At 43.5% G+C, this 141766-nt stretch overlaps 5 protein-coding genes across 30 annotated transcripts in view; 3 read left to right on the top strand and 2 right to left on the bottom strand.

Annotated features, from left to right (window-relative positions):
* LOC111940314 (excitatory amino acid transporter 4-like) overlaps positions 1 to 28171 on the bottom strand; it is a 37298-nt gene extending 9127 nt beyond the window's left edge. Inside the window, exons 1-8 of one of the 10 annotated variants that reach the window (XM_086862843.1) lie at positions 27881 to 28003; positions 14462 to 14578; positions 6027 to 6111; positions 4913 to 5170; positions 3934 to 4071; positions 2933 to 3137; positions 2038 to 2080; positions 1115 to 1455 (exon numbers count right to left, since the gene is read on the bottom strand). In XM_086862843.1, coding sequence (XP_086718969.1) covers positions 1115 to 1455; positions 2038 to 2080; positions 2933 to 3137; positions 3934 to 4071; positions 4913 to 5126 — 941 coding nt within the window. In that variant the 5' untranslated portion in view covers positions 5127 to 5170; positions 6027 to 6111; positions 14462 to 14578; positions 27881 to 28003. Of the gene's footprint in view, positions 1 to 1077; positions 1456 to 2037; positions 2081 to 2932; positions 3138 to 3933; positions 4072 to 4912; positions 5171 to 6026; positions 6114 to 14461; positions 14683 to 27858 lie in introns of those variants that run through there. The other 9 variants (XR_015279199.1, XM_086862840.1, XM_086862841.1 and 6 more) reach the window with 9 other exon arrangements.
* Positions 28172 to 52822: 24651 nt separating this feature from the next.
* RANBP3 (RAN binding protein 3) lies at positions 52823 to 111211 on the top strand. 15 transcript variants are annotated; one of them, XM_086862777.1, is made up of 19 exons: positions 53068 to 53150; positions 65197 to 65252; positions 66187 to 66240; positions 74474 to 74677; positions 80404 to 80440; positions 80529 to 80615; positions 84654 to 84725; positions 85875 to 85940; positions 87412 to 87504; positions 88605 to 88708; positions 94824 to 94943; positions 95533 to 95636; positions 97902 to 97995; positions 99569 to 99671; positions 100510 to 100634; positions 102632 to 102752; positions 104005 to 104147; positions 105786 to 105966; positions 106842 to 108294. In XM_086862777.1, exons 3-19 carry the CDS (start codon positions 66238 to 66240, stop codon positions 106883 to 106885), a joined length of 1701 nt encoding a protein of 566 aa, XP_086718903.1. In that variant the 5' UTR covers positions 53068 to 53150; positions 65197 to 65252; positions 66187 to 66237; the 3' UTR covers positions 106886 to 108294. The 15 variants fall into 15 exon arrangements, with proteins under 15 accessions (XP_023798557.1, XP_023798555.1, XP_023798554.1 ...); XM_086862778.1 differs by having other exon boundaries at positions 53101 to 53150; positions 97902 to 97980; positions 106842 to 111211; XM_086862775.1 differs by lacking the exon at positions 53068 to 53150 and adding an exon at positions 53153 to 53571 and having other exon boundaries at positions 74474 to 74570; positions 97902 to 97980; positions 106842 to 111211.
* A 4330-nt stretch (positions 111212 to 115541) lies between these two features.
* Positions 115542 to 118945, top strand: NDUFA11 (NADH:ubiquinone oxidoreductase subunit A11). The gene is made up of 4 exons (XM_023942894.2): positions 115542 to 115683; positions 115769 to 115861; positions 117762 to 117884; positions 118739 to 118945. Exons 1-4 carry the CDS (start codon positions 115602 to 115604, stop codon positions 118849 to 118851), a joined length of 411 nt encoding a protein of 136 aa, XP_023798662.2. The 5' UTR covers positions 115542 to 115601; the 3' UTR covers positions 118852 to 118945.
* Positions 118946 to 120089: 1144 nt separating this feature from the next.
* On the top strand, positions 120090 to 124967 carry KLHL33 (kelch like family member 33). Of its 3 annotated transcripts, XM_023943002.2 has the most exons (6): positions 120090 to 120452; positions 121251 to 121778; positions 122028 to 122961; positions 123374 to 123544; positions 124098 to 124291; positions 124529 to 124967. In XM_023943002.2, exons 2-6 carry the CDS (start codon positions 121256 to 121258, stop codon positions 124672 to 124674), a joined length of 1968 nt encoding a protein of 655 aa, XP_023798770.1. In that variant the 5' UTR covers positions 120090 to 120452; positions 121251 to 121255; the 3' UTR covers positions 124675 to 124967. The 3 variants fall into 3 exon arrangements, with proteins under 3 accessions (XP_023798770.1, XP_086718899.1, XP_023798769.1); XM_086862773.1 differs by having other exon boundaries at positions 120091 to 120452; positions 122178 to 122961; positions 124098 to 124967; XM_023943001.2 differs by having other exon boundaries at positions 120091 to 120452; positions 124098 to 124967.
* Positions 124968 to 126922: 1955 nt separating this feature from the next.
* LOC111940366 (glycoprotein Ib platelet subunit alpha) lies at positions 126923 to 130072 on the bottom strand. The gene is made up of 2 exons (XM_023943023.2): positions 129967 to 130072; positions 126923 to 129415 (listed from the first exon to the last, which is right to left on the bottom strand). Exon 2 carries the CDS (start codon positions 129410 to 129412, stop codon positions 127286 to 127288), a length of 2127 nt encoding a protein of 708 aa, XP_023798791.2. The 5' UTR covers positions 129413 to 129415; positions 129967 to 130072; the 3' UTR covers positions 126923 to 127285.
* Between the last annotated feature and the right edge of the window lie 11694 nt (positions 130073 to 141766).

Here is a 141766-nt window from a genome sequence, read left to right as displayed (position 1 = left end):
TACATAAACACCCTGCCTTCCTTCATCTAAAGGGAGGTTTAAGGAGGGGTGTTGAAGGTCTCTGTAGTAGTATGCAGGTCTACTTGTTGCACTGTGCTCATGCTACTGCTTCTGTGCCCTCAGGCAAGTCTTACCTTTTCTTAGGAAAGCAAAGCCCCAAGTTCTGGTTCAGACATGGAGTAAAACATCCCGGGGGATTGGGGCATCCCAACATCTGCTATTGGCTCAGGGATATTCTTCCCCTTTGTGCCTTTTTCTGTAAGGCCTGTCCTGCTGTGCTCAGGATTTTGCTCTGAGATACAAGACGGTGACTTAAAAGACCAAGGAAAAGAAGCTGGGGGATCTAAAATGGGAGAGGGTGTCAGGCTGACAGATTTCTTCCCTGTCAGACATTTGAATGTATTCTGCCAGACCCGCATCTATCCTCTTTTGCAGTACCTGACAAAACTTTGAGCCTTAACAGGGTAAAAAGCTTAAATCACAGTATTTTGTAAAATGCTGCCTTCTAGAGTAGACTTGTCTCAGCCTTGTTTGTCTGGACCATGTGTCATAGGTAGCCTTGCACAGAAAGCAATGAGTAGCTGAGCTCCAGAGAAGTCATGATCTGGGAAACCTCAAACTGAGAGGCAGTAACTTTGAGCTGATCCTCAACCCAGCTCAGCTCTCAGAGCTACTGCATTACTGCAAACAGCTGCCACACTGAAAGCAGGAAAGGGGCAAAGGGTAACTGTGATTCATAGCTAAGTCAGACTCCTGGAACACAGCTGGAAGGAAAGCCTTTGGTGAGAAAGCCTCACACCCTACTCCTGTTGGTAAGGCTAAGAGATCTTCCACTCCAGCTCTCTGGTCTTCCAAGGATGTTTCCAGAAGCCTCAAGAAAAGCAAGTCCTGGTGTACCTGATATTTCTAAGGTAAAAACAAAAAGAACAGGAAATGAAATGTGAACAAATATCCCATCCAGACTTTTCCCTCCAGCTTGATGGAGCCAAAATAGAGCTGTGCCCGTCTGCTTTTCCTGTCTTGTGCATGAAATCCTTAAAGCTACCCCACTTCTCATCATGTCAATGGAAACTGCACCTGCAGACCTCCTGCTCCAACCGGCCGTGCTCCTCACCAGATGATAATGGCCACCAGCCTCATGATGGCTTCGTTGAGGCAGTTAAAGAACTCCCGCAGGGCCCGTCCCTTCTGCTTCATGCTGCCGATCATCAAACCGAAGCACATGGAGAACACTACCAGTCCCAGCGCATTCACCCCATTGGCTGAACCTGGGATGGGAATGATTTCTTCAAAGGTCAGCACCTCGGAGATGGTTCCCAGGGCATGAGTGACATTCTCCATAATACTGGTGAAATTCTCAGGTACAGGGATCTGAGTGGTTGTCACACCTGCTGTGACATTGCTGCTGTGGAGGATGGTTCTGGTGAAGACTCTGGTGCTGTACTGAGTCTTGTACTGAAAAGACACAGATTATCAAATGCACTCACAGGCCCTAGTTCAGATGATCAGAACACATGCTAGGCTCTTACATCCCTTCTTAAATAAGGAGAGTACTGCAAGTTGCTGCTGACCAGTGTGGGAAACTTGCTTTGCCTGTTCTCAAGGTCCCCAGTGTAGTGCTTTCACCAGAAAGTTCAGAGAGTTCATAGAGCAGAACGTCAAAAGAGACCATTAGAGGATCTCATATCACGAGGACTGAGATATTCTGGCTTCTCTGATAACCCTTTGTGCGGCTATGAAGGGCATTAGCACTGCAAAAGAGACAGATTCTTGAAGAATCTATTCCATATCACTGCCAGTTCAAGCCTGCTACCTGAGATCATGCAAACCCTTCCTGCCTCTCTGGGATGGGATGGAGGTTGAAGCCCCCATGTACAGACAGTTTGAAAAGTTTGCATGGGGGATGCTATAATACAGACTAAAATCTGCAATGCCTCCTGCAGCAGTCAGACCTGGGGAATAAAGTGCTATTCCATCCCTAGAGAAGTAGATAGGACCATGGTCCAGGGCACAAGGCACAAAGATGAGATTTCATACCTGTTTGAAGCAAGCTTCTACCAGGTTGGGCGGGAACATATTCCTGCAGTAGATAAAACAAGGAAAGCATTATTGTTTTATTGAAATAGGAGGAAAACATGGACTTCCTGGCCAACTTCTTTGTCCTGGAGCAGTGTCTGAGGTCACAACTCTCACAATGTCCACTTAAGCCCTTTCAGTCTGACTGACAGAAGAAGAGAATATGCTGATCTGGACCCAGCACCTCTTGCAACTTGTCAGACTTCCACTGCATGTTTTCAGACTCCAGAAGGTTATTCAAGTATGTGGAAAGAGATGCCCTGGGATAAAGGTATGTTGTAAAACCATCATCAAACAACTGAACCTTGAAACAATACCATACTACAATGTTTAATACTTGCTTTAATACCTTGCTCTCAGCCTCATCTCTACTGCTGTCATGTGAGCTTTCTATTCTGTACCTCAAAAATATGGCATTATGCCACTTGAGATGGTACAGCCTTGCAATTCACTGAGTAAGGTCACAGTAAGGGAAGAAAAGGCAATGTCTTGGGAACCATTTCCTTGATTTCTTTTGGTCATTTAAGATGAATATTTTGGAGTAGCTTTTGCCGTATGAATTTCTGAAAGGCAGGTAGCCACTGATTGTTTTCATTACTTGTTTTGTTGAGCACACCATGACCTCTTACATTAATACCTCTGGAGAAGGAGTGAATTCCAAGCCAAGCACTCAGTCTTGGAGTGGCAAAGCCAGTTAGCTAGACTAAGCTAGAAGTAGTAGGCTTGCCAAGACTCAGCCATTAACCTTTTTCCTGAAGAATGTATGCCTAAAGCTGTGATATTTCAAAAGGACACTCCATGGAGGAATGTAATCTCACTGATATAGTCTCAACATGAGACCATTTTGTTTACCTACCTCACCAAGTCCATGAAGGCATCTGTGGTCTGCACCTGCTCAATTCTGCCTTCTCGGTGAAGTTTGTCCTTAGATCCTTTTCCTGGGTGTATGATGATCACCATGAAGATGCCGATGAAGACAGCTATGATTGTGGTCACCATGTAGTAGATGATAGCCCGCATCCCCATCTTCCCTGAGACTCTGCTATCCAGTGAAGCCATTCCTGGGGTGTTACACAGAGAGACAAGGTGAGGAAGCCTATCATCTTAGAGAGAAAGGGAAAGGTTGAGGAAGATTCAAAAGGTGCAAGGCACCTGCATGAGCTGGATAGGGAGCTAGGGTCTCTAGGAAGCCCAGCCTACAAGGAACAGAATTTGGAGTTCAGGGTGATGATGTTATGGAAAAATATGGCTTGTGGTCATGAAGAAGCATAGTACTGGTAGATCTTAGTCTGCATTTGGGAATGTAGCAATTTTCTTTTAAAGCCCTCAGAAGGGAAATAATCCCCTCCTAGTACATTGGGCCTTTCAGTCCCTAATGGTGGAATGTTTCAGCAAGTGGAACACCTTGCAGTCCCTTCTACTGTCTGAAAGCTTGGCTGTCTGTCATGTCTTCTTTGAGGATCTGGGTGAGACAAGTCCTCCAGCTGGTGATCAACTTCAACCCTTTTGGACTGACACAAATTAGCCTCCTCTAGGCTGGAGGAAACCTGAAGTTGACTTGGGCAACAAACTTGGAGACATTTGAAGTTACGTAGGATTAAATCCTGGTTAGTGCTCAAGTGCTGGGCATTGGAACCACTGCATTGTGTTCTCCTCAGTCTTCTAAGAAAGCACAAGTCTTCTGCTTCTCTGCACCACTACTGAGCCAGCAGAGGTTTCAGTGTGGATCGTGTTCACCGTGTCTGTAGATTCATGCTTGTTACTATTAGCCAAGCTAATTCAAGCACCTCCAGTTGGTCACCCAAACAGCTTTGCTGGCCATTGTCTTGGCTGAAAGCAGCAAAAAGCACTTCTTACCTGTAATCAAGCTAGAGACAATGAGAGGAAGAACCAGCATCTGAAGCATACGCATCAGCAGCTCGCCAGGGAAGGAGAAATACTTGATCTGGCGATAGGTCAGCTGGTAGGGCCGGAGGGAGAAGGCCAGGATAATCCCTGTGGATCAGCAAGGGATGAGAATGGAAGTGGGACAGTGTGAGCCAGTGGTTTGTCACTCACTCCTACAATGTGGAATTTATCTTTCTCACCTATTCTCAGTTCCTCCTCTTCCCATAGGAACAAATACTCATTTTCTAAAAGGCTGTGATCCAGTTTTTATGATATGCTCTCTCTCCCTCAGATATATTTATGTGCAGAAGAGCCTTGTGTGAAACCACAGGTCTCTTTGTTCCTTGTTTGTTCTGCTCTTCTAGAGTCTGTTCCCAGGAGGCTCATGAATACAAAATGCTGTGATGAGAGATATGATCTCCCAGACTACAATAAGTGTGACTACACAGTTCAGATTCTTTGTCTACCCATCTCTTAAAGCTGAGTTCAGCCAGTTAGAGACATATAGCCTGGATCAAAAGCTAGGGACAACCTGCTATCTGCTAAGCAGATTTGGTGTGCATTGCATCACGGCCATTTGCAAGCAGTTCTTGTCCCAAAGCTGTGGGACAAATCTGAAAAGCCCTTGTGCATTCAGCTGCACTCACAAGGTACCTCTGAAGAAACTTAGATGATTTGTATAAGGATTGGTTGAGTACGACCATCAAACTCTTTCTATTGTAGACTGTTTCTATACTGCAGCTAGAAAGGATCAACAAGGACTCCCTCCCACATACACACTGACTGTTGGGTCTCTTGATCTTGCACACATGATGTGGACACCACCTTGAGCTGTCAGCTCATCAGCTTCACCTCCTCAGTCAAACTGCCATGATAAAATAAAATCTTTGTAAAATAAACATTTCTCCATATTTATAAATGGTGCCTGGTGTTGCCACCATCTCCATACCTAGTAGGACCGCAGCAATGGTGAAGAGGACAAAGGCATTTCTCCTGAAGAAGCTTTTAGCACTTTCAGCAGTGATGCTGTGCATCCGCTTCTTGGCCCGTGCCGCCCGCTTCTGCACAGCCTGACGGAACCGCTGCACCCGGCTGTCAGCGTGGAGCCTCTTGGCTGCATCCTCGTTGAGGAACAGGCTGTTGACGTGGCTCTGCTCGCTCATGGTCAGGACAGCTGCTTAGTCCTCCAGGCACAGCTCTGCCTATGCTGGGCAGGGAGAAGTACAGGCAGGAAAGCATAAGATGTGGCACATCTTGCCTTCATCTTTAGGTCATTTCCCTGGGGCCTGCTTACAAAGGTTTATTCAAAGGTGATTAATGAGTTCCTCTGACCACTTTCAAGGAGCAGACCTTGGGGAAGGGTATCTAAAGGTCTGCCAGGTGCTTGTCACTACTGCTTTGGTGCCTCGAGAGAAGCTCTGGCCTCTATAGCACCCAGCCTGCACTGAGGAGTGGCTTATGTTGGCCTGGGCAGCCAGAGAGGGCTCTATAGCCACCCAGGCTTATTCTTAGGAGTTTGATCACTTTGGAATGGAATTTATTTTTATCACCTGGCAACAAACCCCTTTTCCATACACAGACTCTTCCAAACAAAACCAAGCAGCAAACAACTTTTCTGATGCACCTCCAAGGTGGACAGGCCCATACCACAACAACTTTCTCCATCACAGTGAGTGGTGCTGGCTGTTTCTGTTTCTGCCTTCCATGGAGCCTGAGGATAATTCTTTATTTACTGACTTTCCTTTGAAACACAACAGTAGTATCAAGTAGTATCTCTTGTCAAACTCTACTAATGGGATTAACCTGATGTTCTGTCTTCATAAATACTAAGACTGAAATCAAACCTACTCCAAAGAGATAAATAAAGAACCAATTCTGCTCCATTACCAATTAGCTGCAAGGCCTGGACAGTCTACTGTACTTTATCTGTTTCGTTTTTACTGTTATTTCCATATTCCTCAGAACAAAAGAACAAGGAGGCTACACAGGCAAATCAGTCCCTTCTAGAGTTAGAAGGCACCAGCCACCCACCAGTTACATAATGAGGAAGATTATTGCCTTACTATGCAGGTGTCATTTTCCTTCTGTCACTGTGCCTTGACAGAGGGAAGGTCTGAAAATTATTCTTGTTCCCAGGAGTTTGCAAACCTAAATTAAGCCAAAGAAGAACAAAGTCACCTTAGCACATCAGCAAGTGCTGGAAGACCTTCTTTGGTGTTCCAAGTCAAATAAGAGCTAGTCCATTTGTAATCCTAAATTTAAATCAAAGAAACCCTCACAAATGAAACTATATTCTCTGTAAATTACACACCTAGTATCTTCCATTTGGACCCAGATAAATGCCTATCATGAACTGAAGACATTGCCTTAAAGAGGAACTGTTTCGTGTTACAAGAATGCAAGGTTATGTGCACAGTAGGTGGAGAAAAACCTCCATTCTGAGAGAAGGTTTGTTTGCATAGATGCTAATGCCTTCATGAGGTTCAGAACAGCAGACGCAACTGAGGTGGCCCAGCCAAGTCACTCTAAGCCCCCCCAAGGCTAAGCTACGCAAAGGCCACTGGCAAAGATGATGGGTATTTGCTGCAGGAACCTTGCAGTGCTGCTGTGGTCATCCCAGCTTTCAGATCAGCAAACAGCAGTCCATGGATTTTGAGCCAGTCATTCCAGCTTGATCAAGCAGTCCATTCCTTACTTTACCACCCCACTTTTATCTGTTGACAGAGACAATACACACCAGACGTAGTGAAGTGAAAGACAAAGTGAAAACTTTGCCTGTTTTCCTTCTTTTCACTGCCAGTCCTGCTTTTCACAACTATACATGAGAAAAAGGAACTACAAGATTCTTCAAGTTTATTGAGATTGTGCCTTCTGAACCTGGCAGTAGGTTTAGAAACTATGAATTCAATCCCCTTGTGTTCCACAATAAACTTGTATCATTTATAGCCTTCCAGATCCAGAGTTGAACAAATTACCTGGAACAGGTAACACAGGAACACACCCTGGTGGGTTTGAATGTTTCCAGAGGGAGACTACATGACCTGTCTGGGCAACTGTTCCAGTCGTCTGCCACCCTCAATGTGACGAAGTGCTACCTCATGCTGAGGTGGAACAGTTTGTGGTTTAGTTTCAGGCCATTACTCCTTGCCTTGTTGCTTGGGCATTCAAATGCTTCCTAACGTCCAGTCTGATTGTCCCCTGGAATGACTTTGGGCCATTCCTAGTTGTGCTGCCTGTGGATCTCAGAGAAAATAGTCCAGTGCCTCCCTCTCCACATTCCCTCTTGAGTAAGTTGCAGAAAGCAGTGTTTCCCAACCTTCATTTCTCTGAAGGAGACAAACCCAGAGCATTCAGCTGCTCCTTGTAGAACATGCCTTCCAGCTCTTCAGAAGAAAGTTCACCCTCCATTCCCCTCCTCTGGACATGTTTGAGGACCTTCACATCCTTTTTTAATGTTGGGGCCCAGCCCTGCACACAGTGCTCCATGTGAGGCTGCAGCAATGATCACTACTATGGGATAATCCCCTCTCTGGACCTGATGGTCATGCTATGTGTCATGTCTTCAGCATGCAATTTGCCCTCTCAGCTGCCTGGGCACACTGTTCACTTCTCTTGGGCCTGTGGCCAATCCACACCCCCAGGTCCCTCTCTGCTCTTCAGCCACTCCTCTCCCAGTTTAGACTTGTACTCAGTGTTACTCCCTCCCAGCTGCAGAAAATAGCACTTGGACCACTTCTATTTCATGACTGAGATAGCCCAATGTTCCAATTCACCAAAATTCTCCTTTGAGGCCTCTTGTTCCTCAGGGAAATCAACGACACCTCCCAGTTTGATATTGCTAGCAAGCTTGCTAATGGGATATTCAATTCCTGCATCTGGATCATGGATCAAAATGCTGAACAGTACTGGCCCCTGTGTTAAGCCCCAAGGACACTACCTGTGACCACTTACCAGCCAGACACAGCCCCATTCACTACAACCATTCAAGTCCTTCGATCCATCTGGCTCTTCACACACCACAACTCGCCCCTCCCACAGCTGGACAACTGTCAAGAAGGATGCTTTGAGAGGCAGTTCAAAAGCCTCACTAAAAGTCAGGAAAACTGCATGTATCACCTTCCCTTCATCAACTTGGGGTGTGACCTCATCCTAGAAAGAAATCAAACTGGTTAAAGAGGACTTTTCCTCTGTGAACCCATGTTGAAGATTGCATTATTCTTCAAATGCATTTCAGGAGTATTCAGTAGGACCTTCTCTATAATTTTTCTAGAAATTGAGGTTAGACTCACAGGTCTTTGTGTAGTTCTTTGTGTCTTCCCTCATATTAGAACAATATTGGCTCGCTTCCCAATCATCAGGGAAGCCATGTGGCTGCCTACAGTAGAACAGATTGCTGCCCAAGGCAATCACTTCTAAAAGAAAAACCACCATAAAAACTTTCACACCCCAGGTACTCTTTTTCTTACTCCCAAACCACTCTTCATCAAATGACTCAGCACACATTGGTAATGTGAAGTGCTGGCTTATTTTGATGTGGAAAGCTCCAAGCAGTTTAATGATGTCAAAAGTCACATTGATGGCTCTAAAATCACCCACCACAGACTATTTACACACGAACCAAAGAGGCGGGAATTTGATTTCAGACGGGCAGGGTTAAAGTGAGAGGCGTGGCTTTAAGTCCCGGGAAGAGTGGATTCCACCCCTCTGCCTTGGGGGATGTGCCCTATAAACCCGGGAAGAGTTGCTCCACCCCCAAATCCCTCATGGGGTGTCAGCCCAAGGTGTTCTGCCCTTCTGGTGTTGCTATTCATTGTATTCTGCTGCATTAACCCTCCTATTGTACCCTTATTGGTTTGTACCCCATGGTCTTCTCCCTTGCTTTGTCCCTGTTAGACCCAGACCCTAAACTCCACCTTTGCTCTACCCCATAAAACCCACCACCCTGCCTCTGTTCAGGGCTCTCCATCTCTGGTTTCTGCTGGGTTAATTCCTGTGTTGGTGACACCCCAATAAATGGATTCCCGAGTCTAACCACATGGAGACCCATCTTGTTGATTTCCCACATCAGTCACCAGTGGCTGAACCCTCCCTGGACATGATGCTGTTGCAACATGTGATGCAACACCCAAGGAGATTTCCTACATGGGGGGAGGTGTGCAATAGAGCTTAAGGACTTAGAAAGAGCTAGAAAACAGGGAATCTTTGAATCAACTGCAGTGCATCTCTTTCAGCCTGTACTGGACATTGAAGAACATCTGTCATCTTTATCTTTTGTCTCTGTTAAAGCAGCCAACATCAGAAAAGCCAACATCAGAAAATCATCCAGTGTGCAGCATCTTCCTGTGAGCATGTTTTAGAGACAGAGAGTATTAAAATTCTAGTTGAAAGGAGATAGGAGATAGCCATGGCACACTCAGAGTGCTGGAGGGCCAGATGTGGGAGCATCAGGACAGGTTTGCATCCCCTTTTCACAAATTGTGTCATTTTGGTCCCATGAAGTTCCACACTTTTACACTTAAGAGTAAAATATTGTACAAAGCAGAGAAGCTTCTTGAAATAGTATCTTGAATGCAATCTTTCACTACAGGCTCCATAAAGACACACAGCCTCCCACATTTTGGCCATGCCCCTCTCCCAGAGAAAAGACCAGCATCCCACATTTTGGCCATGCCCCTCTCCCAGAGAAAAGACCAGCATGTTTAAATGGAGAACTAGGGAGAGCAGAAATAAAAAGCAATCTTCAAATGTATCTAGTTGAAGGAAAACCCACATCAGTAAGGATATCAGTGTCAGATCATTCAGGGTTTAAAAAAACTTTTGTCAAGGATCATGTATGAAAGGTTTTTAAAGCAATGGATACGAAAGGGAATGAAAGGGGAGATCCCTGTTTCATCATCACTTGTGGTGACAGGCTGCCAACAGAGATTTCAGTTGTGAGGTCTAAAAAGAAAGCGTGCGGAGGGCTGAGCTGTTCATCTACTCACGAGTGACAGGAAGAATGATCTGCTCTATGCAAAAATGAAAAGCAGTAAACACAGAAAGAAAAACTCTTAATTCCAGTGACTCATAAAGAAACAGGAAATACCACAAAAAAGTACAGACTGACAGAAGAAAGTACTAAGAATTATTTGGGAGACATTAGGGGACAAAGAAGAAAATATTCCATCCCTGAGAGGATGAGTGGCAGCTGGGACAGAGTTAATTTTCCTCCTAGTAGTTGATACAGTGCTGTGTTTGAAATTTAGGGTGAGAGCATGTAACAAGAGCAATCTTGGACTGTATAGTGATAAAGTGAATGAATCGCACTTGTGGGAATGATACAGTTTTCACATGGCAACATTAAATGCTTGAAACTGTTGAGATTTTTTTAGTATTCAGAAACCCATATACACATCTTAAATATTGCTACATTACAACAACAGAAACGAAAATGAAATTATTTGGGCAAATTTCAAGTTGCTTCAAGAAATTTTGCATTTAAGTCAGATTCTAGGAAAGCATCTATGAAAGTCTTCAATGACTTACTTTCTTTGTTGTGCAGGCTCAGCTTCAGAAAAAACACAGCCAAGTCTGACATCATCACTGAAATTTTCCTGCATTCAGTTATTCAAACATCAAGAGGCAGGCTGTAAGTATTTAAAAAATTTTCTTCATGTGCTGCCAAGTTTTGTACTGTCTGTATTAAGACAGTTTGCATCCATGGGAGCCCACAAGCAAGCTCCCCCTGAGCTGTGCATATTTCAGGCTATCAGCAGAGGTGAAGTGCACGCTTTCCTCAGAAATGCGCTGATCATGAATCCAGTCTGTCCACTGGGCAGGCAGGTCTTAAGTCTTTGTGTTCCATAGTGCTGAGGAGCCCTGCAGAGCCTGTGGGTGTGGTGCCTGTCACTGGACAGTGTTGGCATGATGCAGAGCCCAGTGCTGTGGCAGTAGGGCTGCATCTGAGGCAGGATCTGGGGGAGCTGAAGGAGATAGGTTGTATCTGCATATGTAGATCTACACAGCATATAGATCTGCAGAGAGAGCACAGCTCCACATGGAAAACATCTTCCAAGAGGTCAGGGCAGTGGTGCTGGTGATAGGAGGTCAGTTCTATGTAGCAGTGATACACTGAATTTCTGCCAGAGAGTATAAGACAGTTCTGCTGCCTGCAGAGAAGCTGTTTGACTGTTTGGAACTAAAGAGGACTATTCTCTGTTCCACGTGAGCTTCTTATGCCTTCATATCCCTTCGCAAAAAGAAGAGAAACTACATGTAGGGAAATAAATCTACTTCATGCCTGTGTGCAGCTCTGCCCTCATTCCAGTGACTTGCAACAACTCTGAGGTCACAGAGCAGCAAATGTTCTGAGCATGGGGGTGGGCTGCAGAGATCTCTGGCCTGCCTTTGTCCAGGCAATGGTCAGAAGAAGGCTGTGGTGGATGAAGAAATGTATCTGACTACTTCACATGGTCCAAATCAAACTCAACATCAAGCCCCTAATAACAGTTTCTTAGGGCCTGCATCTGGTACATCACCCCTGGGACCACAGAACTCCCAAGACATCCCAGGTGGGACTAGCACTAGAGTCCAGAAACTCTGCTGTGCTTATGCCTAAAGGTTGAGAGAGGTGATCCCTCCCCTGCAACTCAGCCCTGGTGAGTCCCGTGTCCAGGTCTGGGTTTCCCAGTATGGTCACAGGGAAGAGAGTCCACTGAAGTACTGCAGAGATGATGGTGGGACTGGGGCGTCTCCCATGAGGAAAGACTTGGAGATCTGGAACTGCTCAGCCTAGAGGAGAGAGTGCTTGGGGTAGGTCTTAACAATCTACAACTGCAGGGAGGGTGTGAAGAATTCAGTGCCAGACTCTTCTCAGTGTTGCACAGTGATCATGAGAGGTGGCAGACATGAATCGAAGTACCAGGAAATTCTTCTTAAGCATAAAGAGAGTCTTTGTCGCTGCGAGACAGACTGAACACTGGGGCAGATTGCCCAGAGGGGCTAGCAGGATGTTCTCCATTCTTGGAAATATTCAAAAGCTGTCTGTACAGAGTCCTGAGCAACGAACTGTGGCTGACTCTGCTTTGGGCAGAGGGATTGCACTAGATGATATTTAGGGATCCTTGCCACCCTCAGCAATGATGTGACCTTCCTTCTGCTGATGTGCTGCTGTGAGACAAAGCTTTATGGGACTTCAGACAGCACTAACACATCCTGTCCATGGCAGTGTCCTGGAGGTTATTTACATTTCTAATTAGCACAGGGACATGATTGGTTCTCCACTCTTCTCTGACCCTCTGACCCCTGCACAGCACTTCTGCACTGCATTGAAAGACAAACAAGAATATGCTGCTTCATTAAAAAGCCACCATTTGTGGCTGTTGGACAGATTTTGAGGTCCTAGGGGTGTCTCAGCAGAGGGGGAGCCATCAATCAAATGGATGCACTGTGAGATACTTCTCTGGAAAAAGGGAAAGTTCTGACCACTGGCAGGACATAGCATTACAGGGCACTCTTGCCATGGTGTGGGATTGTAGAAAGTAACAAAAATTTCAGATGAAGACTGTGTCTGCCTTCTTGCCCTGTGCTCTGTTCTCTCATGAGGTGGAGCACAGCAGTCATCCCATGCCTCCTTCCTCTTATATAACATGGTGGCACAGCTTTTTGATTGCTAATGTGTCCAAGAGATATCAGCTGATGACCAAATAACCTACCCCAAGAGAGGCAAAAATCTGTGTGTCCAGCACTTCTTCAGAAGGTTCAGGCTCTTGGCTGGGACAGGCCCAGTTGTCAGAACAAATGGATGGGAAACAATGACTGAAATGCAGCTGCTTTACACCATTGTCCTACTATTGTTAATGTCTGCATATAAGAACATAAAAAGGGGTTAATCTAATTAGCCAGTTTTACTCCTGGGACTGTCAGAAGTCAGCCAAATTAGGAATGCCCATTGCAAACCCTCTCCCAGGTTTACCAGCCTCCAGGGGCTGGTGGAAGAGAGGCAATATAATCCCAAGACAGCAGTGTTTGGTACAGCATGTACCATCACACCCTGCCACAGATAAGGCACATGGCACTCAGTCAAGCCATGCTACTAAAGGGATGACACTAGAAAAGCATGTTGGGTGTCCCCCTCAATGATGGCTGCTCCAGGCTCCCTCTTCCCTCTGCTAATGCAATCCCCCTTTTAGTTTTCATTGCTGAAAGCCAGTCAGACTGTGAAATAATTAACACTTGGAGCCCACAGTTTCTCTTGTCTCCAAGGAAACTCTGCTTTATGTTCAACATCAAAACCAGCAGAATTTTCAGTGAGAGAAGTCTCAGCAAGTAGCAACAAGGAAGCAACCCAAAGTGGGAGAAAGAGAACTCTCTGCAGAAGGAGAGGTGTTGGAAAGAGTTATGCACAGTTAGGCAGATATGGAACAGCAAGGCAAGGAGTCACTGAAAAATCTATGCCAGTCTTTCCAAGGTGGACTTCTGGTGCTGGGTCACCAAGGGAGAGGAGTTAAATAGCCCCTTCTAATATGGTGGGAGGGGAGGCTCAGTGCTTACAAGGAAGGGACATGTCACTGCTCAGCAGTCTGAAAGCTGATGTTAGCACCTCTCAAATTCTACTGGGAAGCTACAGTCCTCCCACTGTGGGGACTGTCTTTGCAAGGATGGCAAAGGAGGAGTAGATGTTTCCACTCCCACCTGACCTCTCCCCATCAGTAGCTCAGTGCCTGTGATCAGGAGCATTAAATCCAGCTATTGTGCTATTGCCTGGGGGTTTTTTTCAGTCTTGAGGATCAAGATTTCTACCTTCACAGGGTTCATAGACTGCGCCCCCCTTGGCTGGAGGCATCCTCACCCCTCATGCTATTAGATCTTTGCAGCCTGGCCCATTGCTTGCCCTTTGGAAGTACAAGCTGAAAGCAGTGCAGCCAAAGAGCTTATGTTGAAAATTTCCATTCCCAAGCCAAACTCAGCCATCTCTGCATTGCTATAGCAGCCCCCAGAAGGGCTTTCTGCTCAGTAGGGCATTGCTATTTCTTGATATCTGTCAGCCAGCTCCCCCCCAGACAACACCTACCACAACAATGGACCCAAGGAGGAGAACAGATTACTCAGGGCCACTGACCTATCTCTGTGAGACAGCACCGGCTAAAGAAAGAGGAATCTGCAATGGGCAGGAATTTCAACCCAGCTGAGCTCTACAAAAACTGAGCAGTGGGTTTGGGGCCTAAGTCCAGTACTGGAAAGACAAATGCCACTCTGTGCAATGCTACCTACTCATGCCAAGGTCCTGTAATAAGGTTGTCTCGTTCAAGCTTCCCACCATCTTTTAACCACAGCCCAAGACATAGAGTCCCATTTTTAGAGCACCCCCCACTGGGCAGCTCCCTGTCCTAAAGCAAATGAGAGCTATCCCTGCTGGTTCCTCATGCACATGCTCAAGGAAATCTCCTGCCCTGCTTCAGCCCCTGGTACTGGCACCACTCTTATTCATGCATTCAGATTCACTGATAAAACCACTCACCTGGAACTAGTGCAGGTTGTCAAGCACAGAGGGAAGCAAGTAGTTTTTGTCTTGAGGATTATTCTGCGTTGTTTCGTTCTCTAATTCTTTCAAAGGCAGGAAGCAGGATTTTTCTCCCTAGAAAGGTACAGTGTTAGCAGAGAGCTCTGAGCAATACCTCCTGAGAGAGGGAAGGAAGACTGTATATGCTCAGGATACATGGCAGAAAGGGGTGGGGGAGTGGCATGTAGGAGGAGACAGAAAAAAATCTTTGATGATTGCACCAGACCAGAGCACAGAAAGCACCTGTCACCAGGAGGCTGCACAGAGCCCTTACTGGATTTCACAGTACCGGTGGGTTTGCACTTTCTTCTGCCTCCTCACACAAGCTTCAAGGAGAGTTAGCAGGAACAGAGAGCAGGGCAGCTGTTAAATGAGAATCAAATCTCATTCCCATTCCACTTCTGTCCCTTAAAAGGGTTCCTTCCACAGGAGAGGTTGCATGCACAAGTCAATCCAACAGCAACAGCTGAGTACTGGACAGGCAGGTCCTTCCCTGGTCCAGTCTGTGTGCACAGGACCTCTGAGGTCCAGACAGCCCTGTGGTTTGTCTAGATCAGCCTTAGGGAATAGACATGTGTCTGTGTTTCAGCCAAACTTCTGCAGTTTCTCTTTGATGTGTTAGGCACATCATATGGAGGAATCAGTGAACTGACATGCAAAGGAAATACAGTAGCTGTCTGTCAGGGAGACAGACTCTGCTTCCAAGGAAGTAGGCAAAACTTCCACTGCTCGCTGATTTCTTTATTGATTCCTGATGCAGTTTTTTAAATAAAAGTCCCACATTTCAAAATTTTGATCAATGCACTACGTCAAAACCACAAGTCAGGTTACAGGTGTGAGCACCACACAGCCCATTGCTAGCCTCTGAATGTGGCAGAGTGAAAAATTATATTCAAAAATCAAGCCACAGCACCAAAGTTACAACAGCACCTCTGTTTCTGGCCCTACCAGATACATCACTCACAATGGACATAGCTGTCCAATGAAAGTAGCCTTCTCCTTAATTCAGGTGGCCCCAGTGTAGGGGTTTTGCTGTGTACTCTGGCTTTGGCATAGCAAGGCTGATATGTTGCATCTGCAGATGGAGCTTGCCACAGAGTTTGAACTCATCTAGCGAGGAGTAGGTCAAAGCCAAAGCGCCATGGTCATTTTACAGATGACCCTGGAAATTAAATCACCCCAAATCCTGTGTCCTCATCAGCTCTGTAAGAAGAGGACAACTGGATCTTGGCCAGGTTACAGAGACCAACTCCCAGCATCAACTGGCTTTTTCAGACATTTATCATAGAATTGTTTAGGTTTGAAAAGAACTTTAAAATCATTGAGTGCGACCATAAATCAGGATGGTGATTAGATGGGGCTTTGCTCGATGAGCCATTTGGAGTTATGACTGTTTCTGTCATTTCCCGTTGATTAAACTTGCTCCAGACACAAGCCATCACTGCATTAGGAGACAAGGACACACTTTCTGAACCAAATAAATTGCTAGGCCTCACATGGCATCCATGATTCCATGGCACTAATGACACCAATCTTCTTATTGAAGGTTCAACAGCATCTCAGGTCATGCAAGTGTCAACTGGGGACTGTAACTTCAAGTACTGTGCCCTCCAAAGTTTCAATCATCTTTCCAGAAAAACACATGTTGGAAGGGCCTACCCAAGAAAATATTTTTATTCCAAAATTAATGTTTCTGGTTTTGGGGAATAGTTGTGCTCTGCCTGTGCCACGCACCAAAGCCTTCCTGCAGAAATGTGGCTGAGAGCCAGTTCAGCTGCAGAGGTAAAGGGAGACAGATTGTGCTGGCCCCACCTGGTACACGGTTGAACTTCTTTTCTTCTTCTGCTGGTTCACGCTGGCCATTGCTGGGGCAGTCCCAGAGAAAGGACATCTCCTATTCCTCATGCCTCTGCTTCTCATGTAGTTTGGCCAGAAGCTGCTCTTGCAGAAGCTGCTCTTGCCCCTGACAGCACTGTTGGCACTGCTAGGGGCTGATGATCTGTAGCAGAGCACTCCTAACCCTGGACAAGTGCACTTCTGGTGCTACCCAGAGAGTGGCAGAGCAGCCACGCACTTGGCCACACCTCAAATGCTGTTCTATTCCCTGATTCCCCCTCAGGCAGCAGTGTTTGGCTAACAGTGAATGGTTGTCCTTTCCACCTCCGATGCCTGAAGTTCAGCTTGGCTTCTAGAATCTGCTAATTTCTACCCTGGATTTTAATCCCCTGGTTAGCACCCATAAAAGCCATAAATTTGCAGTGACAAGTGCCTTTAACCTTCTCCTTTGGCAAGTTTGTCCATATTTTGACTTGTACCTGTGGCAAATTCCAGGCAACTTTGAATTATTAAATAGGAAACAGAGCAGCAGCCTGAAGCTATGAAGGAGGTGAAGAGCTCTGCTCCCTCAGGATGGAGCTGCCTGATGCCCAGGCAGTTTTTCCAAGGTAAAGCAGTCCTTGGGGAACAAACCCCATGGTCAGCTAACTCCCTCAAGTCTTTTCTTGTTCTGTGAGTGCCAGGCATGCTTGATATCCACATCAGAGGCCACATTATGCTCTAAGTTTTCAGCAGTGGGTAAAAAGGAAACTCACAATGTCACCTTGTGAGAGGCAATGAGAGAAGATAACTGCACCTCATGTCATGGAGTCACCTTACAGAGGGTGTTCTGATGCTATCCTTGCACAGCTGCTTGGAGAGCTTGATGGAATTGAAGGAAGGGCTTGATGGAAAACAGTCTGGAATAGCTTTCCAAAATCAGCTCCTGGAAATTTTCTCCACAAAGCACCTTTCAAAATGATTTATGCTAATTCCACTTGTAGACTAAAAATGTTACATAGGGACAGAGCAGTTTTGCACCCTTTCTGTCTTTAGATACATCCTCAGTCTGTATTGATGCCTTTTTCTCTAATCCTAGAAATATGAGCCAAACACAGTTAGGGTGATAAAAAGTGACCTTTATATAAGGATCTTTAGGTGCACAGTCCATTAGGTGGAAAATGCTGAAGACGATTGCTCTGCATCATCTGTGTACAATTTTTATAGATTCTGCAAATTAACATATCTGACAATTAGACATATCTTCCCAATTAGAAGCACACTCCATGAAGAAATGCCCCCTAGCTCTAGCACCTTCTAAATCCTCCTCCCTCAGATAAGGACCAGGCCCTCTTTATAAAAATATATCTTCAAGAGCTGGTTTCAACCTTGGTTTCTAAGGAGAACCAAGATAGCATGGAATTTGTTTTGTCTTTCTGCCTAGGAAAATACTGAAGCTCAGTTACAATAATAGACTACAAAGCTACAAATACAATGTGAAAAGAATACAGAAATGTCACTAAAGGACACGAAATTATTCACACGACCGCTCTCAGTGTCAGAACAAAAACCCGTGACTTTATTCTCTGACTCCAGTATTTATAGATTCTCGACAATGACCAGGGATTGGATAATTAAGCTACCACCTTCCCAAGCACACTGGTCATGTGAAATGTCTATCAAAAGACATTTCTTAAAAGGAATGTGATAAACAACTTATATTTACAGGACTTTCATGGGAAAGTAACTAAAACTATGAAAACATTATCAGAAGACTTAATTTCCAGGACGACACAGAAATATATATAAAAGAAAAAAAAGGTATAAATCCAGATGGCATCAGTATCTCAGCCCAAACTGGAAAGACCCAGGTCCTAAACAAGTGAAGTTCTGGGCAAATGCCTCTTGAGACAAATATTTACAAAGGGCTTGTGTGTCTTCTTTATCATCTCTGCTTTTTAAGAAAGACTGATTGGTTCTTTAAAAAGCAAAACACCTAAAAATGGGCTAAGAGTTGACTCATAATGTAAGAAGGTAAATCTCTCATGTGAGCCTCTGTTAGAATGCAGTTAAAGTGTCCAGTTTGGACACACAACCTGGAGGAGGCATTGAGGCTGTGGGGCTGGGATACAAAACCCAAGTATAGAGTTGTATTGACTATCCCATGGCTTTCCTGGCTTCCAGTAAGTACTTTGCATATCAGTCTTTTGAAAGTGCTTGATTTCTTTGAACCGCTGGTACAAAGCCCTTCAGGACCAAGTTGTACTGAATGACAGGTGTGACAGCCCTGTCAACAGAACAAGTGGTAACTGGGAGGGTGGATATGGACCATCCATACCTAGGATATGGATACTTTCTGCTGGAATGTAAAAAGACACTGGGATATTCCCTGCTGCTAATTATCGTGGGGAAAGATGTGATTTCTTTGTGTGTTAAGCAATCCTTCAGCCCTCCCTTCCCTGGATTTTGCAATTCTATAGTCTTGTTCTCCTTGTTACAGTAACCTTAATTTGGGGTTTGGTATTAATTCTGTCTCCTACATTGCTCACTGGCCCTGGGAATGGAGTCCAATTATGCAGCTGTGACCTTCATTACAAGTTAGCAGACTTTCTGCAAATGAACTTCCTTCATGTTTCACAGAGCGACTGAAATAATGGAATTTCCTTCCTATGGGAAATGCCAATCTCTCAACATCTATTTTTGCCCTATTTTTAAACAAAAAGCCAAAATTTCAACTCTTACCACACATGAAGCTCAGGAAAATTCAGAAATGTAAATAAATGTTTTGATTTGAATCAGACTGATGTAATTCTACTCCTACCTGAGTCATAGCTTTTCTTCATGTGAGTGCCTCTCATTTTTTCTTTACCTCATTTTTTATAGACTACAGGTCTCATGGTGCTCTGCAGTGTCCCTGTAGCCAAGCTGCTATATTGCATTTTCCTGTATGCAGCCCAGAGCAAGGGCCAAGGAGAACAGGGTCCAGAGAGCTAAAAGAGAATATGATGCTGTTCTCATTGACAGCACCTGCCAGGATATTTGGTTAGAATTTCTGATGGGACAACAAAACAAAGACAGGGAAGTTAAAAATTGACTAAAAAATCCAGTGACAAAAATTATTACCTCCAAATTTTGTCTGGGTAGTTTCAACAGATGAGTGAGACAAAGTTATGTGAATTTCTTAAGTTTCTGTCATTCTAAAGTGTCCTCATTTTCTCCTTGGCTCTGCTGAGAATGTGTGTGACTGAGGCATTTTAGCTATTTTGAATCCCAGCTTATGCTCCCTGCTTCTTCCAGGTGCACTGGGAACTTGTGCTGCACACTGCTAGGAGGAGTTCTGCACTGGGAGTATGTGTGATTTATTATGTACATTTTTTATTTTTAGCAATCCCTGTAAGTCACTATACAGGCACAGCCAGTGCGAACTGCAGATTCTTACAGTGGTTCCTGTGATGCCTGACTTTTCAAAAACACCGTTTTCCTCAAACAGTCTGAGAAACTGCACTGCCACTGCCACTGGAAAATAAATCCCCTGCTCCCATCCTGAGAAGTTCCCTGGTGGAAACTCACTTGATCCCCACAGCATGAAAAGCTGTCAAGGAGTCATTTGATTTATTTCCCTGCCCTAATCCACCTCTGGCTCTTCCTCCCAGCCCCATGCTTGTCTGCTGCACTACAAACTAGCAGTAGTTTTCCCTGACCTACTTGAGACTTGATTCAAATTTCATCACAAACAAGTTCTTTCTATAACCCTTTTTATTTTCACTTGCCTTACTATATTTGTACATTTATTCTATTTTGTGTTTTACCCATTACTTAGGAATGCAGCTTTCTTCTTCAGCTGTTTATGCTGCACAGAGACAATTCCAATGCCAATGTGGTACCGTCTTTTAATTTCTTTTCTTCCTTTCCATGAGCAGGCTGCGTCTTCCTTCCTTCCCATCTCTGCTCTGCCTCTTGCAGCCTGTGGTTCACTGTGCTTTACACTGCACAATTGGCCTAGCACTCAGCAGTGCCTAGCACAGTGGGACAGTCACTGTCCTGGTCCTGCTGGCCATACTATTGCTGGTACAGGCCAGGTGCCACTGGCCTTCTTGGCCACGTGGGCACACCTGAGGTCATGTTCAGCTGCTATTGAGTAGCACTCCCAGGCCCTTCACTGCTGGCAACTTTCCAGCCACTCTGCCCCAAACCTGGATTGTTCTGTGGGATTCTTGTGACCCAAGGACAGGGCCCAACCCTTTCCCTTGTTTGCCTTGGCCCATTGATCCAGCCTGTCAAATCGCCCCTGCAGAGCATTCCTGCCCTCCAGCAAATCAACATCCCACCCAGTTTGGTGTCATCTGTGAAATGACTGAGGGTGTCCTTGATCCCCTTCTCCAGATCATTGATGAAAACGTTAAACAGGATTGAGTCCAAAGCTAAGCCTGGGGAAACACCACTGGTCCCAGCTGGATGTGACTCCATTCACCACTATTCTTTTGGTTCAGATGTCCAGACAGCTTTTACCCAATCAAAGAGCACACCCGTCCAAGCCATGAGCAGACAGTTTCTACAGAATACAGTGGGAAACAGTGTCAAAACCTTTACTAAGGCTGAGATATACAACATGCACACCTTTTCCCTCATCCACTAAGCAGGTCACCTTGTCATAGAATGAGGTCAATTCAAGCAGGACCTGCCTTTCATAAACCCACACTGGCTGGGCCTGATCCCCTGGTTGTCCTACACATGCTATGTGACAGCTTAAGATGATCTGCTTCATGACCTTCTCCAGCACTGACTGGCCTGTAGTTCCTTGGATCCTACTTCCAATCCTTCTTACATGTATGCCTTACATTTGCTGACTTCCTGTGACCCAGGACCTCTCTGGCTGACCTGGAACTGCTGGTAAAACATGTGAGAGAGTGACGTGGTGAGCTCTTTCACCACCTCCTGCTAACCCTTGGACTTGTGCTGGTCTAAGTGACATAGCAGGCCACTGGCCATTCCCTCTTGGATAATAAGGTCTTGATTCTGTTCCCCATCTCTGTCTTCCAGTTCAGTGGACTGGGTATCCTGAGGATAACTGTTCTTGCTACTAAAGACTGAAGCAAAGAAGGCATTAAATACTTCAACCTCTTCCTCATCCTTTGTGACAATGTTGCTCACCACATTCAGTAAGAGATGGAGATTCTTCTTGGCCTTCCTGTTGCTGATGTATCTATAGAAACACTTTTTGTTATCTCTTACAGCAGTGGACAGATTAATTTCTAGCTGAGCTTTGGCCCTTCTAACTTTCTCCCTGCATAACTTCCCAACACCCTCATAGTCCTCCTGAGTTCCCTGCCCCTTTTTCCAGAGGTGATAAACGCTCTTTTCCTCCCCGAGTTTCAGACAAATTTCTCGGTTCAGCCAGGCCAGTCTTTTCCCCACTGGCTCGTCTTTTGGCACATGGGGACAGCCTGCTCTAGTACCTTGAAGATTTCCTTCTTGAAGAATGTCCAGCCTTCCTGGACCCCTTTGCCCTTCAGGGCTGCTTCCCAAGGGACACTCAGTCTCCTCAACAGACCAGTATGAAACACTATGTCACTTCATTATCATGGTGTCCCAACAGCCTCAGTTGTGACATCCCCCACCAGTCCATCTCTGCTCACAAACAGCAAGTCCAGCAGGGCAGTTTCCCTGGTTGTCTCACTTTCCAGCTGTGTCAGGCAGTTCTCTTCCACACACTCCAGGAACCTCACAGACTGTTTTGTTTCCACTGTGGTGTATTTCCAGCAGACAACTGATAAGTTGAAGTCCCACACAAGAACAAGTACCAGTGATTGTGGGGATTTTTCCAGCTGCTTATAGGATGTTTTGTCTGTCTCTTCTTCCTGGTTAGTCAGTTGTAAGTCATTGACGTTCCCCCTTAACCATAAACATAAGCATTCAACCTTATCATTGATAAAGGTGATGCCTTTATCAGCCTGAAATGCCTAGCAGAACGCACACTGAAACGCACATGTGATGTAGGGCTATGACACTTTTATAAGTTTAGCATATGAACATAGTTGACAAGAATCGCCAATTAGAAGTACAGTTAATGAAGTAATTCCCCCCTTGGTTTAGCCTCCTGCTGAAGCCTCCACCCTTGGTTCTAGCCCTACATTGTTTATGTCTACATACATAGGAAAGCAGAAGAATGGCCTTGGTTCACTGAAGAAGTAAGATTAGAATAGGATTCCAGGAATGTGGCTATCTTAAGAGAGTACTGGAAAAGTACTGAAGTAAACTAGGAAGCTATGTAACTATACAATACAACAATAGTCTACAAAGCTATGAATATATGAAAAATATATAAAAAGCAGAAATCTTGTGGCATCAACTGCCATCATTAAGCTTGAGCCAGTCAAACCATTCCCTCACACACAGAATTACCACAATTCCCCTTCCTTGCCTGTCCCTTCTGAAAAGTCTACAGACACACATGGCAGCACTCCAATCATATGAGTTATCAAACCATGTCTCTGTAATGGCAACTACATCACAGTTTTCTAGCTGCACCACAGCTTCCAGTTCCTCCTGTTTGTTGTCCATGCGGGTATTGGTGTAGGTGCATTTCAGTTGGCCTATTTATCCCACCACCTTTTTGGAGGGAGAGCCCCTAATTCTTACATGACCATTCTCAGATGATTCCATGGTCTCTAACCCATCAATAACTCTTGTTTCTTTGCTGCCACATCAATCTCCATCCCTTCCCCAAGCATGGAGATGACAGACTGAAGGACCTCACTAGCACACCATCTCTCTAACACCAGCATGCTGCCCCCAGGCTTATCTCTAGTGAGCTCGGGTTGTTCCCCTTTGTCGTTTTTCTCACTTTGTCTTTCCACTGCTCCATTTCCTCCTCAGCAGCACTTTCCTGCTGCTCTTCCCTAACTCCCCAGCCTCCCTACCACCACAGGTGGGTGATGATGAGGTAACAAAGAATGGTTAGGGAGAAGGGAATCCCACCCAAGAATAAGAGTTGGGTTCTTAGGAAGCAAAGGTTGCTGAGTTGGAAGCAATCACTCTGGAACAAGTTTCAATCAATCAAGTTTCTGGCTTGAATGATTTAGAAGGTCCCTGGTAAGCCAAGAATCTTCAGTACAGTGATGTTATGCCATAGGACGACCATGGTACTAGGAAGGCCAAACTGGAAAAGCAGCTGTGTTGAGAGGAGCTATGTGTAGGTAATACTATATTGATTGAAGGCATTTTTTATGTAGCCAAGCAATTAAAAAAATAAAAGGAAACAAACACTGGCAGCAGCAGCAACAGTCTTCTGAACAGACGTGGACACAATTAATATTTGTTCTGAGAGTGGTTTGTTTCTGTGGCTAAGACTGCAATAGAACACCTTCATGTATATCCTGTTCCATGTCAATAGGCTGAAATGTCTGAACTGGCAATTAATTATTTCAGGGGAATAGCTTGCATGATTTTGCAACAACAGCACATGACTTTCATTTGGGCATCCTCTATTAATAAGTTGTACAAACCAGAGGATGTCACAAAGCCTTTCTGTTGCTTCAAGTAGCTTGGTCTAATACTGCTATGGGCAGTCTGCCTTCTCTGAGCTGGGAAAACAGGATAGAAAGGCTTCACTTCTGCTGCTCTGATGATATATTTGTCCAGATTTAACTTGGCCAATTTTCTTTGCTATTCTCCATATGGTATTACCATTGTGCTCTTCTCCAACAGCACCCAATGCTGTGTATTTGTATATGTATTACAAGGACAAAAGGGACCAAGTGTGATCATCTAATCTGACCTCCTTTTTCAGGACAGGAATAGCCCTGTGTTAATTAATTTTCTTTTAACTAGAATATACTATTTTAAAGAAATTTTAGAACCTGCATCACTATCTTCTGGTGGTCATTAATTCACCAGTTTCAGGCAAATTATATAAGCCTGGGTCTACCTGACCCTGGAAATTATGCATAATCACTAGAAGAAGCAGTGAGCTGCTGCTGTAGAGGAGCTGAACTGAACCTACTAATGCTAATGGTAATGCTGACATTCACACACCAAGAGGTGGAAGCTTTATCACCATGGATAAGCAAACACTCATGCATACAGCACCTGCAGGCAGTCATAGAGACTAAAATTCAAATGAGGTCTGTGGTATGAAAGTCAAAGTGGATCATCCTGCAGCTGTCACTGCGACAGCAGTATCTCCAAGATTTTTCCAGATCCCCCTCAAATCTCCACTTCCCTCAGCATGGGTTCACATGGTTCCTCTTCCTCTCCTTCCAAGTGAGATCCTAAACTACAGACGGAAGCATTATGTTGACTTCTGGGGTTTGATTTTGCAATTTTGTTTCCATTGGGAGTCTACCCTGTAGATGGCTTTCCTGAAGGAGAAGAATTAAAAGCTACAAGACTTCAGAGAATGCAAACAGCTCTAGAGGAAATCTACACCACTGGCTTTCCTTCACTGAATTGCAGAATCCCCTAAAACCATCTTCAACCATTCCTTATGGACTTTGTATTTTATTCTCTCAAGTTTTGTCTAGAAAAAGCAGACTCTACTTCCCTCTTTTTCATAGACTTTATTTCACTCTGTTAATGACACTCTTCTGTCATGCTTCTTAGGCTCCTAATTTTGACAAAACGTCTGTTCACTTGGGGTACAGCCTTGCGATAAAGACCCCCAAGTGGAAAACTCAAAAGTTCCCAGATCCAGAAAGAATCTCCAAATCTTCCCCATTGTGAAGCATCTCATGGAAGCTGTATCAGAAAGATACAGGATCTCTTCTTTCAGAATGCAGGTGACGCTACATGTATTTCCGTGCCAAACTGCCTTTGTTGTCAAATGATATCTTATACCAATGGCATATGCAGCTATCTGCCTATCTTTGTATCTTGTCTTGTCAGCAAGATTTCTGCCAAATCGCTCAATCACATAATATATTAATATATTAACACATTAATGCAGTCTGAAGGCAATCAATCAGCCTTCAAATTAACAGTTGAACAGGTTCAGCTTCATAAGCTTTGCCCTTTCTGCTACATCTTTGAAGTATTACAGGGGGAAGCATGGCTACGTCTTCAAATATTTCTTCAGAGCTGGTGTCTCGAGCATTGGTGTGACCCCTTTGGTGCTACAGAAGGGTTTGTTGAGCACACTTCACCCACTGAGACTGCACAGTTCTAGTCCATGCAGGCAGCCAGACAATACTGGGGTATGATTTGCAAGGCCTCCATACATGGGAAGGGTGCTCCAAGTTGGCTGTCCTGTGTCAGCACACAGCACAGTGGTGTACAAGCAGTCATGCAGTATCAGGGATCACTCCTGCCTCCAACCAAGCATCCTTTCCAAATTCCCACACAGGGAATTTTCTCCCCATCCCCTCTCATGGGTCATAAAGCAGATGGGTCATGAGGTGGCCCCAGATGCCTTTAGGTGTTAGGCTGAGCTCAGGCTCAAGCCCTTGCTCAGAAAAGCTTAGAGTGGTGCTGTGCTGGCTGCACGCTGTCAACAGAGGCTACACAAACCATCTCACAGCTCATTACAGAAACTGAGCCAAAGGGAAGGCACGTTCCCAGCTTATCAGGCCACCTCCTCTGTGAGCTCTCTGATCTACTTTTCCAGTGATTGTTCCTGACCTAGGAGAAGCCCCTGAGAAATCTCACTGTTCATAGCCTGCAGCTAAATGGGCATCTGCAAGCAGCCATGGTGGGGACACAGCAGCATAGCATGCAAAGTCTGATTAACCAGATGGAAAATTCCACTCTTCTTCATCACAGCACACCATGCTGAAGAACTTGGGAAGCAAACCAGCTGTGTGTTTATCTGCTTGGCCCGCTGCTGCTCTGCTTTGGTCCCATGAATTGTGTACATTTGCCAGGATACCTGAACTATCTGCTCAGCCTTCTTTTAGCACTGTGATAAGAAGTGCCTCTGGAACAGTATCTTGCATACTTGCTCTGCTTTGAAATATTTTTTTAGCACTGCTGACAATCAGTGCAGTGCAACATGAAGGGTGAAGCTCCAGCGTGGGGACCAACAGAACCGACCTCTCCTTCAGCTCCATGCTGAGCACAAGAATCCTGTTCCCTGACGCTTGCACTCTTTTTCACTTCTGCTAAGTAATCAGCTCTGGACATCTCCTCTTCTCAGGTTAACTCAAACCCTTCTATCTCGTGTAAAATTGGTCAAACTTACAGACTCTTCTTACTTAAAAGGCATGAATGATAAAGTGACTAATGAATGCCAGCCTTTCAAGAATTCAGGAATCCTGGCTGATGGTCTGAAAGCCTTTGTGTGCTCTTTGACTTGTTTGCCCCTCTTCCCGGTACTTTTCCACACACAAACAAACTTTTACCTCCCTGATCTTCAGCTGTGCTCACAGCAAGTTCATTTAGTTCCCTGTGAAGAGGTGAGAAAAGCATGCGAGTGTCTGAGCAGAAAAGCTACAATGACACTCAGCTCAGTGTACAGCCAGTGTACATTCCTACGGGAATGAATCCCATGGGAATTACACAGCTGTAAATCCTGGAAACTATGCATCACACTGTGAATGTACTATTGCTAGTTTCTTGCAACACTATGCAATCAAATTATACAAAACCAGCAAATAAAGTATTCATTATTAACATATAATATTATTCAGACTCTCCCCTCTAACACTGCTGTGTTAGAGGGGAGAGTCTGAATATCATGAAGTGTCTTGCTAATGGCCACAAGGCACCTGCTCCTCTGATCACAGCAGGGAAGAGGAAATGCAGAGCAAGTGGCTCCACAAATGATCCCGATCCCGGCAGGGGTGAGAGGAGGCCAGTCATCCACGTTGTAGCAGAAACATGCTTAGGCACTACTAAGAAGGGCAATGAGCCTCAGGAAAGAAGTGTTCTCTGAGGGATTTTATTTAGGTATGCAGTAACAAGGTCATTTAGTAAGGCTTCAATTCCGTTATAAGCTTCCATTGGATGAGGTTTTATATACATATGTTTCATCCATATATTTAAAGTACTGTCTCAAAAAACACTTGTTGGGGGAGGTCTGTTAGCACTTTCCAAGTCAGATAATTTAAAATGTGGTGTCAGAAAATACAATTAAATTTAAAGAAGTGGTGCTTGCTCAGTCTAACAAACCAGGCATCTAGCACCAAAAAAAAAATACATACTGAGTTCTGGTTAAAATACGCATTTTGCACAGCTGTCGGAGAACATGTAAAAGATTGATAGAAAGCAGTGACATAGCCAATATACTGCCTTAGGCAGTTCAGCTCCTTTACAGCCCAAGAGCAAAGCTGCTTCTTGAAGGTCAGAAGTGTATGAACTTCTGTTCACAAAACCTGGATTCATGTAAAATCTGTAAGGACAAATTATATTAGTGATACCTTATCCCCTCTTCCTGTGATGGTGGGAAATGCACTAAATCTCTGAAAACCAGAAATGAGAAAGAGTATTTCTGGTCCTTTCAAGTCCCTTAGCATCTTTAATGCTTCCCTGGATCAAGAATCCTGCCCACATTTGGGATCTCCTGTATAATTAACAAAGTCTTCATGCAAAATTGAGCAGAGTATTACCTTTACAGAGTGCTCACCATACCTTCAAACTGTAGACCTGGAGAAAAGCTTGTAGAGGGCTCGGGGGGAGGGGGGAGCTCTGACTGTCTCAGGAGCCAAGCTCTGCCTGTTCAGGTCGAATGACAGGCTCTGCCCACTTCCAACTGCACAGTAACGCCAGGCACTGAGCTTTTGAAGATGGAAAGCAAGCCTTTGGAGAGGAGGGGTTAGCCACAAGCATCACATCCACAGCTCGTTTCTTATTCATTCTTTGTGCCCGTGACTTCTGCTGGCCCCAGCGAGAGAGGCCCGGTTCCACCCCCAGCACGAGGCTGCTGCCAGGCCGGGCCGATGGGGGTCAGGGCCGGCTGCAGACAGCGGGCTCCGGGTTATTCCCCGCTGCTCTGTGAAGAGCATGGCTGGAGCAGGCGCTCATGGGGCTCAGGGAAATGCCGGGCAGGGGCGTCTGGGCTTCTGGCGGACTGCAGCGGCAGAACACAAACAAGGGCCAGGACACCTTGATAGGGAAGATTTGTGCTCATGTCTTTTCAAACCAATTCGATGGGTTGACGTCTTTGAAATGGATCTTAACGTGTCCGCTAACTTCAAGCAGCAGGTTTGTTACAGAGCCCAGGCAGCCTGACTCCTCAAATAGACAAGTGGGGGGACTCTGCACACGCCTGAACTTCTGAACTTTGGGGTAAAATGCCAGGTTCAAGGGGGGATACGGGGTAGGCAGTTCGGGAAGGCTGCATCTTTCTAGTACCTCAGCCAGGGGGGTAAGGAAGAGAGCAAGGTGCAGTGCCTGCCAAAAAATTGAGAAAGACCCCTTGGGGATATTCTCCAGTGAACTCTCCTTTTTTTATTTGAATAAAGTTGTAGGACTGTTGTCTCCTTTGTGGACACTGGCTTCTCATAGTGAGATTTTACATGCAATTGTTTCTCTGACAACTTGGAGGAACCAGTTTCTACAGACCTGACTGGATGAAAGCCAATGAGGCAATCTGCCACGTTACCCTGCACTTTTTACAGCCTGCTTTCACTATTATGCCCATATAATTTGCAGTCTTCCTACCTCCATCAAGAGGTATTAGCAAGGAAGGGATAGCTCAATCATTCAGCAGTTTTGTATTTATATTTTAGAACAATGAGGTACAAGGCAGTCAGTAATGCTACTTTTCAAAGAACAGTACCTAAGGAAGGTCCACCACTGCCCTGCATCTTACACACCTAATTTTCCACTTGAAACGTTTCCTTCCTGACTCTAGAGATAAACAAGTATCAGTAGCATGGGCTAGCTGTCATAAACACACTTCTTGTGGCTGTGATCTGCTTGGAACCTGATGGACCTCATCAATAGAATGGCAACAATAATCTGAATAATCTTTGTAGAAGATGATCACTTATTCTGCTTTGGAACACAAGAAATTTGACTACTCTCAGAAAGAGATACTGGATTTGTACAGTGTTGCTGTGGAAGTCTGTGTAAGGTTGTTTGGCAAAGCTGAGGAAGGAGGCTATAGCACATTTTGAGTGTGTTCACATTGTCAGGAAAATTAATCCAGAAACACCAGAGGTTTATGTCCAAAAAGGAGACAGAGGAGTCCTTTTACTTTATTCAAATAAAGGGAGACACCATGGGGCATTCCCCTGAGGTCTCTGAAATTTTTGGAGGGCGCAGTCTCCTTTTTATCCTAATTCCCCGCCTCTTGTCCCTTCTCTCTTTCCCCATAGGCTGAGGGACTTGAGAGGTACAGACTTCCCGGAGTGCCTGATACCTGATGAGAGTAATGATGGGTTTGTCTTCACAAACAAGCTGTGGGTCTGTGGGTCTGCTGATAAGATGCAGCTATTAGTGAGAGACAACAGAAACAATGGGATGAATTCCACTGAAAGATGAAAGACGTACTGAAAGAGCACCGTGAATTCCACAAAAGTTAAGAATTAAGTTAAGAATTAAGAAGGGATAATGCGGGGGGGGGGGGGGGGGGGGGGGGTGCGGGGGGAAGGTATCACTGGTATCAGGCACTCCGGGCAGTCTGTACCTCTCAAGTCCCTCAGCCCATGGGGAAAGAGAGAAGGGACAAGCGGCAAAAGGAATTAGGATAAAAAAGGAGGCTGCGCCCTCCAAAAAATTTGAGAGACCCCAGGAGAATGCCCCATGGCTTCTCTCTTTATTCGAATAAAGTAAAAGGACTCCTCTGTCTCCTCTGGTATTTGTGGATTAATTTTCCTGACACTGAGATTCCCCCACAGTGCATAACCTCCCTCTTCATGCTTAACTCTTGTGGAATTTACAGTGTTTCCTCAGTGTCCCTTTCATACTTCAATGGAATCCATCCCATTGTTTCTGTTATCTCACAGTGATAGTTTCATCTTATCAGCAGACCCACAGCTTGTTTGTAAAGACAAACCTGTCATTCCTCTCAACATCAAACTTTAAAAGTTCCAAAAACTTCCCCCCCCACTTTTTTTAATTAAAAAGTAGCAGCAAAATGTGTTCCTTTTGGGTTTTGTTTACATCAAAATTCATGTTTTCATATTTCACGAATCTTTTTGTTGCGCAGAGACAATTGCCTCCTCTGCATAAATCTCACATCTGAAAACTTCTGTTGTCCACCTTATCACTTTCTCATTTCTAGTTTGCACAAGAACACTTAGCTTGGAAAAAGTGTAACTCATCTTCCTTTAATCTGACATGGCACTCAGTAAAATGATGCAGAAGGAAACAAATCATTCATGTCCAGCATGGGAAGTGACACCCCTGTCCATGGAGAGGAATGGGAGCAAGGAATGCTGCTGCTGTGGACACTGATATGCAAAGCATACAACAATGCAGATTTTTGTGATATTTACTGAACTGCAGAGTCAGGGTATTTTTGCTGGAGAATCAATAAGTCTTTATGGTTACAAACATTCCCCCCACTCTTAGTCCCAGATAGGAAGACAAAAAGCTAACCCTGCAGCTCCTCCCCTGGGGAATCCTATTCCATCAGAGCATTTTGGAAGCTTCAGTGGAGCTAAGGGGTTATTTGGTGCTGAGGGGATTCTGTGCAATGACCCCTATGCTAACAGTGGCAGGCCCCTCTTTCAAGGGCCAGTTGCAGAGGATTGTCCAGTTCCCCATAATGTGCTGTCTTCTGGCAGAGGCGGCAACTGCATCATTGCTGGTTTCTTAAGTTTCCAGTACAGGAACACAGGGTATAAATTGGCCAGGAGTATTTGGTGCCACCATGATGGTGCAAGGTGCCTGCAGGTGGTTTGTTGCTGCTTGACCTGAGAGTAATGTTTTAGGGGCAGGTAGCTGGAACTGGTCCCAACTTGTCAATGAGGCTGATGTTCTTGCTTGTCTGTGCCACTGCAGGATTTCCATTACTGACCATATTCCTTTCCTGTACAGCTCCGACATGCTGATGTCCCCTCACTGCATCTCCAGCATGACAGCTCTTGGACAGTGCCTCCCATAATCTTCCTGAAAATAAGATGTGCTGGTGTAAGTGGTGGCAGGAGCAGTGTCAAGGCAGACTTCTGAAAAGTTATCTGGGCTCTCTGAACTTGCCTTCTCCAGTGGCCATAAATAACATTGATTTGAGAAATTACGGTGGGCATGATGCCATCCTGGTACCTTGGGATCTTCCCCCACACCCTGACCTCAGCATTTCCAACACCCCAACCCTTAATGCTCCCTGGTGTGACAGCATGTACGTAGACTGTCCACTTTGGCTGAGCAGAAAGCTGCTGTGGTCATGCCTAATGCCTCAAGAGGCTTAGCCCACCATGATGTTAACCAGGGAGGAGTGTGTTTGAATTCATACTGAAAAAGTAGAAACACATGGGAAGCCTGTGCTGAATTGAAGCTGCTCAGGAGGGTCCTGAGAGGGGTCAGGGTTCTTCCAGTTCATGGCTAACATAGATCTAGTGCCCTTGTTGACAAAGATGTAGTGAACGCCCTGCTCTGAATGGCCAGAGGACCAAACACTGTTCTTGAGATGAAGTCATAGCTGAATATGCAGATCCCCATTCTTAGCCAGATGCCTTTATCTGTGTGCCTCCTGCTCTGCTTGCTTCAGATGTTTCTCTGAAATCTCAAGTCAAGGAAGGTGCCGTTTAGAATAAAAGATGAGATTCAATACTCAGTGATTTCCCAAGAAAATATTCTAACTGCCTGTTGGGGGTTAAGGGTTCTTCTTTTAGTTCTGTCTCACCTGAGGAATTTTTACCCATTAGTTTTGGGGAAAACCTGACTGCAGGTACTTGGTGGGTGCTTGAGAAACACAAAGTGTTCGGCTGGGCCAAGGGGGGCAGGAAAAGGGGAGGGTGGGGACAATTTGGTGGCTTCTTCAGCTACAGAGAAGGACACTTTGCTGGGAGCTGTTGCTGTGGAGAGAAGGGAATTCGCCATCACCTAGATGGAGCTGCTGCTTCTTCTCCTTCCCTCTTTGTTGGTGGCCTCGCACACCCTGTCCTGCCGGGACGTGTGGCAGTGCCAGCCACCACCACGGAGCTGCTGATCCACCTCAGCCACTGGCCCAGGATCTCAGCTCATCCCTGCTGATCCACCTCAGCCACTGGCCCAGGATCTCAGCTCATCCCTGCTGATCCACCTCAGCCACTGGCCCAAGATCTCAGCTCATCCCTGCTGTTCCAGCTGAGTGTTCCTCAGAGCCCTGCAGGAGCATCAGGACTGCCCAAGGGAGTTTGTGAAGCAAAGCCTCTCCTTCATCCCTTCCCGTCCCAGCTGAGAAGGCTGTCATGGGGTCCCTGGTTCTGTTTTGTTGTTAATGCTGTAGTTATTGTTGTTTGTGTGCCTTGTTATACACTCTATTAAAGAATTGTTATTCCTATCTCCAGATCTCTGTCTGAGAGCTCCTTGATTTCAAAATTATAATAATTCAGAGGGAGGGGGGGTCTACATTTTCATTCCAAGTGTCAGGAAAATTAATCCACGAACACCAGAGGTTTATGTCCAAAAAGGAGACAGAGGAGTCCTTTTTCTTTATTCGAATAAAGGGAGAGGCCATGGGGCATTCCCCTGGGGTCTCTCAAATTTTTGGAGGGCGCAGCCTCCTTTTTATCCTAATTCCCGGCCGCTTGTCCCTTCTCTCTTTCCTCATAGGCTGAGGTACTTGAGAGGTACAGGCTTCCCGGAACGCCTGATACCGGCGGTGATACCTTCCCCCCCCACCCCCAGTGCATAATCCCTTCTTAACTTTTATGGAATTCATAGTGTTCTTTCAGTGCCTCTTTGATCTTCTACTGGAATCCATCCCATTGTTTCTGTCGTCTCTCACTGATAGCTGCATCTTATCAACTGACCCACAGCTTGTTTGTAAAGACAAACTCATCATTCCTCTCAATCCCTCCTCTTTTAATTTTTGTTAATAATTGTCTTTACAAACCTTAGTTATCATTGACCTAATTTCTTGTTCTTGTGTCTTTTTTGGCTTTGCAATTATTTGCAGTGGCATTACTTTCTGCCCTTTTGTAGCCATCTCTGGGTCAGTAGGCACGGCTACTACTTGCATTCTTTTGATCACATGTTGAATAAGTTGTATTAAGCAAGGGATCATGCATGGTAAAAAGATTAGGGTTGCTACAACACATGAGAGGAAAAAAAGCATTTGTTTGACCCATAGGCCACTAGGTAACCATGAAAACATGTCTCATTCCCATCCTTTCCATGTTTGGACTGGTACATGGGCTAACTTTCTTATTCCTTTTGTTATTTGTTTTACCACTTTTCCATTGTCATCTATTTGCAAACAGCAGTTTGAGTCATTCAATTTTCCACACACACCCCCTTCTTCTGCTAATAAATAGTCTAATACCATCCGATGTTGAAATATTGCATTTCTCATCTGAGTAGACTGGTCAGCAAGAAGGTCAAGAGCTGTAGCTGTCTGGTTGACTATTATTTCAAAGACAGCTTGCAACCTAATTATCCGATTTAGATTATAAATGGGTTCTCTGGCACCTGATATTAATTCATTTGGGTTCCAGGTAGCTGGTCCATAGTGTTGTATGATTCGTTCAGGTGGCCATTCATCTTTTCCCCACTTTTGGGTGCTCCTTCCAACCAGGGATGTATCAATAGACCGCTTCTCTCTAATTAGATCATCATATACTTTGATTCTTAACTGATTTCCTTGAACTTGTGGTAGTAGAAAGAACAATGGTCTAATATACCCCACATAACATATTCTTGACCAGTTTGGGGGTAGCCTGCGGTAAGCATTTTGGCCACAAATCCAGTAATGCCCCTTTAGAGCCCAGGTCCCATTAGCGAAGGGACCTTTCCAATTTTCATCATCAACTGGCGGGTCAAAATACAGCTTGCTTCCAGGGCCTAGTGGTCCACTCACAATAGTTGCCTCGCCATAAGAATCACAATATTTACATTTCCAAGCTCTTACATGAGGTTTCCACTTGCAATCACATCTCAGATCTGTTTTATTAGATCTGGACTAGAACCTGTTAAAAAGGGTTCTAGTTCCATTTCGGTGTTGCCATTTCTACTGATAGTCTCGGACAACATGTGTCTTACTTGTGGAATTATCCCGGGGGCAGCTTAAAAATAAAGGGTCAAAAAACTTATCTTTCCCCACTGCTTTACAGCCTTCAAAATCTTTTTGGTAATTATGGAAGGAACACCTTACCCAGCTACCATTAGTGAGCTTAACATGCGTTTGATTCCATCTGCTTCTATATCTGGAACAGTCATAAGGAGGGCAGTTGGGGGTCCAACAATCTAAACCCAAAGATAAAGTCCAGTCACAAACGCTTTTTCCCACATATGTGCTTCCTGTTCTGTTTAAGCAATAAATGCCTCTTTCAGAAGAATGAAGCTGCCATGGACTTCTTTCTTTGTCCCAAAATCCAGTTCCATTATGGACTTCACTCAGGGTGCTAACCCACCATTTAGGCTCGACTGGGCTGGCCACTCATGGCCAGCTTTCAGATCCCCCTGGCCCTCCGCAGACCCAGCAGTTTCTAAGGTTAAAGGTCTTTGCTACTTGTTCTCTTAAAGTAAAAAAATTATTTTTCCACTTTAGACCCCAACTTAACTGAAAATATAAAGGTAAAATTATTAAGAGAAACATTCTAATAGTGTTATAACCTAATTTCTAATTTTCAATTTCACGTTGTCTTCTACACCACCTGTGGCAAGTGAAAAGCACAAAAACAGCTTATCATAAAGAAAGCAATGACAGCATGGATTGGCTCCCAGTGTCTGGAGATTTGAGAGTAGGGATGCCCATACAGACTATTTCAGCAGGCAGTCTGTGGGTAGGCACTCAGGGCTTCCCCCGATGTCGACGCACCAGCTACTGCTCCAGTCCACTCCTGCGGAGTGTCAGTCGCGGCTTCCCATCCTTCTCCTCCAGCTGAGATGTCCAAACCTCTGGGGCTTTAGCGACCTTGACTCGAGTGTGATGTGTCCACCCGTGTTCAGCTGTCTTGACGGCTGTTTCTGTGGTCAGCAACACCTGGAAAGGTCTACGCCACTTAGCCACTAGGGGTGCTTCTTTCCACTCCTTAACTAGGACCCAGTCTCCTGGTTGGATATTATGCACAGCAAAGTCCAAAGGCAGGGTCTGTGTCAGCTGAGCTTCCTGTCGAAGAGATTTCACAAGAGACAGTATCTGAGCCACATACTGTTTTAGATATACATCACTTATCTCTACCCCCGCCCCAGGCTGAGAATTACAAGGATAAGGAATTCCAAACATCAATTCAAAAGGAGACAGTTGAATATCTTCCCTGGGTCTGGCCCTTATTCTTGCTAGAGCCAGTGGTAAGAGCCGCAGCCATGGCGTTTTCGTTTCTATCACTAGCTTCAAAAGATGTTTTTTTATTTCTCTATTCATCCTTTCAACCTGGCCTGAGCTTTGGGGATGCCAGGGAGTGTGGAGGTTCTATTGTATCCTCAAAGCAGTCATTACTCCTTTAAGAACTTTTCCAGTAAAATGAGTTCCTCTATCTGAGTCTATCGCTTCCACCATCCCATATCTTGGGATTATTTGTTCTAAAAATACTTTAATAACTGACCCTGTAGTTGCTGAAACAGCTGGGAAGGCTTCTGGCCACCCTGTTAATTGACATACTATTACCAAAAGGTATTTAAACTTCCCCACTCGGGGCATCTCAGTAAAATCTACTTGGCACCTCTGGAAGGGACGTACAGCCCAAGGCCTCCCGCCCCTCGCCAGTTTCTTTGTAACTTTGTTATTTGTCTTAGCACAAATCAAACAACCATCAACAGCTCGTTTTGCCAGAACAAAAAGACCCACAGCAGCATACATTTTGAGGAAGGCTTCTGCTATCTCTCAGGAGCCCCAATGACTCTCTTCGTGGAGCTGTTTTAGCAGTTGGGAGGCTAAAGCTTTCGGTATCCACTGCTTACCATCTCTTGTAAACCAATTACCCCCTCTTTCTTCTGCCCCACTCTTTTTAACTATGTCTAGTTCTTCTGGTGAAAAAGACAGCTTCTCTGGCAAGGGGGCAGTTACTGGGAGCAAGGGAAGTAACTTAGAGATTTCTGGCAACAATGCAGCTTTTCGAGCTTCTTCATCAGCCAGTCTATTTCCTACTGCCTCTTCCGAGCACCCTGCCTGGTGTCCCTTGATGTGTATTATTGCTACCTTTTTTGGTAAATTCACCACCTCCAATAGGCGGGAGATTAAGTTCTCATGAGCCAACGTTTTTCCTCTGCAGGTTAATAAACCTCTCTCTTCCCACAGTTTCTCAAATGCATGTATCACACCATATGCATATTTAGAATCAGTAAAAATATTTACTGTCTTGTCTTGGTATAACTCACAAGCTCTCACGAGGGCATACAGCTCGGCCGTCTGAGCTGACCAGGTGGCCGGTAACTTCCCCCCTTCCTTTAATTGCTTTCTACTCACGACAGAGTATCCTGTAAATCGTCTTCCTTCTATCACTTTTGAAGACCCATCAATAAACACGTTTTCCCCCTCAGGCCACGGGATGTCTCTCAGATTATTCCTTGCCTTAGTTTGTAGATCTATTACTTGAATACAATCATGGAATTTTCCTTGGCTCCCTTCCTCAGGGCCATTCAAACAGGAGGCTGGGTTAAAACTTTCCTTGCTTTTAAATTCTAAATCTTCCTGTTCTAATAGACAGGATTCATACTGTAGTAACCGAGAGCTGGTCATCCACTTAGAGGCTCTCTCAGTTAACAACGCTTTAATCTGGTGTGAAACTTTAACAATCAGATAACCCCCCCTTGTCAGCTTTCGGGCCTCAGCCACCATCAGAGCTGTGGCTGCGCAGTTCTGCAGACAATGGGGCCAGCCTCTGGCCACCGGGTCTAACAGTTTCGAAAAATAGGCAACCGGTCTTTGTGTTCCCCTATGCTCCTGTACCAAAATTCCTTTTGCATGTCCCTGTGTAACATCTACATATAATTCAAATTCTTTTTCTATATCTGGAAGAGCTAGGACTGGGGCCTTAACCAATTTGTCTTTTAATTTTTTAAAACTTTGTTCTCCTTCGGGTGTCCATACCACAACATTAGGACTGTCTTGTGTTAAAAAGCCATATAAAGGTTTGGTCACAACAGAAAAGTCTTCTATCCACACTCGGCAGTATCCCACCAACTCTAAAAACTGTCGTAATTCCCTTTTTGTTTGGGGTAATGGTACTTGTAGAATTCCTTGTATTCTTTCTGGATCAATACACCGTAACCCTCCAGTTAAAATATGCCCCAAATATTTGACCTGTTTCTCAACCAACTGTGCTTTCTTTTCAGACACTCTAAGTCCTTTTTTAGCGAGAAAATTAAGCAGTTTCACAGTAGCTCTTTCAACCATCTCCTCCTGTTCCCCTGATAACAGTAAATCATCCACATACTGCAACAACTTAACTCCGGAGGGTGGAGTAAATTCTCTTAGTATTTTTTGCAAAGCTTGTCTAAACAAAACAGGTGACTCTGTATAACCCTGTGGGAGGACTGTCCAGGTCAATTGCTGTTTTACCATTTTACTTCCTTCCTCTTGTTCTCACTCAAAGGCAAAATACTGTTTACTCTCTTCTGTAATCGGACACCCCCAGAAAGCATCTTTTAAATCCAGTACTGAATAGTACTGATGTGAGGAGGGGACCTGGTTCAGGATTGTATAGGGATCCGGAACTGTGGGATGCCTTGATTTGACAATTTTATTTATTATTCTTAAATCTTGCACCATTCTGTAGGTTCCATCTGGTTTCTTAACTGGCAGGATAGGGGTGTTATAAGGAGACATGCACGGTTCCAACAGACCTGCCTTTAGCAGGGACTCAATGATAGGCTGTAACCCCTTCCTTCCCTCCCTTGAAAGAGGGTATTGTTTTTTTGACACAACTTGTCCTGGTTGCTTCAAAGTAATTTGGAGAGGCTCTATGTCTAATTTTCCATATTTCCCCGGGGCTGCCCACACTTCCGGATCTATTTCAGCATAAGCTCTCTCAGACATTTTACACAAAGATATTACAGTGCTGGACTCAGTGTCATTTTTTATAATACTGATTTGCATTCCCATTTTTGCCATCAAATCTCTCCCCAGTAAATTACAATCACAATTAGGAACAAACAGGAACTCATGCATTTCAAACTTGTCCCCCATATCTATTAACAGCGGTTGAATAAAATGCACTCGCTCATCTTTTCCGCTTACTCCTTGAATAACCAATGACCTTTTTGACAATTTCCCTCCTTTAGGTATAAAATTTAAGGTGGATCGAGAGGCACCTGTGTCTACTAGAAAACACACCTCCCCTCGATCCGGACTCACCTTAAAAGTTATCAAGGGCTCCTGAGTGGTGGGTCCCTGGTATAATGGAAGCCCCTGACATCCTTAACAATCCATTTCCATTATCCTCTGGACTTCTTCCTCTTGTGGGTCCAGCTCTTTCTGTGGGCATTCCCTTTTCCAATGCCCTTCTTTCCTGCAGATGGCACATTGGTTCCTCCCCAGCCGCTGTTTGGGTCGGTTCTCCCCTGTCGAGGGGGGAATGCCCTGGACACCTCCTTGTGGCCGACCCCGTCCCCTCTGCCCCGGGGGACCCCTTGGACCTTGTGGTTTATTCTTTTGGGGCTGCAAAAACTCTGCCATCATCTTTGCCTTAGCTCTTACTTTTTCTTCGTCCCTTCTTACATATATTTGCTGTGTTTTTCTCACCAATTCTTCTAGAGGCTTATTCTGCCACTCTTGATCTTTTTGTACTCCTTTCCTAATGTCAGGCCAAGCCTTAGTAACAAATTGTACTTTCAACAATGTGTCAAAGGCTGGTCCTTCAGGGTCCATCCCCCCATGCTTCCGCAAGGCATCCCTAATCCTCTCTAACCAATGAGAGGGGCTTTCATGTTTCTCTTGTTCTAACGACATAGCCTTAGCTATGTTGTTAGTTCTAGGAGCTGCTGATTTGATTGCCCTAATCAAATAAGCACGGTAATCACGGAGGCGAGCCAGGCTGGCCTGGTTATTTGGATCCCACTGGGGGTCCACCTGTGGGATGGCATCATCTACTGTAGGTACATTAGGTCCAGCCCCCCCCACTGCCTGTGGATGTTCATCCTCCCACAGCTGCCGAGCTTTTTGCAAAATCATTCGTTTCTCTGATGGCCCAAACAAAATCCCCAAAAGAAAATCCCAATCTTTCCAGGTATAATCTGCATTTCCCAAATATTCTTCTATCTTTTCCCTCACCCCTATGGGATCATCCAAGTATGGTGGTAATTCTTTTTTTAATCCTCTTATATCCTGGGTAGTAAGTGGTATAACTACAAACCCAAATCCTCCCCCTTGACCTCTCAAAGGGACTTGGCGGAGTGGCATTTGATGGACCCTTGTCCCTTGGGTCCAGGGGGCTTCTGATGCTCTAAATTGAGTTCCTCTTCTAGTCCTAGGGGGTGATATGATATGCTGCTCCCCCCCCCCCCACCATTGTTATTTTCAGGTGGAGCTGTAGGAACAGCATTTCCCTGATCCTTTTGTCCTGGAAGGTGAGGATACAGGGCATCTGCAGCTGGCCCTGGGTCAGCTGGTAACACTGGAGGACAAGACGGGGGAAGGTGCTGAAAAACATCCCAGTCTTCACCGTTTTCCTCTTCCCCCCCTTTTTCCTCTTCTCCTTTTTTTCTTAACACATAGATTTCTCCTGTTGCTTGTTTAAACCATATCAATCCACATTCCCTTTCAATCCATCCTTTCCAATTCTCCTCTAGATACCTCCACAGAATTCGGCACAAATGAATTCTATCTGTTCCATAACATGGCCATATAAGTCCATTCGGCAACTTATACTCTGGCCATACATAATAACAATATTTTACCATCATCTCCATAGTGACTTCTGGGTGAATGCATAATCTGTCCCAAGATCTCAGCATTCTCCCCAAGGGACTCTCCGGGGGTATTGTGGGATCGTCATCCCTTTTGCCAGGACCCCTTCCCGGCTGTACCCTTGCAACCCTCCATGGGTGCTCTGTTTGACCTGTGCTACCCTCCATGGGTGCCCTCCCAGGTTTGCCTGTGCTACCCTCCCTGGGTGCCCTCCCAGGCTTGCTCCCCGAAGATCCCATTTTACTCACCGGTGAGGTTTTCAGTGGTCCTTCCCTGTGGACTCTTCACGGACCTCCCTGGTCCGCCACTCGTCTGTCTCCTGGACAGTCTCGGGAACCCAATCGATCGCCCGGTGCTGGCCGCCACCAAGGGGAGCTGATCACCGAAACTGGGTGAGGCGCGCCTTCAGCTCCGCTCGCTGCCCGCCGCCCCGGACGGTGGAAATATCCCGGACCGAGCCCCCAAAAATTGTCAGGAAAATTAATCCACGAACACCAGAGGTTTATGTCCAAAAAGGAGACAGAGGAGTCCTTTTTCTTTATTCGAATAAAGGGAGAGGCCATGGGGCATTCCCCTGGGGTCTCTCAAATTTTTGGAGGGCGCAGCCTCCTTTTTATCCTAATTCCCGGCCGCTTGTCCCTTCTCTCTTTCCTCATAGGCTGAGGTACTTGAGAGGTACAGGCTTCCCGGAACGCCTGATACCGGCGGTGATACCTTCCCCCCCCACCCCCAGTGCATAATCCCTTCTTAACTTTTATGGAATTCATAGTGTTCTTTCAGTGCCTCTTTGATCTTCTACTGGAATCCATCCCATTGTTTCTGTCGTCTCTCACTGATAGCTGCATCTTATCAACTGACCCACAGCTTGTTTGTAAAGACAAACTCATCATTCCTCTCACAAGGGAGGCTCCTGCCCTCTCTAGCAGACACCTGTCTTCCGAAAGTGAGACACTGCCTAATTAATAAACAAACTTGTTGCGGCAAAAGTCACACTGGATAACCCTAACTAGCAACAGCCTTTGGGACAGACACTGATTATGAGGCATATGAGAACCAACCCCTAAAATTTTTATTTCCTCCTTAATATGCACTACAGTTTTAAATATCCGCAGTCTATAATTCCAATTTTCCAAATTGTTGTTGATGGTATTTTACAAGTACTAGATTGAAGATAAGAAAGGCCTTAACTGCTTTTGTTATGTTCCAGGCTGCTGAAAGATCTTTAAAAATATTAAGGTAAAGATTGAAGAGACCCAAGGTATTGATTGTTTGCAGGTGTATCAGCAAGCATGTCTGTTTAATCATTTCCCTGTAAGTCATTCTCCTGCTGCACAACCTGTGCAGTCCTGAACCCATGCACGACCTTGCCTCAGACTCCAGCGGTCATTAGACTTTCTGCCTCTCCCAAGTTGCTGAGCCTCCAGGTGAAGGTTGGGGGACAAAGTCCCTCCCACCGTCAGCAAAGAGGAGGTCCGAGACCATCTGATAGAACTGAATAGGCACAAATCTATGGAGCCTGACTGGATGCATCCCAGGGTCCTGAGAGTTGATGTAGTTGCCAAGCCAGTCTCCATCCTATTTGAAAATGGTGGTCAGGCTAAGTCCCAGTGATTGGAAAAAGGAAAATGTCAATCCTATTTTTAAAAAGGTGTCATGCTTTTAAGCCCAACTGGAAATTCAGCCTTACACAGCTGCTACCTTACTTTCACCCCCTCCCATAAGAGAGAAACAAAAGTCAGAGACAAACCAATTCTTCTCTAAAGAGCAATTTACTGGAAGCAGTGATAAGAAAATGAACAGCAACAATTTTAATTATAAAAATAGACAAAAAGAGGACGATTTACATTCAAAAAAGTGCTCAGTGACCAACCAACTAATCCAGCAGGTGCTGCATGGTTCTGAGACAATGAAGAAAATGGCCCCTGGGCCCACCACATGCATTTCCCCCTCCCCCCGCCTTCCTTCTCAGAAATGAGAATCCCTCACTTCTACCCCACCTCCCCTGATATGATGTGGATGGTACAGAATAACAGTGTGGGTATGCCCACACAGCTCCAGGCTCCAAGCCCTCATGGCTACTGCAAGAACATTAATTCTGTCCTGGCCCATGGAACTAAATACCAGTGACCATCATCTCTCTGCCTGGAAAGGTGTGAAGTTTGGGAGGATGCCTGAACATACAGAGGATGTGCACAAAAAACTCAAGACGCACTCAGAATTGCAAAGTAAATTAATTTTGTTGTCACACTAACAATTAATACATACTGGCCCCTGGATTCTAGAGAAGCTGCTGAACAGGAGAAGGTGATAGAGCATGGCTCCTGAGTGGGAGGAGTAGGGAGGCAGCGCACCTTCAGGGTATCCCCTGAATGAAAGCAGTGTACATCTTCCTCTCCCCTCCACCCCAGGACGACACCTTATATCTCCTCGTCAGCAGTGGCCTGCTTCAACATCACCTCATGCAGGGCCAGTGTGTGAGATGAGGTCATAACAGCCCATGATAACACCTCCATGCCATCAATGACTATTGTATATTATTCCCCTTTCACAGGTTGAATCCCCTACCAGGTGACTGATACATAGTTTCATTTCTGAAGGTTAAAGTCTTGATAACTAACAGTAAGATCTTCTTCTACATTATCTTGTCAGCAGTGGATGAAATATGGCAGGCCTTAAACACTCTTTGGTCCCTGACACAAAAGGGACTGGAGCAGGTCTTCATAGAAGCGATATTAAGGCACATGCAAGACAAGGAGTTGACCTGGGACATCCAGCACAGCTTCTCCAAGGGCAAGTCGTACCTGACCACCTTGGTGGTCTTCTATGACAGAGTTACTGCAACAATTGACAAGGGAAGATGAACCATTTTATCTACCTAGACTTCTGTAAAGCCTGTGATGTGATCCCACATGGCATCCTTGTCTCCAAACTGGGGAGACATGGATTTCAAGAGGGCAGTATTTGGTAGTGTTGTGGTTTAAGCATGGTATTCTCCATTAGGGGATACTCCTGCTAACACCATGCGCTGCTTCCCCTCCTCTTCTTCTCCAACTGGGGGCTCTGTCCTGGTTTAGGGCAAATTTGGGAGAGAACCTCTGAATGGGGTCCCTCCAGAAAGCAAATTCAAGCAGCCCCTCCACCAACTGGTTTGGGAAAAATATTTCCTTGGAGAAAAGTAGAAAAACCAGTTTATTTAACAGAAATGGAATAACATTAAACAATAAAACATCTCACTGTTCGATGAGATGGCAAATCCAGAAAAAGTCCTTTTCATGGGGTGTAGCTCGGCTCACTCAGGTTCTTATCGGTCCCTCTGGCTCTGGAAGGTGCCGAGGCCCAGGCCTTGGTGGGCCACAGGCATGAGCTCCTGGGGTTTGTCTGGGTTTTCAGCCCAGAGTAGGTTTGAACAGATACAAGAAAAAGGAAAAAAAAACAGTCCGGGGAACTCTCTATCTCAGCTATGCAACAGCAAAGGAGGTCTCCATCCTGCTGTCTGTCTGTGCTGCAGACACCACAGTCCAGGAGCAGGATGGGGGGGAATGAGGACTCTTTCTGAACACAAACTGCAGCTTCTTCTTCCCCCCTCTTCACTCTCAGAGCCAGTCTTAAAGGTGCAGAACTTAATATGTAACATAAACAAGGTGGTTTGGGATACAAACGTCATAAAGTCACCCCAGGACAGGCTCAAAAGGCAAAAATCATGGGTTAACATAAAAACAATTTACTGGAAAGAGCAATGAGATAAGGAAAGTAACATTAACGGCAACAATATTAATAACAAAAGGTACAAGAAAAATAAATTATTTACATGGAAAGCCTCCCCAAAAAACCAATATCAGACCATTCTTTCCATCATGTTTTCTTGGCTGGAAGGAACCTCTTCTCCCTGTACAAGACAGAAAGTGTCCCTTTTGTGTCAAATAACATCTGGACCGTAGCCACACCTCCTCCTAGCTACTGCAAAAATTAACCCTATGCTGTCTGAAATCAGGATACGTTGCTAAGAAATTGGCTGAAGTGCACAGCCAGAGATATGTGGTCTGTTGGGAATTAAAGTAAATTTACTTATGGAATATTAGAAATTAATTATGTAGGTTGAAGTTTAATTGTAACTTGCTTACAGTCTAGCATGAGTGGGCCTTGCTCAAAGCTTGGTTTTGAGGTGAACTGTAATGAACTCTGTGAACATGAACAGCTAAGCAGGGGAGGAACAGAAATCTGGAGTGCTTCAATAAGAGCTGAGACCTGGAGGGCACCAAGATTACCTCAAGCTGGAAGAGAAGAGCAGTCAATGGTCTGCTCACATGGACATGGAGAAAGAATCCGATAACGTGTTAGAAGACCTCAGATGATAAATTGCCACTGGACCAAGAGGCATGTACAGAGTGTATGAAGAGCATGTGAAGGTCAGATGCACAGACTGTGTGTGAATAAAAGTGCACAGACTGTGAACAGATAAAGGCCCAGGGGCGGCTCTGTTCAGGGTCAGCCTCCTCGGTGGAGGCACTAGCTAAAGCTGAAATAAACTGGCTGCCTCATAATCTCAGAAGAGAAAGCTCTGGAGTGACCTCAACTGCAGCTTTTCAGTGCTTAAAGGGAGCTTATAAGAAAAGAGAGAGTGACTTTTTACACCGGCAGATAGTGAGAGGACAAAGGGGAATGGTTTTAGACTAAAAGAGGCGGAATTTAAATAACGGTGAGTCATTAGGAGGAATTTCTTCCTTGTGAGAGTGATGAGGCCCTGGCACAGGTTGCCCACAGAATCTGTGGCTGCCCCGTCTCTGGAAGTGTTCAAGTCCAGGTGGGACAGGGCTTGGAGCACCCTGGTCTAATGGAAATTCTCTGCCTGCAGCATGGGATGAAATGAGATGGGCTTTAAGGTCTGTGGGGTGCCCCCACCCAGCGAGGCAGCGATTTATTTTCAGATAAGCATTGTTAAAGTGAGAGGTGTGGCTTTAAAGCTCGCTAAGTGTAAAATCCACCCTCTGCCTCAGGGGATGGGCCTTGAGAGCCAGGGAAGAGTTGCTCCACCCCAGACCCTCGTGGGGCTGGCGGCCCAGGGGTTCTGACTGGTTCTGTGACACAGGGGTTTCTCCCCTGCTGTGTCCCTATTAGACCCCGCCCTTAAACTCCACCCTGGTTTTGTCCCATAAAATCCACCACTCTGCCTCTGTTTGTGGCTGTCTCTGGATCTGAGTTTGTTCCTGTGTTGAATAACTGGTTTCCTGAGCAGAAGCCCATCTCATTGAGTCCCATGCCAGTCAGCAGTAACTGTAGCCTCCCTGGACATGATCCTGCATCTGTGGAACACTAAAAAGGTCCCTACTAACTCAAACCTGTCCGTGATTCTATGACTACACCTCCAGATTTAGGGTCTTTCTTTTGTGGTCTTGTGCAGAGCCTTCAAAAATTCAATAGGTTGAAATTCTGAGGTTGGGTGCTGCAATGCAAGGTACTGAAGCAGGTATCCATTCAGAGATGCTAAATAAAGAGGCAAGAACGCAATGAATTGTATAAGCATAGCCAAAACCATGGAATTGTAAAAAATCAGGTGCTTACTTCTCCATCTAGTGGTTATATCCAGAAGGAAGAATGTTCTAGTAAATATAAGATGCTAGTCTCTGGAGGCTGGGAATGTATGCATGCACTAAAATCAAACACCACAAATGTGGTCTTACATGTTTTTGCACATTGATTCTATTTAGATGGACAAAGAGTTGCAGTTATAAATCTCTACGTCTTCTTTGCCTTCTATCTGCACAGCTCATGTCAGAGAATCTTTTAAGAGTGAAAGAAATCAAATGTATCACAAAAATCATCGAAAGGTATAGGTAGGGCAAGACATTTTGTACTTTAAGTTGCTGCTTGAAACAAAGCTGTCTGCAGAGTAGATCAGGTTATTCAGTCAAATTTGATCCAGCTAAATTTGAAACTCTCTAAGGATGGAGATTCATCACCTCAGTGAATATACACCTTAGTCTATATACTAGTACTCTTCCACCACTGTTCCACCACCTGGGGAAAGCACTTGAAGAAAACAAAGTCCTAGAAAAAAAATTGCTCCCAAGTCCTGCCAGGGAATGGGAATCCAGGTCCCCTTTTTCTTGCACACTGTGATGTCTGCAGAGGAAGATGCTGTTTGCATAGATTCTTAGCACACTCTTAGGTTGTTCTATGAACTGGCTCAAACTGCCAGAGTCTAGCAGCAGTGCAGGGCGGTGAGTGGGATTTCTAAGCTTTTTAGTCCAGGCCTTGAATAGCCCTAAATACTGACAGCTTTGCTCATGCTTTCAGGCTCTAGAGTCAGGCTCTAGGACCAGTGTGCCTGGAGAATCACAGCTCAGAAGCAGCACTGACACTGCAAGTTAATTAGAGAAGTGAACCTCAGACTATGAATGCTTCTAAGGCTGAGTATTTGTGAGTGGACTTAGTTGCCCTTGCACAAACGCACTTTGCTAGAAGCAAAACACAACTTGTAACAACCCAGCTTGCTTCCTCTGAGAGAAAACATCAGAAAGGTAGCTTTAGTGACCCTCCCATAGTGCTTTTAGCCCTTTGCCCCCAGGTCTTATGTTTTGACAAAACCCTTCAGTCCCTCATGTCAACAATCCCTGTTCTTTGCTCTCAGGGCCTCATAAGCCTCCTTCTTGTTATCCCAGATCACCATCTAGTGGGTGCTGGAGATCCCACCACAGCCAGAGAGGACATCATTGGAATTTTGGAGTTTCACTCAGCTGAGCTGTTGGTTACAAGCAAAGCATTTAACAGAAAAAACCTTCCCCTTTTTATCAGTGGTGCCTTGGCCCATGCTGTTATAAGATCTGCAGCTGAAATTGTATACAATTCCTGGAAATGCTGAGTAAGCCCCCAAATAGCCCCTCATCTTCATAAAGCCAGACTGAGTTCTAGAGTGTGTTGAGCATGTGAATAGCTTCACTCATGAATCAATTCACTCATAGGACATATTGATCATTCCACTTTAGCAAGTATTTTACCCTGTGGATTTTCCCACTGAAATAATTATAAATCCTTGCAGATGAGGATACTAGAAGGAACTGAATTTAATAACAACCTGAAAACCTTCTGAAACTGCACCAGATACCAGAATAAAAATAAGGTGTAGGCTGTGTAGCTGGTTGGTTCCTCAAAGCTGTCACAGGATGACCTCATTCCTTACAGTTGGAGAAAGATTGATGGCTCCCTTTCCTCAGGGAAAAAAATTATGATTCAGTCCTCACAAAAGAGGAAAAAAATGTTTCATAAGAAATCACTTGCTGAGTTAGAACCTCTGAAAACATTAATGGTGGTAACCAACATCACTGTCATGTTTAAGGCCCTCAGATGTGGGGTGTGTGGCCAACCCCACCCCATATACTTTAGGGTTAGGGTTACACGCAAGTATTAGTTTCCAGGGATGGACCACTGCCTTCACATTGCTTGTTGCCTGAAAGCAGGTTAACAGATGTATTTTCTCTATTGTTGTAATCTTCAGGAAACGAGTGTTTGGAAATATGTGGCTTGGACACTGCTCAGTCACCCAGCGTCAGTAATATAGCAGTTTCTGGCTCAGGGTCATGATGTCACGGGAGGTGTGAGCTGCCACAAGAGGGAGCAGGACCTTAAAAAAATATTCTGAAGTGGATCTGTAAGACCTACAGAAATGGTCTAGCAGCTGAGAAAGCATGTGACATCTATCAGTTGAGTGTGACATAAATCCATGCTGCTGTTGAAAAAGGAAACCTTATTCCTCTTAAGGTTGTTTGTCCTTGCCAGCTCCCCCATGCTGTAAGGAAGGACTTATCTGAGAAATAATTTCATCAGTGCAGAAACAAGTTAAAAGAAGAGGTTTCAACTGAATCAGCTACAGCAGAACCTAACTTTTACAAAGTCCTGGCTGTATTTCCCAAATAATAATAATTACTGTACTGCTGAAAATCATAGAGGTATGGGCAGAATGCAACTCTGGAGACCTCAAGTACAACCTTCTGCTTGATTCAGGTCTGCACCAGAAGCAGACAAGATAGTATATTTACTGACCTACATGGGATGAGCATCTAGAGACTGCCTTCTTGTCCAGGACACTGATAGAGCAATAGACCTAGAAGTGAGATAGTGATTACCTGTGGTGCTATCTTCACTCTAGAACCTCTGTTTCTTTTCTTGCTGATGAATGCTTATAACTATGGATCAAAATGCCACTGTCATGCTGTGGAACAACTGTGAATGCTCCAAGGTATGATTCCATCCAAATGACAGTCACAGACCACAGAGTGGTTTGGTTTTAGCTGGGGTTTTCTTTGTGAGGTGGTGGCTTTTTGCCTTTGTGTTTTTTGTTGGGTTTTTTGTTTGTTTGTTTGTTTGTTTTTCTTTTGTTTGTTTGGTTTTCTGTGTGGGGTTTTTTGGTGGGTTTTTGTGGTTTTTTGTGGTGGTGTTGTTTGTGGGGTTTTTTGCTGTTTTTTGTTTTTCTTTTTTTTTTTTTTTGAGAGCTCAGCTGTGGAAAAATATTTAATTTTTCAAAGTCATAGTGACTTTTAGGCCATGTCCCTTTAGAAATACTGACCTAACAATAGTACTAATCAGAAAGTATGGCATTTATAGTATCTTAATGGCATGCACCCAAAATAGATTCTAGTTATATCAGCAAGTTGACAAGCTCATAGGGTACAGATAACTCGTGTAATTAATTTCTAAAAGTCACAAGAACTGTGAAGTTGGTGTGGGTGGAGTTTACTTTTTATTGAAATAATAAATTACTAGAATCACTGGTATTACTACAGATTTACTTGAAGGTAAATTAAATCACAATCAGAAACCTCCCAAAGCTGTTAGGATAAAACTGTTAATTTTCCTCTCTTACGTTAATGATTCTGAGAAGTATGGGCTCTAATTAGAACGTGAATAGAGAACATGACCTGCTGATTCTTAAGTGTAACTTTCTGAGGTGCATTCTTTCTATAGCACTCCCCTTAAATAGGTCACATCACTCACTATGCTAGTACCACACATTCATTAGAGAAGCACAGGACAGTAATTCCTATAATTAAAGTTGCCCAATATTTTCATGATAAAAGCATGTCCACAGTTTCTTATAAGTTTAATAGGTTTTAATGCCCTAAACTGAAATTTTCTATAATGGATATCTGTATCAGAGAAAGTACTTAAATTAAAAATGTAATTATTGTTTTTTAGACACATAATAAGTAATTACTCTGACTCTTGATTTTCAAGACTAGTGTTTGGCTCAGTTTGTAGGATGTGTCCGCTTTGGGAAAGGAGCTTAATTCCATAAAGACTGAAGCTAAGTCATCCATGTTGTATATCCCTGAAACTTAGAGTTCTTGTGTGAATAGAAACATGCTAATTCTTTTGGCTTAATTCTCTGCAAATCATCTGCACCAACTATTCTCCAGGGAAAAGGCACAGACAAGGTCTAGAACCACACACAGACTCAGGTTGCCGTGTGGACATCATGCAGCTGCCAGCACTAATGTCCAGCTGTGTAAGCTCCCAGTGGACATGCACAAAATAAAAAAATCTTAAAAGCTATTCAAGGTCTCAGGTTGTGATCAGAGGATATGCTAAAATCAGCTTTAAGTCAGCTGGGATCAAATAAAAAATGCTGCAGCCCCAGGTATCTGTGGGAGCTCCATGGCTGAAGCTCTACCCTTAGGGAAAATGGGGATGACTTGTTCAGAGCCATGTAGCTTATTGACTAGTGGCAAGTTTATTTAAGCCAGGGAAGCATGACAGGACCCATCTCAGGTGAAAAGCAACACTCTTAATGGTATTTTTTTCTGCCTTGGTAGCTGGAGACTGAGAGGTTAAACAGAGCCTCCTGCTGCTTAAAGTGCCCCCTGGAATGCAGATGTGGTCTTCACTGATCTCCAGGACCCTTTAAAGCTGATGAAATGTGTCTGTTCAGTAACATGAGCCAGCTTTCATCCCCCTTCCCCTCCCCCCCCAAGCCCACTGGATCCCACGGAGTCATGTGGGCTGAGAGTTCTCAAGAGGTTTTTGACTTGATCCTGTCTCTGAATCCTGTCTCAAAGCTCAGAGATCTGGGGAACTTCCTTGGTAGAAAGTAAGGCCAGGAAAGCTTTTGAAGTCCCTTGGCAGTGTCAATTTGGCTTTCCTAATACCACCTCTGCATGCAGAAGAAGTATTCCTATATTCCACTTCAGTAGACTGTCCTTGCTTTCATTCAGTTTTTGCATTCATTCACAAGTTCTATGTTTACCAAGTTGGTCTCCCAACACATTTACTTACTCCTCTAATTACTGGGACAGACTGTTCTTGTGCTTGGAGGAAGTCTGTAACAAACTGCCAGCTCTTTTGAGCTTCTTTGTCCTTCAGAGCTAACTCTAACAGAATCTCACTTCACTTGAATAACCCAAAGTCATTCTCTTGAAGGGGCTGCAGCCTGACATTTATCTTTCTGCCCCTCAAAAACACAATTTCAGTTGTTACACCCAACATGACCATTATAAAGTCCCCAAACATTCCTCTCTTGGTCATGAGTACCAGATACAGTTGGGTGTTCAGCTAAATTAGATGGCCTGTCTAGCAAGGGTAGTAAGAATTTGTCCTTAACATGCTTTAGAAAACACCTGGCTTTCTTGTGCCCACTGTCTTGCAAATTCAACTGATAATGCAGCTTGCACTAGCAATCATGAACTCCAAAGAGTCCTGCCTGATCTATGGAAGTATTCCACCATATGCTGAAGACGGACATTTATGTACAGATAGGTATTCTGTATTTATAAGAGAAAGATCCTGTGTGGTGTTGTCAACATGCTGGAGGGAAGAGATACCATCCAGAAGGACCTGGACAGGGTGGAGAGGTGGGACTTAAAAACTTCTACAAGGCCAAATGCAACTCCTGCATGTGTGTCAGGGCAATCCCAAATGCAAACACAGGCTGAGGGGAGAATGGATTGAGGAAAGGCATGGGGAGAAGGTTTTGTGGGTGCAGGTGGATAAGAAGCTCAACATGCCCTGGCCATGGGCACTGGCACACAGTACACCCCCCCACCTCTGTGCTGGGCTGATTCCCCCAGCATGGGCAGCAGGGGAGGGGAGGATTCTGCCCCTCTGCCCCACTCAGGTGAGATCTCACATGCAGAGTTGCCTCCAGCCCTGGGGAGCAACATCAGGAGGACATGGAGCTGCTGGAGCCAGTCCAGAGGAGGCCATGGAGCTGCTCCAAGGGCTGGAGTCCCTCTGCTCTGGGGACAGGCTGGGAGAGCTGGGGGTGCTCACCTGGAGAAGAAAAGGCTCTGGAGAGACCTCAGAGCCCCTTCCAGTGCCGAAAGGGGCTCCAAGAGAGCTGGAGAGGGACTTTGAAAAGGAATCTAGAATGACAGGACAAGTGGGAATGACTTCCCACTGCCAGAGGGCTAGATTAGGTGGGATACTGGGGAGAAATTATTGGCTAGTAGAAATTCCTGGCACAGGTTGCCCAAAGATGTGGCTGGCCCACCCCTGAGTGTTCAAGTCCAAGTTGGATGTGGCTTGGTGCAACCTGGTCTAGAGGAAGGTGTCCCTGTCTACAGCAAGGAGGGGAATGAGATGGGCTTTAAGGTTCCTTGGAACCCAACCCATTCTGATTTTTTTTTTTCTAAATTAGTGTCATTCATTTATTTTTACCAAGTTTTGTTAGTTCTGCTGTTATATTCCTCATGGACAATTCTCCTAGCAGGCAAACCAGATGGTTTCAAATGGTACTTGCAAAAGGAATCAGGAGCCTGGCCCTTGGATTCTGCCTTATGCTGGTATGATAGCTTGTGAGGGATGTAGTCAAATGATGGGCACTGTGCATGCTGTTGTTAAATGAGCCTTGAAGCAATCATTAGGGGTAAGATGAGAATCATGAATTGCTCAGTTTCTACTGCCTGTGCCAGCTGCTATTGATTAACGCATAGAGACTGAGACCACGTAGTCAGGGGAGCCCTGGTGCTCCGAACAAAGCAGCCAACAAAATATGGGGCACCATCAAGGAAATGAGAGCACTAGCATGGTTACACACTGTACTCTTTGGACAGACCCTCTGTGACCATGTAACACTCAGGTGCACCTACGTTTTGAGCAGTGTGGACTTCTGTAGAGCAAGATGTCATAACAGTAAACACAGATGTATGGGATAGAGCAGCATCTTTCCAAAAAGAGATTTGTAGTCTGGAGAAAAGGCTTGGAAAGGTATGATCCATGACCGAAGTGAATGGTATGAAGCTGTGTCATGGGAGGTGCAGGTTGGATATAAAGCAAAGGATCCCCCAGAGGGTGGTCAGGCACTGACCAGGCTCCCCACAGCAGTGGTCACAAACCCAAGGCTGTACGAGCTCAAGGAGCATTTGGACAATGCTCTCAGGACCAGGGTGGGATTGCTGGGCTGTCCTGTGCAGCGCCAGGAGTTGGATTTGATTCTATTCTGGATATGAGTCAATGTTCAGGCTGACAGCATCCCAGAGGAGCTATGTCCCAGTGCAGGTACTGCACGGGGATTGCTGCCCCGTGACCGGCCCGGGCTGCGGCACTGTGAATGCAGGACGTGGCACCAGCAGCAGCTCATGGCTTGCCCACTTGGGCGCCGCAGCCACGGGAGGAAGTGCGGAGAGCCGCGCACGGGACGGAAACCCGCGCGTAACTGGCCGACGGCCGCGGCTGCCATGGTGTACATGCCGCGCGGGCCGCAGGGACCGATAGGGCCCACGGGGATGCTGCCCAGACCGGCCGCCTGGCGCTGCGGAACCGGTTAAGAACCCACTGGGAACCAACTGGGCACCGCGCGCAGCTCGCGAGTCCGCCGGGCCGGCCCCTCCTCCGCGCACGCGCGGGGGTGGCTCGGGGCGGCCGTAAATCGGGGCGTGCGCGGCGTGCGGGTCCCGCAGCGAGCGGTGCCGTCCGGTTGCGCGATGCATTGTGGGCGCGGCTGAGGAAGTAAAATGGCGGACCTGGCAAACGAAGGTAGGCGGGAGTTGCAGGCGTTGCTACCCTGGCCCATAGCGGCCCCGCGCTGCTGTGGGCCCCGGCGCGGCCCGGCGAGGCCCGGCGAGGCCCGGCGATCCGCGTTCAGGGCCGTGTCCGGGAGCGCCACCTCCCCGCGGTCTTCCTGGTCCCAGTGGGGCCAGCGGCCGGACAAAGGGAGCGCCTTGGGCGGGCCACCGTGCTGTCCGCGAGGCGGGGACGGACGAAGCTAGGTTGGGACCTGCGTCCTTAGGTGCTTCCCGCGGGTCGCTGCTCCCTGGACATGGACACCGGGCCCGGTGCAGTGCGCGGGCCCTGGAGCGCGGCAGCGAGCGCTGCGTCTCGGCCCTGGCTCAGCCTCTTTGTGCGCCGCCTTGTCCAGTTGCTTTTTGAAGTTGTTGTCCACAACTTTCGCACCACTGTAAATCTTTCTTTTGCTTACAGTCATGTTAATATTTTCTTTAGTTAAAACGATTAATAGAAGGGCTCTGTAAAACAAGGTGGGATACCATAGTAGTATTGTATTTTCTTGAGCTGAAATCATCAGAGTTCTGCTAGTAAACTGGCTTCACGTTTTTCTGAAGAGCTTTAGGAGAACCTGGACTGCAGTATTGCAGTATTTGGGTATTCTGCCCCAAGGTGTGTACAGTGGTGTTTTAAGTGGCAGTGGGTATCTATATTTTGCCTTGGGGAGTAACAAATGTCTCTCGGTGTTTTGGCAAAAGCTAGTTTGCCCTGCTGTCGCTGTTTCTCATAATTTCTCTCAGCTAATGGAAGAGGGAAAGAAATACCCAGAGGGAGGTGAATGGAAGCACGTGTGAGGCCCCTTCTTTAAGGATTGTTTCTTACTTTTGAACTCTGTGTCAGTGGCAATTACTGTTCTGATATTAATGTTAAACAACAGGAAGCAAATAAATGTTGTAGGTGCAGCCTTTGAAGATGAAGCCTACAAACAGCTAACAGTACTATTACACTTAACAAATCCTGTGATGCGGCATGTCTTAGGCTGTTGACTTCAAGACTCAAGATGAATTGTCAGTGCCTGAGGAGGCATGATAAGTGGTCTCAAGAATAGTAGTAGGCAAATCTGTTATGCAATTTGTGAGAAGCTTAATGTCAGTATTTAATTTATATACTGCCATTATAATCACCTTATAATAAATTTTAATGAGTTCTTCTATTCTCTTAGAACAGAAGCTTGGCAATAGCTATCTTAAGTCATGCAAGCCCCTCACTTTACCTCCCCTTTCTGCTGCTTAGAGTTTACCAGTATTTATTACATCTTTTGATGATGACTTGTTGTGTATTTCTATCTCTACTTCTGTTTTTCTGCAGGGTCTTATAGACTGTCTAGGATAGCAAGGGGGAGTGTGATCCCATCCTTATGACCCTTTCCTGCCTCCAGAGACTTACCTCACCTGTAAACATCTTTAGTTTATATTCACCAGTCTTCCCAGAGTTGTCCCCTTCAGCTGTTGCTGTTCTGCTGCTTCTTGCAGTAAGAATGTGATACAATCTTTCCTCAGACGAAGCAAGATCAGCTGCTTTGGAACTGTTGTCTCCTCCTTCTAATATCATAAGATATTAGATAGACTGTTATTAGATATAGATATTATATAGATAGATAATTAATTATAGATACTATATAGACTGTTGCTAGTTTTGTTCCCTTCAGTTCCATATTTGAGGTGTATGTTCTTTGTGTAACAGTGGAAATATATGCGCTTCCTGGAATTTGCATCTTTCTGCTGAAACTTGGAGAATTCTTTTGTCTTTCTACTTGGCTTATTTGCGTTCTGTTATGGCAAGGATCTTCTCAGATTACTGTTTTCTCCTCATACTTAAACACATCAGTTAGTTTTATTTTTCCATTGTTTAGGTGAATACTTTACTTCCTCGTGCCCAGATATTTTCGCCAAAATATGTCAAGTAACTATTTTGGTACTGATAATTCTTTGACCTTCTGCTTCATATTGGTCTTCTGTTGTTCATGGCATTTGATAGCTCAATGTTCATGTTCACAGAAAAGTGTGATTACAGCAGAGTTCTTAAGTAAGGTTCCTTAATTTTGATTGATCTGTACAACAGTACTGTCTCAATCATACTTGGTTGTGAGGTGTGAAGCTAATTATACATACTACTATGACACCTAGTAGATACAAGTACCTAGAATGAGGTTTCAGTCATTCTTGCAGACTGTTTTTGTTTGGCATGTTTAAACAGTAGGTTTTATGGTAGAGATTGTCTTCGTGGGTGACTTAGGTACTAGAAATCCAGACTTGGTGCCACGTACATCTGTGATGTGGCGAAAACTTGTTCGACTTGGGCCACAAGAGTACGCTTCTGCTTTAGCAACAATGAAGCGGGATGACCAGGAGGAGACCGTGCTGGATATGGTGAAGAAGCTCCTAGCATATGCAGATACTGTGCATGGCCTCATACAGGCAACAATTGCAGCTATGGGAACATGTATGCAAAACTTCCAAGACAAAATGGAGGAGAATCTCAAGAAACTCAGGGAGGACCTTCTTCCAGTCTTGACGGTACAGACTGTTGTCTGTCCATGCAGGTGAAACTCAAGGTTTTAACCTTTTTTACCTTTTTACCTTTTGATTACTGCAACAAACCTTTTCCTGGCCTTGAAAACTAGAGTTTCATGCTGCCTGTGTCCTCTCATCTTACTAATGCAAAGCACTTTCAACGTGTAACTTTTACCATGGCACCTGTCTTTCATTGGTGTTTCTGTTTCCAACAGTATATTAGCTATCTTTACCTTCTAGATTCTGATGTCTCTTAGACTATTGAATGTTTTACATCACTGCTGAGCTGTCAGTACTGCCTCCAAGTAACCATTTTACTAATGTCCTTTGCAGTTTCAAACTGTTTTAATGGATTTTCTTTCTGTGATGCATTTCTTCAAAGCTTCAAGCATTTCCTCTAATAATTACTTATTTTTTTCATTTTTATTGTTCCTCAAATCTTTTTCATCCACCTATCCTAGTGAGTAGGTAAAACTGCTCCCCTGCCTCTTAATATAGGAGTGATGACCTACCTTATCTTGACGGAAGAAGGTTGTTGGTTTAAGGGAGTCCTCTACTTCATAGAAGTGGGCTAAAAGATGAGGTAGTCACAGTGTCACTTTCCAAAGAAGTTTGTACAATGAAGTTTCCTAGAACAGATCCTGGTCTTGGCTTTGCCTGACATGGTGGGAGACGAGCTATTAAGTGTGAAGCTAATGAAGAGGAGGAGAGAGAAACTTCTCCCTAGCTGTGTGAAGTTTGGTTGACTTTGCTGCAAACATTTAGTGACATTGTGATAAAGGTTTTGGGGACTGTAATTTTGAGGGTGATTATTGAAAACCAGGATTTTAGACTGGTGAGCACAATTGTTAATGGCACTAATGTATAAAGTAGTTACTGAATGTTCTTAGAAACTTTCTTTGAAGTCTTTGGTACTTCATTGCCACATGTGTTAAGTGTCAGTTTTAAGACAATCCAGCTAGAATACTAAAGAGAACTAGCACCTTCCTGTTGGTCCCATATATTTATGGGAATCTGAATGCTTTTCTCATTAACTTGCAGCTAATACACAACTAGTAATTTGCTTATCTATAACTTACTGCTGAAGCTGCACTTTTAAGACAACAGGATCCCCTTGTATGGGGAATTAATTACTTTATCTTTTTAGTGGCTGAAAGGTGATACAAATTTTTCTCAGGACTAAAATTTGATGGATGTGTTCACATTTCCCTTTCAGGAAGTGTCTGCAACTTACTGACTTTATGAAATTGCTGAGCATACAGTTCACAATCATAAGAGGTTTACTGTATGTAACTGCCTTAAGTTAGTTGGAGGCTAGAGAGCAGTGGTGCAGGAAGGGACCTGGGGGTTCTGATCAATGGCAAGTTGGATCTGAGTCAGCAGTGTCCTGGAACCGGGAGGGCCAAACATGTCCTGGGGGGCATCAGGCCAACTGGGCAAGGGAGGGGGGATTATGTCTTTCTGCTCTGCACTGGGGCAGCCTCACCTTGAGTTCTGGGGGCAGTTTTGGGCACCACAGTTTAAAAAAGACATTAAGCTAATAGTGAGTGCCCAAAGAAGGGCTGCAAGTACGGGGAAGGGTCTAGAGGGGAAGCCACATGAGGAGCTGCTGAGGGCACTTGGTTTGTTCAGCCCAGAGGAGACTGAGTGGAAACCCAATGCAGTCTTCAACCTCCTCATGAGGGGCAGGTACCAGTCTCTACACTCTCATGACCAATGACAGAGCTTGAGGAAACAGCATCAATCTGAGTCAGGGGAGGTTTAGCTTGGATACCAGGAAGAGATTTTTCACCCAGAGGGAGGTTGAGTATATAACACTTCTCAGGGCAGTGGTCATGGCACTAAGCCTGAGTTCAAGAAGTGTTTGGACAATGCTCAGTCACTTGGTGGCCTTTCTGGGGTGCCCTCTGCAGGGCCAGGAGTTGGACTCAATGTTCCTAATGGGTCCTTTCCAACTCAGCCTATTTTATGATTTTATGAAATACATAGAAGATGAGCAAACTGAAGTAGCTCCTTTCAGACTAATCAATATCATTTCTTTACCAGACCTGTAGGATGGTGACATTGCTTCTGTGCTGTTTCGGTGGTGGGGGGATGCAAAGGATTGGGGATTGCCCTGATTGTTCATTCTGCTTGTCTCATGATAGATTTTGGACAGAGGAACATCTGCTGTTACTTTGAGGGAAGATGTCACATTCACCACTGACTAGTCTGCAGAATCTAGAAACAAATTTTTTTTCCCCCCCCTCATGGTGACTTCAAATGGATTAGTGGGTGCAAAGTTAGGCTGAGTGACTTGTCCTAATAATTTATACCTAGGCAGCACCATAAAGATCTATTTAATTGATAAGACAGAACTATCTAAATGCTTTAATACTTCTTGTTAACACTTTTTTGGTTTCTTTATATATATTTTATCTACATTACAAAGTAGTTGGCTTGCCTTATGGCTTTGTTTTTCCTCATATGAAAATAAGCTACTTTTTTATTTTCTGACTTGTAACATTTGCAGAAGTATCTTTTCCCCATGTCAGTTCTATTCATCATGACATCACTTGTGAAGTCTGACCATGAATTATCCAGTTGTGTTTCTTATTCTTTCTGACATGAAGTATGGCTGGATTTTGCTTGTGGAGGTCTTTCTGCAGATAAGCTCTTAGTGGCAGCTTGCTCTTTGCTCTGAGTCTATTGTTAGCTATTGAAAGAGAATCTTGTGTTATCAACACCTTTTGAATTTTATAGTGCCACAAATTGTCTGTATCTCTTCATATGTTACGTTTAGCATGTTTATTCTGCTCTTCATAATGTAAATGGTGAAAAAATCCCCAAGAGCATTTATTGTGGCCTGCAATGTTCCAATAATCGTATTTAAATCTATCTTTGAACTTTTTATTTTCTTGACTCTTAGGTGTTTCACAAGTGATAAATTACCACTCTGAGTATTTTCAGTCAGTTAACAGCGTTATTGCTCTTCTTTTTAACACTCATTCATTGTTCACAGGTATGCCTTTTCTCTCAGGTGGTGTATTACATAGAGTTACAGCTGGAGTAGCTATTCCAAATTTATATGCTTTTGGTGTCGAAGAGTGCTTGAAATTGGAAGTAAGGACTTGCTTGCCAAGAAGTTGCGCTGTAGGTTGTTTTTTTTCCTGCCTCATGTTGTTTTCCATGTAATCAAGCACTATTCCATTTCTAAGTGTAATTTGGAGTGAATTTAAAAAGAAAAAAATGTTTGAAACGTTGTAGTTCTCAACTATAAAAATAAATTCTTGTCCTAATGTGGCTACAGCAGATCTGGTGAGGTCTTGAAAGTTGTTTCCATGACATGGTTCCTTCTAAAATTTAAAGTTTAACATAAATCACTGAGATAAGCGTGTCCTGTGAAGAGAGTGGGAGTGTTCAGCCTAGATGAAAGAAGTCTTCAGAGAGGCACATCTGGATTGAATCAGGGTCTCTCAGGAGGTTATTAGACAGAACCAGGCCCATCAGAGTGGTGTATATTGAAAGGACAAAGACAAAAGGTAAGAGGTGGAAAGGTATGTTCAGACTGGAAACAGGGAAAAGGTTGGGTTTTTCTGGTGGTGGTAGGTTTTTTTTTTTTTCACTGTGAGGGCAGTCAAGCAGTAGGGAAGAGATTACCCTGCTTAGCCTCCATCCTTGGATGTTAACCTGATTAACCTGGCCTGACATCATAACTGACCTTACTTGAAGCAGGAGATTGGACTAGAGACATCCAACCTCATTTATGGTGTGTCCCTATGGTAGAGGCCTAATGGGCTCAGAAGTGAAGAAGGTGACTGCTTATCTGGCCCTTGTAGCTGCTGTGCCATGTAGTATACTCTATGAGCCTGAGAACTCTACAGAGATAAACACTTCTGCAGGTGTTCCTTTCTATTTTTATAAGAACCCATGGTTTGGGTTGGAAGAGACCACTGAAGACACCCACCCCCCCACCCCCACCCCCCAACCTCCCAGTGTTCAGGAATACCTTCCACTAGACCAGGTTGCTCCAATTCCCATCCAGCCTGGCCTCGAATATTGCCTGGGATGCCGTCCAGAGGTCCATGAAGTAACCTGTGCCAGGGCCTCACCACCCTCACAGGGAAGAATTTCTTTCTAATATCTCATCTAAATTTACCTTCTGTCAGTTTGAAGCCATTCTTCCTTGTGCAAAGTCCCACTTCTGTGGAGCCCCTTTAGGAAGGGGCTCTGAGGTCTCTCCAGAGCCTTTTCTTTTCCAGGTGAACACCCTCAGCTCTCCCAGCCTGTCCCCAGAGCAGAGGGACTCCAGCCCTTGGAGCAGCTCCATGGCCTCCTCTGGACTGGCTCCAGCAGCTCCATGTCCTCCTGATGTTGCTCCCCAGGGCTGGAGGCAACTCTGCATGTGAGATCTCACCTGAGTGGGGCAGAGGGGCAGAATCCTCCCTTCCCCTGCTGCCCATGCTGGGGGAATCAGCCCAGCACAGAGCGGGGGGGTGTACTGTGTGCCAGTGCCCATGGCCAGGGCATGTTGAGCTTCTTATCCACCTGCACCCACAAGACCTTCTCCCCATGCCTTTCCTCAATCCATTCTCCCCTCAGCCTGTGTTTGTGTTTGGGATTGCCCTGACACACGTGCAGGAGTTGCATTTGGCCTTGTAGACATTCATAAGGTTTGCACAGTCCCACCTCTCCAGCCTGTCTGGATGACATCCCTTCCCTCCAGAGTATCAGCCACACCACACAGCTTGGTGTCATTGGCACCACATTCTTGTGGGTGCTCTCAATCCCACTGTTCAAGTCGCCAACAGAGATATTAAGCAGTGCTGGTCCCAAACTTGGTCTCCACTTTGACAGTGAGCTATTGACTGCAACTCTGAGTGCAGCCACCAGCAAATTCCTTATCCAGGGAGCCGTCTGTCTGTCCAATTTGGAGACAAGGATCTCCTGTGGGACAGTGTCAAATGTTCTGCACAAGTCTAGGTAGACTGTCAGTTGCTTTTCCCTTGTCCACCAACACTGTAACACAATCACTGAACCATATTTGTCAGGTGTGGTTTGCTCTAAGTGAAGCCATGTTGGCTCTTGCCAATCACTGTTATTTTCCACGTGCCTTAGCACAGTTTCCAGGAGGGTCTGCTCCATGATTTTGCCAGGCACAGAAGTGAGGCTGGCCAGCCTGTAGTGCCCCAAGTCTGCCTTTTCTCCATTTTTGTAAAGGGGGGTTATATTTCCCCTTTTCCAGTCACTGGGAACTTCCTCAGATGGCCTTGACTTCTCAATGAATGGAGAATGGCTTAGACACTTCCTCTGACAATCCGTTAGGACTCATAGATGCATTTTATCAGTGCCCATGGACTTGTGCACCTTCAGCTTCCTTAGATAGTCTCAAGCCTTTTCCTATAGCAGGTGGTCCTTCATTCTGCCAGTGCCTGCTGCTTTCCCCTTTTATAACTTGGGTGGAGTGTTTGGAGCAGTTCTTTTGGAACACGGAGTCAAAGACATCATTGAGTACCTCAGCTCTCCATATCCACGGAAACCAAGTCTCCTGTTTCCTGCTGGAGAGGGCCCCCAAGCCTCTCTTTTATCTCTTTTCCCCAGCCTTTCTTGTATCACCAATGTACCTACAAAAGCTTTTCTTGTTGCCCTGGACCCCTTGGATTTTTTGTCAAGGAGTCATTTCATGCTGCAATAAAGGTCTGACACCTTGTGGCTGCTAGAGGTGCACCTGCTGCAGTGGTTGCATTCATGTGAGTGGATGTTTTGCCTAGCTGTGGAAAATGTGGTTGCCAGGAGAGTTTGCTACAGATACTAGTGGTCACACATCTAGGTTAAAAATCTCATAGTAAATAGTATATATGACTTGAAGATTATATATCTTCATGAGCTATGGAGGTAGTATTTTCTGTTTCTGCATCCTGATTTCCACAGCTTTTAATAGTATATGTTTTTCTGACAGCACATAGGGCATTTATTGATAGTTAATGACTTGATGGTAAAATATGTTAAAGAAATTTAGCCTGTGAAATCCAGCTCTTGGAGGTTTTTGTAGTTATTCTTGCAGGTTGAAATACCTGCAAAGTGAATAAACTGCAGGAATGAGTTCTGTGGATTCAGCTGGTTTTCAGTTGTGGATTCAATTTGATTTGACAGCCTAAAACCATTCAGGTTTGTATGATTCCAGATCTTGAGATTGGAGAGGTACCGTCTCTGATGCTAATTATTGAAGTTTGTTTTCCTTTTTACATGCTTGGACTCTACCTGAACATCTTTATCAATGCCAACTTAGAAACATGGCAAAACAAAGATCTGGAGAAATGTCGATTTTCTAACTGTCTTCTTCTCTGAAGAAAAAAAAAGAAGTCTAATCCTCAATTTTTAAGAACTATGTACTCTGACTGCTCATCTCCTGTTGAAGGAGAGCTCATATTCTCTTACATGAATTCTACCTGAAGTTTGAAGGTTGAGGGTTTTTCCTTCATATATCATGCTTTATTTTCTTTATAAGTTGCTGACAGGTTAGTGGACCTGGCAGATCCATTTTACCATAGGTCATTCCTCAGACACCCTGCTTAACAAAAGCATGCTTGAGAACATGACCATCTGGCCCAGAGGTTGACTAGTACAAATAACAGTGGAACTCTTCTTTTGAACCAGCATTTGACTAAAAAAACCAAAGAGCTACCTAACATCTGCAAAACTAAAACCTAGTATGTGTGTTCTTCTGTTGATGGAAACATGGTATGTGTAAGTGCTTTTGTATGAAAGGCATGAAATGGTAGAGAGCTTTACATAAATGCATTTAAAAACATAACTAGAAATAGGAACCAAAAGCAGGAGCTGGACGTTTGAATGGGAAATTTGACACTAGAATTTTTTACCAAGTGCAGAAATGGATAATTGAGGGCAGTAATACTTTGCTTTTGATGCCTTCAATGAAAATGGTTAACCAAAATTTAAATAAGGCTTAGAAAAATATGCAGTATTTAATGATGGTAGTCAGATTAGGCAATCCAGTGATCCCTTCTTGCCTTGGGCTAGAATTAGGGAGATATTTCTAGCACTGTGTTCTTGTTGCAGACTTCAGAAAGGACAAAATGAACAAGTGTTCCCTGTGTCTGTTCCTGAGTAAGCACTGGTACAGTTGTTAGCTCTGAGTGCCTGTTGTCTCATCGTCCTTCCTGACCCTGTCAGTTTGCCTCACAGTCAACAAGATCAGTAGTGAAATTCTTGGACCTTGAATACTGGATGACTGTGTTCCTTCAGTGCACGAAGACTATCAAATCTTGCACCAGTATTCCCTTTTTCAGGTGTATTAACAGGCCTGGCTGTAGTTTGCTTTATTAGATCCTTTTGCCATTCTCATTTGTCATAGCTGGATGCAATGTCAAATAGTTGGAGTTTTTTCACTCTATTTTTGTTCTTTTTTCTTTCATCTGTTTCTTTTTTTCCTGGGAGCTTTCTGCTGTTCTGGACATCTGTCTTCTTTTTTCCCCAAGTGCTTAGTTTTCAATCACTGGACTCCATCTCCTATTTTGTTGTGTTACTTTGCATCAATTTCTCTGGCTACCCATTATGTCTTTCACCAGTTTTCCCATGCTTTTCTCTTCACTCTGCATTGTTGTTGGATCTGTTTTTCTTTGCTTTCTTCTCTCTCAGTACCTCAGTCCTTTATTATGCATTAGACAAACAAGTAGTTTTTTGTTTGGTTCTCCTTGGTATTTGTGGAATTTGGTGCAGGATTTTCTTGTAAGGTGTGCATGACAATCAAGTCTCACATTCTGGTTGATCTCCCTATTAATTGGTTTGGCAGAGGTCAGGCTGCTGTAGCAGTAGCACTAATGAACACTAAAGTATACCACATGTTATTAAGAAATAACTGTCACTTTGAAGTTAAGGGTCAACAGTTTGGCCATTGCCTCAGTGAAGCCTTCCACAGGCAGGTTATGCTGAGGCCAAGGGAATGAAAATGGATCCCTGGCTTGTTTCAACACACTCTGGTTCTTGGGACAGGTATTAATTTAAGGGTCTGTATTGTTTTCACTTCTGAAATGGATTGTCTGCATTGCTCTTATTAATAAGCATTTTTAAGATTCTGCAGTATTTGATGGATAGATTAACTTAAAAAATAAAGGGAAAAAAAAGAGCAGGCAAAATGATGTTGTAAGTAGTTCAATTGCTTGATTAATTTTACCTTTTATAGAACAAGTTATGCCAATCTTGCAAGATCGGTCTTGCAGTGTTTTTTGGCTTTGCTGGGTTATCCCTTTGAGTTAGATCCACAGAAAAGTAGAAGGAGGCTCTTCTACCCTCACAATTAAATGCACTGTTCTGGTAATTATTTTCATAATTTTGTGTATGTAAATTAAAATTTCACTTTTCCAGCCAAACTGATCTAACACTAGCATTTCCCAAATGGACAGTTTCATCCCTTTTTCCTTATATGGTGATCCAAGCACTTTACTGATGCTGCAGCTGATTTATGGAAGATTTTGTGATACTGGTTTTTTTTTTGTCCAAGGTAATTCTTCTTGATAGCTTTATATTCCCTTTTTTTTATGCTAGCCTTTCAAGCTCTGAAAGTTTTAAAATTTTTAATTTTCTTAGATGTCTAAACTTGTTTATAAGACTCGATAATTGCAAAGTTGGAACTTTTTGGCTTACTTCTTTGCAAATCTAGCTCTTCCTAAATCTCGTTTTCCAGACTGAAGGATTGTACTGAAAGATAGACTGAAATATTGTACTCATCTCTAGCCCTACAAACATGGAGGAGGGCTGCTGAGTGCATAGTGCATGTGCAGCTTCTCAAGTATAACTCAAACACAAGGTGCACCAGTTTGTTGAACTCTGAGGAATTCTCTGTTTTATCACACACACTCCCCCTGTGTATGTATATTTTTGTTATTCAGGACACTGAGATAGTTGTGGAATCTTGAAGGACAATGGAAATACACACTCATTCTAGACACTGATCCTGCTCTTGTAGACTAGATGCTGATGTGCTTATTTAGAAAATAGCATTCTGCTAATATTTGATTCAGAGCTTTAAGATGAAAGTACATGTAGTCTTAAATTATGCAAAAAAGACTGGTTCCTCTTTAATATGTAATACATCCGGTTTGAATTTTAGACCTGCACATACTGATTTAGGACTTACTTCCTTTTCATTAATGCGTGACAATGGGGAAGGAAAAGCATCTGGTCAGCTAGTGAACTGCTGCAGCAAAGGGTCTTTTCCTTCTGATGTACTAAAATATGGTACAAGTACTAGATTGAAAGCCATCTGAAGGGGAAACAAATAGCTTTCAGACATTAATTGTGTTGTTTGCCTTAAAACACTCCCTTTTACTTCTGGATATCAAGTCCTTATAAACATCTATTACCAGGGACTGGTAGAAACAATATGTGTAACAGATATAAACAGCTTAGGGATTCATTGTTGGTAAAAGCATCATAGAACATAACATTTTCATAATAGTCAATATAAATGTGGTTGGAAAAAGCCCCAATGATTTCTCTTTTTACAGAAAAACCTGCCATTGCTCCACCTGTCTTTGTATTTCAGAAGGATAAAGCACAGAAGGTAAGGAGATACTGATACTTTTTTTTGGTTTTGTTCTTAGCCCTGACTCCTTCCTTCTATGGTGATCAGCCCTTTGTCTATATTGCTGTGAAGCCGAAGATGGCTAGTAGACCATTAACATCATTAATGGGCATAGGGCAAACAGGTACTGAAGGGCTAAAAGTGGGAAGATGTATGGTGGTTTCACAATACAGGTTGCTGTTCAGACAGAAGATGGACCAATGTGGAAGAAAGTGTGGTGAAGGTGTGTCTTGAATATGTGGCAGAGGAGTGCTGACACTTGAGTTGCATGACAAAGCTACAAAATTTGTTTTTCTGATAATAGGGTTGAGATAAACCAAAGAAAACTGGTCTGGATTATTGTTTTTTACTTCAGTGTATTTAAATGTCTCTCATATCTTTGGTTAGTATGCTGTGAAGTGTCTAGTTACCTTGGGAAATAGTAATTCTGTTCCATTATCTCAATAGGGTGTTTAATTCTGTCTGGTTAATAGTAAAAGCTATTAAGATTTATGGTGGGGAAAAAAAAAAAATCAGTTACTCTTGTTTCTGTTGAAGATGGTGGGAACCAAGAGACGTTCCTGTTGAATCACTGGATTGTTTTGTTATCTGTGGAGTCAGAAATGTTTGAATTGAAATACTGAACCATTTTTCAGTTGATAGCTTTTCTTTGGTTTGGAAAAAGTACCAGACTCAAGCTTTCTCACAGGTTCAGTAGGCATATTCCTCAGCAGGAGCTAGAAATCATTTCTCAGCCTGTACAGGTTTTAAGTCTGCTGTCCTCCTAATATTAGCTAATCAAATTAAATCTATCAGAGTAAGTACTTTCAAGACATTATTTTAATTACATTTTTACAGTGGCTGTTTACGTATACATTGGAATGAAGGGAGTGGTAGTGTTTGCGCTACCAATTTTGATCATGTTTCCTTTTAGGAAGCAGCTTCCAGTCAACCACTGTTGCTTAGACTGTTCTGAAGTTACATCATGGTGAGTGTTCTCTCCAGGTGTCCTTTACCCTGGTGGTGATCATAGCGGTGTGCAATCCAGGCAGAGTGACATGGTCCTGTGTCCTTTTTTGCTGGACTAGTCTTTACATGCCAATACCATACAGATAGCAGTTCTTGTACTCAGAAGTTCCTTCATGTTGTACATTTGCTTCTGCCCTCCTCCAGAGGCCTGCACACTGCATGCCTTCAGCATTAAGCTGTGCAAGGCCCTCCATTGGGCTGTGGGACAGCTCTGTTTCACTCTGATTGGTCTCAACAAAATATTTGTAAAAATATATTAATAAAAGGCATAATGTATTCTGGGGCTGGCAGAGAGGATCTAGGGAGGGAGATCTGTGATTTAATCTGCCCAGCTGCCTCTGAGGATGCTGAGGTGGTGCTGAGCAGGTAACTGTATTCAGGACCGCCTCTGCCTCAGCACAGACAAAGTCTGGCTTTGTTTGGTGAAGGGTCTTTGGGTTCCTGAGCATCTTGAAGGCACATGATTTAGAGATAAGTTGATCTAAATACCAAGTGGTGGTGGTGCTGTCGTGCTGTTGCTTTGGGCATAGACTAAGTCTGTCTTGGGTGGAGAATAGGGCCTGTTCCTTGAAACAGATCAGAGCGTCTAGTAGTAGCATCTGTCAGTTAGTTGCCAGTTTTCTAAGTAGTAACAGATATGAATGCTTGTGCTAAACTATGTATTGCATGGAGATGTCGGATTTTTTTAAAAGGGGAAGGGGGGAGTGATTAATAATTTTAGTAGCTTTTATTGTGGTGTATTTGACACTGCAGAGAGGGACTTGCAGAAGCATCAGTGCTGTGCTTTTGCAGTTTGATTAAATTAAGGGCTTTTTGGTCATGCCACTAGTTGTCTTTTGTAGTATAGATACAATAGCAGTATAGTCAGTACATGATGCTGTGAGCACAAAGTTACAGCCATTTAATCCATACTGTATATATCAGAATATAGCATTCCGGCTAGCTTTAATCAATTTAATTAAGGAAAAGTGCCTCAGGTTACATACTGGTTGAGATCTTTCACTGCATTTTCAGAAAGACTTAATAGCTAAGTGTTCCAGAGAAGGGTAAACTCTGTTACTGTTTCTGTAAAAAGTGCTTGATTAAGTGCATTGCCTACCACAAAAGACTTATGTCCTTATTAAAGTTAACAGGAAAGTCCTGTAAACAGAGGAGTTTTTCCTAGAGCAGTGTTTTGAAGAGAATGCAAAAGTAACTTCAAAATTATTAAATAACACACTACTTTAATATGTAGTTTCTTAATATAAATTACAATTTTACGTTTTGCGAAATGTCTGTCAAGTCAGTCACTTTTTTCTGTAAGCAGAATTGTTAGTGGAGGCTTTTTAGTGCTGACAGCAGTCTGACAATAAGCTGAGGGGAGAGAAAGCATTGCGTTGTGTATTCAGTTAACTGTCTGTGATGATTGTTCATATGCTTGCCTAGTGGTTTTCCACATGAACCTGGACATCCTGAGCAGATTTCATTGCATCATCTACAGATCCTCTTAGTATTACAGCTGGGTTGATATAATTCAGTGGCATTACTGACTTTTGTGGAGCTAACAGTAGAGTCTGCTATTAAGTTAAACAATGTTCTTTTTCTAGAAATCTTGACTTAAGTTTGTGCTTGGAAGGCGCCTGACATTTGGGTCATACCAACACCATAAAACACTTGAGGCTTGGAGCAGAGGGGCTGGAAAGCTGCCTGGTGGAGAAGGACCTGGTGGTCCTGGTCAACAGTGGCTGAACATGAGCCCAGGTGTACCCAGGTTGCCAAGACGGCCAGTGGCACCTGGCCTGTACCACAGTGTGGCCAGCAGGACCAGGGCAGTGGCTGTCCTGTATTAGGAACTGCTGTGGCATTTCAAATCCTGGGTTCAGTTTCATGACAAGAAAGTCACTGAAGGGCTGGAGCATGTCCAGAGAAAGGCAGCAGAGCTGGGGAAGAATCTGGAGCACAAGGCTGATACAGAGCAGCTGAGGGAGCTGCGGGCGGCTCAGCCTGGTGAAAAGGAGGCTCAGGAGAGACCTTCTCACTCTCTACAACTCCCTGAAAGGAGGGTGGAGCCAGGTGGGGGTCAGGCTCTGCTAGTAGGGAACAAGAGATAGGATGAGAGGAAATGACCTCAAGTTGTGCTAGGTGTTTTAGGTTGGATATTGGGAATTTCTTCACTGAAAGGGCTGTTCAGCCCTGTCACAGCCGCCCAGAACAGCGGTGGAATTCCCATCCCTACAGGGATTTAAAAGCTGTGTGGATGTGGCACTTGGGGACATGGATTAGTGGTGGACATGGCAGTGCTTAGGGAATGGCAGGACTCTGATCTTGGAAGAGTTTTCCAACCTGAACAATTCTATGATTTTATTATTTTTTTTCTCCACTGGAAATTGGAAAATGTTCACAATGTTCTAGGACAAAGTTCATACTAGTCTAGAAACTAATTTTTTAACTGCATTTTCCAGCTAAGGATGTATATGCTTGAATAAAACATCAGAACTTGCAATTTGACATGTTTATTTGGAGGGGACAAAAAGTTCATGGTGTTCATAATACTGCTCCTTAATTTTACTTTCCTTAAGGAGGTTTGAGTTTTCTTTTGCAGTTAAAGACAGGATTAGTCTGTCCTTGTTTTAAATTTAGATGTGAATTAATGGTGGATGTCAAGTTGGTAGTTACTAAATATGAGTGAGTCTGCATTTTCATGATTTTCCTGTGTCCTTAGTGTCACAATGAGGGTGTCTGTGACAAACCTTTAGGTCCCCTGATTTCAGGGCAGAGGGTGGTGAGAGAATAGGAGCAGGAGCAATCATTGACACCAAGAAAATAACACTTTAATGAGGAATAAAAGAAAATGGGGACAATGCCCAAAAGCCAAACAACAATAACCAGGGAGAGCTCCGTGGGGGTGACCAACCAAAGACGAGAACAAAGGAAGGCACAACAGTATATAACTTTAGGGGGGACCCTTAAGGGGACAAACATTCTAGTAGCCTAGCCATATAGGGAGCAACATTACCCAGTCTGTAACTGACATGTAATTTATCTAACATAACAGCAGAGGGGTATCTTGGGAAAGGCTTTTAACTCAAATGAGAGATTCCCACGGCTTCAGATAGGTGGGTCTTCAGAGGCAATGGTCAGCTGGTTTGGGTCCCCAGCCAGGCTGAATTCCACAACTTAGCTGTTTGAGAACTGTTTTTACATGTGTGGAATATAATCTTGCAAATATCTGAATAGTAGCACTGCTATTTGTGTTTCTGACAAGCAGAGTTTCTAGTGCTGACACCACTTGGAAATTTGCATCAGTTTAAGGCTCAAGCTGTTGAGATCTGAAAGCAATATGAAGTCTGAACCTCACTATGTTAGGCATAGAGTATTTCTGTTACTCCATTATCTATCCAAATAACTTATTTATGAGCTAAGATGTGCTTTTCATAGCACTTTCTGAATTAAATATTTTAAATTGATGGATACAACTTATATCTGTGCTTAATATTAGACACTTGTTTGTTGTTTATACTCTGAAACTGATTTTAGCTTCTGCCATAAAACCATTTTGTGACAAGTTTCTGGCCATAGGTTACTTTAAAGTAATTTTTCACTTCTAACATGCATTTCTAAGGTGAAATTATTCTGTTGTTTTTGGATTGACATATTTTTAAGCAAGTATGCTAGCTCAAATAAATTCAATTGCTAGTAGTGTAAAGAAACACTTAATCCAAAAATGTTTCTAAAGTAGTGTCAATTGTTCTGCAAGTGTGAACTGTGGTAATCTGGATGTTACTGATTGTCATCATATAGGATTGTTGTGACCTCCCTTGTCACGAGTATAGGAAAAGGTAGACTCTCTACTTGGATTAAAAAAATTTTTGCACTTGAAAAGGCCATTGTTTATGATGTAAGCTTGCGCCTTGTTCTCTTCCCTCCACCAGCCTATGTTGGGGTATTGGTAGAATATAGAAAAGAGCACTTTATTTCTAGTTGGTTGTATAACTAGTTTTGTTAGTGTACTGCTTTCCATATGTGAATTGATAGTGGTGGTCTTTTAAGATTGACTCTGAAAGAAGTCAAAGAAGTTATGTGATACTTGGGTCATGTTCTATGCTGAAGCGGTACAAAGAGTTTAAGGGGTAACTGGGTCCTAAATGCAAAGGTTCTGGAGTGAGTAAGGGGTTATGTTGTTAAATTGTTACAGTTGTCATCGTGGTCTTAACTATGGAGTTTTAAAACTAGGTATGGAGTTGTAAAAATGATGTAGGTGATAAGAAGATGGCATTCCCAGGTAATCTATAGCGCAAAATAATGAGTTAATATTTTTTTAATTTATTTTTTTTTTAGATATGTGAAGTTGGGGTTAGTTGAAGCCCAGCTTTGATGCAGTGTTGTATGGGTTTTAGTGGTTTGGGGAGGCGGATGACTAGAAAAGGTTCTTCATACTGTGGCCATGACGTATGGGTTTAGGATAGTGACAGAGAGAGAACTGTGAATGAAGTAATTTGTGTATGGAGAGGCAAAATATTCCCTTTCCCAGTCTGACTCAGCATAGCTGCAAAGAGGCTTTGTTGGGATACCCAGCAGAACTGTATTGTAAGTCCATAGTATACTTAAGGAGTTAAAATTTATGCTTTAAAGTTCATAATTATGAAGATATTGCTGTACTTAAGAGAACAGTCATGAAGGTATTTGGAAAGACAGTTGTGCAAGAGAAGGCTTGGCAGAATATAGAGAGACTGATAAAGTCAAAAGCTGTTAGGCATATGGCAAGAGTTGTCCTTGGCTCTAAGCAGGTAAAAAATGTGAAAAGATATACTCAGTGTAGTCTTTTTAGGCCATTGGATAGAGGTGCTAGAGTGAGGAAAATGAGGAAAGGAGCTGCAAATAGCTCAATTCAGAATTAGGAGGAAAAGCTGGTCCAAGAGTGCTTGTGCCAGGCTTTATTGAAAAAGGATATTATTTCCTTGCCTATATTTGGTGACCGTAGTATCACATGAGTCTTAGCTTTTAAGTATTCCTTCATGTCTCTTCTTATTCTCTACATTGCAGAAGAAGCCAAATTTCCGGATAGACTTAGATGTAGTTAGTCTGGGTGTGTTGTTTTTAGTTTTAATGAAATAAGAGTTGTTTGATCTGGCTGAGCAAGGTGAATCTGTGTAGGTGGCTTCCTACTGTTACCAATCTCTCTTGATCATTGCTGTGGTCTTTAAGAGACAGGAACAGGTTTCAAGTGTCAAGTTCTCCCTAGAACTGTATTTTATAAGGAATGTTTTCTCTAGAGAGGAGGAGGCTCAAGGAGGGACACATTCCTCAGACAAAATATTCCAGCAAAAAGGAAGAGAGTGAACTGTTCACCAGCTCCAAGGAACTTCAAGAAAGAGCTTAGATCAGAATTCATGAAGTTAAGGGACTAGGAAACACTTTCAATAGTATGCATGACTAAGGATTAAAATTAATTTTAATATTTTGCAGTTTTCTTTGGATATGCTTTTTTGAGAACAGCTGTACAAACTTCTGCCTGGAGCAGTTCTGGTTTGATGAATCCTTGAGTCCTTTGTTGGTCTTGTCTTCCATGACTCAAACCGTGTACTGTTCACAAAATTCTGAAACTTACAGTAGTTTCTGATTAGTTTTTTTTTATCTTTATGTATTTTTATGTATTTATATATTAGACATGAAATTCTTATCTTGGATTCAGATTTTTCTTCATAGAAGTGGTGATTTGCAATAATTACTTTTGTTTGTTTCTTTTGTGGGTCTTGAAGCAGATATTCCAGTCTTGCTTAGGCTAGAAATCAGATTTATGCTTATTTCCACTTTTTGAAATGCTTGGCACTAAGCATTTCAAGTATTAGAAGAGTTATTAAAATCTGTTGGATGTTTACTTAGTCTTACTTAGATATTCTGAACTGTGTTGATATGAATTGCTTGCAAAATATTTTGTCATTTCCAATTTTAAGTGCTTAGCACAAGTGTGTATTGAATGTTCTTGCTTCCTCTTCCTTATTACCAATTTTCTGAACTGTACCTAGAAGTCAGTGTAGATTTCCGGTAAGGCGCCTTTTTTTTTTTTTTTTTTTTTTTTTTTTAAATACCTACTGTAAGTGCTACGGCCAGTTCCAGGTAGCCTTTCCTGCTATTCTCCCCAGATGAAGAAGTAAAGATAGGGTGCTAGACAGCTAGATTTTATTAAATATTTGGTGAAAAAATGTTTGGTTAACTCTTCTCATTTTGTCGGGTTTTAAGTTAGCGTTTGGGTCTGTTATTAACAACTAAATATTAAAATGTTAGTTAACTTCGGCAGTGCAAAAACCCAGCATCCTGAACTTTTATCTGACATCCATCATATTATCTCCATAAATACATTTTTGTTATTTTGAGCCTTTATTATAGTAATATCTTGCATGATAAAATTTCGTGTATTGCTGGCTTTTGTTACCACAACAGGACAACTGTTACTTAAACTTGGCTCTTAAGATGTTAAGTGCTGCTGTTTATTTTTGAAGCTTTTGCTTACTTTCTAGCCATGGACCTGGGCAGTTATTAGTTGAGCATTTTTAGTCTCTTTTTTCTGACAACTGTTTTCTGGAAGCAAGCCAAGGTTGTGTGCTTTTGAGTGCCATCTTTCCCTTACTGCTTAATTCTTCAGATCCTTCACCATAAGCTGAAGCTCAGCTCACAGATTGCAAGTGGAAGCACATCCTTGGCCTGCATGTTATCCATGGACTACAACTTAATCCTTAATCACAATATAGTTGTTTGTGCTCAAAGCCTTTTTAACTTTTTCATTCTTCATATGTGTACAGAATATGATAGTGCTAACTTTTATTGTACAAGCAGAGATGTGCAGCATTAAATGATGTGAAGTAATGAAATGTCGGTGGCAGAAGTCCAGCAAATACCAAATCCCATTAGGGTGCACTAGTTGTCCTGTCACCTCCCTCCTTGAAATAGATTGAAACTTGCTAGTTTATGAAAAAAAACATTGGTGTTGCGTTTCAGATAATTCACTGTCATGTGAATATGGAAGAATCCTGTGTCTTGTGTGAAAATTAAAATAATTTCTGTGAGAATTTTATAACCAACCTCATCTCCCTCAAAAGAGGGAGTGGGCTGAAGAGGCAGTGGAAGACACTTTAGAGTAATTGTCTGTGAAAAACAAAGTTCACTCTGTAAAATTTTTAAGTTTAATAAAGAATAAAAGGGATCAAATCTAGTGCTGGGGTGCTTGGCTATCTGTCAAAAGCACACCCTCAGTTTAAAACAATGTTCTTTAGATACTGTTGCATTACAGGAGGTACATGCATATTTATAAGAGTTTATACTTATTCAAACATTTGAGTTTAGATGTTCTTTTTCTATTCAAACATTTGAGTTTAGATGTTCTTTTTCTTGGTTTTAACCTTTGACTTAATGCCATCTTGTAAATTAAACCAATATATTTTATTTCTTCTCCTGGTTCTGTCTTGTTGTTTTTACACTCCCTGATAAGGAGTTGTCAGGAAATTGGGTTCTGGTTTTTGCTACTGTTATCAGTCAGATAGTCTACAAATGCAAGAAACTCCCTAATTATCTTACAATGTTCTCTGAGTTAGTTACATAAAAACATTTTACCATCACATAATCTCTATATTAATATTAGACTATGGCCTAAGAGATCATACATTTATTAAATTACTATTTTCTATTTATATGAACCATAGAGTCCACACATAAACTCACAGATTGTACAATACCAAAAAGCAGTTAAAAGGAAATATAAATTATATAAAAATTTTTGTGATTAATAATATGTGAAAGCTAATACATAAATGTGAAAGCCAATACTATATTGTTATTTGTAACAGTCTAATTTTTTATCTGAATCTGCACATAAAAACTATCAGCTGTTCTTTAGTCCTTGAGTGAAGGGAAGGGAGGAAACCCCAACAAGCCTGTAGCTGGCAGAATCCTCTTTGCTGGGGACACAGATGATTTTGGTAACTTTCAAAATAGTGCATTTGTTCTAACTGAGGCTTTTCACAGGCAGGGGAAACTAATTCTGTCAGCAGGTTCTGTTACAGAATTTCTGTGTATTTTGATTTGTGCCTTGGCAACAAGCAGCTCCTTCTGCCACACTGTGAAAACAGTGAAATTTAAAAATGGATCCTCTCACTAGGACGACTGATCTCTCATGTTGAAGCGTTGCATTGAAGGGACGTTGTCTTTTCTGCTCACAGTCCCCTGGAGAGCAGAAAGCTTTGTCGGATTCAGGAGAGGACCCCCAGGGAGAGGTTGAGCCCCCTTACCATGGTCTGGGTCACACAGAACCAGCTGGTGAGTGTGACTTTGAACACCCTACTCCTGCTGTGGCCTCAGTCATTGCTACCCTGAGTCCTGCTTCTGAAGCCCAGCTTGCTCCTATTCACCAAGAACTGGCAGGGGTAAGTGTCATCCTACCAAGTGCTTCTGCTGCTGGGGGGATTAACAAAGTACCTTCCACCATGTGGAATCCATTACTGTTCACTGTAGGTAGTGCAAATGACAGTCTGTCTGGTTCTTTCATCTCAAGTGTTAGTCCTCTCTCTCTAAACCCTCATTCCAATTAGAAGAAATGAAATTTGTGAGTCTCCCTAGTAGCATAACTGTAGAGACACCTCAAGTATTTTAAAATTGAAGGTGTAAACTGTGTGTTTGCCTAAGGGTAAGAGCACTTCTAAATAAGGGTCCATATTTGAGGGATTTGCTTCAAGCAGTTAGAGAACTCCTTGTTCCCCCTATGGGCCATAATGTTGCAGCTTGACAAAGTGAGCAGCTAATACTGCTTTTACTGGATATGTCATGCCAACAGCATCATAGCAGAGTTTTAAATTTGGGTGTTTGGAGTGGGGAGAAAGTATGTTGTGGAAAAGCTCTCAGTGCTCATAATTTGATTTTTCTATTGATGATGTTGCAAAATTTTTTCTGAAAGATCGGATGACTAAATGACAGCTACCATACAGTCTTTCAGAACAACTCTAAGTGTTCCTAATCTTTCTGGTTGGTGAACCATGTTTTCTTGGTGCAGGTAGGTGTTGCTGTGTATTCTGGCATCACACCCTCGGCATGTGCTCTTTGCTAGATCTTTGTTAAGACCGCTTCTTCTCCCAGTACCTGCACTCTTTTCTTTCACTGGTTGATTTGGGGTTTTCTTTGTACAAGAATAAGGTCCATTTCAAGTAAACCCAGTACTGAATGGATTGTTATGACAAGGTGCTAATAGCTGTAGGTTAAGCTGTAGGTTAAGCACCTCTCAGTGTTCAGACTGGTACTTGATTACCTGCTGAAATCTTTTAGTTTCTTTTCTGAAGGATAAGATTTTCAAGGCGTAATATTTTAAAATATAGCTGGTAAACATGTGTGGATGATCACACTATAAAAAAATAGTGTCCATGAAGGAGACACAGGAGTCCTGCAACTTTATTCAAATAAAGGGAGAGAGTCTACTAGGCCACACGCCCCCAGCAGGTTTTCACTTTTGAGGCTTCAGAGGGTGCAGCCTCCTTTTATCCTGCACCGTACCTTGCTCTCTTCCTTATCCCATTGGTTGAGGTACTAGGAAGGTGCAGTCTTCCTGAACCGCCTACCCTGTATCCCTCCTTGAACCTCGCATTTTACCCCGAAGTTCAGGCTTGTTCAGAGTCACCCGCTTGTCTGTTTGTGGAGTCAGGCTGCCTGGGCTCTGTTACAAAACTGCTGCTTGAAGTTAGTAGAGGCCTTAAGACCTATTTCAAAGATGTTAACACCCATACCTTCTATGGTGTTATTGCACATCGTTCCCATCAAACATGATCACAGTCTTTTATCTCAGTTTTCTGTCATAAGAAATTGCAGTGTTACTAGAACTGTCCAAGAGAATGGTGGTAACCACACTTTCAGGAACACAGCAGCAACCCTAACCCTAATCTTCATTTTGTTTTTAGAGAGCAGAAAATCTTACCCCAGTTAACTCAGTTCTGAAAGAAATTTAAAACCCACAAATGTTGTTGGGGATCATATGCAGAAATCAGTGGCTGTACAGAACAGCTGTTTCAGTATTCTTCTTGATTCCATTAAATTAAATGTACCAAATTGCGTGTTGCTCAGTATGGACATATAACTGGCATGCACTAGCAAGTACTCTTCAAATTATCCCAGTGTCTTGTAGTAAAACCATCCCTTACCTCGAAATCTAGAGAAGGTTGATGCATCTTAAGAGTACTTGTACTGGTTTGTTGGAGCAGCAGTTTTCATGCAGTCTTCCCACGTCCTGTGAAAATGGATGAGTTAAGACAGAAGAAGAGACACTGCATATTTCTTGTTTACTTGTTTATACACACACTGGCATATATTTTTGACATGACATGAATTTAGTGTGGCCATAGGTACAGCCTCTTGCAGAGCTGATGGTTATGTCCTAACTCTTTGGCAACCCACACCAGCCTCCCACAGCATGTGGCTGTCCCAGCAAAACTCTGCTGATTAAGAGGTTCTGGAAGAGCTTTTAAGCAAATCATGCAGTTCAATAATGTCTGTGTATGTGCAGAGTGTCTGGACTGAAGACTTGCTTTAGTGTGCTCTGAAATCCTTTATACATGACTTTTTGCATCTTAAAATGCAATTTCAAAGATAAACACTAGAAGCATACTCTTAGATCTTTCCCTGAATTACACTGACCTTTTCTGCTTTACCAAAATTCCCCCTTCCTGTCCCTGTTTCTGCTCACTAATGTGAATAAGCAAAAACGGACAAATTTGTTGAAGTTTCGAAGTTCTTCTCTTAGCTTGATGTAACCATTATGTGAGGAATTAATGTTTCTGTTTAGTTAATTACTGTGACAGACTTTTAAAAAGCAGTTGGTAGCCTTTAGGAAGCTAATTTCCTTAACTAAAAATGTGTCATAATTGTAAGAACCTCTGTTTATGCATAAATGTAACTTTTCTCTAGCTGGATTTCTGAAAAGCAGGGGCAGAGGGAATAAGTGAAAAGTTGCTTCTGCTCTTAAATGAGAAAATTCTGAGTTGGATTTTGCTGTTACCAGTTTGTATTTCATCAGCATCTAAGTCCAAAGACCTGAATGGAGATAAATTTAAGTACCTTGGTGGTTTCTTACAGGATGAGATGGTCCTGCCTTTTGTTTCCATTGTGTGGGGTACTTGTGTAAAGCAGGTGTTGCTGTAAAGTACACTGAGTAGGTTGAGAAGTGTAAAATGGTAAGGCCTACTGCTGTTCATTGTCACTAAATGTAATCTGCTGTTTTTCCAGTCTGTCAGGCTTGTCATGCATATATACCCCTGTTTTCTGTCTAGTCTACCCAGCTTCCTTTGAAGCAGCACTGGTATGCAATTCTGGCTGCAGTGGTGACTTACTTTATCTGTGGCTTCATAGGAAAGTGAAGCTTAGGGTAATACAGTAGATCTGTGTACCCCCACCCCCTTGGAATCTACCTGGCATCTATTTGTCCAAAGGTACATATCTTTAATCTCTGAAAACTCTTGGGCTAGGAAGCATGAAAATAACTCTGAGCAGACTTTCTGTTCTGCTTTGCACTCAGTAGGGTACAGAGTTGGTTTTGGTTATTGATGCCTGTTACCCACTAAACATGGTTATGGTACAGTAGTTGTGCTTGTCAGTTATGAAATTACAATGGTAAGATGATTTGAGGCTTGCACTATATAGGTTTGATTTTTTTGTATGTGTTACTTGAGCATTGAGAATGAGGCATATGTTAGTAATATCTTAAGTTTTTGACATTCAGGTGGAAATCACTTGTTTATTTTTAAGGATTTTTGCATATAGAGATCTGCAGTTCCACTCATGCAAATTTTTTACCAAGTGTTTTATTTTTGCTTTCAGGATTTTTGATAAAAGTGGAAACAAATTGTTTGTATGGGTGACAACACTTCATGTGCAGAATGCAATCTTTTATGAGTTCAGTTGCTGAGATACATGATAGCATGGTTTTCCATTCTAGCCTCATCTTTTGAGAAAGTATTGTGTATTGACAAGGGCGGTGACTAATAAGACCACCTTCTTGGTGTACCAAGTCCATGGTAGTACCATGCCTAATTTTGGCAGGTAGTACCTGCCTAATTTTGTAGGAAGAGCCGTGGATCATCAAATGCAGCATTAACATGGCTGGGCCGATAGGTGTGTGTGAATGCAGGGAGTTGTGTTCCAGACCTATCAGTAGCTTCTTATTTCCAATGCTAAAGGTTTCAGAGATACTCAACTAGGGTGCTAGTAAGGTAGCTGTACTTTTCTGTGAACATAAAACACAACAGAAAAGCTCTTAAAGGTAATTAAATAGGCAAGTGCAGTATAAGTGGGTTTTTATTAGCATTGAATGGTGTGCTTGTGGATGCTAAATGCAAGCAGGGAGCACAGTGTCTGCGTGAAACTAAGTCACACAAGGTTCTCACTCTGGCCTGAGAAAGCATAAGGAGGAATCCAAACAGTCCTTGGAGAAAGACAACAACCTTTTGCAGGTGTTGTTTAGATCCTTGTTGTTTACTTCCAAGAAACAGTCAAGGGGTGGTGTTCCACTTGACCAATGATGGTGATGTATAAGTTTAATGACCAATGAGAGTTTTGCTTCTCGGACTTTCTTGGACCTGTCTATAAATGAAGATCAAGGATAATAAAATTTGCTCTCTTGGACAGCCCAGCCAGAGAGTTAGTGTGTCATACTTCTTGCCGTTCCTAATATAATGCGACAAAGTACTGATAGTATAGTAATTTCTGGGTTCTAAATGTATGCAATGCGAAATAGAAAGTTTTGTACTTTCTGGTATTCTTACACCCAAGGTATGCCTCAAATACCAGTCCTGTGCAGATGTGTACAGTCCTTGTGTGTCTGCCTGCTCTCAGTGCCCTAGTGGGCTGAATCCCTGCTGAATGGCAGGGAAGGCGTTTTGGGGTATCAGTAGGCTCTGCCCATGAGCTGCCATTCCTCCATATATCAGCCAATATCTGAAGTGAGATTGAGTGAACGGGAGGTGTCTGTCTGCATGTCCTGGGGCAGGAGTGGGATGAAAGGGTAGTGTTGGACTAGGTAGATGGTCCAATATGTCAGAGCTGTCTGAAAGAATGGTATAGCCAAGGTGCGGGTTGGTCTGTTCTTCCAGGTAACAAGGTACAGGACAAGAGGAAATGGCCTCAAGTTGAATATTTAGATTGGATATTAGTAGAAGCATGTTCCACAAAAGGTTTGTGCAGCCCTGGAACAGGCTGCCCACGTCAGTGGTGGAGCCCTCATCCCTGCATGGATTTGTAACATGGGTGGATATGGCACTTGCGGACATGTTTTGGCATTGGGCATGGCAAAAGAGTTCTGAGGGATCTCTTAGACTTGGTGATCTTAAAGGTTCTTGCTAACCTAAGCAATTCAATTATTCTAAGATGTTTTGTAATGCTGATGCAGCCCTGATCATCTTCCATAGTGAAAGGAGTCTGTCACGGGTTTTGTGGGAGGAGCAAGGGAGATTATATTGGTTGAGGAACTGGCAGAGAAATAGGAGGAAAGAGCCATAGAAATCTTCAGAAGATATGTAAAACCTTTGTTTGAAGACTTTTTTAATATCTATGATACTTGGTAGCCTGTGATGCTTCCTTTTTTGTTCTTGGTACTGTGGAAGATGTTAGGGGACTATCCAATGCTAATTGCAATAAAAATACTGTTGTACTAGTTTATAGAGCATGCTCTGAAAGACATTCCTCCAATGCTATGATTTCGTTGAAGGAACTAAAGTCACTGAGAGTTTAAGTGAACTCCCACATAATGGGTATATTTATGTTGAGCTTGAAACTTTATATTTTAAAAATTAAACCACTTTAAAAAAAGTTCAATTTTTCAGTATATAGAAAATGTAACTGTAGTAATTGTTACACAGTCCCTAAAGATATTTGTGCTTGGGATATGAATTTTCAGGAATCTTACTTAAAAATGAAATATTTTGAATTAATTGTATTTGATAGTATCTGTGTGAAGCTCTATGCCCACACGTAAGTCACAGAAGATTATTGCATTGAGTGTGTATCATTGACAGTAAAGAAAAATCTCCTAACTGATACTTAAAACATTTGAATCAAACTGAAGAGACTGAAATGTTCACTATGTGATCTTTGTTTGATCAGTGTAATCTGATTTCAGAGATCTGGAGATGGATCAAGTCCAGAAGATGGAGATGGTAAGAGATTTTATTGTAAAATTAAAAGCCATGAGTGTGTGTGTTGCTGGGATGTTCTGTGTTTTCTCTAATAATTGTTTTTCTATAGAATCTGATCGAGAGGATGGAAGTTACTGTCCACCTGTAAAACGTGAGAGAACTTCATCTTTGACTCAGTTCCCTCCTTCTCAGTCAGGTAAATGTTTCTACAGTATTATATATGAGGGATTGTTTTCCTTCCTAGATATTCTTTTTCCAGTCATGTAAGCAGTCTTATTACTGTTTGCTGTGCTTTGGGTTAAGACCACAGCAACCATGTACTCGTGTTAGCAAATTTGATGAAGCCCAAAGGAGTCGATAGATAACTTTTAAAAAATGTTTTCTATCTGTAATCTTATACATGTTTGTAGTTTCACCTTTTATTTTGTGCTTTTAAATTGCAGAATTAACCAGAAATCTTCTTGATTTGTTGTGATCAGGGTGCTTCTTCCTAAATTTATATAACTGCTACCTTTTCTTAGTTACTGTGCTGCCAGGGAAATTTTTCAACTCTCAGCTTGTGTTTTAGTCCTTTTCTCTTCTCCATTTCCTTTTAAAATGGGGATGATCCAATGCATTTCTTAAACACCTGACATACACAAGAGAGAAAGAGCACAGCCTATGTGTGTGCACAGTCATGGCAGTGAAATCACTGGGGTAAATTTATGCAGTTCTCTTGCATGGGAATGGTCATGTTTGATATTTGTTCACTCACAGGAACAGTCTTGATTTGTGCCATCTCTCCTCACTGATCGTATGAAGGTTTTAGCTTTGGTCAATGGTTACTTTAGTTATGTCACTGTTTGAGGCAGATTTCAAGACTGCTACTTTATTTCTACTGTCATAAGTTGAAATAAAGGAGATGAAAAACTTTGAAGGAGAGAACAGTAAAAAAATACTCCTCTCATAATGCAGCGCATTCTGGAGATGTGACTAGAAGATGAAAGCCTAGTTTTGATTTTAATTTTAAGAAAATGAATTAGTCTGAAATCTAAAATGTAGTTGCTGATACTTTATGGGCACAGTATTCTAAATTCATGCACCAGTTCTAGTCAGGGGAAGAATCCCTTCTCTTTCAGATCCCAGTTTTCTGGTGTGCAGCTGTGTAGGTCTCCAGATGCCATCCTATGAATTGAATGACCAGCATTGCTGTCTGCTTGCCAACCACTCTTAGTAAAGGAATGTACAAAAATAATGAATATAGGGTTTTGTAGATTTTCTTTTAGAATAACAGTATGTGTATACCCAGGTTCCCCATAATCTCTAACACTTCCATACTGCAATGTCTTTGCTTTATAAGATTAGAATCTCTATGCTAGCATCTCTTAAGAAGCAGAGGAAAACAATTTACTCAACTCTTACATGGTTAAATACTGGATATTCCAGGAGTCCAGTATCCTTTCTCCTCAAGCCTCTGCTTAGCTACTGTATTTTGAGAGGATGTGGTAATTTATTCCCTGATGCCTTTGTTCTCTTCTCATGTGTGTTGTTGTCAAGCAGTGACAACTTTGATTTGAATTGCAACTTCCATAACAACCTCTTTGAATATTGTTGACATTATTCAATGCTTTGGTTTCCCAAAAAATCTTTTACTTTCCCACCCTTTTTTTTTCTTTTTATTTGTGTAGTGGTTTAAATTTGCCGATTTTGTTTTCCCGGCCAATGCACCAGATAAATGTTGTGGTTTTAAAGCAGTAACTAAAAAAATTACTAGAAAACTTACTTATTTCTTGCTGTGAGATATCGATTAGAACAAGAGCAAAACAGGCTTAAAACTTAAAAGGAAATAAAGAAGGTTTATTAACAAAACTACAAGAATAAGAACACCAGAATAAACTTCCAGAAAACCCTTTTATCCCCCACTACCCAACCATTCCCCTGTACATGTGACCACATAGAGACAAAAAACTTTGGAACTTTGGTGTTTAAAACAGTCTCAATTCTTGCTAGAGTCTTTTCATCAGTCTTTGTAGAGAAACAGAAGTCTTCTTCTGTTAATCTATGGAGTTGCTCACAAGAAAACTATTTCTGTTATAGTTTTCCATTTGTCTAATGCCAGCTGCCTGGAAATCCTGTCATCAGTTTACTCTTCCCATTTCACATCACTCTGAGGTGTGTTATGGGTCATGAGTCTAGGGATGTCATTTTAAGGATGAGTTATTCAAAGGCAAAAGTTCTCTTCATCTGTCTCTGTGAGCTTAGCTGGGAGTTTTCTCATTGCCCTCAAGGCCTCAAATCTTCGCTTCACTCTGTTCCAGCACCTCACTGTATTACAATTACTCTCCCTTTTGCTCAAAAATCACACTTTGAACACTCCATTCCTCCCAATATACTCTGTCATGAATTAAAGGAGTTTTTTCAAAACACTATTGTCCATCTCTATAGCTTTAACAGAAAAATATTTCAGCTTAAAAAGCATCTCCTTATTCTCTCTTTTCTATTTAAAACTTAACTCCTTTCTTCACTGTCTTTTTCATGTTGATTGTCTCTCTCTCTCTGTCTCTCAGGGAAAAAAGGAGTAATCTGTACGTTTTATCTAGGTAGTAAAAGAATTAAAGTCTTGCAAAAGCTGCAGATGTTTATAGTGTCAGGTTTCAATACAGCAGCAGGAATTACAAACTTAGCCAAGCTGGCTGGCTCCTTTTCTCTCTCCCCCCCGGCCCCCCTGCGGCCTTGTCCGGCCTGGAGGGGGAGGAGGCCAAGACAGAGCCTTGTTACCTTGTCAGAAGCTGAAAACACAAAAGAGAGCAAGAGAACTCTGGCTTTACATCTTAAGGGGGTGTTCACAAGTTGATCTCACTTTTCAATGCTCAAAACTGCTGTCAATTCTTAGAAATGACCAATAATTGGTCAGGAGAAAAGACTTCCATCAGTCACCAGCAGCTTCAACTTCCTTAGCTCTCAAAACTATCTTAAAGGTAAAGTCACCCCATGACATTCCACCCCTTCAACTTGTGAACACCTACATAAAAATTATCAATTATATTTAATATACAACTTAATAAAACTAATAAATTGACAGAAAAGCAGAAACAAAAATTCACTACTTTCCACCCCTAGACTTTTACTATCACTGCTATATAAACTTAAGACAATCATGCTTTGCTCTTGAAAAGGCTGAAAAGCCTCATCAGCTTTTTTCTGATTCGTGATGTGAGAATTTGGTGGAATTATGTTTCTCTCAAGAATAGGGAAATTTTACTGATATGAAAACTGTGCTGTTTTTAAGCTAAAGGCAGACAATAATAAAAAGAGAGAAGGTGGAATTAAAGGAACTATGAAAAAAATAGTTAAGCCTTAATTATAAAAGGCAAATGCCACATCTTTTAGTACAGTGGTGTTCAGAGATGAGCTTCATTTCTCTTTTCAGCATACTTAATCTTTCTCGACAGCCTTATAAAAGCTAAAAGAACCACTAAATATTGTTTTGCCTTTCTTCATGCAGAATGATCTGTTGGAGGAATCTGTCTCCTTCTCTGGTTGCCCTGTTTCATAAACTAGAGTGTGACTTTGTATAACACCAAAAATGCTAGAACTGCTGAACAGGGAATCAACCAAACTCTCCATTGCTTGCTTCTTTAGGTCCCATCAAAGGGTGGAAAAGAAACACTGTCCTTTGCCTGTTTTTTCAAACATTTTTTCCCTTTTGTTTACTATAATGATGCTGAAGTGACATCTGACAATATTCTGATGTGCTCTTCTTTGTTTCTGTAGGAGTTTTGTCTTTGCAGAGTAGTTCAAACCTAGTAGTTCAAGTTGCCTCTTGGTGCAGACAGTATGGTCCATTGAGCCCAGATGTTCACTCGTACTCTCTAGCAGGCATTACACACCTTTCTGCTCTCTCTCTGCAGGGGCCTTTTGAAACGGTATTATACATTTTGCAATGCTATTATATATTTGAACACCACTTCTAATTCCTAATTCAGATACAAGTCAGATTGGGAATCCTGTATTTATACAGGATTCAGAAGAAATTATATTTATTTATTCTCTGTTTCAGGAGACACTGAGAAGATTTTATGGACAATGGTTTGCTGCTTTGTCTATCTGTAATACTGTTTTAGTTTAGAAGAAACAAAACCAAAATAAAACAAATTACTAGAAAAGTAATTTTCCGTTTGGAGTCTGGGAACAGTTTTGGAATAAAGAGCAACATACACAACTTCCCTTTTTTTTTCTTTTTCCTTGACTGCAGTAACAAAGAACAATGTCTTTATGCCGTCAAGTTTCTGTGAACCCTCTACAGGCAATTCTGACTCAGAACCAGGTGAGCTTCCTCATTTTTCTTCGGTTTTCTTGAACTGTTGTTAATTTGTCATGATCCAAAGTACTCAGATACTTCAGAAGTAAGACCCTATTTGTGAGAATGGAAGTGATGATGGTTCTGATCTTAGAGCTGTTCTCTTGCTCACTTCATTGTTTGACTTCACCCTTCCTGGAAGTAATTAAAATCAAAATTGTTAAATGTGTTGGGAGTGATGGTATAATACTGCATTGTGACCCTTTCCTGCTAGCCTCATGATAAAACCTTTGGGAAATTCTCATGTATCTGCTTTGGAAAACTGTTCTTTTATATTGGAAAGCTAAACAACCATAAGGTATGGCCATGATTGTGTTCAGCTATGACCTGTGAGACCTGTGTTGACAGAACTGACAATTTTGTTAGTCTCCATAGTTCTGGTTTGGTTGTGTTGGTATCACTGTAGTGCACATCAGTATCATATGCTGATCACAAACACAGTGAGACTGTGAGATGTTGAATTGTCTTATTCTGAGTACAGATACTAAGCCCCTAAAAGGAAAAAAAGTATAATTATTCTTTGTAAGTTCTTAGGAACTCAATTTTTAATAGCTGTAGATTTATAATTTTTTTGAGGTTTTGGTAGTTAATTAAAAAACCATAACTAGTGAGTGCCAGCAAAGGAATTTCTTTTATCTTCATATTATAAAAGCATGAGTAAAAGCTTATTATTGCAAGAAACTGTCATTAAGCACTTAAGTTTAACTTAATTTATGATAATTAGCAGTTAGATACTTGTTAGCAGCTGTTATGTTCAGTTATAATTTTGACTGCTCTTTCTTTAGTTTGATTCTCACTTAAAACCTTTATTATCTGTATCAAGTTCTTCACAGGAGGAGCCCCATTTCTCTTGTGAACAGTCTTTTTCCTGTTTCTTCTGAAAAACTTTTAAACTTTTTGGTTGTGACACCATGTGTTTGTGATGTATATTTGCTGTGATGATCACTGGAAATTCAGGTTTCTTTCAGAAGAGAATTTGGAAATCTCCTAATAACTTTTCGTATTTATAGAACTTGTGGGTTGTTACAGTGGGGAAAACATGAGGAATTTATGACTGAATGGATATTGCTAATATTGTAATGGCTTTGTCCTTGTGATTTTGTATTTCGCTTCCAGAGGAAAAGAGCAGTGGATTCCGGCTTAAGCCACCAATACTTATCCATGGTCAGGCACCTAGTGCAGGTGAGTTCACTGTTAACTGCAACAGTACAAAGAAACCAGCTCAAGCATTTTATTTAGTTAGAAGTTTCATAAATTGGCTATTGTAAATAGAAGGTGGCAATACCTATTTGTCTGCAGAAAAAAATATCTTCTCTAGGGTGGTTGTGCCCATACCCACTGTGTAATGAATATGGACACATCTGTGTTTTGGGATGGATCAGCTGTGCATGTCTGAAATGCATCTCCCAGCTGTCGCTGCTTAGCAAGCTTCTGTTTGTGCTTGGAGTAATCCTACAGACAGTGAATTCAATTCCTTTGGTAGCAAACTGTAAGAAAAAGGATGTTCCAGGAGTGCCTTGAGTAAGTTCCAGCTATTATTGAGTGTTCAGTCTGGGACCAGACCAGGGCAGGAAGTGTCAGAGAGTGCCCACTTCTGCCTTTGGTGGCAGTATAGGTGGCGGGTCCTTGATGATGCCTGTTCTGCACTACAGGTTGACTATGACTGAGTTTCCTGTTTTGTGATGTAGAACTAGCCACTATCAGAAAGATATTAGTATTAAAGCTCCTTAGGTATTTGAGTGGGGAAAAATAAACAAACCCAAAACTATTTGGGTAATGAAAGCTATTATTGCATAACTGTGTGGAAACTTCATTTCACTTGAAGGAAGAGGGGTAAATTTAAGAAGGGAACAAGCTGTTCTGAGCTTACGAACGTTTTGAACTTAGGATGTCATGCCCTTTGAATATAGGTGATCTGAAATGGAACTAATTGCTATAAGTGAGTTCTCTTGCAGTATTTTATTGGATCTAGAGTTCATCTTGACTATTTTCGGTGGAGAAAACTGAATCTTCTGGGCTTGCTATAGCCTTCTAGAGTTGATGTTACAATCTTTGGGGGTTTTTTTATTAGGTTGTTTAAGGTTAATTACCTTCTTGAATCATAGCATAATTAGAGTTGTAGTGCTGTGTATCTTACTATAACAACTAAAGAGGCCATGTTAATTCAAAAAGCCAAAAGGTTGTTAAATGACAACACAATTGTTACAGTACCAATATGTTTGATTGTATGGATTAAAAAAAATAGAATATTTTACTATCTGAAAACTGCTTTATTGGAAGGAGAAAAGAAGACTTGGAGTGTGTAGTTGATTAAAATGTTAGTGCATAAATAGGATTACTGGTGTCCTGTTCATTTCTCTTACATACTGGCTTTTATTTCTGTATCAGTATTAAACTTCAGTTCTGTGCTTTTCTGGATAAGGTAGACAATATATTTTAAAGTGTCTTTTTAGGTTAGGAAATTGTCTTCCCTGTTTGGGACTAACTTACTTTTGAGGCTGAGTAATGAGGGATGGAAAAGAAGAGAGTAGAAGCTTTTCTAGTGTCTGATTTTTTCAAAGTATATTCTGTTGGAAGCAGTTAGAGAAGATTAGATGAAGCTGAATTTTCCAACTTTAAAGTTTTATACTTGAAAAAAACTTTGCACTTGCAGGTCTCCCTAGCCAGAAACCGAAGGAACAGCAGCGAAGTGTGCTCCGTCCAGCAGTTTTACAGGCACCACAGCCAAAAGCTTTCTCACAGATGGGTAAATAATGCTTTTGCATTCTAAATGCAGTGGAGAGAGAACAAAAATATTGAATTTGTTTAGTGTGGTGGTTTGGTTTTACTCAGTACCCACCTTGGTTTTTCTAGTTTTCTCCTTTCAGAAAAGAAACATCTTAAATGGTAAGTGTGTCTGTATTACATGAAGGATAACACAGTGGAACCTTCAGGTCTTGTGTAGGATGACTGTCTGATGTCGCTAGGCCTCTAACTTTGGTGTAGTCCATGCCTGAGTTTTGGAAAATAAAAAGACTTTTAAGAGTGTGGTATGTCAGTCTCAAATGATAGCACTAACTGTGGTGTAATAAGCTATTGCTGCTAATTGATCAACAGTAAGAGTCAGTGAGAGGTGCCTCCGGGTTTGGGGACTGTTTTGGAGATGGGACTTTGAAGTACAATTTTAATTCTGAACATAGAATTTTAGTTCTTAAGTTTGGTCATTCATATAATGTTTATTGCATAATGGAATTACAGAATTTGATATATCTGATGGAAATAGATATGATTAAAGTGTGGAAGTTAATGCAAAAAACTGTTTAAGGTGTCCCTGTCTCCTAAACCTCATGTTTCCCCAGCCCGATGCCATTTGTTATGTGGAAGTTTAGTTGAACAGAAACTGGAGTAACTTCAGATAATGTAGAATCTGGCATAGAACCAAGCATTTCTGTCTTGATTTCTTGATGTACCTCCTGACACGGATTTGACTTTACAGAGGACTTGGTATTGGGGTAAAAATTTTCAGTGGGACTTCAGTATATGAGCAGATAGATCAGTCTGAAGAAAAACCCTGCTGGCTGTGAACAGTATTAGATTGGAGCAGGATGATTGCTTGAAGTTGTATGTATTGAAGTCCATACAACATTTGTATAGATTAATTTGCTGACTTGATTTTCTTCATTTGGAATTCTGATTCTGCTAAGAATTGCTGAATTGTGGTCCTTACATCTCTTGCATACCTTTTAGTTGACATTGCAATGTTTAATGGACTTAAACAAGAAAATTGCATGCAATTTGCATAAGAAAGATTTTATGACAGTCTAAATATCTAGAAAGTTTGCGTATTTTTTTATTTCTGTGTTACAGTTCTCAGCAGTGGCACCAATGGTGTAAATATCCCCCCAGATTCTGCAGCCATATCAGAATCACCAAGTGATGCAACACTGAAAAGTTCCAACTCTGAAGACAAGGTGAGTTGGAGAAGAAGACTCAAGGTGACAGACATAAATATTCTCTGAACAGAGTAAAAAGCCAGTGGCAGTACTTGAATTCCCTACAGGAAGTGGACAGTGCAGGTAATGAGGGCCTGAGAAGCTTCACCTAGAGCAAAAGACATCTAAGTGCATTGGAAGTTGTTTATTGGCTATCATGAAAAAAAGGTAATGAAGTATTTACTTCCAGTTTTGTGTAGTGTGTCCAGTCCTTTTCTTCAGGTTTTGAGCTAACCATTAGCGCCTGAAGGTCTTGACTCATAGTATGAGGAGGATGTTTGGGGATTCTGAGTGTTACTGGGTTTTTTTGGAGCTTCATTAGGCAGTTGTTTGCTTTTTGTTGCCATACTGAGCATAGAAACAGTATTGATAAGACAAGAGTATGGAACAGTTTACTTGAAATTCAAGTCTTAATCCTGAATATGCAAGCAGAAATGCGTGTAGTGTGAATGGCTTTTTAAGGTTTAGTGAAAAGCTACTGCTACAACTAAGTATCATAAATAAACTGAATGCGTGTACCAGTATGAAAACTGTGGGACATGCTCGTAACCCAGGTGTGTATCATTGGGACACCCTCTATCTGCTTTTAACATCCTAAAGTCCTCTTAAGTTTTTTAATCAACTAACCTTGGAGAAAGTTTTCTGGTAGAGGAAAGCTCTTAAATCTGATTGGTAAGGATTTCTGGAAGCTCAGTATAAATTATATAAAGCTTCATAACTTCATAACATTTGCAATTTTGCCAAGTGTTGTGGGGAGATATTCTACTGCCTTGGCATTTGCAGTCAGTTTTGTCTCCCTGAAGCTTTCTAGCACAGCTAGAAGTCATTTGAGTTCATGCAATAGTTGTGTTAAATGCTGGAGTCTCTGCAGAATATTAGATGGCTTGGTGAGAGTGAAAGATTACTTCTGGAACTGTTTCATAGGATATGCATTGTATATTCAGATCTGTGGCATAGATTTGATGCACCACAGAGAGAGTGCTTCCTTGTGAGGGCAAGTGTGTTATTTGCAGTATTACATGAGCATGGTCTGCCTTTGTCAGAGCAGATGTGAGTCATGGTCTTATTTTGCTGTCAGAAAAGATTTTTCTTTGTGTCTTGTGCTTATACAAGGTAGCAGAGTGGGAACAGTCTCAGTCTGGTGGTTGTCATACCCTGAGCAGCTCTGTGGCAACTTCTACCTATCTGGTCTCTGTCTTGAAAATCCCTAGGAAACTATGGGAACCCTAAGCAGCATTGTCCTCAGGTGGGTACAAGCTGCAGCCTTTGATCCAACCATCCTCAACTGGTAGGAGAGTCTGGTGGCTAAAAGTCATCATTGGAAACTTGACAGCCCTCAGCCTTCCTAGTAGCAGGGAGATGCTGATCCTTATCCAGAGGGAAGAGGACCTGTGAAGGAAATCCTAGGCTAATGATGTTTCCTTGCATTCAGTAGAATGCTCCTTGTATAGAATACTCCATATATAGAATGCCCTATGTATCATTCAGTGGTGAAGGACTACTCCCAGTGATCAGTGCTGGCCTATTTCTAATTACAAGCAGAAAAACAACGTCTTTCAAATGCCAGAATTAGAATCTGAAGGCAAATGATACAGCTAGGTTATGCAAAGGTTGTCCCTCACACATAAAATGGGATTTTTGAAACTCTTGGACCTAATCTAGTGTTGTTTTCCTACTGCCTTCTCTGACCTATATGATATGTGCAGAAAGTACCATAGCTGGCACATGGGGGCACAACACCCTGCATTAGAAACTAACAGAAGAAATTGGAAATCTGTGTTAAGTGATGGTTCTGTAACCTCATTGGGATCATGGATACAGAAGGTTTACTTCGGCAGCTGCTTTAGATACCTCAGGGCCTTTTAGGAAATAAAGCAGGAAAGACCTTCAGGGGTGGGTTCTGGTATGCTAAAAGTAGCTTGAATTTTGAATGCAGAGGCTTTGTTTTGGGAAGGCAGTGAATTGGTCAAGGCTTTATAGATTGAGATCAGAGGGGAAGCCAGCAAAAAGGACATTAAAGTGAACCTTCACCAGACTTGGACTGATCAAGTAGAGAAAGTAACTAACACCCTTGGAGAACTAGAAGCTTCACAATTACAGGCCTTGATTCTAAAGGAGAACTTTAGTACTTGAACACCCAATAAAATGGCAACATGTCCTGGTAGAAATCCTCCAGAATACTCCTGGAGATTTTAGGAATAAGTTGATGAGAATATTTGCATATGCTGGGTAGGTTTACATGGGAGGTATTTAGCTGTATCTGGTATTCACAGCAAGCAACTGGCTAGAAATGCAAAGGTTGAGAGTTGCAGCATCAATGAGATGGAGTTTGAGATCCTGAAGGAACTAATAAGTAGCAGAATAAAGAACAAGACTTCAGGAGAAAAGACTTCAGGTTGTTCAGTGATCTGGTTGGTAGGATTCTGAAGAACTTCAAGGCTTATGAGAGCTCATTACCTCCATGGACAACCACCTCAGACAATGAATAATTTATTCCAAAGTGCATGAAATTGTGCAAGAGTTGCAGAAGACTAGCATGTATGGGCTGGGAGCTCATTAAATCCAGAAAGAGAATGTGCAATAACTAACGGAAACAGTCAAGACACCCGAGAAATATACAGAAGGATTGCCTGGATGTGTAGGAGAACTGTGAAAGCCCAAATTTGGCTGGAGCTGGAAATGACAGGGAATGAAAAGCTGCAAGCAAGGCTTCCACTGGTATTTGCAGCAAACATAAAATGAAGGAAAATTGCAGACCTTCTGCAAAATGTTAAAGGGAGCCTAGTGGTGAAAAAAAAAAAAGAAAAAAATCTGAGGTACTCAGTGCCTTTGTCTTGTTTTCTAGTGAAGACATCTGCTGTCAGGTCTACCATGTCCCCTTCTTTAGGGGAAGTTTGAGGGAGTGAATTATTACAATAAATTTTTCTAAGGACTGTTTTAGACAGTTTGACATACACAGGTCCATGGCACCAGATAGGATGTATCCGTGGGTGTGGAGAGAGAGTCATAGTTTAACTCCAACTGGCAGCTAAGTACCATGGAGCCACTTGTTTACTCCCTCCACTCAGGTGGGATGGGGAGAAGAATCAGGGAAAAGGTAGTGGATTAAGATAAGAACAGTTATTTAAGTGTTGAAACTTAGAGTTTCAGAGTAAAAGAGTAAAGTACAATAATATTAATAATTTTAATGAAAAGGAGAGGGAGACAGATAAAACAGAAAGAAAAGAAGTGATATCCAGTATAGGTGATCAGCACCCAGTGACCTGTGTTGACCCTGTTTCCCAGCAGCAATCAGCCCCTCACCAGCAGCTCCCCCAGTTCACACACTGGGCAGAGTTTGGGTCAGCTGTCTGACCTTTGCTCCCCCCCAGCTTCTTGTGCAGTTCCTTGCTGGCTGAGCATGAGACACTGAAAAGTCCTTGACTTGGGGTGAGCACAACTGAGCCGCAACCAAAATATCAGTGTGTGTTCAAGATTATTCCCATCCTGGATCCAAAATGCAGTGTTGTACTGAGAAGAAAATTAACCCAAGACAGGGAGCCGGGGGTTGCTAGTATGGGACCACTACCTCTCCTCAGAGAGTTGTGGTACTGTGGTGGGTCCCAGTTACTGGGGGAGAAGTAACTTCTTTAAGAAAAAGGTTCCAGGAAAGTTGCTGTATATATTATATGACCCCCTTCATTCTCGTCCCCCGTAGAGATGTGTCCACCCTACACAGACCACGGGGGGGCAGAATCCTAGAATATATTCAGCATGAACTTGGGTATTTAGACAAAGGGGGCTCAGTCTTGAAGGATGTGGTCCTGGGTTTATTGTACGTGAATCACCCAGGGCAAGAAAAGAGATAGAAATGTCTTTAGCACTTGCTTTTAAACCAGGGGGGAAGGAGATAAGGGGGGGAGATTTTACAGCCAATAGGATCAAATGGAGGGGAGGGGGAGGTTTGGAAGGGACTAACATTATACAAAACCAAGGGTGTGTTCATCCTCAGGGACATACCATATATCTTAATGCACTGCAGCAGAAATTAGAAATGGCTCAGCTCTCAGCTCCTTCCTCTCCCTTTGGGGTGAAGTAGTCCTAGGATATGAGGCACTTTAAAGGGATTGAGAACAACCAGCATAGATAAAACGGAGACCAAGCTGATGGGTTTTTTATCCTCTGAGACTATTTGCTTTACAGCGGGCCCTACTTGTTGATTTTGACTTTAGGCAAGATCTTTGTATGGTCTGAAGTATCATTGCCGTAGCCAAAATGGAGAGGTGTACTGGTTGGGTAGTATTTAAAGTGAATGAAAAATTGGCTAAAGCCGTGAGCTTTGAGGGTAGCAGCCAGCAGTTAGAAGTCTGACAAGTGTCAGTCATTAGAGATTGTTTAGGACTGTTCAACATACACACAAACAACCTGGCAAGGTGGAATAAATCTTGTCAAGTTTGTGGATGCTAGTACATTGTGGGAAGGGGTCAACATGTTGGAAGGTAGGTGCTCTTCAGCATGATCTCAGCAGGTTGGAAAAAGAAGCTGAGAAAAACTAGCTGATGGTCAGCAAAATTCTGGGGTGAGAGGATCCATGTGTCACAAGGACTGAAGAGGGACTGGCTAGAAAGCAGCTGTGCAAACAAGTCTTGGAAATCGTGATACTTCAAGAAAGGTGTTGAGAAGTTCTAACATACAAAATTCAGTACCAGAACTATAGCCAATAGTATTGCTTCTAAGGGTGACGGTTACTTTATTTTGGAGGAAGGGAGATCAAAAAGGGGGAAAAAAGATCAAAAAATATCAAAAAGGGAAAACTTAACATTGGCCAGTCATAAAGACTAGTAATGGGTTCCCTAGACAGGCATCTTCCCTCTGAGTGTCCTCTCCAGTGGAGCAGGTGGTACCCCCTAATACTCTTCCCATAGTAACTATAGTTTTCTTCATAATATGCTCAGACTTCCTGTGGTTTTGGGTTTTTTTCTGCTTATGGTGCTGTTGATGCTGATGGAAGTGTGCCTTGCTGAGGGGCAACTGCTGTATGTGGGTCACTTCTGAGGATTTGTGTGTGCATAGTTGTTGGGTCTTCCCATCAGTGTCAAAAGCGATAGGGTAGGAAGTTAGGACAGATGCAGGAGGGAGTGATTCCCATGCAGGTTGCAATTGCTTTCCAGCACTGCTTTAGAGGTTTGTAAATGCAAGGCTCTGAGCATAGTGGAACAAGAACTATTGTATGGGAATAATCAGGAAAAGTGTCACCACACCATGTGCAGGGAGATGTCATGAAGGCACTTGTGGAAAGCAGGTGGCAGAGGTGCAGAATCGAAAGTCCTTTGGAGAACAAAAAGTTCAGGAACCTTCAGGTGCTGTGCAACAATGATGAACAATAGATTGAACATGAATATGTAGTGTATTCTTTTATTGATTAAGAGGACTTACGGGCTCCTTTACTAAAACTGCAGCCATTAAGTTCAGGAAACTGATCTTCCTCTTTTTGTGCCACTAGTGGATGGCATCAGGAATACCATATATAGTTTGGGGCTTGCAAGTACATGGAAGACACTTAAATATCACCGGGGGACTAGTGGCTGGAGCACAAGATGTGTGATGAGAGAATGAAAAAGCTGGGTGTGTTATGCTTGGACTAGGGTAGGGGAATAGGATTGTTCCCCTCAGCTCTCAAGTGGTAGGTGGTGGCAAGATTAGAATGAAATTATGAAGTGTCTATCAAACTGCAGGTGTGGTGTGAAGAGGATTACAGATGGGGTTTAGGACATAACTATCATACTTAGTGTTGTTGAACATTACCCAAACTACCAAAATGTAAAACTGTCATGTGGATTTGTTTGAAACTTGATATGAGATCTTGGGCAGCCTAATGTAAATTTGAACACAGTTTGGACCAAGTGATTTTTAGAAATTCCTTTGAACCTTAACTCTTCTGTGATTTGCTAAGAAAAACACTTAACAGAGATATTACTTAAATGCAAAATATGCCTTGTAGATCTGGAAGTGTTACTGGCTTGTCATTGTAAATGAGTGTGTGACTCACCTTGTCATGAGGTGTTTTTATTTAAAGAAACTCAGTATCTTAGGCTACATTTTTCTATTTCTTTAGGTACCACAATGTCAGAAAAAGGAGTCCAACAATACTTCAGATGATGACAGCTGTGAGAAGGCTGAACTAAATGCACACCAAGCATTTGTTTTTGGGCAAAATTTAAGAGATAGAGTTAAGGTAAGTACACATTTGTTCTCTTGACTTAGCGTTTATGAAGTACTGTGCAGCTGCTATATGAAAAGGCTAAAACCAAACCTTCATGTATATATGTAAAATTAAAAGCTATGAACACAGTAGTGTTGACTATTTAATAAAACTAGTCTTCTGGACATTTAATAAATGAATTCTGATAAATAGCATAAGAAGCTTTTTCGAAAATAAGTGCATCTACTGCAATCATGAGTAACAGCTAAAGCTCAGTAGAATGTGGTGTTTTCTCTTACAAAAACTTTTGGGTTAGAATGAAGTTGAAATGTGGTCCTAAGATGTTCCCATGCAACCAGGACTTCACAGAAAAGATGGAAAAACAGGCTGAGCTTGGGCTCAAACTTCTGCATAGAATAACTGAGTTGCATTGTTAGTATCTCCTGTTGAAGACAGGTTTGCTTAGATGTCCTAGCATAATAAAAGAAATTGTAATATTGGGCCATAGACTTATTTTGTCTTATTGTAGAAAGCATTTGTGGATAAAACTGTCTTTAGGAAGAATGAGTTGAAAAATTTGTGGTCAGTAATTAGAATTGTTGATATATACTTGTTTTTCTAGCTAGGAGATGAAAGCGATGAAACTACTGATGTGCAGAATGCTGGTCTTCTGACATCAGATATACCTTCTGCAACAAACTATTTTCTACAGTACATCAGTTCCAGGTGAGACTACAGGAAAACCAATAGAACAGTTCTTCTTAATCTTTATTGAGCATTCTTTATGGTTCTGCTCTTTATTAGATGCAGGGCTTAGAATGGGTCAGTGGGGACCCAGGCTTCTGAAGAATGAGATGGCAGTCTTCAGATCTGGGGGAATCCTCAATCATTTCATCAAGGGAGATGCATTTGATACTATTTATTTGACCACATCCTCACCAAAACCACTTCAGAAAACCAACAAGCATGACATGAGAAGTGTTCTCATGAATGAATAGAAACTGTGATGGACTAAATTTGAGCTACCAGTGGAATCTTGTGGAGATCTGCACTGTATTTGTGTTGTTTAGTAGGTTGCATATATGATACAGATAAAAAGGAAGAATAGTTAAATTTTTTTCATGATAGTAAGCTTTTCAGAGTGCTCTGTATGCATAAGTAGGAGCCTAAATGTGGAAGGTTTTTACGAGAACTTCTTATGAGGCAATAACTTCAGAAGAAATGTGTAGGTAAAGTGAGACAGTCAGGAGAAAACTGCTAATCCTGTCTTACGTAGTGATGAGCTCTGAGCTGAGAGCCTTCACTTGAGGCTAAGGTAGTGATACAGCTCTGAAAATGCTAGCTTAGTAGTGGTCAAAAAAATGAAGTAGTTTACAGAATGAGAAAACAGAAGACACAGCTCTGACATCAGGTAGTAACTGGGAAAGTGTGAGGAAAAATCCCACCAAGAGTGATGAAGCAAAGCAACATCTCTGCTCCTGTAGTAGGCTGATCATCAGATTGAAGCAATGAAATAATCGTAGGAAAAGTGCTGATACATGCTTTTTTTGTCCTTATATTTGGTATTTTTGTTCACTATGAAGGAGGCAGTAGGCAGTTTTGCAGTCAATGAACTTTTGATGCTGAGCTTTTCAGATGTTGCACTGGAGAGGCAGAGAACACCTTTGCCCTCTTGTTGCCAGATCAACATCTTTCCAATAGACAGAGTCAGACTTGTTCAGTCAGATTAGGCAAATAACTACTATTATGTGGCCTTCAAATACTGGAATATTTTTTTTCATATTTTTCAACTCATGACATCTACTGTCATTTCATTTGAGTCTTTACTTTGGGAGGACTTATTCATGGTGAGTCAATTGCCATAAACCTGTTTTTGGATACGTCTTTAAAAAAAATAGTGTCTCTAAGGGGAGTTGGCTCTGGTTTTCAGCTGAGATGGCAAAGCATTATGGTAATCAGCTTGTAAAAGGAAACTCCTCCCTTTGTGTAACACTGTCAATTCTTTGAAAACTGTAAATGTGCTAGTTGGGATTGGCTGCATTGAGTTTCCTGTCAATATTTGGAGCTCAGAACTGTGGTATTTAATTCCGTTAGTAGGTAAAGCTGTCTTCCACTGAGGATCTCCTTCATTCTAGCAATCTCCTTAATAAGAGGTAGCAACTCTACATGTACAGTTTAAAGGTTTGTTTGGTTTCACTTGAATCATGTAGATCATGTGAGTCCCCATTTTCCAAACTTGATGAAATGCACTTAGGCTTGATTCACAATGCCTTTTGTGTGTTCACTTTATGAGCAAGCTGGTGTTCTAGAAAGGTATGCCCGATGGGATACCTTCAACCAATCAGTCAACCATACCAATCCACCAACTTAAGTCTTTTGAGTCTGTTAAAGAATAAAACTCTTGTCCTTCCTAAATAGGATTCAAAACCTGTTCATAAAAATACTAATGGGAGGAGGATGTTTATTCTATAAGGAAGAAGTAAATGCTGAGATTTGATTGTGAAACTTCTTGGAGAGGCTGTGGTATTGCAGCAGTGTGACAAAAGGCATTACTTACTTACCTTTGCTACCTTTGCTTCAGTTATGATATTGGAAGTGCTTTTGTTTCAGTTCTTTCCCTTTCTGAGAGAATTGACCTAAAAATGTGTAGTAGTTCAAGTCTGTACATGTAGAATACTGTTAAAAAAAAGGTATGTTATATGATTAGACAATAAGCTTTCACTTAGCATTCAACATTGCTTTGTATGTTATAAGTTATCTGAAGGGGAAGATTTTTACAGGGACAAAATAATTTGCTGTCATTTGGAGAGAATTCTTGTTCTGTAAAACTAGGATGTGCTCTGGTGTTAATTTTTGCCTATGTTTGTGCCAACCAATGCTTACTTTTCTAAAGCCAGCGACCCTCACTTTCTGAGAAATTTTATTAGTAGAAAATAAGAGGTATTACTATCTGTCTTGTAAAACCTGCATTATTTCTTGGGTTTTTTTCAGTGTAGAGAACTCTACGAACAGTGCAGATGCGTCTAGCAACAAGTTTGTTTTTGGACAGAACATGAGTGAGCGAGTCCTAGTGAGTATCCACTATGTATGTGTCATAGTTTTGCCAGCAGTTTGTTATGGATTCTCACTCAGTAATTTTGAGAGCCTTTAATTATACCTGTCATTTGAACATGGGGGATTTTTCAGTGGTTTCCCTTGTAGGTAACTTAGTTTGAGTGTAGCACAGGAAGTTCATTATGAGCTGTTGACTGCCCAGCAATACTCTTCAGGATTTCCCTGCCAAACTCTCTAAATATAAGGAGAGTCAGTGGCCTCTCTGTAGTGCATGTGGTTCTTGTGCCCAAGCATTTTATGGCGCAGCTTGTTGCTTTAAATGGCTGTTGGAGTATAAGTATTAGAGGGTATTTTATGTTTGTCCTCAAAATTGAGAGCAGTTCAGTCATGTGACTCCCCCTGGGATGGGATTTCAAGCCCAGCAGTAAAGCAGCTGCCTCAGGACTGAGGTATGATTCTGGAAATACTCTTTATGATTACTGTTTATCAACCTAAGGTGTTGCACTACTTGTTGCTGTGGGATTTTGGTTTTTTTGGGGCTGTGTTCTCTTGGGATACGCTTTTATGAGGAGTTTTTTTATTTCAGTTTTGTTTTAGGAAAGATTCTCTAAAGGTTCATTTGCTTCTTGTTTCTCATGTTTATTAATATATATCAAAAGACTTGGCAGTCCTCCCTGGACTTCCGCTTAAGTTTAGCTCACTATTGCTTGGCTCAAGTTGGCTTGAAAAGCACAAAATGGCTTTGAAATACACAGCTCTTTTATCTTTATACTTATTTTTACCTAATTAACAACAGACACATAAATTATTTTTCTTAGTGACTCAATGACTTATCACTTGTATGTTGCATTGCAGTATGTTTTATCTAATCACTTACTGTTACTCAAAAACTTCTAGAAGAAGAAGATGGAGAAGAAAGAAGGAAAAGAGACAACACCTTAAATCCTCTATCTTGTGTTCTGTTCTCGAAACTAGCTTATACTCTAAACTTCAACTTTTTCACTCAGTGACTTAAGAAAACTCTTTAATTTACACACAGTTTTTCTATTTAACTTTAACAATTGTTTTCATGGTGTTATATAAAATTCACTGTTTTCTTGGATGTTAGAGCTAGGCATCAGAGATAAGGGCACACTGTGCCTCAGATTCTAACATAAGGAATAACTTTTAGTACCTCAGTGTTTCCAGCTGTTGTTTTTATTTCTGTGCTGAAGCAAAATGGAAACATTTAATGCTGAGCATTCAGACCGGTCTTAACTACCAAGCCAGGAGTTCAGTCAATTACGCCATGAGTAGCGGTAGTTGAAATTTACTTGCTGTGTTGAACAAAGCAAATCAAATAGCCTCAAAATTAGGATTGAAATTTTGTATCAGTTCAAGGGAAAATAATTTGAACTGGTTTTTAGGTCACATTCCATTTAGTTCCTTGGCTGAGGTAGTAGCATAACTTTGACTGTGAGAACATGTTGTCCATGAGATTTTTTTTTTTTGCTGTATGGCTTATAAATACTGGAGTTGCCCTCAGTACTTGATCACTAGTCTTGTTTAGCAGAATTAGTGTATGTTTTTTCTTTTCTGTTTACCTCCTCTTATTTCTGTGATAGAGTCCACCAAAATCAAATGAAGGTAGTACAGAGAGTAATAAGGAGAATGCTTCTACAGAGTCTGGGTCAGAATCGTCTTCTCAGGAGGCCACACCAGAAAAAGGTGAAAAACAAAATATTAGTAATGGTAGTTAATCCCTTTTTAAATTACTGTGTTTTTCAATATCCTGTTACTTTTCAAAAACATAAAATTTTTATGTTGCCTTTACTGTCTACTGTAACCAAAGATACAGGCTGGATGTGGAAGTTGCTAGATGCTAGATCCTCTAATATTAAACATGTACAGGCTTCACTGTCTTTTTCCTTGTCATTCTGTGGTAATATCGTCAACAGAATAAAATTAGAGGGAATTAACAGAACTGGTACTAAGACTTGGAAGAGAACATAGGAGAAATGTGTCAAACTTTTTTTTAAGTGACTGAATTTCTGAGTCAAATGTGTATTGCATTGAGTGGGTGCCCCACATGTTGCTTGAGCTCAGAACTGTTTGCTGGATTCTATGACTTCAAATTGTCAAGATACTATGTAAATTCTGGGAACTATGGATTTTCTTCATTAAGCTGCTTGCAAGGCCAAATGAAACTGGAAAACTAATTGCACTGTCCATGTGTAGGCACAGCTGTATGGCTGGCAAGAGTATCAGTACTGCTGAAATATCTACAGATAAGCAAGTGTATGCAAAGGTTTTGAACTATTGTGTGTAGGGACAAAACTTCTTGAGAACTTATCTCTTTTGTCCCTTATGCTTGTAAAACAAGTATTAAAAGACAAGCTTTAGCTTCAGCTTTAAATTTCAGTTCTTTTTTACATGTTCTATTTCAAGGTCTGTCTTCTGTACTTTTCAGAAGGTCTCAAAATCATGGGGTGTACTTGTGTGAGACCTTTATACATCGTATAAAATTTCATGCTAATCATTCTCAGACTCTCAAAATGTTGTTCAGCTAATAATATTTCAGAATCACTGGCAGAGTCTGCAGCAGCCTATACAAAAGCAACAGCAAGGAAGTGTTTATTAGCGAAGGTAGAAGTGATTACTGGGGAGGAAGCTGAAAGTAACGTGTTACAGGTAAGAAACTGATAGAGGAGTTTTGAGTTAGTGGGGATTTATATGGATGTCCCATGAATGCACACCATCTGATTCCCTACAACTCAGCCTTCCTCTATATCTCTAATGTATTTTCTTGTGTTAAAATGGAGACTTTCGATATTTATATCACATCCTTATTTATTAACTTGTTGTCCATTCTTTTTTAATTTCCTCTTTCTGAATAAATTTCAGCGTCTTAAGGATACGCCTGGATGGCTTATAAGGATTCTTTCCTGAATCCATCACATAGAAGCTTTTATTTTCTATGAGACAATTATTTGAAGAAAATTTAAATTAACTAAATATTTTTAAGTTCTTTAATTGTTGTACTACTGAAGATTTTCTAAAACTTGGAATGGACTATTTGTGCCAGCAGTCTAGTTTCTTGCAAAACAGAAACTATATCACAAACACTCAGGAATTGAGTTTGAGGTACTTAATTGAATTAGTGATGTTGTAGAATGATATTTGGTCATGACCTAGACTCCTGATTTTAATCATGATATATTTAGCATTGTAGTTATTCATTAACTTAAATATACTTACTAACTGCAGTATATCCTTTAGAAAAATATGCAGGGTTTTCATATAAAATAAAGTGGTGTATGTATTTTTTTCTCATCTCTCTTTATCTTCCAATTATAGCTTGTCTTTTTTATTGAGATATTTTGTTTCTCAGCATTTGAACAGTGTTATTTTCAAGGGTAGCTTTTTTATTCTTACAAACATGATGCTCTATTCTAACACCAAACAGTTGTACTATCAGTATCTAATGCCTATCAGTTATACTTGTATTATCTTACAAAATTATAATATTTATCTTCTTGTACTTGGTTTTACCAGACATAAACAACCTTTAAGTGGTTCTCGTGGTACATTTCTGTTTCTGTGTAATTCAGAAATGTCTGGATGCTTCACATAATTGAACAAGACACTGAAGAGATAAGAATCCTGTTTTAGTTAGTAAAACCACAACTTTTGGAAATTGTTTGTATATTTAATAGAGGACTGACTTGCATGAATATGTTGTAATTTAACACACCTCTTGCCTAACTTTAATTCTTTTTTTCTTATGAAATGTAATGCATTAAAATTCCAAATGGGACTCGTACAGACAGAACTATGTTAATGTTGCAGAAACATACAGTGCTAGATGTTTTGGGGTGAAGAAAATGAGAAGTGGAATGAATGAAAATGGAAGTATCTTTTCCACTTAGTGCATGCTCATCTGTGGGGAAGTTGAGGGGTGATGATTTGAGGTATAAAACCTCAGGAGTAACAGTGAAGTTGGATTAGAGAGGCAATACAGAGTAGAGATGTTTGGCACGGAAGAAAAAGTGAGCTTGTAAGTCAAAGAGGAGTATTCCTACTGTTCGAAAAAAATACATACGCTTTTTGAATTTTATAACCTATTAACCCTGCAAGGAGGCAGTAAAAATACCTCACTTATTAATGACTTTGTGTGGTTCAGGCTTTGGTAATGAATTGATAATGAGCTAACATGTTTGTTCATCCTTTGCTTCTTTACAGGAAGAATTTTGCTTTGCTGTCATTATATTTGCTGGGGCTTCCCAGCAGCAAATACCATCTTCAGTTGTGCAGTGTATACCTAAGGCCTTTAAAAGAACTGACTGACAAAAAGCAGTCTCTTAAGACATTAAGTTACCTCTGTGAAAGTTTCTATCTTACCTGAAAATTACTTGTTCATCATACATGTTTTGATCCTGAACCCTCTTATTCTGTAAGAATATATAGCTTCTTTTAATAAAACCTGATGAAAACAGACAGCATATTTTGAGAAATTTATTGTAAAAGAGAGGATGACTGTTTTGGTTTACACAGCTATAAACAATTTAAAATTTCAGTATGAAATCTGAATATTTTTTTAACCAGCTGTAGGTGACTAAGAAATATATGATTACTTAATCAACCACTATGCCATAGAGATATTTTCTGTAATGTATTTTCTATTACAGATTCAGTGCAAGCTGTTTGTATTTGATAAAAGTTCTCAGTCTTGGGTGGAAAGAGGTCGAGGGCTCCTGAGACTCAATGATATGGCCTCAGCAGATGATGGAACATTACAGTCTCGACTGGGTAAGGGGAAGCAGGGGAAATGAGATACTGGATGACAGTCATGCTATTTTTATAAGGTTCTTCCTTGACACCACAGCAACATTCACTTTAGTTTGTCTTAGCTCCAGCAGCTCAGAAGCAGTTTGGACTTTTTTCTTTTGCTTCAGTTTGTGAATATTGCCTCCAAAGAGAGTATCTTCATACCCTTCTGTTGCGGCAGATGTTCTATTTATTTTGTTCCCCCATAAAAGAAAGCCATGTTTAGTAACTGAATATTTGCCTAGAAATTGATGGTAACATCATTCAGATCTGGCTGTTTTGGATGGGTTGCTTGTCCCCATCCAAATGGGTGTGGAGGAAGTCTGTTTGAATAGTGTGTGATTGTTCAGGTTGTCAAGAATGTGCATTAGCCTGAGATTATCTGCTCAGATACAACTGCTAAACTTTAATGTATTAGCATATAAGGCTTCAAACTAAATAGCTTTTGATGTCACTTATAATCTTTAATAGCCTTGTGCTTTAAGCCCAGACTGCAGTCAAGCCCCTTGCAGCTGCTTGCTCACTCCCCCTCCAGCAGGATCAGGGAGAGAATTGGAAGTGTATAAAAGTTAGAAGACTCGTGGGTTAAGATAAAGACAGTTCAATAAAGAAAGCAAAATGGGTGCATGCAAACAAAGCAAAACTAGAAATTAATTCACTGCTTCCTATGGGCAAGCAGGTGTTCATCCATCTCCAGGACAGCAGGATCCCATCACATGTAATGGTGATTTGAGAGGACAAATGTCATCACTCCAAACATCCTCCCTTCCTCTTTTTACCTCTCCTTTATGTCCTGAGCATGGTGTTATATGGTCTGGAATATTGCTTTGGTCAGTTTGGGTCACCTGTCCCACCTGTGTCTGCCCCTAACCTCCCATATACTCCCATCTTCCTCATCACTGTAGTAGTATGAAGGTAGTGTGAAAGGAGCAGAAAAGGCCTTGGCTCTGTGCAAGCACTGCTCAGCAATAACAAAAACACCTCTATATTATCAACTGTCTGTTCAGCATAAACCCAAAACACAGCTCCATACCAGTGATGGGGAAGAAAGTTAACTCTACTTCAGCCAAAACCAGCACAAGGCTACATTCTTCTCATTTACAGTTGTGTCAAAAGCCCAAGAGGGCTTATTTGTAGAAAGACTGAAACCTTTGTACAATAAAAAGTGTCTTGACTATTTTGAGCTTCTTGATGTGTCTTTTTCTACCTAACTGATCTTGTAACTTGGCTTTAGTGATGAGGACTCAGGGGAGTCTCAGGTTAATCTTAAATACCAAGCTCTGGGCTCAGATGCAGATTGATAAAGCCAGTGAGAAGAGTATCCGGATCACTGCCATGGATACAGAGGACCAAGGAGTTAAAGTTTTTCTTATATCAGTGAGTACTGTTTTTTGTTTGTGTCTTAACCGTCCTACTAAAGTTGGTGCATACTTAAACTATAGTTGAAGTAGCATTCACATTTTTCTTTGCACCCTACACTGTCTTTGCATCACCCCTGCCCCAAAGACAAGGCACTTGGAAGATTTGCTTGTCTAAAAAGTCTTGCTGGCTAGTCGTGAGCAAATGCTACATCAAAAGCTGCCCTAGGAAGCCAGGTTGTCCAAAGCATTGCCCATGGAGTCATGGGATCTTTTCCACACATATTGAGACTCTAGCTATAGTGTTTAATTTAGATTGTTTTCTGATTTAAGAAAAATGTGCATTGTTTCATAGATTTTATGCAGTAGTTTAACCAAAATTACTGGAACTTTCACCACAGGAAGCCTCTCATTGTCTGCCCTGCGGGAGGATGGATAGGTGTCCACTGGAAAGGAAACACTAATACTGTCAAAACCATCATATTAGTACTTAAGGGTTACACATTTTAACTTTGATTTTCTTTTGATGCAGGGTATTAAAGCAGTAACAGGATAGTGAAAGTGATTTCTGTGCTTGCTAAATGTGGAACAGCCATCCCAGTCAGAATTACTAAAACAGTCGGGATCTAATCATACAGTCAGCAAGAAAGGTTGTTCATTCCTTTAGCGCTTACAGATTTGGAGAGGTCTGAACACATTCTTTTGATTTATGCTGGTTCTACACAAGATGTTGCAAAAGAATTAGTGTTCCTGGGGATCAGAAACTGAGAGCATCAACAAATAGTCAGCTTTCCCTGTGGCGTTAGGTTTGTAGGGCTGGGATCTGGAGTCCCACAGTGGAACTTAATGATACCAAGTATGCATTGATGAAGAAAAATAAGTGAAATTATTGGATCAGTTTTTCTCCATATTTCTCTAGATTTGAAAGTTTTGAGTTAATCTGTCATCAGGTTATTCACTCTTGATTTTAGTATTGATACAAAGTATCTTGTTTGGAATTATTTTTTCATTTTAGTTCATTGCAGGGGAATTTTGCAGATACAGAGGTGAAAGATTCAAATGTCAGATGTGGTGGATGGAAGCTATTTTTTATGAAAGAATTTGACAGGTTGTCAAAAATGCTTCCCTCTGAAACAGAGATTCTTCAAAAAAAACCTGGAATGTTTGCCTGCCTGACTGTCCATTGAGTTTTCTCATTGTATCTCATATTGAAATTTTATGCCAGTGCTTCATGAAACAATTGGCTTGATAACAATTAACTAATGTGAGAAGTTGAATTATTGACAAGCCAGCAAAAATCTGCAAGATTTTAATTGAAGGTCTTTTTAATATGAGCTTTCGGGTGGTGTCAGGAAAGATGTGTGATTTCTTTGTGAAGAAGGCTGTATGAGATCAGCAACTACTGGGTATGTTAACCAGAGAAAGTCGGAGCTAAGCAGAGGAACATACTTTCACCACTAGAGTTCTGTATATCTAATGTCTTGCTGTGTGTACCACAGCCCATTCTCACTGGTTTGAAAAACACTTTGAGAAAAAGTATATTGTGAAATTTGGCGTAACTGGTGTCATTATGTCATTAATCCATTATGTCAGCAATGTTTCATTGTGTTACAATTCCATGCACCTTTTTCTTATTTCTGAATATTTAAAAATGCAGGCAAGCTCTAAAGATACAGGGCAGTTGTATGCTGCATTGCACCATCGGATCTTGGCCTTGCGCAGTAGAGTGGAACAAGAGCAAGAAGTCAAGAATGTAGCACCTGAGCCAGAGGTAACACAGTCAAATGAGGAAGACAGTGATGATGATGTCATTGCACCTTCAGGATCAGTTGGAAGTGGTAAGTAAGAAACAAAGGTGTTTCCTGTGTTCCATGCATTTTTCTGTGTCATTTCTTAATGCAGACTGTACTCTTTGTGTATGTCTATGGAGTAGGACTATTGCAAAGATTTCCTTTTTGAATGCAGCTACATCTTGCTTCCTCTCCAAACTGGTAAAAGGCTCCTGTGCTGCCTCTTGAGTTACATGCCACAGTTTAGCAGAGGTTTTCTGTGCTTTTTATCATATATAGGATTTCTTAGGGTGGTTCTGAGTTTCATTTTTGCCTTCATCATGGCCAAGAGTTGCACATAAAACCTGAGATGACTCTAGATCAGTAGACAGCATGCAAACTGACCTTTCAGTGGTGAGCTGTTTGGAAAGCAGAAGGGTTTACAAAGGGGTATGGAAGGAGTGTAATGTTTCTTTTTTCTGCATGAGGAGACCATAATTTAAGAAAAATACTAGTCTTCAGTTTGAGGAAGGCTTCCTTTTGTACTCTCAACTTGGAAGTCACCTGTGCTTTACTTTCTTGTGGCTGAGAACGTCCAGCCTTTGGCAGTCCTCCATCCTGATTCACAGAAGGGGAAAAAAAGAGGAATGAATATGAACAAAAGCAGTGGGAAGGTTGAAGAGGTTGGAAACTGAGCTTTTTAGGTTTTGGGATGCTGCAGGGATTCTTGAGCCAGATTAGTTAAGAATATAAAATTCTACAGTTGAAGAAGATATGCCTGGAGAAGGCATATGCAAGGTTGGGGTGGAGGAATTGTACAGTTCTCATCTCTCATTGAACACCTGGATCTGAGACTTATGTAGGCTGCTTGGGATGGGTCTCTTACGGCAAGGCAAGAAACAAAAGGTATTTCTGATGATCAAGAACTACTTTTATTGTTTCAGGTCCTAATGATGAAGGTGATGGGCAGAACACTGGCAGCACATAGCAGATGTGAGCCAATCTGCTTGCAAGGCTGCTATGAACACCATCTTGCAGGCGTCTCTGGATACCCCAGGCCAGCAATTACTTCAGGCGGTGTTGAAAGCTCCAAGACTTAAGAACTGTGCATCTCTGTTCTGTTTGTTTGGGTTTTTGGTCTGGATCAGTAGATTCCACACACAAAAAAAAAAAAAAAAAAAAAGCAGACTTGGAAGCTACCTGAATGTGGTTTGGGACGTTGAAAGCTCATCATATTGATGAGCAAAAAAAAAAAAAAACAAAAAAACCAACCCTAAAACAACAAAAACACAAAATGCAACCACCCCCAACCATTTTCCCTCTTTCTTGTAATTAAAATGGCACATTACAGCTTGTCACAGCTTTTCATTGGGACCTTTTGGCTGTTTCTTCAGTAGTTCATGTCTTGCAGGTCTCCAAGATAGAACTTTTCAACACGGTTCCAACTTGAATTCTGCTTTTATAACCCCTACTCTCCTTTATGCAGGGAAACCTGGTTCTCATCAGCTCCTATGCTCACTGGCTGCCCTTTTGGGTTCCTTTTTTTTTTGTACTGCAGATGGGGCAGATTATGTTTTTACCTTTTAATCCCAACATAGGTTGTGGATGTGGACACCATTGTTTGCTGTCTAGTGGGTTTGTAAACAGAAAGAAAGAAAACATTGTGTTTCACCAGAAAAGCTTTTTTAATGTGATAATAAGAAACTTTAAAGTCTGCAGGATGTTTTGCTGACTCCTTTTTTCTTCCCATTTCATTATTATTTTTTGGGGATTTGTATTGTGGTGAGACTTTTTTATTTTAGCTTTTCAATAAGATGCTCTTGTGTGTTGAAAAAGTGAAATTATTGTTTTGTACTGTTCTTTTCTGTTACTATTTAAGGGAGAGCTAAGCCACTATATATAATAGATGTTGCATACAATTTTTCTTAGAAAATGTTACGTTTTTGTGGCTACAGTAAAATGCAGGAGGCATACAAATTACACCTTCAGAAAAGGTAATGACAAAACAGCTGTTAGCCCTTGGAAGAATAAAATAGGCTCTTGTAATGAGCTCTGCCAGCCATTAAAATAAATCTATATAATAAAGCAGCTCTCATGTAATGGCTTGATTCAACAAGCCATTTAAGCACTTGCCTGACTTAACTGTATGTGGATAATCTTACTGAAGTCAATGCAATTTTTCATGCTTAAAGTTGAGGACATTTTTAAATATCTTGCTGAATTAATGGCCTTAAATAGAAAATTTAACTTCTAACCCTTCCTGTCCCTATTCCATTTACTGAAGTCTTGCAGCATGAAGAAAAAGGTAATACTGCCAGCCTTGAGTAGTTTGGGCTAAAGGTTATTGTATTCTGTTCCACCACAAATAAAAGGAAGAATGTGTTTTTCTGTGTGAAATTCTGAAGTACACCAACTGTAACCATAACTCACTCTTTTTTTTTTTTTTTTGTTTTGTGTGTTTTTTTAATCATTTGAGCCTTTTATGTGAAAGTTGTTTTATTTTCTTATTGAAACATATGCTATGTTCTTGTCCAGCAAGGTTGGAATTTGGTAGTCACCAGGTCACTTTCACTATAAATTCTCAAAATAATTTTATTTTCTTTATAAATAGTTTGCTGATAGATAGTTTCTGACTTTCATGCTTGCTCCTTTTTAGGTTAAGGATCTAAAATGCATCACCTAAAAGAAAATGAAAGGGGAAGAAGCATTTGATGTAGCATGAACTGAAAGCAGAAACCCAGGTTATAGCACAAAATCAACTTAGAAACTGAGTATTCAAATAGCAAAAAGTCTTTATTTCCTCTATTTTAATGAAACAAACTTTTCACTGGCAGTCAAGAACAAGCCTTCCCCTGTTTTCTGTTGTTAACCATCACTGAAGACTGATGCTCTTGGGACAGAGGGTGCTTTTACTTTCCGTGATAGCCAGTTGAAGGAACATCTGTGATTACTTTTCTGGCAATTGAAAAGGGCTAATGATAAGCTGTGCCACTGCATCCTGTTCTCTCTGGATTGTCCACTCATGCCTTCTTGCATTTTGGTTTTCTTTTTCCCTCCTTAGAGTTATGGGGCTTCTTACTGATGAACAGACCTATTGCTGCACCCCCTACTCTTGCCATGCTTCAACTGGAACATGGCAGGTTCCTTAGTACCCACCACACAATCGTTTCTGCATCACAAGGTCTGGGGACTTCTAAGTAAGTGATCTGCATTTTGGATCCGGGATCTTTTTACATAGTTGAGATACTCGGATTCAAACTACTCTTTTGAAACACCCTTGCACCATAAAGCTGTTTCTTGTCAGCACCTTGTTCATAAGGAAGTGTCTTGGCCAGCAGGGCCTACTAGGAAAACAGGCATTATTTCCTGGTTCCTAGGTCCCACATTTTCTATGGTGTCCATGCTGAATCTCTCTTTGAAGTGTTTTACCTAAAATGCAATTGATGGTGCATGAAGATTCAGAAAAATGGAATAAGAATGCTTGCTTTGGGGTTTGGTGGTACACAATCACCTACAGCTTTCTAAAAAATCTGGCAACTGTTTACTGATGCAGATATTATTTTTAGCTAGAAGCTTTGCATAAATGTTTATAGTGAAGGCAGAAATGTTGCTGTGTATCCCAACAAAATTGTGTTGCTGTGCATCCCAGCAGAATTGACAATGGGTTTCATTCAGGCTCTGCCCAGCAAGATAAGTTAGGCCAAAGCAAAATCCTGACTTAGCTCTCTGCTTTCAGCCTTAGTAAACCAGCGACAGGCAAAACCAGATAAATGCCCATGTGTCTCAAAAGATCTATGTAAGACTGCCATATCAAAAGGTACATGGGAATTACATTAAAACCTGTGTCAGCAAGTAAGCAAACAAAACACCCTGAGCCCTGTGTTGTATTTCCTGTACTGAGCAGCTGCTATTTGAGGGCTGTCCAGCTCTGCTGCCTTACAGCACTCTTCCCCTTAATCATGCTTCTGCTCCATCCTTCTCCTTTGGCCTCTTGTTAGCTTTTGTGTGGTGTTGACAATTCCTGTATAGCCTGTGTGGCTGCTGATCCACACAGGCACAGCCTTTCAGATTTCCAAGTGGAAAGAAAATACAGAAGAATGTAGTAAAGTTGAACATTCTTGCTGATAATTCAACAGTGTACTCTGGCAACCAGGAGTACCAGCTATGTCCTGGTGTGACATTTGGCACAGCCAAATGAAGGAGGGGATTGTGTCTCTCTGCTCTGCACTGGGGCAGTCTCACCTTGAATTCTGGGGGCACCACAGTATAAAAAAGACATTAAGCTAATAGTGAGTGTCCAAAGAAGGGCTGCAAGTATGGGGAAGGGTCTAGAGGGGAAGCCACATGAAGAACTGCTGCATGAACTGCTGAGGGCACCTGGTTTGTTCAGCCTGGAGAAGGAGAGACTGAGGAGAGAGCCCAATGCAGTCTTCAGCCTCCTCATGAGGGGCAGGTACCAGTCTCTAACTCTCATGACCAATGACAGAGCTTGAGGAAACAGCATCAATCTGAGTCAGGGGAGGTTTAGCTTGGATATCAGGAAGTTTTTCACCCAGAGGGTGATTGTAGAACCTGGAGCAGGCTCCTCAGGACAGTGGTCACTGCACCAGGTCTGAGTTGAAGAAGCATTTGGACAATGCTCTTAGTCCATAATCCCATAGAGTGGAATTATTAGGGTGCCCTGTGCAGGGCCAGGATCTAGACTTGATGATCCTGATGGGTCCCTTCCAACTGAGTGTGCTCTATGATTTTATGAAAATGTTGCTAGAATGGTGATGTCACTGAAACCTGAAGTAAGCCTCTTATCCATAGAAGGAAAATATGACACCCACAGGAAATACAAATATTAAGGTAAGAGAATGTTATCATTGCATCATCTTTCTGTAGTCCAGTTTCCCATGCATGATGCATTGCTTTAGAGAAGACAGGACAGGAAATTATCTACATAAATGAGTCCTCAGCCATCCTGCACTAGAACTAGGATGGGAGGTGACCAGATTCTTAGAAATCTGCAGGAATTAAACCCCTCCAACTTTATAATGGCTCCTTTCTGTTCCCTGAAGTATCAATTGATGGTATTGCTTGGGTATTACTGCCATTAGATGACTGTTCCTAATATGTCCCCTTCTGCAGTTCAACTGGTCTCTTGCTCTCCCAGTGAGTGTAGAAAATGGATTATTTACTTTCTAAAAACATGCTGCATATTTCAAAATTTACCGTGTTTCCCATAATCTTCTCTAGTTTTAGGAATTCCAGTTATGATAATTGCCATAATTTGTCACACATGATTTCATTAAACTGACTTTTCACTGTGTGCTTTTTCTCCCGGTGTTACTTGGTGTTTCTGTGCACTGACTGGCTCAAATTGAACTCTAGTCCATTGTGTTGGTAGCAGATTTTCAGACAGGATGTTATAAAGATGCTTTAATTTTTTTTAAAGGGTTTCTTTTTTTCCCTCCTGTGAAATCAGCACAGACCAGCACAGGTACAAGAGAGAGCTGCTAAATCAGACAAAGTCAGTCACGATTCTTTTGTGCTAGGTGAAAGTAGAGGTATCTCATTAAGAAATGCTTACCAATAATTTCTGTAAATAAAAGTCTCATTTGAAGATTGTATTCAGAGCTCCCTTTTGGCTACCTCCTTTCAAGGACTCCTTTCCAAAACTCTATGGCTTTTGTATCTTTACAAAAGGAAAATTTGTCACTGAGAACACGGGTAATTCTGTTGCATGGGTGGGAAGTGAATGCCTTTTCCAAGGTTATTTTAAGTAAACCACCCCGATCAAATTCTGGTAGCTTACCTTCAGCTTTTAATGAAACTGGAAAAGCCAAGTGGTGATGTTATGTTTGATTTCCTCCTGTTGCAGAGACCAGGAGCTGTCGTTGAGCCCCCACTGCAGGGTGTCTGCTGCTGGTAACATGTACCTGAGCATCCATGTGCTGACTGTACACTGTGTTCTGAAAAATAGCTTGCTGTCTGTAGTCCATTTAGCAGACAAGATAAATTCCAGTTCCAGAGAATTCAGAACACAACTTCTGCTGCAGACAGGAGATTCATTGGACAAGGCCCTACAAAAAGCTCCTGAGAAGGAAGGATGGGGAAATGCTTTGAATGCAATTTGCTGGTGGATGGTTCTTCCATTTCTGAAAAGGTTTTAGAGATAGGAGCCCCAGTTATCTGCAGCTTATAGTATGATGGCAATCCCTCCCTCTGTTTAAAGGAACTAATATTCTGTATCAGCAAGTTTTCTTATCAGCAGTAAAAATATTTGGAACCAAATTAGCGTTTTAAGAGTAATTTTACATTAATTATGCTTTGCTTTCCCTGGAACTTGCCTGTTTAAAGTAAGGTAACTGTTTCCTCCTATTGTAATAGCTCACTGAACAGCATTGACTGCCTGGGGATGATCTGCAGCCCAAGGACGTGTATACTCTGATACACATACCAGCTACCTGAAGTGTGGTAAGGTTAGCTGCAGTCTGTCATGAGGCAGGTGGAAAGCTGAACACACCAGGGTGCTGAGGCTTGCAGGTACAGGCATTGTACCTGCTGCAGAGTAGAAGAGATATGAATTCTCTGTCCTACCTCTCTTGTTGGTGGAAGAAGCATTATGAATCTACTGCATGGGGTGTGGCCTCAGAAGAGCTTTTAACAGCTGCGTGGATCCCAGAAAAATTGTTACTTAATTGTGTAGAGTCTTTCCCTGTGCAAGATTCAGTGTCTTCTGTATGTTAATATTGGGGATAGAGCATTTGCAGCGTGTGCCACCCTGCAGCTGAGTGTTTTCTCCGTCCTACTGTCTGGAAGGGTCACACAGCCCTCCATCCAATGTGCTTAGGAAGAGCTTTGGAGAACGGGCAAAGCTGTTCTAAAAGATGCTTCCTTTATTAAGGCACTAGTGAGTGCCCGATGGTGGCATTGGTTCTATGTGTAAGGACAGCAAGCTGTCTGGGATGCAGAAGAAGCAGTGCCCAAGCTGAGGGACAGTGGAAGGCCCTCTGTTGTGAATACACTCCACACCAGGTCCTCCTGGCGCTGAGACAGCTCTAGAAAGGAGGGGATTTGCCTGACATGTTGTGAGCACACCCCAGCACATCTCCCATGTGCTGCAGCCTAGCGCAATTGCCAAACCCTGGCCATGCCCCTTCTGCCCTGCTGCCAGGGGTTGTGAAGCCCTGACTTTACTGCTAGCAGGATACAGCGCTACAGAAAATTCCTTTGGATAACAGAGCAGTAGCATCCAACTTCAGCTGTTTTGAGCTCCTGTTGCGGAGAAGAGTTACTGGGTAGGACTCAGCATACTGAAAAATGCAGAAGTCAAGTATTTAATATGCAGGGAAAAGAGGTAGGAGAGAGAGCTTGAGCTAAGAACAATACAGTTGAAGACTTCTTCACTCAGATCTTCGAGTTATTTCAAGAGTCTGCAATACAACTGGAAGAGTTTTGCTTGAAGGGATGTCCATGATAGGGAAGTGTGTGCTAATACCTTTACAAACCAATTCAATGGGTGAGGGTATGGGAGTTAACATCTTTGAAATGGGTCTTAATGTCTCTACCAACTTCAAGCAGCAGGTTTGTTACAGAGCCCAGACAGCCTGGGCTGTGTCCTCAAAAAGACAAATGGGGGACTCTGTACAAGCTCGAACATCTGAACTTTGGGGTAAAATGACAGGTTCAAGGGAGGATATGGGGTAGGCAGATTGGGAAGGCTGTACCTTCCTCAGCCAATGGGGAAAGAAAGAGGGCAACCTGTGGCTGGAAGTTTAGGATAAAAGGAGGCTGCGCCCTTTTCCTCAAGAGAGGAAATTTCATGGGCACGTGCCCCAGTGGACTCTCTTCCCATTATTCAAGTAAATTTGAAAGGGTTCTGTGTCTCCCTTGTGGACATTGGCTTTTCATTGCATGATTTTCCATACATCACCAAGAAGGCACAGTAGAGAGTTGTCTTTTTATTAGTGTGCTATGAACAACTAGAAAAATCAATGTGTATACAGCATCCCTATAGCCTGTGTCAAAGCATCTTTATTATTTCAGGAGCCAGGGCCATACAGCAGTATAGACACTGCTATAAATACATATAATATTGGCTTTTCGCAAAAGATTGAAATGGATGTTATACATACAATGTTAAAGTACTTTTAGTATAGTATTTATTTCTATTAACTAAACTTAGGCATAGTAGCGGACTAGCTGAGAGTTAGCTTGAACTGCCTGCTTGGTTGGGATAACATCCAACAAATATATGATGAAGACCCTTGCTACTGAGATGCCAGTTATCAGCACCTACTGTCTGAAGAAAACATGGACCAAAATCCAAACTGGAGGTGATAACAAGAACACACTAAAAACACAGCCAAGAAATGCGCATGCTCTAAAAAGGCGGTATTGAGGAGGAATCATGCTAAATAGTTCTTAGAATGTGTAAACTAGTTTAAGGAAAAGTTTAAATATGTATAATTGTTTATGAATATTGCTGATGCAATAGAAAAAATATATAGAGTGTCTCTGAAATAGCTAGTGTGCTCTTGGCAGGAAGCCAAGCACCTGGCCGTTAATCTTTGCTTTATTATTTTTGTTTCCTATTGTCTTTTATTAACTGTTAAATTTTACCAGGAACGTGAATGTCATTTTTCACAACACAGAGAATTAAAACAGAAACTTTGTAAATTCATTAAAAATATTTCAAGTTCCATTACGTAAGAGCTGTAGATCCTACCAAAAACAACCCCCAAAACCCCAAAAAACTCAACCCCCCCAAAAAAACAAAACCAAAAAATCCCCAAAGAACCGACCCCAAAACCTAACAAAAAAACCCCAAAACAAACAAAAACCCGAAACAAACCACAAACAAAAAACAACCCTTCCCCCACAAAAATGTAAAACACAAAATAAAACAATAAACAAAAATGTAAAAAACAACAATAAAACAAACGATACCGATCTCCCCGCCTCGCAAGCAGCCAGCAAAGACAAACGGCAGGGTCAGAGCCCCGGGTTTCGGCAAAAAGCCTGACAGCCGCGGGTCGGGCAACTGGGAACCCGAGGCAGAAATCCCTTAGGCCAGTGCCGGTGCAGATGCGGTCGGGCAGCGGCTGCTGCGGGGCCCGCGCTGCCCGGGCCGCTCGGCTCTGCCAGGGGGCAGCGGCTGCTGCGGGGCCCGCGCTGCCCGGAGCGCTCGGCTCTCTGCCAGGGGGCAGCGGCTGCTGCGGGGCCCGCGCTGCCCGGAGCGCTCGGCTCTCTGCCAGGGGGCAGCGGCTGCTGCGGGGCCCGCGCTGCCCGGAGCGCTCGGCTCTCTGCCAGGGGGCAGCGGCTGCTGCGGGGCCCGCGCTGCCCGGGGCGCTCGGCTCTCCCCCAGGGGCCAGCGGCTGCTGCGGGGCCCGCGCTGCCCGGAGCGCTCGGCTCTCTGCCAGGGGGCAGCGGCTGCTGCGGGGCCCGCGCTGCCCGGGGCGCTCGGCTCTCCCCCAGGGGCCAGCGGCTGCTGCGGGGCCCGCGCTGCCCGGAGCGCTCGGCTCTCTGCCAGGGGGCAGCGGCTGCTGCGGGGCCCGCGCTGCCCGGGGCGCTCGGCTCTCCCCCAGGGGCCAGCGGCGGGGGCGGGGCCGCCGCGCTCACCACGCGCGTGCCCGCGGGACGGTTCCTGGCCTCGCCTCCTCGCGAGGCGGGGCCGCGGTGTCCTCTCGCGATACGTCGCTCATGCCCTTGTCGCCATGGCGGGCTATTGGGACGGGCCGGAGGGCGAGCAGTGCCCGCAGCGCACCTGGCTCGCTACGCGCGTGGGCGCGGCCGCGGGTGGGCACCGGGGGGAAAGGGGCACACGGGGGGGCGGCCCAGCGGAACCCGGAGCCGGGCAATGACGCGCAGTGCTGTGTTGCAGGCTTGGTCGGGGCGGCGTATCGCATCATCCTGCTGCGGCCCGGCTCGGCTCTGGCCGCGTTGCAGACGGCGGCGGCAGACAGTGTCACTATGGGTAAGAGCCGGGCCCCTCGGCAGTGTAGCTATGGGGTGGGACCCGATGCACGCCGCAGGGGCTCCAGCTTCGCCTCTGCCCGGTCTGGGTGCGCCCTCGCTTTTACGCTTGCCTCTGCCCCTGCACGTTTCGGTGGTTCTCTCCTCCACCGGCCCTGGGTCGTTGTTTAGCAAAAACGCAGAACACTGAAGTGGAAAGACATATCCTTGATTGGCAGGCCAAGTAACATTTCTTTTTCCAATCTAGAGTAAAAAGTACATTTTGCTTCTCTATTTCTAGAATACTCAGTCTGTGGGCAACAACATAGTGTAAGCAAATGTAGGTTTCTTACTTAATATGTTTAGGCATTATGTTTAATAAACTGCATTTACTAAAGAACAATGCAATGTTTTTGGTGGCAAAAGGAAAATAAACGTGGGGGCTTTCCTGTCATGTTCTATAGACAAGAAGAAACCGTGTAGTTGTCTTGAATTGTCTTTGGAAGAGAGTGAATGCTGATGAGAGGAGCAGGGAGCTGAAGGGGCTGCACGGTTGAAGCTCCATCTGCCCCCTTGTCAAGTGCAGTTTTCTTAGCAGACTTTTACTTTTCAATCTAATTCAATGGTTTGTGCCACCTCTGCCTCTCCCCAAGTGCTGGTGCACTGAGCTGGGGCACAGTCAGTCCAGGTTTGCATTTTTGAGTAGTTTGACTCTAAACCAAGATATGGCATCTCTAATGAGTTGAGGTCATTATGAAAGGACTGGATCTTGTAATCAACTGTGATTTCAATAAATCCTTTAATCCTAAACAGACATATTGGGTCCTCTTACTAGTTTCATACTCAAGGAAGGGTTTGACTTGCCTGCTGATCAGGGGCAATATCTTAAGCTGTACATTTTGCCAACAGATGCCTTGGTCCAAAGAGACCTCTCCAAAGAGAGCAGGAGAGTCGAAACACAGTCTTAGGTATGGCTGTTGTTTCTTCAGTGCTCTTTTCAGTTGATTTTGGCTTCAGCATAATTAATTTTCCGCATAGATTTGTAACAGGAGCTGCTGGTTTTATACAGGGATTGAAAAGTTTTATCCTGGACTTTTTTGTTGTTCCCAAGAAAGATGAGTTGAAATCTGCAGATGGTGCCTGGTAGACAGTTTCATGTTTCATGATCAAGAGTTTGTATTAGGTACAAACCCAGATTTTCTTGACCCAGCTCTTTGCCAAAGTTTGCAGTTATATCAGTGTAGGGTCTGATGGGACCACGTGTGTAATTGAGTGGACAGGATGCTTTTACTTTGAAGTTTTGTAGTTCAGGTCAAAATTCTTAATTCAATTTCAGTTTACAAACAAGAATAATATACAAACTCAATTCATTTTTCTACTATCCAGGAAGCATTGTGAACTCTAGGCAGGCAGAGGAGGAAAGTGCCAGGACTAGCAGCGTGCAGGGAGAGCAGAGCCCTTGGGGTTGCTCTGCCTGGTGCTGTGAGGTGGTTTCACAGGGACTTGAGGGCAGTTACAGTGCAGAGTCAGGCAAAGTGGAGGAGGTGGCTGCACAGACAGCACTTCTCCCCTCCAGTACTCCCAGCTGTCAGGGGTGCCCCATCTCCTTGTTGGAAAGGGCTGTTTGGCGATACCCCAGCAGGATGCAGTGCTGTTTGGTGGCAGTGGGTGTAGGGTGCTTGGAGGGTCCAGCTCACAGCTGAGCAGTATCCACGTGGTGCAGAGGGAGAAACCCAGGGAGGCTGTGTGGGACTAGGTGAATGCTGCGTCTCACTGCAGCAGCTGGGATAGGATGTCCCTGGGAAATGGGAAACTAATCTTGCTTCATTTGCCATTGTAGTCACTGTGAATATTGAAATCATGCTTTCTGTGAATTCTCTGGTCCTTGAGGATTTTGTTATTTTTTTACTTTTTGTTTACAGCTACACTGGGAGCTGTGTTTGGCTTAAGTACCTGTCTTAGTGCCCAAGTCCGGGAAGAACCAGAGGATCCTTTGAATTATTTCATAGGTGGCTGTGCAGCAGGAGCTGTCTTGGGAGTGAGAGGTAACTGTGGACAATGCCTCTGTTGAAATGTGCCCTTTCTGGTTTTAGAAACTTTCCTGTTGGGGGAAAATGTTAAAGGATGTTGATATCAGGCTTCTTTGGTAACGATTCATCTCAGCCTCTATTTGTGCCAGTTTCACTGGCATTGTATGGACCTAAAAATAAATGGCTGCAGGAGGCCAGGACACCAAAGGGAACATGAAGTGATAGACAGAATGAAAGGAGAGCTGATTCAATACTGCCAGTAAGAGCTACCAGTTACATCTTAAAGTTGCAGGTTAGGAAAAATATAGTTTTGCAAATCCATGTTTTCTTGGCAACAAATGTGATTCATTTTAGACAGCAAGTACAATCTAATATCTGCCTTGTGAATTCGTCACAGTCTGAGGGACAAGCTGTGTGCTGCTGCTGTTGCTTCTATAGCACCTTGTAAGGCTTAAACAGCTCATGCAGATACTGACAGCTCTGTTTTCTGTAGACATTCATCGTCAAACCTAAAGAAGTGATGGATTTATTCAAGTTGTAATTGTGGTGAAATAGAATTGATCTTTACTTGTCCTAGCTGCTGAGCTGATAAGAGTTCAAAGCAGTATTTGTTATTTTTTTCACTTAATTGAACCATTTAAGATTGCCCACTTAAGGGGATGGGGCAGTGGATTACTGAAATTGATATTTCAAATTGCAAGCCATAAGCGTGAAAACTCAATTATATAAAAAGGCCACTTTTCCAATTTCTCTGGCCAGACAATGCTGCTGATGGTCAAGGGACTTATGAAAAATGGCAGTCTATCAAGATCTATTGCAAAGAACTTGTGCCTTAATGGGTCTTTCCTGGTTTGATGTGTTTTCTTCAGCTCACAGTTACCTCACTGGCACCACAGCATGTCTGGGGTTCGGAATCACTGCAGCTCTCATGAAGATTGGTAACAAGGAGGGCTGGAGGCTGACGGGACCTCCCAAGCTGTAAATGTCACCTTTCCCCCTCTGTAAACTGGCTTCCAAATGCTGTATGTACTTAGGACGTATTGTAATAAAAATTTGGTCCATTTCAGCAGTCACAACATTGTGTCATGTAGTTGTTTCCCGACATTTGGGCTGAGGTGCAGAAAGCTGGAGCTACTGAAGGGGAAGCGGCGTCTTCTGGTCCAGCTGCAATTTCTGTGCACAAGTTACTTTGCCTCCATGTCTTGATATTGTGTGCACATGCATGAGCACTACGCTGTAGCTTCGGTGAGGTCCTTGTGGTTGAGTGGGCCCTGCGGGGCTTCTTGACAAGGAGTGGGATTACACTGCACTGAGCCCATCTGAGGGTCTGGAGCCAAAGCTGAAGAAGTGCTTGGCTATGAGCTGAAGATGGGGGAAGATGGGGTAGGGAAGAAGTCGTGGGTTGCCCACAAGTTGTTTGGGAGCCTGGGATCATTTTCCAGAAAGCCTTTCAGGAAGTCTATAGCTAAGTGCTTCATGGTTGAAATTGAGGAATACCTGAGGGACCCCTGAACACCAGCTGAGAACTGGAGCATGTCGCTTATAGCTGTGTCTGGTTGAATTTTCTATGAACAAGCAAGTGTGTCCTGCAAACCCACTAAAGAGGTGGAGAGCATGGAGGCAGAGGATGCACAGAGACAGGTGAGAACCAGATCCTTTTGCCTGGAGAAAAGGTCAAGATTTTATCTAATAGCAGTTTTTCACAATTTAGTGGCTACAGAAGGTGCAGGCTCAGGTGTGCAGTGAAGGGTGGGAAATAACAAAATAGGGAAATTCTAACTAGATAGGAAAAAAAAATCTCACAGGCAGAATAAGTGCTGAAAAATGGACTTGCAGAGGATGTGAAAACATCTTTGGGGACACAGAATTCAACTGGACATGTAGGAATAGTGCAGTACAGAGATGGTACATTAGGGGATGGGTGCATGAGTTACAGAAACAGGGAATGTGGGCATGGGGGTTGCAGAGAGGGGAATGTGGGATGTGAGGGGAGGGGACAAGATGAGGAGATGGTGATACTGGGACACAGTCACACCACTGTTATGTGCTCTGTGTGAGCTGGTGGGGTCCTGGGTGTCTGCGGAGTGGTCCTGGGGGCGTTTGAGGCTGGGCCAACGGGCTGGCTGTCTCCATGTGCTCCTGGAGCTGAGATTCCCAGCTCTTTGGAAACCAGGGGGGCTGGGCTGCAGCTCAGGAGCACAGCAGGTGGTGGTAGATATATCAACCCCTTATGGGGTTGGGGGAGCAGACAATTGTGTGCCTCCTACCTGAGGGCTTAGGAAGGGACTCTGCTTCACCCTGGGCTCTGGAAAAGAATAAGGTTTAGAGAGGGGCTGAGGGACCAAGGATCCCCAGCAGGACCTGCCCAGGGTTAGCACGTGGTTTATGGAAGCTCCCATCAGCCTCAGCTGGCCCAGAGAATACAGTGACCCACTGTCCCAGCCTGGGGACTCTGGGGCCTTGGACCTCCCTCTGCCTGAGCCTCTCCCAGCTTCTGGCTGGTGCCACGTGTTCTCTCCAGTCTATAATTACCCGGGCACATTCCTAGAGGGTCACAGGAGTTCTGCAGAGCAGCAGCAGGCGGTAAGGGGGACGAGTGCACGGCACAGCATAACAGGCCACACAGTAATGCAGGGGGCATGGCATACAGCAAGCTGCAAAGTGTGTGGGCTGAGCGAGGACAAGCAACACTGTGCAAACAGTGAGCAACACAGTGAGGCCAAGGGGTGGCAGCAATGTCATGAGGGTCAGCACACCTTGACAGTACTTGGTGCAGGGGGGCATGCATGACATGAAACATTGCAGACAGCTAGCAGGATAATGCATCACAACGTGTGACAGGCAGCGTGACACAAGACAGGCAGTGCACAGCAGGCACTGCCATGCACTAAGTAGATGTGCAGGTGCTTTGCTGGGGGCCAGTGGCTTGGTTGCTGTTGGACCATCAGTAGTTTCAGCTATGGGACAATGGCTGAGGAAGGGCTTTCTTGTGTGTGCTATAGGACTGAAGGTCTGAAGGGTGACAGTGGCCTGAACTGTGGGGCTGTGGGGCAGCAGTTTTGGCTTTGGGGCAGTAGCTTTATGCTAAGGGTTCAGAGATGAGGCAGGTGAGGAGATCAGGCTCAGCTATGGGGCAGTGAAACGGGCTGCGGTTGTCACCTATGTAGCTGCAGTTTTGCCAAGCATCCAATTCAGTAATGGAGCAGTAGCAGAGGCTGGTGGCCCTGGCTGTGGGATAGAGGTTTTGGTGGTGGATCCAGTGGCTTTGCAATGTGGCAGTGCCAGTAGCAAGACCCCATGTCCCCAGCCAGTACTGCCATGGGCTACAGGCTCCAGCTGTGGAGACAGCATCCTGACACCCTGCTCCATGTGTTTCCACAGGCAAGATGTGGGTTGCAGAGGGGCCGGCCCCAGACCAGTGGAGCCTGCAGGATGGGGCTCATGCTGGGCATTTCCTGGCTGTGGCTGACCAACTCCGCACTGCAGGACAGCTGGTGGATGTGACCGTGGGCCCAGAGAGTGACATGGCCCATGCTGTGGTCCTGGCCTCCATCAGCTCCTTCTTCCACCGCTTCCTGGAGGGCAGGACCACACAACTCCGCCAAGATCCTCTACCCCATGTCCCCCTGCCACCTGGGGCCACGCTGCGGGGCTGGCGGGCTGTGCTCACCTTTGCCTATGGGGGAATTGTGCCCTATGGCCGACCGAAAGAGGTGGAGGAGGCTGCCCGGGCCCTAGGTGCCTCCCGGCTGGTGGCTGCCTGCACCCTGCGTCTGGAGACTGACCGCCAGGAAGAAGGTCCTAAGCCCCTGGAGGAGCAGTGGGAGACACTAAGAGCCATGGAGCAGCTCCATGCCAATGGTGTAGGCTGTGACCTCCAGCTCCAGGCAGGGAATGAAGTCATCCCAGGTGGGCAGGAGGTGGGGGTCCCCTATGAGGGGCTGAGGAGTGGGACAGGGTGCTCTGGGACAACCAGGTTCTCTGGTGGGGATAATACTGCAGCTTCAGCTGGGGATCAAGCTCTAGAAGTGCCTGCAGGGCTGCTCCCTTTGGCAGAGCTGGGGCTTTGATGGGTGTGGGGCCACAACACCTGAGTTCTGGGGGCTGCACAGTGCAGAGTCCCTGCTGCTTCCCACCATTATTCCTCCTTCCTCCTAGTTCAGCGACTGGCCCTGAGCTGTTCCTGTGACTTCTTCCGGGCCCTTTTCACCTGCCCCATGCGGGAGGCCACCCACGACCCTGCTGACCCGCTGGTCACAGGGCTGTCCCCAGCCGAACTGCGTCTCCTCCTCTCCTTTGCCTACACAGGAGCTGTGGCAGGGCCATGGCCCATGGTCTTGGAGGCAGCTGAGACCTCCCTGCGCTACCAGGCCTGGGGGCTCCTCACTCTCTGCCTGGATGTTTTCACCCGTGGCCTGACCCCAGAAATTGTCCCTGATGTACTGGCCTTTGCTGTGGCCTATGGGTTGGATGAGGTGGTCCATGTAGCAGAGAACTACATCCTGGCCACCTTCCCCTGTGTGGTGGTTACACCGGCCTTCCTGGATCTTCCTGCACACCTTCTCATCCGCCTCCTCCGCTCTGATGGTCTCAATGTTCTCCATGAACTGGAAACCTTGGAAGCAGCATCTCGGTGGCTTATGGCCAATGGAGATGGCCAGGAGGATCTAGCCAAAGAGATCCTGTCATCTGTTCGCTTTGCCCTCATGTCCAGCCTGGAGCTGAAGAAGGTCCCATCTGTGACTGCAGGGGTAGCTGACCCAAAGGTCCTCCACGAGCTCATGGTAGCAAGTTTCGCCCCTATGGCCCAGCTGCCATGTCGGGTACGTTCCCTGCAGGAGGTGTTGGTGGTTTGTGGTGGAGACAAAGTAAAGGGCAACCTGGCTGCCCGGAAGCCCAGCAGACACCTCTGGTTTGCAGACCGCTACCTCAGTGCTGTGGGGCTGGTGAAGCAGGTTGAGTGGCGGGCACTGGGACACTTTCCTGATGGCCCACGCTTCCGTCATGCTGTAACTGTGGTGGGCAACAACCTCTACGTCCTGGGTGGAAAGCACTACTACGGGGTCCATGACACCCTAGCCAGTGTCTACAGGTGAGAGCTACAGAGGACTTAGAATTGCCATGTGGCGCCAGGGCATTGTGGGAGGTATTGGTAGAAGTAGAGGTAGAGCTTCCCCGTGGATCCAAGACAATGTGTCATTGCAGCTGGTCAAGTGGCCCCAAGTCATTCTGGGAAGGGTTGGGTGTAGGACTCAGAGGTGCCCTCCTACTCTGGGGTACAGCCTTTTTGGGAGTAGGTGCGGGAGGCTTCTATCTGGAGATACCCCAGGACATTATGGATTAGATATTGTCCAGAGAGAGGGGATATTCCCCTGCAAGGTGACCATGTGACCCAAGACATTATGGCAAGTTGTGGGTAGGTTGTTTGCCTTAGCGGTGCCAACATCAGCTCATGGTATTGTAGGTAACAGGTAGTTTCTTGCCCCTTTGCCTCTCAAACCCAGGTACCAGCCTATGGATGATTCTTGGGAGCGTCTGGCCAGTATGACATGTGGACGGAGCTACTTTGCTGCTGTGGCACTTGGTAATTTCATCTATGCCCTGGGGGGAAGCTCAGGGGAGCTCTACTGCACAGACACTGTGGAGTGCTACAATCTGGCCAGTGACACCTGGAGGTGAGGCTGCTCCAGCAGATGCCTAGTTTCCCTTTTCTCTCAGAGCCCCTTGTTTTGGCCATGGTGCCCACTGAGTGCGTTGTGTCACTAAGCCTCCAGTGGAGGATGGACTTGCAGTGGTATTTGAGAGAAGTCTACTGCGTGTTGAATAACCATGTCCCTTGGGGACTGGCTGTTGGCTAGTGTTGCCTAGTGGGTTTGGGTTTTTAGCCAGTAGTCATTGTTGGTCTTGTTTGCCATCTGCCAATGAGAAAAGTAGTTTGATTCCTCTCATAGGCAGAATGTTCATGGGGTGATGGCCAAGGTTGTCCATTGAGGGAGTCCACCACGGTTGACTGATGGTGTGGTGACCACAGAGTGTTGAATAGTGATGCCCCTGCGGCATCCATTCTGTGTCACCTGATGTTGTCCACTGGAGCTCATTGGATGTTGGCAAGTGTTGCCTTCTGAGTGGTCAGTGAAGCCATGGCTCACCAGGGAACCCCTAGGTAGTCAGTCACTGCAGGACACCCTGCTTAACCTGTCCTTCACCCCTCCCTCTTTCCTTGCCCAGGAGGTGCCAGCCCCTGCCAATGGCTCTGTGTGGGCATGCAGCATGTGTCCTGGATGGTGAGCTCTACGTGTCAGGTGGTTGTGATGAAGCATACCAGTGTCAGGCATCCTTGCTCCGCTATGTCCCAGGTGCACCTGTCACACTCCTGGCCCCCATGAATGGCCAGCGAGCTGGCCACATCATGGAGGAGGCAGGTGGGCAGCTCTATGTGGCTGGGGGCCTGTGTCAGCGGGCTGGGCAGACTGGCTACAGGGACCAGCTGACCTTTGAGGTCTACAGCCCCAAGCAGAACATCTGGGTCCTCCTCAGTCCTCTCCCCCGTGCACATGTAGTTGGAGGTGCAGCTGTGCTGGGAGGGGAGCTGCTTGTACTGGGAGGGTACAGTCATGAGACCTACCAGGACACGCACTTGATTCATGCCTACCAACCAGGTACCCGGCGCTGGATCACCCGGGGCACCTTGCCCCATGCATATACTGACCTACAAGCCTGTGTTCTCACTGTACCTCCTGCCTTGCGTGCCCCCAGCTGCCTTAAGGACCCCTTGAGATCAACTGAAACTCCCAATAATGCTTAGGGTATACTCTCTGCATCCAATACTGGGATAGCCAAGTAGCATCTATGGATACCACTATGAGACAAAAGTGTCCAGATCCCTCTCCCAGGTTTCTCCTGTGGTTTCCAGCAACCCTTCACCCTCAGGGTATATGAGCTAGACTGTTGCGAACCTATGGAACTTAAAGATTCCCCACACTGTAGCCCTGTGCCTCCAGGAATATCAATCCCCTTGTCTGAGCCCTTCACTGGGAGCTGGGAATCCCCCAATATTCCCCCTCACCTGGGTTGAATAAAAGTGCTTCCTAAACTGTCTGTCTGGGTCTTATTGTTTCTGGTGGGGAACCCATACATCCAGGTGCTTCTCATGAGGAACAGGAGAGCAGGAGACCAGTGACCTGGGTGTCCTGGGTGGGTGGTGCTGGACACTGGGGTTCTGTGTGCCTGGGTTCTCTGGGCACAAGGGTGTATGTGTGTGTATCTCAGGACTGAGAGGGATCTTGGGGTTCATAGGGGATCCTGGGGGAATAGGGTCCTGGGGGTGCCAGGATTTGTGGGGGTTGATGGTGGGGTATAATAGGGGATCCTGGGGGATTTGGGGTTCCTAGGTGGTTTTGAGAGGTCTTGGATTCCTGGAGTGACCTGGACTGCTTGTTGTGTGAAGATGTGGGAGAATTCCAGCAAGGAGTTGCAAGGAGAGGCAAAGGTAATGAGATTCTGAGAAATGCTGGAGTACTAGTAGAGCCTGTGGGGAGGGAACTGGGTGGCTTCAGATGTGTAGAAGATGGCCAAAAGTTGTAGTCTAAAGAGTTCTGAGGAGAAGGGGGTAATCACTTCCCTTGGCCTGCTGGCCTGTCTCTGTTAACCCAGACCAGGTTTTGTTGCCCTCTCTTTGCTGCCAAGTGCACTGCTGGACTTTGTTCACCTTTCTGTCTACCAAGATACACAGATCTTTTTCCACAGCTCTGCCTCCCAAATGTTTGTGCCCCACTGTTTGGGCCTTCAGACTGTGCCAGCACTGAAGCTGCTTGCCTCATTGTTGTCCCAGGAAACAGGGATAGAGAGGATGGTGTGGTTAGAGGACAGCACCAACAGACAAGTGGCTCCTTACAAACACAGTGTGTGTATGTCCATGACATACTTGCACAGCAGACTTTCATGAGCAGACATACTTACGCTGGTCAGCACAGGCACATGTTTCCACCATTGAACCCAGTAATTAATCTGGCAGAAGGCTACACTGACTCACAGCAATTTGACTATACATTTGGGGCAATGAGAACTGGAACTGCATTTCAGGCTAGAAAAGTGATTTATAGGATCCAGCTGCTGCATTTATTACCCAGTTCTGGGGCAAGCCATTCAAGCCCCACCAATGGTGACTGTTGCCTCCTTGTCACACCTCCCTAAATGTTTGAGTGACATGTAGACAGGTGATCACAAAATTTTGGCCATCTCTGGAGTGCTCTGTTCTCATGTAATTCCTTACAAATCACATCCATTGCCTTTCAAAGCCTCCCACCCTACTCCTTCATATCTGGCCATCCATAATTGGTCATGCAGAGGCATCAATACTTGCACTTTCCTTATTACCTGCCAGTGGGATGCTTTTTCCATGTGATTCAGTTTCACAGGAAAGAATTGCATATTTGGGGCCAAAGTCAAGAATAGGAGTATAAGTGTGCAGTTTTGAATGGGAGAATACAAGAAGGATCTAAAGCTGTTAAAGAGTATCCGAAGGAGGCCAGAAATGGGGAAGGGTCTAGAGGGGAAGGGTATGAGTAGCAGTCAAATGAGGGCATTTGACATATTCAGTCTGGAGGACATCAAGGGGAGACCTATTGCAGAGACCTCCCCTGAAGGGAGGCAGAGGGCCAGCTCTGTTCTGATCCCAGGAACAACTGGAGCTGTGTCATGAGGGCATCCCAATGGATAAATATTAGGAAAAAGCTCTTCTCCCAGAGAGTGGTCAGGCACTGAACAGTCTCCCCAGGGAATGTCACAGCTCCGAGGCTGCCAGAGCTCCAGAAGTGTTTAGACAATGCTCTCAGGCACAGGGTGGGATTGCTGGTATCTGTGCAAGACCAGGAGTTGAGCTTGATCCTCAGGGGTCCCTGCCAACTCAGGATATTCTAGGATTCTGGGATTCCATGGACTTTTCTTCCCTGTCTTCACTCTTCCAAATACTGAAGACAAATTTCTAATTCAATGTGCCCTGCCTGGACTTGTGGCAAGTCCAGTGAAATTAAGCCAGCACGCCTTTTAAATTCAGGCACAGAATATTTATTATGTGATTAAGAACCTGGCACTGAGTAGAAAAGTATATTGCATCTTTGTATGCATAATTTGAACAGAAGCAGTTGCAACATGGCACAATGTAAATTCTGCTTGCCCTCACTTACCCCAAAACCAGTCTGTGGCAGTGACAGCCCCAGACTATCACTGACCAGTTTAGGACATTATTTTCCTCTGCCAAATACCCAAGTAATTATTTTAGCTCTGGAAACCTCAGGCTGTTTGAGAGTACTAGAGGAAGGAGATGGATGGCTTCCCCCTAGGCAAATAGATCTTTCCCTTGTAAAACAAAGCAGAACGATGACTCTCAATCTCTTTCTCTGGGTGTACAGAATCATTTACATGGTGTTACCCGCATATTTCACTCTGACATCACCAATGGCCTCGACACCCGTGTCTAGGCTGTAAGCAGATGGGGTCCTCGGGAAGCCAAGGTCTGTGACCATCAGCTTCCTGGAAAAGGGCTTGACTGATGTGTGCAGAGGACTGTGGTGAACCCACAGTTCCTTTGTAGTGCAGAAAGAGTAACTTGCAGGAGGACTGTGCTGTATCCCCAGATCTTTAATTGTGCAGTAGGTAACCTCAGGGCACAAGTCCACTTCCTTGATTGTACAGAATGTGGGTTGCTGGAGGGGTATTTTTAAACTGCTGAGATGCATCATAGGGTTTCCTGTTGACTCCCTCAATTCCTGCAGTGGATATCGCACCTCTTGGGTCTGCAAGGACTGGTGCCAGGAGGATTTTCCCACCAGACACATCCATGCCATCCAACCTGCTAGAGCCAGCATGGTCAGGACCAGCACAAACAAGGAAGCCAGGTAGAGCACCCAGTGCAACAGGCAGCAGTGCCTCAGCACCCACTGCCCCCACTGTGGACCCTCTCCACCTGCCTGCAAACGCAGCACAGGTACAGCCCGTCCTGGGATGGAGCAAGGGCAGAGGGAAGGAGGAGCAGGTAGGGGGGAGCATGCAGGCAGGGGAGGTGGAAGTGTTGTGGCATGAGTGGGAAGCATGGTGTTGGCCAGCATGGGAGGAGGAGATGGAGATCTGACAATAGAAGAAGCTTCTAGCATGGCAGTAGAAGGCACTGCTGTGGAAGTAGTGAGAAATGTGCCAGTGGACCCCATGAGACTACCATAGATAGTGCTGGCAGCAAGAGTGGTTTGAGGATGGCCACTGGTGCTAGAAGGGCTCCTGCTCACAGCTGTTGGCAGCGAGGTGGCATTGTCAAGGGTGGCAGGTCTGTGCAGGGTGATGGTGGTAGCAGCAGTGAGAACGGTAGCAGTGCTGGGGTTCTGTGGGGATATCATGGTGGGACTGGCTGGTACAGGAGTGGTGGTGCTGGGAGCTCTGATGCTTGTCAGCATTACAAGCAAAGTGCTTGGGGAAAGGGTGGAGGTACAAGGGGTGCTGAAAGAAGGTCTGGTGAGGGGAGATCCTGTGGTAGTGAGGGTAGGAAGGCAAGATGAGGTAACAGCAGAGGGCATGGTAGTGTCCTCTTTGGGGATGAATCCATGTGGGGGGAAGGTGGTCATGGTGGCTTTCTCTGTTGTTTCTTCCCCATAATTGTATTCATCCCCTCCTTCCTCATCTGCATCCTCCACAATGCTGCAGTTAAGCTTGAAGTGAATTATGGGCTTCTCCCTATGCTCAGTAGGGCTGTGGCACAGTACCTTCTCAGGTGCGACCTCCACCTTTGTTTCCTCCAGGCCCCGCTCTGGCTGATAAACAATGTCAGCATTCTTCTGGATCCAGGTCTGGAGGTAGTGCAGGTCACAGTTGCAATTCCAGGGGTTCTCAGTGAGGAAAACATACATGAAGAGACGCCCCTTTGGGAAGAAGTCAGTGGGCAGGGTCTGCAGCTGGTTTCCTGAGAGCCATAGGGTCTCCAACTTTTGCAGGTCCTTCAGCAACTCCTTGGGTAGCTCTTTCAGGAGGTTGTCTGAGAGGTCCAACTCCTTGAGTGCCGTCAGCCCTGCAAAAGCCTCCCAGGGCAGCTGCTGCATCTTGTTCCCTCTCAAGTCCAAATTCTGCAGCTGTGGCACTGTGCGGAAAGCCCCTGGGGCCAGTGTCTCCAGGCTATTGTGGGCCACAGCCAGGTGGGTGAGCGCAGGCAGGCCCTCCAGGATGGGTAGGGCTGCCAGTGCATTGTGGGAGAGGGTCAGGTCCTTCAGGGACGGCAGCAGGGCCCCCGTGTGCAGAGCCACCAGCCCATTGTTGGCCAGGTCGATGTCCTGAAGCTGGGTGAGGGGCAGAAGGGCAGCGGTGGAGAGGGACTCCAGGTAATTGTTGCTGAGAAGTAGGATGCCTGTATCTGCAGGCAGGTCTGGGGGCACTGCCCTGAGAGCTTGCCCTGTGCAGTTCACCTCCAGGAGGTCCTTGACCTTGTTCATCTCTGAGGGGCAGGGCTGGGCTGGGGACAGCAGGGCCAGGAGAGTGACCAGGGTCAGGGCAGGGACCTGCATGGCCTGGAGGGGGAGAACCGAGGGGTGTGGGTGCAATCAGGCATGCACCTACACATTCATTGCCCACACAATTCCCGCGCAAGCACCATTTGCAGCAAAACTGGCATCCCCTGCCAGACCCTCTGGCAACCTCTGAGCTCTGCAGCTTCTCCCTGTGATGGTGTAAGGGAGGGATGAATCCCACACCTACTGCCATCTTGTCCTTGGAGACCAAGGGATGACATTTTGGCCCTTTTGCCCTCCTCATTCTCTTTCATAGTGTGGAGAACCTGACTCATGGGCCTCTTCACAGCAATGCCTTCTACACTGGGGCAGCATTGCTGCCCTCACCACTGTAAAAGCCATACCTCTGCAGTGTTTTTGTCCCAGCATACCCACACCCAGCTCAACCCAGACAAATTGTATGCTGGAAGAATTTCCCCGAATATGCTCTTACCCAACACCAGCTGAGCCCTCTGCTAGATTTGGAGGGTAGGAGTATGAATCATGTGAGCTTCCTGTGCACAGATGTGTCTTCCATGAGCAACCAGGCCCCTGTGAACACTGTGACTCACCTGTAGATCTTCCAATGTTTGCTCTCCTGCTGCTCTGCCTCCTCCTGCCCACAGGCCAGACAGTGCTCTGTGTCAGTGCTAGCGAGGAGCTGCCCAACCCTCTATCAGCACCCACAGTTGTGGGAAGGGAGCTATGGTTTCCTGAGCAGCCAAACCCATCTCCTGTCTTTTCAAACTGCCCTTTCTTTGGCTGCACTGCCACATCACTATCTCTCCTTGCAAAATGTCAACGAGGATCAGCAGGCATTGCCCCAGCAGCAAATGGTTGTGGCCCAATGCAATCTGCACTGGATCCTGCTTGTTCTGCTGCTCAAACTAGTTTTCCCCTTAGGATTTGCAGGAGCATTTACAGAAAATAATTCAATTGGCTTCTGAAGAGAAAATGGGCAGGAGCATTGGCCACAGCTTCTGAGAAGGGGCTGAGGTAGTAATAAAATGGCTATGCCCATGATGCTGGAGAAGCACTTGTGTCTGGATGCAGGCCTTTCTGGACCAGGATGCCTTGAGCCTCAGGACATCTCTTGTTGTCTGTTATAGGAGTGGGATGGACTGAAGCTCTCCTCCCCTAGCAACTGTAGTTTAAAGTCCTCTTCTCTAGCTTAGCAAGTTTGTGAGTGTTCTTTGATTTTTCTGACAGATGGACTCCATCTGCCCCCAGTAGATCAGGTTGTTCGAAGCAAGTCTGATAGTCTAAGTAGCCAAATCCCTGGCTGTGGCACCAGTCCTGTAACCATCTGTTGATTCCCCATATTCAACTGGCTTTCAAACCACTTCCCTTTGACTGGGAAGATTGATGAAAAAACTACCTGTGCTCCAGAGTCAGCAGCTACTGCTGCTCCCAGGGCTCTGTAATCCTTCTTGATGCTGCTCAGGCTGCTCTTGACTGTATCACTGGCATGCACATGAAACAACAGCAGCAGGTAATGGTGGACTGTGCAAGGCATGGTAGTCTCTCAGTGACATCTCTGATATGAGTCCATGGTAAGCAGCATAATCTAGAGAGTACAGCAGACCAGTAAATAGTGCCTCCATACCTCTCAGAAGAGAGTCTCCTCCTACAGTTACCCTCTTAGTTGTGATAATTATTATATGGGGAGCAGATCATGCTGCCCTACTGGTTGTTATATGGGGAGTAGATGGGGTTACCTTACTCATCTTCAGTGTCTCACCTGCTGAGTCTTTCCTTCAGAGCAGTGAAAGGTTCTTCAAGGGCACCTCTGTCTTCTGGAAAAGTTCTGCAAGAGCACCTGTGGCTTTGGGGGAAGACTATTCTTCCTGCAGGTCCTTGCTGTTCCATTCTTCCACGCGGGCCCTCCTTCCTTCTATGTGTGTTTTCTTGGTCTTCTCCCCTTCTATGTGTGTCACTGGAGAAGTCTCTTGCTGTTTGGCTTTGTGCCGAAGGTCTACTGCAAACTGTGCTCGCAACCAGCAAACTCTCTCCTTCCAGGGAAAGAACTCCTTCTCAGCCTTCCTGCTACTATACAGCTTTCTCACTGCCTCTTGCCTTTCTCAACCACTTTCCACAGGTGGTCCTCCACCTGGGCACACCTTTTGCAGGTAGATCTGCTGCCTGTCCCTGCCCTAGAGAGACTCGTTCACTTCTTGCAATGAGAGATCTTCATTGCAGCACCTCCATTTGGCAGCTCTGTCTGGATGGAGGCATTGGCAGCAGCCAGGGTAGATGGTGCAGACCTCTGCATCATGCATTGGAGTTGCAGCCTTTGCTCTCAAAGGAGTGTCCATCATTCTGCCTTTGGAGTCAGGCAGGAGGGATGTCTTCAACATGTTGAAATGGCCACACAACATTCCTGGTTCATAGACAGAGCTTAGATGCAAGTTACAAATGGTATGTGTGATGGTAACTGCATTAGAGTACTCATCTGCAGATGCATTTCCCCCTGCTTTGGGGATTGAGACAGGAGGTGTCATTTTAACTAGAGCCTCTGATTTCCCAGGCTTTTTTGTTTCTTTTTATTTTACATTTTTGCAGTCAGATACAACTGTGTGCTTTGGCTGCTCCATTTCCTAGGCCCAATTGTTGGAAATTCTATAACTTTTCTAATTATTAAATTAATAGTTTAATTAACTTCTAATTATTAAAAAAAAGAATAGTAACCAGTATGTAAGTTACATGTAGTGAGTCTTAAAACACTTTTAGACAGCATTTAGTAAAGTTGTCATATGCTCTTTTTATGGGAACACAGCTTGGGAAAATTACTGAAACTTTACATTTTGCTAAACTAACTCTGATATGCTTCAGTGAAAAAAGCCTGGGAGAGAGAGAGATATTGTTGAAACTGAATATCTAGATTGCTGAATTTATGGATTACAAGGACCTTTTGCGGAAACCAGAAGATAAAGAGGAGACTAACAAAGACTCTGTATATGTGTTGGAAAGTCCCTACTGGAGGAAAAAGATACTAAAAAGACTAAAAATATGAACTAATTAGCATAAGAAGCAAGAAATCATCAGCCAATAGAAGATGGAATACTAATTAAGAAAGAGTTATGTAATTTAGAACCAATAACATTAATTTCTTTGTTTGCTAACAGTGTATAAATAAGTAAAAAAGTTTTGTATTGATGTCTGTATGGAGGTTGGAATTTTTTTGGCCATATATATACCTCTGGACCAAGGATAAAGTAATACCTTACTTATTTACACTGAAAAGACTATGTTAGAGGGTTTTACTTATCCTGACGATGTTGGGGGATTTAGTAACAGAAAGATAGCAGAAGCATGCTAACAAGTAAGACTGGCTTGCCCCTGTTTTTTTCTGCTTTATATATTGCCTGGCTTACATCTGCATTCCCACTGCTGAAGCAGTGGTGTCACTGCATAAAGTAAGTGCAGAGTGTGTTCTCCAGTGGGGTCTGGATATACAAACACTGGCTCTACTGCAGTTGTTGGTGGCTCTTTATCCTCTTCTGCAAGAGTGTAGGAGGCTGTAGCCTGAAGCTGAGTGAATGTCAGAGGCAACGAATGGATTTCTTTTGGGCATGTTCAAAAATGCAGTATGGGCTGTGAGTGTCTTCTAAATCATTTCACCTACAGCTGCTGCTAGGCCAGCAGCAGGCTGGAAGGGCATTGCTGGGTCTCTCCTCTCCACTGTGGTCCACGGTGTCTCCTCCTGCCAGCTTTCAGAAAAAAGAGCCTGGATGAAACCCCACACAGTCCTGGTGGGCTGTGTAAAGCCTACTGCCCAGGCTGAGGTGCTTTGTGCCCCTAGCATCTGCCTAAGCAGTGAGTGCTTGTCCATCCTTCCACTGCAGCAGTGTCCCCTACTGGCTGATGTCTCTCCTGTACTTAAGAGGAGGAGACCAAACACCATACATGGTGTGGAATTGTGTATATTTGGTCTGAGCAGTGCTGAGCCCTGGTGTGCTATATATGTACATCTGTAATAACGTTGCTGTCTCCACAGAACTGGGCTATGCCATCGACATGTGACAGGATCTCCAATGCTCTCTGTATATGGAAAGCTATATGTAGCACTTGTTATGTCCAAAAACCCAGTGCAGGTTAACACTGCAGATACAGGTAGTATTGAAGGTTAAGTTGCTACGTGTCATGATTTGACACTGGCCAAAGACCAGGCACCCACAAGAGTAATTCTCTTATCCTCTCCTGCTATAGTTGGGCAAAGGAGAGGGAAAAAGATGAGCAGAGCCAGAAGAGGATAATGAGAAGTAAAATAAGCCATTAAAACACCTTTCTTCCTCTCGAGCCCCCCCCTCCTTCCCATGAACAGCATAGGGAGACAAGGTGTGGGGGTTTTGCTCAGTTTGTGACTTAAAATCATCTTCTGTTCTCTCAGGGAGAGTCTGCTCTGCTGCGCATTGGGTTCCCTCCCATGGGCAGTTGTCCCAAAACTGTTGTGGCACAGGTCACTCATCCATGGGCTGCAGTCCCCTAAGGATAGGCTGCTCTGGTTTGGAAGCAAGGGCTCTCTCTACCTTTGGAAGCAGGGGTCCTCTCTATTCAGATCTCCCACTAGATCACAGCTTTCTCTAACATCCACCAGTTCCACCATGAGCACTTTTCCCATGGGCTGCAAGTGGATGGAGTTCTCCATCCCCCATAGGCTTCATGCATGACAAGGGGACAGTTTCTTTCACCACAGTCCTCATCATGGCCTGCAGAGGAATCTTGGCTGTGGTGCTTGAAGCACCTCCTCCCCTTCCTTTTTTCTCACTGACCTTGGTGTTGCCATGTTGTTCTCCCTCACATGTTCTCACCTCCTTCCCTTCTCTGACTAGAAGAAAACTGCTGCTTGTAGGTACCATTGCCAACAAGTTTTACTAATTCAAAGATTCCTGCAGGATCCCACAGTGCCAAGAAGTTGATCTCAGTTAGGTTCCACATTGGGGAATTGCTCGCCATGTTTCCGCTGCTGTCAATGTGGCCCTGCTGCCATTGCACAGTGGTGCTGATGCTGTCGCACTGTCTCTATTGAATGCCTCTCCTCATGCAGGGCACTGGGAGGGGGAGCCACCGCTGCCACTCCTGCCCTTTTGCCCGCAGCACAGCTGGCCCCTGTCAGCATTGCTTCACTGGTCCTGGAAAAAATTGCGTGTGTGCTGTTTTGATTTTCTTCTTAAATATGTCATCACATATGAGGCATTACCAACATCTCTAATTGGACCAGCAGCATGTCCATCTTCAGAGCCATCAGAGATTCTCCAAAAAGCTCCCCTGTCTGTCCCACACTCCTGCTACCAACAAACCAGGCCATGCCAAATTAACACAGCTTGGCAACACAATTTTGCACACAACAGAGTCTCATTTACCATCAGAGCAAACTGTGGGGCCACCCCCTTGCTTCCCAAACATTTTAGCACTAGAATTCTTTTGTCCCTGTTAACCACCCACATACAATTCCAATTCCTTTCCTGGGCCTAGAAGAGCTAAATCTGGGGCATTAATCAACCTTTCTTTTAATTTGCTTAAGTTCTGCTTTTCTTCTGGTATCTATACAACAAATTGGGACTATCTTGGGTTAAAAAGCCACAAAATAAAAAGTCCTTAATCCATGTCCTGAAAAAACCTATTCATTCTAAAAATTGTTACAGCTCCTCTTCAGTCCTGGGCAACGGCATCTCCAAGGTTCCCTGGGCCCCTTCCATGCCAACACACCCCAAACCTTCAGTCCAAATATACCCTTAACATTCAACCTTTCTCTCTATCACCTCTACCTTCCTTTTAGACACTCCAAGCCTCCCCTGTAGCCAGAAAATGGAACAATTTTGCAGTGGCTTCCCCTACTACCTCCTCCCATTCTCCTGATAGGAGCCAGTCTTTAGTAGCAATGTGAGGAGGGAACCTGGCTCAAGACTGTACAAGGATCTGGCCCTGTGGAGTGCCTGGGCTCAACAGCCCCACCTACTGTGCACCATAACTGGCAGGATGATAGTGTATATTATAGGGAGACATACACGGATCCAAAAGATCTGCCTTTAACAGGGATTTAACTACAGGCTGAAACCCTTTCCTTTCTTCCCTTGGAAGAGGGTATTGCTTTTTAGACACCAGTTGTTCAGGTCACCTCAGAGTAATGTGGAGAGGCTCCATATCCAGTTTTCCATATCAAAAGAGTGCTAACATTCTCATCTCCCCTCACAACACTAACTCGCATTCCCAACTCCAGTCATCAAATTCCCTCTTAGCAAACCACATTTACAACTAGGAATAATCAGAAACTCATACTTTTCAAATCCAGCTCATACATTCACCAAACTCTCAGGGGCATTCCTGTGTTATTTTACACAAAATGCACCTGCTCACCTTTCTTAAGAAATGTTCTTATCAAAAGAACATTACAACAATTGTTCCCCCTTTAATATAAAATTCAAATTAGACTGAGATGTATCTATCAGTGTCAGGAAAATTAATCCACAAATGCCAGAGATTGATGTCCAAAAGGAGACAGAAGAGTCTATTTACTTTATTTGAATAAAGGGAAAGGTCATGGGGCATTCCCCTGGATCTCTCAAATTTTTGGAGGACACAGCCTTCTTTTTATCCAAATTTCCCAGCCACATGTCCCTCTCTCTTTCCCCATTGGCTGAGGTACTTGAGAGGTACAGACTTCTTGGAGTGCCTGATACTTAAGATTCCCCACAAATGTATAACCCTCCCTCTTAATTTTTAATTCTTATGGAATTTATGTTTTTTCCCCATTGTTTCTTTCATCTTTTGATATCCAATTTCATTTATCAGCAAACCTACAATTTGTTTGTAAAGGAAAATATCTTTTTTCCATTCATCAATCAGTGGAATCCTTCCCATTGTTTCTTTTATCTCTCAGTGCTAGTTTTATCTACCAGCAGACCCACAGCCTTTTTGTAAAGAAAATCCATCATTCTTCTCAATCCAAACTCATTTATTTTTTTTTTTTTAATAACTGTCTTTATAAGCTTCAGTTATCATTGACTTAATTTCCTGTTCCTGGGTCTTTTTTGGTTTTGTAATTATTTGCAGTGTGTCATGGGGTGACTTTACCTTTAAGGTGGTTTTGAGAGCTAAGGAAGTTGAAGTTGCTGAGGACTGATGGGAGTCTTTTCTCCTGACCAATTATTGGTCATTATTGGGAATTGACAGCAGTTTTGACCATTGAAAAGTGGAATCAACTTGTGAACCCTACCTTAAGATGTAAAGCCAGAGGACTCTTGGGCTCTTTGTTTCTTGGCTGTGAAAGGTAACAGAGCTCCAGGCCTCCCGTTCTCTGCCCAGCCATGCGGCCGGGTGGGGTCTGGGCTGAGCCCAGCAGCTCCTGGCTGGGAGATGGGGCCTGCAGGGGGCGTGCCCTGGGCTCTGGCCAGGCCAGGCCGGTCCCTGGCTCGGCTGCAGTTTTTGCCGTGACAGAATTTACCACAGACTGCCAAGTAAAGAAAGGAAAAAGCTCTAGACCTGCGGCGGGCTGAGACAGTGACCACACTCTCCAGAACAGTCATGAGGAATTTTCTATTGCAGACAGCTCCAGCTCCTGCACCAGCCGAGGCCACAGAACCAGCTACAAAGCCTGGGCAAGATTTTAACCCTTTCATTACCCAGATGAGACTTGCAGATTAATCTTTTTATCCAGAGAGGGAAAAAGAGAGTGATCAACATGAAAAGAGACTTTATAAACTACCAGTGACAGGAAAGAAAAGAAGCTTCAGAAAAGGTAAAGAATAAGGAGATGCTTTCATTAAGATGAAATATTTTTCTGTTAAAGCTATGGAGATGGACAATAAAGTCCTGAAAGAACTCCTTTAATTCATGACAGAGTATATTGGGAGGAATGGAGTGTTCAAAGTGTAGATTTTGAGTAAAAAGTAGAGTAATTGTGATACAGTGAAGTGCTAGAAGATTTGAAGCCTTGGGGGGCAATGAAAAAACTGTTTTCTAATGAAGCTCACAGAGACAGATGAAGAAAACTTTTACCTTTGAATAACTCATCCTTAAAATGCCATCCCTAGACTCACAGCCCATACACACCTCAGAGTGATGTGAAATGGGAGGAGTGAGCTCTGATAACAGCAGTTCTGGGCTGCTGACATCAGGGCAATAGAAAACTATAACAGAAGTAGTTTTCTTGTGAGAAACTCCATAGAATAGCAGAAAGAGACTTCTGTTTCTCTACAAAGACTGGTGAAAAAACTGTAGCAGGAATTGGGACTGTTTCAACCATCAAAGTTCCAAAGTTTTTGTCTCTGTTGTCATGTGAACAAGGGAATGGTGGGTAGTAGGGGATAAAAAGGGGTTTTCTGGAAGTTTATTCTGGTGTTCTTACTACTGTAGTTTGTTAATAAACTTTCTTTATTCCTTTTAAGTTTTATGCCTGTTTTGCTCTTGTTCTAATCCATATCTCACAGCAAGAAATAAGTAATCTTTTTTAGTTTCTGGTTTAAAACCACAACACAGTGACATCAGTTTCTGTCCTTTTGTAGCCATCTTGGGATCAGTCGGCATGGCTACTACCTGCATCCTTTTGATCACATATTGAATAAGTTTTACTAAGCAAGAGATCATGCATGGTAAAAATTAGAGTTGCTACAGCACAAAAAATGTGTTTGTTTAACTCAGTTCACCAGGTAACCATGAAAACATGTCCCATTCCCATCCTTTCCATGTTTGGACCAGTACATGAGCTAACTTTCTTACTCCTTTTGTTATTTGTTTCACCACCTTTCATCTATCATTTAATTTTCCACACACTCCCCCTTCTTCTGCTCACAGTATTTTAATTTCCAAGCTCTCACATGAGGTTTCCACCTGCAGTTACATCCCAGATCTGTTTTGTTAGATCTGGACCAGAACTTACTGAAAAGGGTTCGAGTTCCATTCTGGTGTTGCCACTTCCACTGATAGTCACAGACAACGTATCTCACTTGTGGAATTATCTCAGGGGCAGCTTAAAAATAAGGAGTCAAAAAAACCCTATCCTTCCCCACTGCTTTACAGCCTTCAAAATCCTTTTAGTAATTGTGGAAGGAACACCTTACTCGGCTACCATTAGTGAGCTTAACATGTGTTTGATTCCATCTGCCTTGATATCTGAAACAGTCATAAGGAGGGTAATTGAGGATCCAACAACCTAAACCCAAATATAAAGTTCAGTCACAAATGGTTTTCCCCATGTATATGGTTCCTGTTTTATTTAGAGAATAAATGCTTCTTTCAGAAGAATGAAGCCACCATGGACTTCTTTCTTCATCCCAAATTCTTGTTCCATTATGGACTTTACTCAGCATGCTAACCCACTATTTAGGTTTGAGTGGGCTGGCCACCCATGGCCAGTTTTCAGATCCCCCTGGCCCTCTGCAGACCCAACAATTGCTAAGGTTGAAGGTCTTTGCTATTTCTTCTCCTAAGGTTAAAAATTACTTTCCCACTTTTGGCCCCAACCTAACTGACAATAGAAAGGTAAGATTATTAAGAGAAACATTCTAATGGTGTAATCTAATCTCCTAACCTAATTTTCACTTTTATTATGTCATCTGCACCACTTGTGGCGAGTGAAGGCACAGAAAGCAATTAGCATAAAGAAAAAAAAGACAAGGAGAATTGGGCCCAAATGAATGGAGATCCAAGAGAAAGGATGCCCACACAAACTATTTCAGCAGCCAGTCTGTGAGTAGGCTGTCATGGTTTTAAAGCATTAGCTAAAAAATTACTAGAAAACTTATTTATTTTTTGCTGTGAGATATAGATTAGAACAAGAGCAAAACAGGCTTAAAACTTAAAAGGAACTAAGAAAGTTTATTAACAAAACTACAAGAATAAGAAACCAGAATAAAACTTCCAGAACTCTTTTCTCTACTACCTAACCATTTTCTCATTCACATGACAACACAGAGACAAAAAACCTTGGTGGTTAAAACAGTCTCAACTTTGCTATAGTCTCTTCATCAGTCTTAGTAGAGAAAAAGAAGTTTTCTTCTGCTAATTTATTGAGTTTCTCACAAGAAAACCATTTTCCTATAATGTTCTATTTCTCTGATGCCAGCTGCCTGGAAAACTCTGTCATCAGTTCTCTCCTCCCATTTCACATCACTCTGAGGTGTGTATAGGCCATGAGTCTAGGGATGTCATTTTAAGGATGAGTTATTTAATGGCAAAAGTTCTGTTCATCTGTCTCTGTGAGCATCTCTGGATACAGAAGTTTTCTCTTTGCCTCTTAAGGCCACAAATTTTTGACAACTCTCACTTCTCCGTTTCTGTTTCAGCATTACATAAGACCCCAACTACTTCACCATTTGTTTAAATCTGCACTTTGAAATACTCTATTCCCCCCAAAACACTCTTTCATGAATTAAAGGAGTTTTTCAGAACACTATTGTCCATCTCTATAGTTTTAGCAAAAAAATATTTCAGCTTATTAAAGCATCTCCTTATTTCTCTCCTCATCTGAAGCTTAATTCCTTTCTTCACTGTCTTTGATAGTTTATGTTGTCTCTTTATCTTTTGATCACTCTCTCTTCTTCTCTCTCTCTGGAAAGAAAAGGATTAATCTGCAAGTTTCATCTGGGTAATGAAAGGGTTAAAATCTTGCTCAGGTTTTGTAGATGGTTCTGTGATCTCTGCCGGAGCAGCGGCTGGAGCTGTCTGCGATGGAAGATTTTTTTCTCATGGCTGCTCTGGGAAGTGGAGTCACTGCCTCAGCCTGCTGCAGGTCAATGGCTTTCTCTCTCTTTACTCGGCAGTCTCTGATGAAACCCAGCAGCGGCAAATACTGCAGCCGAGCCAGGGACCGGCCTGGCCCGGCCAGAGCCCAGGGCAAGCCCCGCAAGCCCCATCTCCCAGCCGAGAGCTGCGGCAGACCCAGCCCAGCCCCACCCTGGACCGCATGGCCTGGGCAGGGGATGAGAGGCCAGCTAGAGCTCTGTTACCTTTCACAGCCAGAAAACAAAGAGACAAAGAAGTTCCTGAGCTTAGGTCTTAAGGTGGTGTTCACAGGTTGATCTCATTTTTCAATAGTTAAAACTGCTGTCAATTCTCAGAAATGGCCAGTTATTGGCCAGGAGAAAAATTTCACCAGCCTCCAGCAGTTTTAACTTTTTAAAGTGTTTCTCTTTGTTTTCTTAAATGCCAGTCTATCACATAGGCACACAGGGCATCCCCCAATATTGACACACCGGCTACTGCTCCAGTCCACTCCTGCAGAGTGTCAACTGTGGCCTTCCATCCTTCTCCTCCAGCTGAGATGTCCAAATCTCTGGGGCCTCAGAGACCTTAACCCAAGTGTGATGGGTCCACCCGTGTTCAGCTGTCTTGATGGCCGTTTCTGTGGTCAGTAACACCTGGAAAGGTCCACGCCACTTTGCCACCAGTGATGCCTTTTTCCACTCCTTAGCTAGGACCCAGTCTCCTGGTTGGATGTTGTGAACAGCAAAGTCAAAAGGCAGGGTCTGTGCTAGCTGAGAATTACAAGGGTAAGGAATTTCAAACATCAATTCAAAGGGAGATAATTGAATATTTCCCCTGGGTCCAGCCCTTATTCTTGCCAAAGCCTGTGGCCAGAGCCATACAGACAGCATCTGAGTTTCTATCACCAGTTTCAGAAGGTTTCTCTTTATTTTCCTATTCATCCTTTCAACCCAGCCTGAACTCTGGGGGTGCCAGGGAGTGTGGAGGTTCCATTGTATCCCTAAAGCAGTGTGGTAGTTTGGCATTTAGGAAAAAAGTGGGAAGTAGCTACAGAAGTGATTTATCTGAGAGAGACTGGTTGGAGTTTCTTCTCTGCTTGGGATCAGGCCAATAGCTAGCCAGTTTTGAGAACTGACAGCGTTTTGGACCACCTTTGTGAAAACCACCTTTTAAACCCAAACCCAGGAAGTTCGTGTCTCTTTGCTTCCAGCCTTGAAAGTTGTTGGAGCTCTGGTGTGACTGGCCCCGCTCCCCCATGGCCTGTGAGGTCCGGCAGGGGCTGGGCTCAGCCTTCTGTGGTTCCCGGATGGGGAATGGAGACTGTGGGGCTTCCCCCAGCCCCAGGCTGGGCCGAGCTTTGCTGTGGCCCCTCCCAGGAAACCCTCTGGGTACCATTCCAGTGGGGTGGCTGAAGCCCTCCCCAGGGGCCCCCGGCCCTAGGCTGGGCTGGGCCACAGCTGCTGACACCTTGCTGATACACCCCCACCCATGGTCCGCACAGACGGCTCCAGGCTGAGAACCGATCCCGTCTGCTCATCTGCTCCAGGCTTGGGCCAGATTTAACCTTTTCACTACACAGATGAGACCTGCAGACTTAATCCCCTCTCCAGAGAGAGGAAAGCGGGAGCAGTCAACATGTAAAGAGACAACCTGAAACATCAAGGTCAG

Source organism: Cyanistes caeruleus, chromosome 25 (assembly GCF_971803275.1).
Source record: "Cyanistes caeruleus chromosome 25, bCyaCae1.hap1.1, whole genome shotgun sequence".
Classification (NCBI taxonomy): domain Eukaryota; kingdom Metazoa; phylum Chordata; class Aves; order Passeriformes; family Paridae; genus Cyanistes; species Cyanistes caeruleus.
The sequence above is the reverse complement of the archived record's forward strand: the minus strand, read 5'-3'. Positions and strand labels throughout refer to the sequence as shown.

Bases quoted from the DNA above. Each gene is read 5' to 3' on its own strand.
- KLHL33 (XM_023943001.2), top strand. From the start codon at position 121,256: ATGTGGGTTGCAGAGGGGCCGGCCCCAGACCAGTGGAGCCTGCAGGAT. The intron at 121,779-122,027 runs GTGGGCAGGAGG...CCTTCCTCCTAG, and splicing joins AGGGAATGAAGTCATCCCAG to TTCAGCGACTGGCCCTGAGC. The intron at 123,545-124,097 runs GTGAGGCTGCTC...TTCCTTGCCCAG, and splicing joins CTGGCCAGTGACACCTGGAG to GAGGTGCCAGCCCCTGCCAA.
- NDUFA11 (XM_023942894.2), top strand. From the start codon at position 115,602: ATGGCGGGCTATTGGGACGGGCCGGAGGGCGAGCAGTGCCCGCAGCGC. The intron at 115,862-117,761 runs GTAAGAGCCGGG...TTTTGTTTACAG, and splicing joins GGCAGACAGTGTCACTATGG to CTACACTGGGAGCTGTGTTT. The intron at 117,885-118,738 runs GTAACTGTGGAC...TGTTTTCTTCAG, and splicing joins AGCTGTCTTGGGAGTGAGAG to CTCACAGTTACCTCACTGGC.
- LOC111940366 (XM_023943023.2), bottom strand. From the start codon at position 129,412: ATGCAGGTCCCTGCCCTGACCCTGGTCACTCTCCTGGCCCTGCTGTCC.
- RANBP3 (XM_086862775.1), top strand. From the start codon at position 53,434: ATGGACACCGGGCCCGGTGCAGTGCGCGGGCCCTGGAGCGCGGCAGCG. The intron at 94,944-95,532 runs GTAAGTACACAT...TTGTTTTTCTAG, and splicing joins ATTTAAGAGATAGAGTTAAG to CTAGGAGATGAAAGCGATGA. The intron at 102,753-104,004 runs GTAAGGGGAAGC...ACTTGGCTTTAG, and splicing joins AACATTACAGTCTCGACTGG to TGATGAGGACTCAGGGGAGT.